This window comes from Pimephales promelas, chromosome 11 (genome assembly GCF_988280905.1).
Source record: "Pimephales promelas chromosome 11, fPimPro1.hap1.1, whole genome shotgun sequence".
Taxonomy (NCBI): domain Eukaryota; kingdom Metazoa; phylum Chordata; class Actinopteri; order Cypriniformes; family Leuciscidae; genus Pimephales; species Pimephales promelas.
This window is the reverse complement of record NC_142779.1, coordinates 34,582,367-34,704,513: the sequence shown is the minus strand read 5'-3', so window position 1 is coordinate 34,704,513 and position 122,147 is coordinate 34,582,367. Positions and strand designations below refer to the sequence as shown.

The following is a 122,147-nucleotide window of genomic DNA, read 5'->3' as shown; positions in this document are numbered from 1 at the left end:
ACAAGAATAATGTGAAATATTATCACAATTTAAAAAAAAACTGTTTTCTATGTGAATATATAGCAAAGTGTAATTTATTCCTGTGATCAAAGCTGTATTTTCAGCATCATTACTCCAGTCTTCAGTGTCACATGATCCTTCAGAAATCACTCTAATGCGATGATTTGCTGCTCAGGAAAAATATTATTATCAATATTGATGTTTTTTTTGTGGAAATCATTTATTTTTTCCCCAGGATTATTTGATGAACAGAAAAAACAGCATTTAAAACTTTGATAACATTATATATGACTTTATGATCATTTTGGTCGAAGTGTGAATATTTATTTATGAATTTATTTTATATAGTTAAATATTCACAACATTGTTTTGTAATCATGCACACATAAGGTTGTCACAGGAAAAAAAGTACAATTAAGTCAAAAGACTACAATAGATTCTTTATTTTGTCCATTTTTAACAACAACCCAAAACCAGAACGGAGTGACAGGTGAATCTGAACTGAGCTTTAAATCATACTGTGAAAACTCACTGCAAATGACAGGTTTATTCTTAACATCTAAAGGGAAAGGCATGGATAAATCAGTATACAGAAGACTAAAACAGAAAACATTTTCATATTAGAAAAAAAATGATAGTTGTATCCTCACTGAATATTTAAGATAACCTATTAATAACATGATCAGGAATCCCGTCAGAGAAATAAAGTGCCTTTAGTCCACTGTAGTGTCGTCATATGAACATCAGTAATGGTCAGGGATAGCGCTGTAAACATGAAGGCCGTCGTGGCCGAGTACCATGTTTCCACATTCAAACATAATGCAAGGCATGCGTTTCATGAATTAATACATTCAATCACAAGTTCAGGAATCCCCACAAAACCTGCGGAAAACTGATCCATGTGCTGTCAATCATCAGAGACTATAACGTGGAAACGATTCACACACATTTAAAGCATAAACTCAGAGTGTTGTCTTGATAGATGGACCCAAATGAAGTAACACATTTAGCACATAAGTTTCATTAACATCAATTCAACAACTTCTCTCCTCCAATGATTGGTCGTGTTCACTCGTGTGACTGTGAATGGCTTTAGTGGTTAAAGCTTTGGGAGGCTAGTTTTAGTTTTAGTCACGGATCCTCTAGAAATCTGAATGATAGTTGTACTTACATTAAGCATAAGCTCCTGGAATGGTTTCCTGTACATATATAAAGCCTAAATATTGTATCAGTGCAATTTAGCCCAAGATTACACACGAGGAATTGGTGCTAATTTGGATAACCGGATTCTAGACACTTTAAAGTGAGTTTTATACGTTCATGGTTCTGGGAGGATGTTGATGAAACTCACTGAAAATATGTGCATTTACTTTATGGATTCCAGCAATTCATGTAGATGCAGTTTCATGAATGCATAAATATGTAAGTGATATAATGATTGAAGTGTGTAGCGGTAAGAAGGGCTGGGCGATATGATGATGTTCACTGTGATCACACACTCGAGTCATGAGAGCGTTACGACAGCGTTAATAGCATTTACACTTCAGTGGCAAGATTACCGTACTCTATGGCAAGCTGTTTTAGATTCAATTGTTCCCAGCGTTACTCGTCGTAATTGCATTTTTACTAGTAAGAATTAAATTAGAGAGCTCTGCAATTCAATTATTACTAGTAACAATTCCAATTGGAGAGCTCTACAAATTATTTTTTACTTGTCATATGTCTCCATTGACATCCATTCATTTTTAATTATAGAGCTAATAATTGAATTAGACAGCTCTTTGATTGTAATTTTTACTAGTAATAATTGAATTAGAGAGCTCTTTGATTGTAATTTTTACTAGTAATAATTGAATTAGAGAGCTCTTTAATTGTAATTTTTACTAGTAATAATTAAATTAGACAGCTCTTTAATTGTAATTTTTACTAATAATAATTGAATTAGACAGCTCTTTAATTGTAATTTTTACTAGTAATAATTAAATTGGAGAGCTCTTTAATTGTAATTTTTACTAGTAATAATTGAATTAGACAGCTCTTTAATTGTAATTTTTACTAGTAATAATTAAATTGGAGAGCTCTTTAATTGTAATTTTTACTAGTAATAATTGAATTAGAGAGCTCTTTAATTGTAATTTTTACTAGTAATAATCGAATTAGAGAGCTTTTTAATTGTAATTTTTACTAGTAATTATTGAATTAGAGAGCTCTTTAATTGTAATTTTTTCTAGTAATAATCGAATTAGACAGCTTTTTAATTGTAATTTTTATTAGTAATAATTGAATTAGACAGCTCTTTAATTGTAATTTTTACTAGTAATAATTGAACTAGACCGCTCTTTGATTGTAATTTTTACTAGTAATAATTGAATTAGACAGCTCTTTGATTGTAATTTTTACTAGTAATAATTGAACTAGACCGCTCTTTGATTGTAATTTTTACTAGTAATAATTGAATTAGACAGCCCTTTTTATTGTAATTTTTACTAGTAATAATTTAATTAGAGAGCTCTTTAATTGTAATTTTTACTAGTAATAATTGAATTAGACAGCTCTTTGATTGTAATTTTTACTAGTAATAATTGAATTAGACAGCTCTTTGATTGTCATTTTTACTAGTAATAATCGAATTAGACAGCTCTTTAATTGTAATTTTTACTAGTAATAATTGAATTAGACAGCTCTTTAATTGTAATTTTTACTAGTAATAATTGAACTAGACAGCTCTTTAATTGTAATTTTTACTAGTAATGACCGAATTAGACAGCTCTTTAATTGTAATTTTTACTAATAATAATTGAATTAGACAGCTCTTTAATTGTAATTTTTACTAGTAATAATTGAATTAGACCGCTCTTTAATTGTAATTTTTACTAGTAATAATCGAATTAGACATGCACAGCTACGGCAGCTCTATCAGCTCTTTTGTCTTTGGGTCGTTGTATTTCTCTTAGATTTAAATCCGATACAGATAAAGTAGCATAGTAAAGATTACATTAATATGAATGCATTAGTGTCTGGTAGCGTCTCTAATAGTGAAGTTACTAGGAAATATATGCAAAAACGTATTGTACAATAAAGTGTTTAAGATGTGCATTCACCCGATTAATTTGAAGCATCCAGATGTTATAATCAAACATTTCTTGATGCAATGACACATTTAGGCAGGAAGAGGTCACTGACTTCAAGGTAAATCTTTATATTTCACGTTATTTTAATGAGATATATAAACCGTAAAATTAAAAACAAAAACAATACTTTAGCAATACTTTTGTTCTACACGTCATGACGATAATAAAAGCATTTTAATTAAAACATACCGTTGATTAAAAATTTGATAAAATAAATTATTGTTATTATTAATTATCCATCATAGTTTTTGAAAAAGAAACTGAAAAATTGTTTTTATATAATTCAATCATTAATGTTTTTTTTTTAATGGTCCTGCAATGTTTTAGTAAAAAATACAATATGTAAACAAATATCGATGTTTAGTTTTTGTTACTTTGGTGCATATGAAATGATAAGTTATAATATAATTGCAATTCTGTTCATTAAATTTAAAAAATGATTTTTACTGCATATATATATATATATATATTAAGATGAATGTGGAATATTTCTATAGAGGCTTAATAATATAATCAATAAATATATATTTTAGTAGCTATATATCGCCCAGCCCTAGCAGTAAGTGTATGATGATGTTGTATGCTTTAATATCTGAAACACTGCCAGCTGTCAGCAAATGATTAATAATAATAAAAAAAATGAAACTTCCTTATTCCAAAAGAATATGTTTATATAATTCCATCTCTTGCATTTGGTATTGAGTTGGAATATGAAAAGCATACTAATGCATATCAATGATGTTGAAATAATATCTAAAAATATGACTCGTTCAACCATTTCCTAACACTATTTACATTTCGTACAAGTAGAAACATTTTGGCACTGTGTTAATGATTTCAGTAAGTCGTTACTTTACTACATTTCTCATACAAAAATACCTATTAGAACGTATGTGTTGACCTTCATGACACTGCTCATATAAGAAACAAATGAACATTACTGTTAAGGGAAGATTGCAAATATGCATCTCCATCCATACGAACATATTGCACAAACGATGAACAGTCCAAATGCACAAATGGTGTGTTTCTTTTGTAAGTAATCTCATTAGAGAACATCTGAATATTACCCTGCTGTGTACCACATCCAATAATGCACATCTGTGAGAACATAGATTCAATTTTGAGCCACAATCATTGTTAAAATGAGAGGACGGGGCAGTGTCCAAACGATTTGAATACGCATACAAAAATATCTTAACAGACCTCCAATTTACCGTCGCGTCACTTCTGCGCCAGTAGAGCATGTGTGTGTCGTGTTTCCTCCGTGATTCTGACGGATGCTGCTATTGGCGCAGAAATGGGTGTTTGGAGCAGTTGCAGCTCTCACACTCATCCACAGGAGTCCGTGACGGATGACACACACACACACACACACTATGAAGCCGTTCTACAGGAGTCTGCAGCCGCCGAACGGGTTTTTCGTTTTCTTCGTCCTCTGCTTGTTTGGTCGCAGGTTGATGACATCACGCCCGTTCAGATCGCCGCTGTTCTGGTTCGGATGAGTGCCGCCGGAAGTGTTAAAAACACCTGGGGAAAAGAGCAAGAGACTACATACAAATGCATGATCGTGACACATCTGAAGTTTGATCAACTCTGGTTGGTTAAATATGCAAAATAATAATAATAAAATAAAACCTATATTAATAAGAGTGGGTGTCAAGGTTTAGCGTTAGCTTTGACCCTAGTAAAAAAAAACAATTAAATATAAATATATATAATCTTCTGTATATATAATAATATAATATCTTCTCTATATATAATAATATTTCTATGAAATATTATTACAATTAAAAATAAGTGTTTTCTATGTGAATATATAAAAAAAGTAATTTATTTCTGTGATCAAAGCTGTATTTTCAGCATCATTACTCCAGTCTTCAGTGTCACATGATCCTACAGAAATCACTCTAATATGATGATCTGATGCTCAAGAAACATTTATGATTATTATCAATGTATTATCTTTATATTTTTGTGGAAACCATGATACTTTGTTTTCAAAATTCTTTGATGAATAGAAAGTTCAAAAGGACATTTATTTGAAAAAGAAACATTTTATAAAGAAGAAAAAAGAAAAAAGAGAGAATACTACATTCGATGATGTCACACAAAAGTTCAGTCTTACCTATTTTATTGCTGGATGTGTGAACGACCTCGCTCTCCTCCGCTGACTGTTGCTTGAGTCGATGCAGATATTTGTCAGCCAGATACTTAAAAACTACAACAAATAAATGGTGTTATTTAATAATAAAGCATAATCAGGTTAGTGAGCGGAAAAGCTTCATCTCTCACCTTCATTGACGTTGAGATCTTCCTTCACTGATGTGCGGTAGAATCTCAGTTTCAGCCTCTTAGCAAGACCTTCGGCCTCTTCACTGAAGCCACACACACACACAGAGAATAATGGGTTCGATTTTCTTGCAGTTTTAAAGTAAGATGTGTTTTTTAATATATAGATTTCATATACAAATTTGAAAGAGTACTTTTGTGTACTTTTCATAACAATAAACATAAAATTCTGTAACTTTTTAAAGTTAGAAAAGTTGAATCATAATCAACCACCCATTTATCTGGATACTCTCTGCTGTCTCAGACGACATCACTTCCTGTCGGCCACCGTAACTTCCGTTGGGTGCAATTCGCAACATCACCACTGGATGGCACTAAAAATGGCACCTTTAAAGCGCATCGCTGACTCTTACTTCTTGATCACGGTGTCGTCCAGCAGGTCGATCTTGTTCTGCACCAGGACCGTGGGAATGTCGCCCACCTCCATCTCCACCTTCTCCCTCCAGCTGCCGATGGCCTCGAACGAGTCTCTGTCGGTGGTGGAGAACACCAGCACACACGCCTGAGCTCCTGCGAGACGACCACACGTCAGTCACACACACACACACACACACACAGCAGAAACAGCCCAGTATGGGAACACACTCGCACCTCTGTAATAGGCCTTGGTGATGGCGTCAAACTCCTCCTGTCCTGCCGTGTCCCACAACATCAATCTCACGTCCTCGTCGTTCACTCTGGAACACAAGCAAACAACACTCAACACTCATACTGTACATGCACAGGTCTAATAGCTCTTAAAGATAAGGTTTTCACAGAAATGCCATAGTAAAACTACTTTGAGCCCCAAAATAACCCTTCAGTGAACAGTTATTAGAAAATCACCATTTAGATCTAATTTAAATAGAGTAACAATATATCGCAATACAAAAATGCAATATGCATCGTGGATATAGCGACAAGGTATCGTGTATAATTCACCCAGTGTAAAAAATTACAGTGTAAAACATTAAACTACTATATATGTTGAATATAATGTATAATAATGCAATGGGGGATATTTGTGGGTCCTGATAATGCCAAATGTCTGATGTTACCAGTAAAAAGTGATCTACATTATTTTAAATATATCTAGTCAGTGACATTGAAAGCATATTTGTCTACAATAATTCAGTATTTTCAGCTTCAGAATCATGAGTATTGTTATTCTATTGTCCTGTGCTTTGGGTTTCAGCACCAAGTCCGAGCGTGATCATTTACACACACAATGTGATATCAAATTTAGCATTTTAATCAACAGTACATTTTTTGTTCGCATATGTCTTGGAGTATTGCAATAATATCGTATCGTGAGTTCAGTATCGTGATATGTATCGAATCTTGACACCCGGGCCGTAAATATAAATAACTTTTTTTCCAGTATGAAGAACTTTTGTGCAATGGAAAGTTTCTATGGATGTTAAAGAACCAAAAAGAAGTGCAATGAAAAAGTCTATAAAAAGCAGGTTACATCATATAATTGGGCCATAATCTGCTTAGTAGAGGTGTGCGATACCGCTAGATTTGGTATCGATCCGATACAAAGTAAATACAGGGCCAGTATCGCCGATACCGATACCAATACCGATACTTTTTAATAATTAAAGGCCCCGTGAACCGGAAGTTGCAAACGATTTTTCTCCAGTGCTGTGACGTATTTCCAAGTGAAACGGAATATTGAACAGAGGGCAGGGTTTTACTCTAGCGCTCCTCCTCTCGGTTTGAGGGGAGTGGTTAAGCGTTTCCCCACCCAAGCTGTGAAACCTACGTCATCAGAAAAAGAAACCAGACCGGAAGTAACTTTTCAGATTTTGATTAAAGAAGGTAAAACATTTTTTTAATATATTTTTACTTGCACGGATTAATTGTTCACCACAAGACTAGTAATATGCGCTAACAAAGTAAATAGGTTCAATTTTGATTTCACAGGGACTTTAAGGTGGATGCCTCTTCAACCTAAATCTAAATGAATTTTCATGACTTTTAATTTGTTTTTGTGATTTGCATTTTGGGTTATTTATCAGTTAAAATCAGTACTACAAAAACTTTTGTTCAGAAACAACTTTTGGTTACTTCTATTTTATTTAAACAAAGTTACAAAATTATTACTTCACAAATATAAAAAATGTAAAAACAAATTCTCTTTTCACGTAGCATGTAAACAAAAAATGTTTCTCTTCTTTAGTGCACTTCTATTCAGGATTTTTTTCTTAAATAAACAAAGTCACAAGTTCTCCGTCTCTGATTGTGCTGCTGTAGACTAGAAATGCGCGGCCGCGCGTGCCTGACTGGTGGTAGTCCTGGAGCGCGCTAGCTAGTGGTGAGTCACGTGACGGTACAACACAGGAGAGGGGGACGAGAGCAGCACTAGGATTACAAAGAGCATGATGACAGCAGCAGCATTTTGACAAACACGGTCAGGACTCAGGTCGCAAAACGAGAGAAACTGAAACTTAAGTATCGATATTTTCGCGTTGGTATCGATCAATGCCGATACCAACGTTGGTATCGATATTATCGATATTAGTATCGATCTGCCCACCTCTACTGCTTAGACTAGTCAAGGCTGATCATAACTTTAAGTCAGTTACATAAAAAGATAGATTGGTCTAATTTGAATCCAAGAAGTAAGACTGATTAGCCCTAATTAACTGCTTGCTGGTCAGGCTAATTCTTAAGACTAATTTTAAAGGGTTTGTTCAAGCAAAGAAATATATATATATATATGTCCCATCATTTACTCACCATCAAGCCATCCTAGGAGTATATGAGTTTCTTCATGAGCACAATAACAGTTATATTAAAAGATATCCTGTCTTTATAATGGGAGTGAATGGTACCTGAGATTTTGAAGCTCAAAAAAGCACATATATAAATTAAGTAATTCAATAAGTAATGCATTATTATTATTAAAGGCCTTCTGAAGCGAAATTATCCGTTTTGTGAATATTGAAAAATATCCCTATTTATAACTTTATAAACTATAATCACTGGCTTCGGGTAATGGCATCCATTTTTTTAATTTTCTAACAAAAACTTTGATCAACCCCTGGAGGCATATGGACTACTGTTATGATGGATGGATGCACTTTTTCCGGCTTCTAAGACACCATTCAGTCCCATTATAAAACTTGGATGAGCATATTTTTTTATATAACTCTGATTGTGTTTGGCTAAAAGAAGAAAGTCATTCGGGGTGAGTAAATCATGGGCTAATTTTCATTTTTGGGTGAACTATCCCTTTAAGTGTTAAGAAATTAAGTTTCTCCAATCTTCTCAAAACTCTGGATTCTGATAGAGGGCAATGAGACTTAGACCTGAGTACAAAAATGGAGGCTCTAGACCCTTCCAGAGCTGAGACCCTTCCAAACCCCCGAAAGGGGTACCACTTAAACCCAGAGTTTTGAGAAGATTGGAGAAACTTAAGTTTTCACCCGAAAAAAAAACAACGAAAGGGGTACCACTGTCGTTTTTTTTTCGGGCCGAATTTTTGAGTTTCGATATCTCAGCTCTGGAAGGGGCTAGAGCCTCCATTTTTGCACTCAGGTCTAAGTCTCATGGCCCTCTATCAGAATCCAGAGTTTTGGGAAGATTGAAGAAACTTAATTTTTCGCCCCCCCAAAAAAAACGTAAGGGGTACCACTGTCGTTTTTTTTTTCGGGCCGAATTTTTGAGTTTCGATATCTCAGCTCTGGAAGGGGCTAGAGCCTCCATTTTTGCACTCAGGTCTAAGTCTCATGGCCCTCTATCAGAATTTGGGAAGATTGGAGAAACTTAATTTTTCGCCCCGAAAAAAAAAACCTAAGGGGTACCACTGTCGTTTTTTTTTCGGGCCGATTTTTTGAGTTTCGATATCTCAGCTCTGGAAGGGGCTAGAGCCTCAATTTTGCACTCAGGTCTAAGTCTCATGGCCCTCTATCAGAATTTGGGAAGATTGGAGAAACTTAATTTTTCGCCCCGAAAAAAAAAACCTAAGGGGTACCACTGTCGTTTTTTTTTCGGGCCGATTTTTTGAGTTTCGATATCTCAGCTCTGGAAGGGGCTAGAGCCTCAATTTTGCACTCAGGTCTAAGTCTCATGGCCCTCTATCAGAATTTGGGAAGATTGGAGAAACGTAATTTTTCGCCCCAAAAAAAAAAACGTAAGGGGTACCACTGTCGTTTTTTTTTTTCGGGCCGAATTTTTGAGTTTCGATATCTCAGCTCTGGAAGGGGCTAGAGCCTCCATTTTTGCACTCAGGTCTAAGTCTCATGGCCCTCTATCAGAATCCAGAGTTTTGGGAAGATTGGAGAAACTTAATTTTTCGCCCCCCCAAAAAAAACGTAAGGGGTACCACTGTCGTTTTTTTTTCGGGCCGAATTTTTGAGTTTCGAAATCTCAGCTCTGGAAGGGGCTAGAGCCTCCATTTTTGCACTCAGGTCTAAGTCTCATGGCCCTCTATCAGAATTTGGGAAGATTGGAGAAACTTAATTTTTCGCCCAAAAAAAAAACGTAAGGGGTACCACTGTCGTTTTTTTTTCGGGCCGAATTTTTGAGTTTCGATATCTCAGCTCTGGAAGGGGCTAGAGCCTCCATTTTTGCACTCAGGTCTAAGTCTCATGGCCCTCTATCAGAATTTGGGAAGATTGGAGAAACTTAATTTTTCGCCCAAAAAAAAAAACGTAAGGGGTACCACTGTCGTTTTTTTTTCGGGCCGAATTTTTGAGTTTCGATATCTCAGCTCTGGAAGGGGCTAGAGCCTCCATTTTTGCACTCAGGTCTAAGTCTCATGGCCCTCTATCAGAATCCAGAGTTTTGGGAAGATTGGAGAAACTTAATTTTTCGCCCCCCCAAAAAAAACGTAAGGGGTACCACTGTCGTTTTTTTTTCGGGCCGAATTTTTGAGTTTCGATATCTCAGCTCTGGAAGGGGCTAGAGCCTCCATTTTTGCACTCAGGTCTAAGTCTCATGGCCCTCTATCAGAATTTGGGAAGATTGGAGAAACTTAATTTTTCGCCCCCCCAAAAAAAACGTAAGGGGTACCACTGTCGTTTTTTTTTCGTGCCGAATTTTTGAGTTTCGAAATCTCAGCTCTGGAAGGGGCTAGAGCCTCCATTTTTGCACTCAGGTCTAAGTCTCATGGCCCTCTATCAGAATTTGGGAAGATTGGAGAAACTTAATTTTTCGCCCAAAAAAAAACCGTAAGGGGTACCACTGTCGATTTTTTTTTCGGGCCGAATTTTTGAGTTTCGATATCTCAGCTCTGGAAGGGGCTAGAGCCTCCATTTTTGCACTCAGGTCTAAGTCTCATGGCCCTCTACCAGAATTTGGGAAGATTGGAGAAACGTAATTTTTCGCCCCAAAAAAAAAACGTAAGGGGTACCACTGTCGTTTTTTTTTTCGGGCCGAATTTTTGAGTTTCGATATCTCAGCTCTGGAAGGGGCTAGAGCCTCCATTTTTGCACTCAGGTCTAAGTCTCATGGCCCTCTACCAGAATTTGGGAAGATTGGAGAAACGTAATTTTTCGCCCCAAAAAAAAAACGTAAGGGGTACCACTGTCGTTTTTTTTTTCGGGCCGAATTTTTGAGTTTCGATATCTCAGCTCTGGAAGGGGCTAGAGCCTCCATTTTTGCACTCAGGTCTAAGTCTCATGGCCCTCTAACAGAATTTGGGAAGATTGGAGAAACTTAATTTTTCGCCCAAAAAAAAAAACGTAAGGGGTACCACTGTCGTTTTTTTTTCGGGCCAAATTTTTGAGTTTCGATATCTCAGCTCTGGAAGGGGCTAGAGCCTCCATTTTTGCACTCAGGTCTAAGTCTCATGGCCCTCTACCAGAATTTGGGAAGATTGGAGAAACGTAATTTTTCGCCCAAAAAAAAAAAACGTAAGGGGTACCACTGTCGTTTTTTTTTCGGGCCGAATTTTTGAGTTTCGATATCTCAGCTCTGGAAGGGGCTAGAGCCTCCATTTTTGCACTCAGGTCTAAGTCTCATGGCCCTCTATCAGAATTTGGGAAGATTGGAGAAACTTAATTTTTCGCCCAAAAAAAAAACGTAAGGGGTACCACTGTCGTTTTTTTTTCGGGCCGAATTTTTGAGTTTCGATATCTCAGCTCTGGAAGGGGCTAGAGCCTCCATTTTTGCACTCAGGTCTAAGTCTCATGGCCCTCTATCAGAATCCAGAGTTTTGGGAAGATTGGAGAAACTTAATTTTTCGCCCCCAAAAAAAAAACGTAAGGGGTACCACTGTCGTTTTTTTTTCGGGCCGAATTTTTGAGTTTCGATATCTCAGCTCTGGAAGGGGCTAGAGCCTCCATTTTTGCACTCAGGTCTAAGTCTCATGGCCCTCTATCAGAATTTGGGAAGATTGGAGAAACTTAATTTTTCGCCCAAAAAAAAACGTAAGGGGTACCACTGTCGTTTTTTTTTCGGGCCGAATTTTTGAGTTTCGATATCTCAGCTCTGGAAGGGGCTAGAGCCTCCATTTTTGCACTCAGGTCTAAGTCTCATGGCCCTCTATCAGAATTTGGGAAGATTTGAGAAACTTAATTTTTCGCCCAAAAAAAAAAAACGTAAGGGGTACCACTGTCGTTTTTTTTTCGGGCCGAATTTTTGAGTTTCGATATCTCAGCTCTGGAAGGGGCTAGAGCCTCCATTTTTGCACTCAGGTCTAAGTCTCATGGCCCTCTATCAGAATTTAGGAAGATTGGAGAAACTTAATTTTTCGCCCAAAAAAAAAAAACCGTAAGGGGTACCACTGTCGTTTTTTTTTTTCGGGCCGAATTTTTGAGTTTTGATATCTCAGCTCTGGAAGGGGCTAGAGCCTCCATTTTTGCACTCAGGTCTAAGTCCCATGGCCCTCTATCAGAATTTGGGAAGATTGGAGAAACTTAATTTTTCGCCCAAAAAAAAAACGTAAGGGGTACCACTGTCGTTTTTTTTTTTCGGGCCGAATTTTTGAGTTTCGATATCTCAGCTCTGGAAGGGGCTAGAGCCTCCATTTTTGCACTCAGGTCTAAGTCTCATGGCCCTCTATCAGAATTTGGGAAGATTGGAGAAACTTAATTTTTCGCCCAAAAAAAAAAAACGTAAGGGGTACCACTGTCGTTTTTTTTTCGGGCCGAATTTTTGAGTTTCGATATCTCAGCTCTGGAAGGGGCTAGAGCCTCCATTTTTGCACTCAGGTCTAAGTCTCATGGCCCTCTATCAGAATCCAGAGTTTTGGGAAGATTGGAGAAACTTAATTTTTCGCCCCCCCAAAAAAAACGTAAGGGGTACCACTGTCGTTTTTTTTTCGGGCCGAATTTTTGAGTTTCGATATCTCAGCTCTGGAAGGGGCTAGAGCCTCCATTTTTGCACTCAGGTCTAAGTCTCATGGCCCTCTATCAGAATTTGGGAAGATTGGAGAAACTTAATTTTTCGCCCCCCCAAAAAAAACGTAAGGGGTACCACTGTCGTTTTTTTTTCGTGCCGAATTTTTGAGTTTCGAAATCTCAGCTCTGGAAGGGGCTAGAGCCTCCATTTTTGCACTCAGGTCTAAGTCTCATGGCCCTCTATCAGAATTTGGGAAGATTGGAGAAACTTAATTTTTCGCCCAAAAAAAAACCGTAAGGGGTACCACTGTCGATTTTTTTTTCGGGCCGAATTTTTGAGTTTCGATATCTCAGCTCTGGAAGGGGCTAGAGCCTCCATTTTTGCACTCAGGTCTAAGTCTCATGGTCCTCTATCAGAATTTGGGAAGATTGGAGAAACGTAATTTTTCGCCCAAAAAAAAAAACGTAAGGGGTACCACTGTCGTTTTTTTTTTCGGGCCGAATTTTTGAGTTTCGATATCTCAGCTCTGGAAGGGGCTAGAGCCTCCATTTTTGCACTCAGGTCTAAGTCTCATGGCCCTCTACCAGAATTTGGGAAGATTGGAGAAACGTAATTTTTCGCCCAAAAAAAAAAACGTAAGGGGTACCACTGTCGTTTTTTTTTCGGGCCGAATTTTTGAGTTTCGATATCTCAGCTCTGGAAGGGGCTAGAGCCTCCATTTTTGCACTCAGGTCTAAGTCTCATGGCCCTCTATCAGAATTTGGGAAGATTGGAGAAACTTAATTTTTCGCCCCGAAAAAAAAAACCTAAGGGGTACCACTGTCGTTTTTTTTTCGGGCCGAATTTTTGAGTTTCGATATCTCAGCTCTGGAAGGGGCTAGAGCCTCCATTTTTGCACTCAGGTCTAAGTCTCATGGCCCTCTATCAGAATTTGGGAAGATTGGAGAAACTTAATTTTTCGCCCAAAAAAAAAAAACGTAAGGGGTACCACTGTCGTTTTTTTTTCGGGCCGAATTTTTGAGTTTCGATATCTCAGCTCTGGAAGGGGCTAGAGCCTCCATTTTTGCACTCAGGTCTAAGTCTCATGGCCCTCTATCAGAATCCAGAGTTTTGGGAAGATTGGAGAAACTTAATTTTTCGCCCCCCCAAAAAAAACGTAAGGGGTACCACTGTCGTTTTTTTTTCGGGCCGAATTTTTGAGTTTCGAAATCTCAGCTCTGGAAGGGGCTAGAGCCTCCATTTTTGCACTCAGGTCTAAGTCTCATGGCCCTCTATCAGAATTTGGGAAGATTGGAGAAACTTAATTTTTCGCCCAAAAAAAAAACGTAAGGGGTACCACTGTCGTTTTTTTTTCGGGCCGAATTTTTGAGTTTCGATATCTCAGCTCTGGAAGGGGCTAGAGCCTCCATTTTTGCACTCAGGTCTAAGTCTCATGGCCCTCTATCAGAATTTGGGAAGATTTGAGAAACTTAATTTTTCGCCCAAAAAAAAAAAACGTAAGGGGTACCACTGTCGTTTTTTTTTCGGGCCGAATTTTTGAGTTTCGATATCTCAGCTCTGGAAGGGGCTAGAGCCTCCATTTTTGCACTCAGGTCTAAGTCTCATGGCCCTCTATCAGAATTTAGGAAGATTGGAGAAACTAAATTTTTCGCCCAAAAAAAAAAACGTAAGGGGTACCACTGTCATTTTTTTTTTTCGGGCCGAATTTTTGAGTTTCGATATCTCAGCTCTGGAAGGGGCTAGAGCCTCCATTTTTGCACTCAGGTCTAAGTCTCATGGCCCTCTATCAGAATTTGGGAAGATTGGAGAAACTTAATTTTTCGCCCAAAAAAAAAAACGTAAGGGGTACCACTGTCGTTTTTTTTTTCGGGCCGAATTTTTGAGTTTCGATATCTCAGCTCTGGAAGGGGCTAGAGCCTCCATTTTTGCACTCAGGTCTAAGTCTCATGGCCCTCTACCAGAATTTGGGAAGATTGGAGAAACTTAATTTTTCGCCCAAAAAAAAAAACGTAAGGGGTACCACTGTCGTTTTTTTTTTCGGGCCGAATTTTTGAGTTTCGATATCTCAGCTCTGGAAGGGGCTAGAGCCTCCATTTTTGCACTCAGGTCTAAGTCTCATGGCCCTCTATCAGAATTTAGGAAGATTGGAGAAACTTAATTTTTCGCCCAAAAAAAAAAACCGTAAGGGGTACCACTGTCGTTTTTTTTTTTTCGGGCCGAATTTTTGAGTTTCGATATCTCAGCTCTGGAAGGGGCTAGAGCCTCCATTTTTGCACTCAGGTCTAAGTCTCATGGCCCTCTATCAGAATTTGGGAAGATTGGAGAAACTTAATTTTTAGCCCAAAAAAAAAACGTAAGGGGTACCACTGTCGTTTTTTTTCGGGCCGAATTTTTGAGTTTCGATATCTCAGCTCTGGAAGGGGCTAGAGCCTCCATTTTTGCACTCAGGTCTAAGTCTCATGGCCCTCTATCAGAATTTGGGAAGATTGGAGAAACTTAATTTTTCGCCCCGAAAAAAAAAACCTAAGGGGTACCACTGTCGTTTTTTTTTCGGGGCGATTTTTTGAGTTTCGATATCTCAGCTCTGGAAGGGGCTAGAGCCTCCATTTTTGCACTCAGGTCTAAGTCTCATGGCCCTCTATCAGAATTTGGGAAGATTGGAGAAACTTAATTTTTCGCCCAAAAAAAAAAACGTAAGGGGTACCACTGTCGTTTTTTTTTCGGGCCGAATTTTTGAGTTTCGATATCTCAGCTCTGGAAGGGGCTAGAGCCTCCATTTTTGCACTCAGGTCTAAGTCTCATGGCCCTCTATCAGAATCCAGAGTTTTGGGAAGATTGGAGAAACTTAATTTTTCGCCCCCCCAAAAAAAACGTAAGGGGTACCACTGTCGTTTTTTTTTCGGGCCGAATTTTTGAGTTTCGATATCTCAGCTCTGGAAGGGGCTAGAGCCTCCATTTTTGCACTCAGGTCTAAGTCTCATGGCCCTCTATCAGAATTTGGGAAGATTGGAGAAACTTAATTTTTCGCCCCCCCAAAAAAAACGTAAGGGGTACCACTGTCGTTTTTTTTTCGTGCCGAATTTTTGAGTTTCGAAATCTCAGCTCTGGAAGGGGCTAGAGCCTCCATTTTTGCACTCAGGTCTAAGTCTCATGGCCCTCTATCAGAATTTGGGAAGATTGGAGAAACTTAATTTTTCGCCCAAAAAAAAAACGTAAGGGGTACCACTGTCGATTTTTTTTTCGGGCCGAATTTTTGAGTTTCGATATCTCAGCTCTGGAAGGGGCTAGAGCCTCCATTTTTGCACTCAGGTCTAAGTCTCATGGCCCTCTACCAGAATTTGGGAAGATTGGAGAAACGTAATTTTTCGCCCCAAAAAAAAAACGTAAGGGGTACCACTGTCGTTTTTTTTTTCGGGCCGAATTTTTGAGTTTCGATATCTCAGCTCTGGAAGGGGCTAGAGCCTCCATTTTTGCACTCAGGTCTAAGTCTCATGGCCCTCTATCAGAATTTGGGAAGATTGGAGAAACGTAATTTTTCGCCCAAAAAAAAAAACGTAAGGGGTACCACTGTCGTTTTTTTTTTCGGGCCGAATTTTTGAGTTTCGATATCTCAGCTCTGGAAGGGGCTAGAGCCTCCATTTTTGCACTCAGGTCTAAGTCTCATGGCCCTCTACCAGAATTTGGGAAGATTGGAGAAACGTAATTTTTCGCCCAAAAAAAAAAACGTAAGGGGTACCACTGTCGTTTTTTTTTCGGGCCGAATTTTTGAGTTTCGATATCTCAGCTCTGGAAGGGGCTAGAGCCTCCATTTTTGCACTCAGGTCTAAGTCTCATGGCCCTCTATCAGAATTTGGGAAGATTGGAGAAACTTAATTTTTCGCCCCGAAAAAAAAAACCTAAGGGGTACCACTGTCGTTTTTTTTTCGGGCCGAATTTTTGAGTTTCGATATCTCAGCTCTGGAAGGGGCTAGAGCCTCCATTTTTGCACTCAGGTCTAAGTCTCATGGCCCTCTATCAGAATTTGGGAAGATTGGAGAAACTTAATTTTTCGCCCAAAAAAAAAAAACGTAAGGGGTACCACTGTCGTTTTTTTTTCGGGCCGAATTTTTGAGTTTCGATATCTCAGCTCTGGAAGGGGCTAGAGCCTCCATTTTTGCACTCAGGTCTAAGTCTCATGGCCCTCTATCAGAATCCAGAGTTTTGGGAAGATTGGAGAAACTTAATTTTTCGCCCCCCCAAAAAAAACGTAAGGGGTACTACTGTCGTTTTTTTTTCGGGCCGAATTTTTGAGTTTCGAAATCTCAGCTCTGGAAGGGGCTAGAGCCTCCATTTTTGCACTCAGGTCTAAGTCTCATGGCCCTCTATCAGAATTTGGGAAGATTGGAGAAACTTAATTTTTCGCCCAAAAAAAAAACGTAAGGGGTACCACTGTCGTTTTTTTTTCGGGCCGAATTTTTGAGTTTCGATATCTCAGCTCTGGAAGGGGCTAGAGCCTCCATTTTTGCACTCAGGTCTAAGTCTCATGGCCCTCTATCAGAATTTGGGAAGATTTGAGAAACTTAATTTTTCGCCCAAAAAAAAAAAACGTAAGGGGTACCACTGTCGTTTTTTTTTCGGGCCGAATTTTTGAGTTTCGATATCTCAGCTCTGGAAGGGGCTAGAGCCTCCATTTTTGCACTCAGGTCTAAGTCTCATGGCCCTCTATCAGAATTTAGGAAGATTGGAGAAACTAAATTTTTCGCCCAAAAAAAAAAACGTAAGGGGTACCACTGTCATTTTTTTTTTTCGGGCCGAATTTTTGAGTTTCGATATCTCAGCTCTGGAAGGGGCTAGAGCCTCCATTTTTGCACTCAGGTCTAAGTCTCATGGCCCTCTACCAGAATTTGGGAAGATTGGAGAAACTTAATTTTTCGCCCAAAAAAAAAAACGTAAGGGGTACCACTGTCGTTTTTTTTTTCGGGCCGAATTTTTGAGTTTCGATATCTCAGCTCTGGAAGGGGCTAGAGCCTCAATTTTTGCACTCAGGTCTAAGTCTCATGGCCCTCTACCAGAATTTGGGAAGATTGGAGAAACTTAATTTTTCGCCCAAAAAAAAAAACGTAAGGGGTACCACTGTCGTTTTTTTTTTCGGGCCGAATTTTTGAGTTTCGATATCTCAGCTCTGGAAGGGGCTAGAGCCTCCATTTTTGCACTCAGGTCTAAGTCTCATGGCCCTCTATCAGAATTTAGGAAGATTGGAGAAACTTAATTTTTCGCCCAAAAAAAAAAACCGTAAGGGGTACCACTGTCGTTTTTTTTTTTCGGGCCGAATTTTTGAGTTTCGATATCTCAGCTCTGGAAGGGGCTAGAGCCTCCATTTTTGCACTCAGGTCTAAGTCTCATGGCCCTCTATCAGAATTTGGGAAGATTGGAGAAACTTAATTTTTCGCCCAAAAAAAAAACGTAAGGGGTACCACTGTCGTTTTTTTTTCGGGCCGAATTTTTGAGTTTCGATATCTCAGCTCTGGAAGGGGCTAGAGCCTCCATTTTTGCACTCAGGTCTAAGTCTCATGGCCCTCTATCAGAATTTGGGAAGATTGGAGAAACTTAATTTTTCGCCCAAAAAAAAAACGTAAGGGGTACCACTGTCGTTTTTTTTTCGGGCCGAATTTTTGAGTTTCGATATCTCAGCTCTGGAAGGGGCTAGAGCCTCCATTTTTGCACTCAGGTCTAAGTCTCATGGCCCTCTACCAGAATTTGGGAAGATTGGAGAAACGTAATTTTTCGCCCAAAAAAAAAAAACGTAAGGGGTACCACTGTCGTTTTTTTTTCGGGCCGAATTTTTGAGTTTCGATATCTCAGCTCTGGAAGGGGCTAGAGCCTCCATTTTTGCACTCAGGTCTAAGTCTCATGGCCCTCTATCAGAATTTGGGAAGATTGGAGAAACTTAATTTTTCGCCCAAAAAAAAAAACGTAAGGGGTACCACTGTCGTTTTTTTTTCGGGCCGAATTTTTGAGTTTCGATATCTCAGCTCTGGAAGGGGCTAGAGCCTCCATTTTTGCACTCAGGTCTAAGTCTCATGGCCCTCTACCAGAATTTGGGAAGATTGGAGAAACTTAATTTTTCGCCCAAAAAAAAAAACGTAAGGGGTACCACTGTCGTTTTTTTTTTCGGGCCGAATTTTTGAGTTTCGATATCTCAGCTCTGGAAGGGGCTAGAGCCTCCATTTTTGCACTCAGGTCTAAGTCTCATGGCCCTCTACCAGAATTTGGGAAGATTGGAGAAACTTAATTTTTCGCCCAAAAAAAAAAAACGTAAGGGGTACCACTGTCGTTTTTTTTTCGGGCCGAATTTTGGAGTTTCGATATCTCAGCTCTGGAAGGGGCTAGAGCCTCCATTTTTGCACTCAGGTCTAAGTCTCATGGCCCTCTATCAGAATCCAGAGTTTTGGGAAGATTGGAGAAACTTAATTTTTCGCCCCCAAAAAAAAAACGTAAGGGGTACCACTGTCGTTTTTTTTTCGGGCCGAATTTTTGAGTTTCGATATCTCAGCTCTGGAAGGGGCTAGAGCCTCCATTTTTGCACTCAGGTCTAAGTCTCATGGCCCTCTATCAGAATTTGGGAAGATTTGAGAAACTTAATTTTTCGCCCAAAAAAAAAAAACGTAAGGGGTACCACTGTCGTTTTTTTTTCGGGCCGAATTTTTGAGTTTCGATATCTCAGCTCTGGAAGGGGCTAGAGCCTCCATTTTTGCACTCAGGTCTAAGTCTCATGGCCCTCTATCAGAATTTAGGAAGATTGGAGAAACTTAATTTTTCGCCCAAAAAAAAAAAACCGTAAGGGGTACCACTGTCGTTTTTTTTTTTTCGGGCCGAATTTTTGAGTTTTGATATCTCAGCTCTGGAAGGGGCTAGAGCCTCCATTTTTGCACTCAGGTCTAAGTCCCATGGCCCTCTATCAGAATTTGGGAAGATTGGAGAAACTTAATTTTTCGCCCAAAAAAAAAACGTAAGGGGTACCACTGTCGTTTTTTTTTTTCGGGCCGAATTTTTGAGTTTCGATATCTCAGCTCTGGAAGGGGCTAGAGCCTCCATTTTTGCACTCAGGTCTAAGTCTCATGGCCCTCTATCAGAATTTGGGAAGATTGGAGAAACTTAATTTTTCGCCCAAAAAAAAAAAACGTAAGGGGTACCACTGTCGTTTTTTTTTCGGGCCGAATTTTTGAGTTTCGATATCTCAGCTCTGGAAGGGGCTAGAGCCTCCATTTTTGCACTCAGGTCTAAGTCTCATGGCCCTCTATCAGAATCCAGAGTTTTGGGAAGATTGGAGAAACTTAATTTTTCGCCCCCCCAAAAAAAACGTAAGGGGTACCACTGTCGTTTTTTTTTCGGGCCGAATTTTTGAGTTTCGATATCTCAGCTCTGGAAGGGGCTAGAGCCTCCATTTTTGCACTCAGGTCTAAGTCTCATGGCCCTCTATCAGAATTTGGGAAGATTGGAGAAACTTAATTTTTCGCCCAAAAAAAAACGTAAGGGGTACCACTGTCGTTTTTTTTTCGGGCCGAATTTTTGAGTTTCGATATCTCAGCTCTGGAAGGGGCTAGAGCCTCCATTTTTGCACTCAGGTCTAAGTCTCATGGCCCTCTATCAGAATTTGGGAAGATTTGAGAAACTTAATTTTTCGCCCAAAAAAAAAAACGTAAGGGGTACCACTGTCGTTTTTTTTTCGGGCCGAATTTTTGAGTTTCGATATCTCAGCTCTGGAAGGGGCTAGAGCCTCCATTTTTGCACTCAGGTCTAAGTCTCATGGCCCTCTATCAGAATTTAGGAAGATTGGAGAAACTTAATTTTTCGCCCAAAAAAAAAAAACCGTAAGGGGTACCACTGTCGTTTTTTTTTTTTCGGGCCGAATTTTTGAGTTTTGATATCTCAGCTCTGGAAGGGGCTAGAGCCTCCATTTTTGCACTCAGGTCTAAGTCCCATGGCCCTCTATCAGAATTTGGGAAGATTGGAGAAACTTAATTTTTCGCCCAAAAAAAAAACGTAAGGGGTACCACTGTCGTTTTTTTTTTTCGGGCCGAATTTTTGAGTTTCGATATCTCAGCTCTGGAAGGGGCTAGAGCCTCCATTTTTGCACTCAGGTCTAAGTCTCATGGCCCTCTATCAGAATTTGGGAAGATTGGAGAAACTTAATTTTTCGCCCAAAAAAAAAAAACGTAAGGGGTACCACTGTCGTTTTTTTTTCGGGCCGAATTTTTGAGTTTCGATATCTCAGCTCTGGAAGGGGCTAGAGCCTCCATTTTTGCACTCAGGTCTAAGTCTCATGGCCCTCTATCAGAATCCAGAGTTTTGGGAAGATTGGAGAAACTTAATTTTTCGCCCCCCCAAAAAAAACGTAAGGGGTACCACTGTCGTTTTTTTTTCGGGCCGAATTTTTGAGTTTCGATATCTCAGCTCTGGAAGGGGCTAGAGCCTCCATTTTTGCACTCAGGTCTAAGTCTCATGGCCCTCTATCAGAATTTGGGAAGATTGGAGAAACTTAATTTTTCGCCCCCCCAAAAAAAACGTAAGGGGTACCACTGTCGTTTTTTTTTCGTGCCGAATTTTTGAGTTTCGAAATCTCAGCTCTGGAAGGGGCTAGAGCCTCCATTTTTGCACTCAGGTCTAAGTCTCATGGCCCTCTATCAGAATTTGGGAAGATTGGAGAAACTTAATTTTTCGCCCAAAAAAAAACCGTAAGGGGTACCACTGTCGATTTTTTTTTCGGGCCGAATTTTTGAGTTTCGATATCTCAGCTCTGGAAGGGGCTAGAGCCTCCATTTTTGCACTCAGGTCTAAGTCTCATGGCCCTCTACCAGAATTTGGGAAGATTGGAGAAACGTAATTTTTCGCCCCAAAAAAAAAACGTAAGGGGTACCACTGTCGTTTTTTTTTTCGGGCCGAATTTTTGAGTTTCGATATCTCAGCTCTGGAAGGGGCTAGAGCCTCCATTTTTGCACTCAGGTCTAAGTCTCATGGCCCTCTACCAGAATTTGGGAAGATTGGAGAAACGTAATTTTTCGCCCCAAAAAAAAAACGTAAGGGGTACCACTGTCGTTTTTTTTTTCGGGCCGAATTTTTGAGTTTCGATATCTCAGCTCTGGAAGGGGCTAGAGCCTCCATTTTTGCACTCAGGTCTAAGTCTCATGGCCCTCTACCAGAATTTGGGAAGATTGGAGAAACTTAATTTTTCGCCCAAAAAAAAAAACGTAAGGGGTACCACTGTCGTTTTTTTTTCGGGCCAAATTTTTGAGTTTCGATATCTCAGCTCTGGAAGGGGCTAGAGCCTCCATTTTTGCACTCAGGTCTAAGTCTCATGGCCCTCTACCAGAATTTGGGAAGATTGGAGAAACGTAATTTTTCGCCCAAAAAAAAAAAACGTAAGGGGTACCACTGTCGTTTTTTTTTCGGGCCGAATTTTTGAGTTTCGATATCTCAGCTCTGGAAGGGGCTAGAGCCTCCATTTTTGCACTCAGGTCTAAGTCTCATGGCCCTCTATCAGAATTTGGGAAGATTGGAGAAACTTAATTTTTCGCCCAAAAAAAAAAACGTAAGGGGTACCACTGTCGTTTTTTTTTCGGGCCGAATTTTTGAGTTTCGATATCTCAGCTCTGGAAGGGGCTAGAGCCTCCATTTTTGCACTCAGGTCTAAGTCTCATGGCCCTCTACCAGAATTTGGGAAGATTGGAGAAACTTAATTTTTCGCCCAAAAAAAAAAACGTAAGGGGTACCACTGTCGTTTTTTTTTTCGGGCCGAATTTTTGAGTTTCGATATCTCAGCTCTGGAAGGGGCTAGAGCCTCCATTTTTGCACTCAGGTCTAAGTCTCATGGCCCTCTACCAGAATTTGGGAAGATTGGAGAAACTTAATTTTTCGCCCAAAAAAAAAAAACGTAAGGGGTACCACTGTCGTTTTTTTTTCGGGCCGAATTTTGGAGTTTCGATATCTCAGCTCTGGAAGGGGCTAGAGCCTCCATTTTTGCACTCAGGTCTAAGTCTCATGGCCCTCTATCAGAATCCAGAGTTTTGGGAAGATTGGAGAAACTTAATTTTTCGCCCCCCCAAAAAAAACGTAAGGGGTACCACTGTCGTTTTTTTTTCGGGCCGAATTTTTGAGTTTCGAAATCTCAGCTCTGGAAGGGGCTAGAGCCTCCATTTTTGCACTCAGGTCTAAGTCTCATGGCCCTCTATCAGAATTTGGGAAGATTGGAGAAACTTAATTTTTCGCCCAAAAAAAAAACGTAAGGGGTACCACTGTCGTTTTTTTTTCGGGCCGAATTTTTGAGTTTCGATATCTCAGCTCTGGAAGGGGCTAGAGCCTCCATTTTTGCACTCAGGTCTAAGTCTCATGGCCCTCTATCGGAATTTGGGAAGATTGGAGAAACTTAATTTTTCGCCCAAAAAAAAAACGTAAGGGGTACCACTGTCGTTTTTTTTTTCGGGCCGAATTTTTGAGTTTCGATATCTCAGCTCTGGAAGGGGCTAGAGCCTCCATTTTTGCACTCAGGTCTAAGTCTCATGGCCCTCTATCAGAATTTGGGAAGATTGGAGAAACTTAATTTTTAGCCCAAAAAAAAAACGTAAGGGGTACCACTGTCGTTTTTTTTCGGGCCGAATTTTTGAGTTTCGATATCTCAGCTCTGGAAGGGGCTAGAGCCTCCATTTTTGCACTCAGGTCTAAGTCTCATGGCCCTCTATCAGAATTTGGGAAGATTGGAGAAACTTAATTTTTCGCCCCGAAAAAAAAAACCTAAGGGGTACCACTGTCGTTTTTTTTTCGGGGCGATTTTTTGAGTTTCGATATCTCAGCTCTGGAAGGGGCTAGAGCCTCCATTTTTGCACTCAGGTCTAAGTCTCATGGCCCTCTATCAGAATTTGGGAAGATTGGAGAAACTTAATTTTTCGCCCAAAAAAAAAAACGTAAGGGGTACCACTGTCGTTTTTTTTTCGGGCAGAATTTTTGAGTTTCTATATCTCAGCTCTGGAAGGGGCTAGAGCCTCCATTTTTGCACTCAGGTCTAAGTCTCATGGCCCTCTATCAGAATCCAGAGTTTTGGGAAGATTGGAGAAACTTAATTTTTCGCCCCCCCAAAAAAAACGTAAGGGGTACCACTGTCGTTTTTTTTTCGGGCCGAATTTTTGAGTTTCGATATCTCAGCTCTGGAAGGGGCTAGAGCCTCCATTTTTGCACTCAGGTCTAAGTCTCATGGCCCTCTATCAGAATTTGGGAAGATTGGAGAAACTTAATTTTTCGCCCCCCCAAAAAAAACGTAAGGGGTACCACTGTCGTTTTTTTTTCGTGCCGAATTTTTGAGTTTCGAAATCTCAGCTCTGGAAGGGGCTAGAGCCTCCATTTTTGCACTCAGGTCTAAGTCTCATGGCCCTCTATCAGAATTTGGGAAGATTGGAGAAACTTAATTTTTCGCCCAAAAAAAAACGTAAGGGGTACCACTGTCGATTTTTTTTTCGGGCCGAATTTTTGAGTTTCGATATCTCAGCTCTGGAAGGGGCTAGAGCCTCCATTTTTGCACTCAGGTCTAAGTCTCATGGCCCTCTACCAGAATTTGGGAAGATTGGAGAAACTTAATTTTTCGCCCCCCCAAAAAAAACGTAAGGGGTACCACTGTCGTTTTTTTTTTCGGGCCGAATTTTTGAGTTTCGATATCTCAGCTCTGGAAGGGGCTAGAGCCTCCATTTTTGCACTCAGGTCTAAGTCTCATGGCCCTCTATCAGAATCCAGAGTTTTGGGAAGATTGGAGAAACTTAATTTTTCGCCCCCCCAAAAAAAACGTAAGGGGTACCACTGTCGTTTTTTTTTTCGGGCCGAATTTTTGAGTTTCGATATCTCAGCTCTGGAAGGGGCTAGAGCCTCCATTTTTGCACTCAGGTCTAAGTCTCATGGCCCTCTATCAGAATTTGGGAAGATTGGAGAAACGTAATTTTTCGCCCAAAAAAAAAAACGTAAGGGGTACCACTGTCGTTTTTTTTTTCGGGCCGAATTTTTGAGTTTCGATATCTCAGCTCTGGAAGGGGCTAGAGCCTCCATTTTTGCACTCAGGTCTAAGTCTCATGGCCCTCTACCAGAATTTGGGAAGATTGGAGAAACGTAATTTTTCGCCCAAAAAAAAAAACGTAAGGGGTACCACTGTCGTTTTTTTTTCGGGCCGAATTTTTGAGTTTCGATATCTCAGCTCTGGAAGGGGCTAGAGCCTCCATTTTTGCACTCAGGTCTAAGTCTCATGGCCCTCTATCAGAATTTGGGAAGATTGGAGAAACTTAATTTTTCGCCCCGAAAAAAAAAACCTAAGGGGTACCACTGTCGTTTTTTTTTCGGGCCGAATTTTTGAGTTTCGATATCTCAGCTCTGGAAGGGGCTAGAGCCTCCATTTTTGCACTCAGGTCTAAGTCTCATGGCCCTCTATCAGAATTTGGGAAGATTGGAGAAACTTAATTTTTCGCCCAAAAAAAAAAAACGTAAGGGGTACCACTGTCGTTTTTTTTTCGGGCCGAATTTTTGAGTTTCGATATCTCAGCTCTGGAAGGGGCTAGAGCCTCCATTTTTGCACTCAGGTCTAAGTCTCATGGCCCTCTATCAGAATCCAGAGTTTTGGGAAGATTGGAGAAACTTAATTTTTCGCCCCCCCAAAAAAAACGTAAGGGGTACCACTGTCGTTTTTTTTTCGGGCCGAATTTTTGAGTTTCGAAATCTCAGCTCTGGAAGGGGCTAGAGCCTCCATTTTTGCACTCAGGTCTAAGTCTCATGGCCCTCTATCAGAATTTGGGAAGATTGGAGAAACTTAATTTTTCGCCCAAAAAAAAAACGTAAGGGGTACCACTGTCGTTTTTTTTTCGGGCCGAATTTTTGAGTTTCGATATCTCAGCTCTGGAAGGGGCTAGAGCCTCCATTTTTGCACTCAGGTCTAAGTCTCATGGCCCTCTATCAGAATTTGGGAAGATTTGAGAAACTTAATTTTTCGCCCAAAAAAAAAAAACGTAAGGGGTACCACTGTCGTTTTTTTTTCGGGCCGAATTTTTGAGTTTCGATATCTCAGCTCTGGAAGGGGCTAGAGCCTCCATTTTTGCACTCAGGTCTAAGTCTCATGGCCCTCTATCAGAATTTAGGAAGATTGGAGAAACTAAATTTTTCGCCCAAAAAAAAAAACGTAAGGGGTACCACTGTCATTTTTTTTTTTTCGGGCCGAATTTTTGAGTTTCGATATCTCAGCTCTGGAAGGGGCTAGAGCCTCCATTTTTGCACTCAGGTCTAAGTCTCATGGCCCTCTATCAGAATTTGGGAAGATTGGAGAAACTTAATTTTTCGCCCAAAAAAAAAAACGTAAGGGGTACCACTGTCGTTTTTTTTTTCGGGCCGAATTTTTGAGTTTCGATATCTCAGCTCTGGAAGGGGCTAGAGCCTCCATTTTTGCACTCAGGTCTAAGTCTCATGGCCCTCTATCAGAATTTAGGAAGATTGGAGAAACTTAATTTTTCGCCCAAAAAAAAAAACCGTAAGGGGTACCACTGTCGTTTTTTTTTTTCGGGCCGAATTTTTGAGTTTCGATATCTCAGCTCTGGAAGGGGCTAGAGCCTCCATTTTTGCACTCAGGTCTAAGTCTCATGGCCCTCTATCAGAATTTGGGAAGATTGGAGAAACTTAATTTTTCGCCCAAAAAAAAAACGTAAGGGGTACCACTGTTGGTTTTTTTTTCGGGCCGAATTTTTGAGTTTCGATATCTCAGCTCTGGAAGGGGCTAGAGCCTCCATTTTTGCACTCAGGTCTAAGTCTCATGGCCCTCTACCAGAATTTGGGAAGATTGGAGAAACTTAATTTTTCGCCCAAAAAAAAAAACGTAAGGGGTACCACTGTCGTTTTTTTTTTCGGGCCAAATTTTTGAGTTTCGATATCTCAGCTCTGGAAGGGGCTAGAGCCTCCATTTTTGCACTCAGGTCTAAGTCTCATGGCCCTCTACCAGAATTTGGGAAGATTGGAGAAACGTAATTTTTCGCCCAAAAAAAAAAAACGTAAGGGGTACCACTGTCGTTTTTTTTTCGGGCCGAATTTTTGAGTTTCGATATCTCAGCTCTGGAAGGGGCTAGAGCCTCCATTTTTGCACTCAGGTCTAAGTCTCATGGCCCTCTATCAGAATTTGGGAAGATTGGAGAAACTTAATTTTTCGCCCAAAAAAAAAAACGTAAGGGGTACCACTGTCGTTTTTTTTTCGGGCCGAATTTTTGAGTTTCGATATCTCAGCTCTGGAAGGGGCTAGAGCCTCCATTTTTGCACTCAGGTCTAAGTCTCATGGCCCTCTACCAGAATTTGGGAAGATTGGAGAAACTTAATTTTTCGCCCAAAAAAAAAAACGTAAGGGGTACCACTGTCGTTTTTTTTTTCGGGCCGAATTTTTGAGTTTCGATATCTCAGCTCTGGAAGGGGCTAGAGCCTCCATTTTTGCACTCAGGTCTAAGTCTCATGGCCCTCTACCAGAATTTGGGAAGATTGGAGAAACTTAATTTTTCGCCCAAAAAAAAAAACGTAAGGGGTACCACTGTCGTTTTTTTTTCGGGCCGAATTTTGGAGTTTCGATATCTCAGCTCTGGAAGGGGCTAGAGCCTCCATTTTTGCACTCAGGTCTAAGTCTCATGGCCCTCTATCAGAATCCAGAGTTTTGGGAAGATTGGAGAAACTTAATTTTTCGCCCCCAAAAAAAAAACGTAAGGGGTACCACTGTCGTTTTTTTTTCGGGCCGAATTTTTGAGTTTCGATATCTCAGCTCTGGAAGGGGCTAGAGCCTCCATTTTTGCACTCAGGTCTAAGTCTCATGGCCCTCTATCAGAATTTGGGAAGATTTGAGAAACTTAATTTTTCGCCCAAAAAAAAAAAACGTAAGGGGTACCACTGTCGTTTTTTTTTTCGGGCCGAATTTTTGAGTTTCGATATCTCAGCTCTGGAAGGGGCTAGAGCCTCCATTTTTGCACTCAGGTCTAAGTCTCATGGCCCTCTATCAGAATTTAGGAAGATTGGAGAAACTTAATTTTTCGCCCAAAAAAAAAAAACCGTAAGGGGTACCACTGTCGTTTTTTTTTTTTCGGGCCGAATTTTTGAGTTTTGATATCTCAGCTCTGGAAGGGGCTAGAGCCTCCATTTTTGCACTCAGGTCTAAGTCCCATGGCCCTCTATCAGAATTTGGGAAGATTGGAGAAACTTAATTTTTCGCCCAAAAAAAAAACGTAAGGGGTACCACTGTCGTTTTTTTTTTTCGGGCCGAATTTTTGAGTTTCGATATCTCAGCTCTGGAAGGGGCTAGAGCCTCCATTTTTGCACTCAGGTCTAAGTCTCATGGCCCTCTATCAGAATTTGGGAAGATTGGAGAAACTTAATTTTTCGCCCAAAAAAAAAAACGTAAGGGGTACCACTGTCGTTTTTTTTTCGGGCCGAATTTTTGAGTTTCGATATCTCAGCTCTGGAAGGGGCTAGAGCCTCCATTTTTGCACTCAGGTCTAAGTCTCATGGCCCTCTATCAGAATCCAGAGTTTTGGGAAGATTGGAGAAACTTAATTTTTCGCCCCCCCAAAAAAAACGTAAGGGGTACCACTGTCGTTTTTTTTTCGGGCCGAATTTTTGAGTTTCGATATCTCAGCTCTGGAAGGGGCTAGAGCCTCCATTTTTGCACTCAGGTCTAAGTCTCATGGCCCTCTATCAGAATTTGGGAAGATTGGAGAAACTTAATTTTTCGCCCCCCCAAAAAAAACGTAAGGGGTACCACTGTCGTTTTTTTTTCGTGCCGAATTTTTGAGTTTCGAAATCTCAGCTCTGGAAGGGGCTAGAGCCTCCATTTTTGCACTCAGGTCTAAGTCTCATGGCCCTCTATCAGAATTTGGGAAGATTGGAGAAACTTAATTTTTCGCCCAAAAAAAAACCGTAAGGGGTACCACTGTCGATTTTTTTTTCGGGCCGAATTTTTGAGTTTCGATATCTCAGCTCTGGAAGGGGCTAGAGCCTCCATTTTTGCACTCAGGTCTAAGTCTCATGGCCCTCTACCAGAATTTGGGAAGATTGGAGAAACGTAATTTTTCGCCCCAAAAAAAAAACGTAAGGGGTACCACTGTCGTTTTTTTTTTCGGGCCGAATTTTTGAGTTTCGATATCTCAGCTCTGGAAGGGGCTAGAGCCTCCATTTTTGCACTCAGGTCTAAGTCTCATGGCCCTCTACCAGAATTTGGGAAGATTGGAGAAACGTAATTTTTCGCCCCAAAAAAAAAACGTAAGGGGTACCACTGTCGTTTTTTTTTTCGGGCCGAATTTTTGAGTTTCGATATCTCAGCTCTGGAAGGGGCTAGAGCCTCCATTTTTGCACTCAGGTCTAAGTCTCATGGCCCTCTACCAGAATTTGGGAAGATTGGAGAAACTTAATTTTTCGCCCAAAAAAAAAACGTAAGGGGTACCACTGTCGTTTTTTTTTCGGGCCAAATTTTTGAGTTTCGATATCTCAGCTCTGGAAGGGGCTAGAGCCTCCATTTTTGCACTCAGGTCTAAGTCTCATGGCCCTCTACCAGAATTTGGGAAGATTGGAGAAACGTAATTTTTCGCCCAAAAAAAAAAAACGTAAGGGGTACCACTGTCGTTTTTTTTTCGGGCCGAATTTTTGAGTTTCGATATCTCAGCTCTGGAAGGGGCTAGAGCCTCCATTTTTGCACTCAGGTCTAAGTCTCATGGCCCTCTATCAGAATTTGGGAAGATTGGAGAAACTTAATTTTTCGCCCAAAAAAAAAACGTAAGGGGTACCACTGTCGTTTTTTTTTCGGGCCGAATTTTTGAGTTTCGATATCTCAGCTCTGGAAGGGGCTAGAGCCTCCATTTTTGCACTCAGGTCTAAGTCTCATGGCCCTCTACCAGAATTTGGGAAGATTGGAGAAACTTAATTTTTCGCCCAAAAAAAAAAACGTAAGGGGTACCACTGTCGTTTTTTTTTTCGGGCCGAATTTTTGAGTTTCGATATCTCAGCTCTGGAAGGGGCTAGAGCCTCCATTTTTGCACTCAGGTCTAAGTCTCATGGCCCTCTACCAGAATTTGGGAAGATTGGAGAAACTTAATTTTTCGCCCAAAAAAAAAAAACGTAAGGGGTACCACTGTCGTTTTTTTTTCGGGCCGAATTTTGGAGTTTCGATATCTCAGCTCTGGAAGGGGCTAGAGCCTCCATTTTTGCACTCAGGTCTAAGTCTCATGGCCCTCTATCAGAATCCAGAGTTTTGGGAAGATTGGAGAAACTTAATTTTTCGCCCCCCCAAAAAAAACGTAAGGGGTACCACTGTCGTTTTTTTTTCGGGCCGAATTTTTGAGTTTCGAAATCTCAGCTCTGGAAGGGGCTAGAGCCTCCATTTTTGCACTCAGGTCTAAGTCTCATGGCCCTCTATCAGAATTTGGGAAGATTGGAGAAACTTAATTTTTCGCCCAAAAAAAAAACGTAAGGGGTACCACTGTCGTTTTTTTTTCGGGCCGAATTTTTGAGTTTCGATATCTCAGCTCTGGAAGGGGCTAGAGCCTCCATTTTTGCACTCAGGTCTAAGTCTCATGGCCCTCTATCGGAATTTGGGAAGATTGGAGAAACTTAATTTTTCGCCCAAAAAAAAAACGTAAGGGGTACCACTGTCGTTTTTTTTTCGGGCCGAATTTTTGAGTTTCGATATCTCAGCTCTGGAAGGGGCTAGAGCCTCCATTTTTGCACTCAGGTCTAAGTCTCATGGCCCTCTATCAGAATTTGGGAAGATTGGAGAAACTTAATTTTTAGCCCAAAAAAAAAACGTAAGGGGTACCACTGTCGTTTTTTTTCGGGCCGAATTTTTGAGTTTCGATATCTCAGCTCTGGAAGGGGCTAGAGCCTCCATTTTTGCACTCAGGTCTAAGTCTCATGGCCCTCTATCAGAATTTGGGAAGATTGGAGAAACTTAATTTTTCGCCCCGAAAAAAAAAACCTAAGGGGTACCACTGTCGTTTTTTTTTCGGGGCGATTTTTTGAGTTTCGATATCTCAGCTCTGGAAGGGGCTAGAGCCTCCATTTTTGCACTCAGGTCTAAGTCTCATGGCCCTCTATCAGAATTTGGGAAGATTGGAGAAACTTAATTTTTCGCCCAAAAAAAAAAACGTAAGGGGTACCACTGTCGTTTTTTTTTCGGGCCGAATTTTTGAGTTTCGATATCTCAGCTCTGGAAGGGGCTAGAGCCTCCATTTTTGCACTCAGGTCTAAGTCTCATGGCCCTCTATCAGAATCCAGAGTTTTGGGAAGATTGGAGAAACTTAATTTTTCGCCCCCCCAAAAAAAACGTAAGGGGTACCACTGTCGTTTTTTTTTCGGGCCGAATTTTTGAGTTTCGATATCTCAGCTCTGGAAGGGGCTAGAGCCTCCATTTTTGCACTCAGGTCTAAGTCTCATGGCCCTCTATCAGAATTTGGGAAGATTGGAGAAACTTAATTTTTCGCCCCCCCAAAAAAAACGTAAGGGGTACCACTGTCGTTTTTTTTTCGTGCCGAATTTTTGAGTTTCGAAATCTCAGCTCTGGAAGGGGCTAGAGCCTCCATTTTTGCACTCAGGTCTAAGTCTCATGGCCCTCTATCAGAATTTGGGAAGATTGGAGAAACTTAATTTTTCGCCCAAAAAAAAAACGTAAGGGGTACCACTGTCGATTTTTTTTTCGGGCCGAATTTTTGAGTTTCGATATCTCAGCTCTGGAAGGGGCTAGAGCCTCCATTTTTGCACTCAGGTCTAAGTCTCATGGCCCTCTACCAGAATTTGGGAAGATTGGAGAAACGTAATTTTTCGCCCCAAAAAAAAAACGTAAGGGGTACCACTGTCGTTTTTTTTTTCGGGCCGAATTTTTGAGTTTCGATATCTCAGCTCTGGAAGGGGCTAGAGCCTCCATTTTTGCACTCAGGTCTAAGTCTCATGGCCCTCTATCAGAATTTAGGAAGATTGGAGAAACTTAATTTTTCGCCCAAAAAAAAAAACCGTAAGGGGTACCACTGTCGTTTTTTTTTTTTCGGGCCGAATTTTTGAGTTTTGATATCTCAGCTCTGGAAGGGGCTAGAGCCTCCATTTTTGCACTCAGGTCTAAGTCCCATGGCCCTCTATCAGAATTTGGGAAGATTGGAGAAACTTAATTTTTCGCCCAAAAAAAAACCGTAAGGGGTACCACTGTCGTTTTTTTTTTTCGGGCCGAATTTTTGAGTTTCGATATCTCAGCTCTGGAAGGGGCTAGAGCCTCCATTTTTGCACTCAGGTCTAAGTCTCATGGCCCTCTATCAGAATTTGGGAAGATTGGAGAAACTTAATTTTTCGCCCAAAAAAAAAAAACGTAAGGGGTACCACTGTCGTTTTTTTTTCGGGCCGAATTTTTGAGTTTCGATATCTCAGCTCTGGAAGGGGCTAGAGCCTCCATTTTTGCACTCAGGTCTAAGTCTCATGGCCCTCTATCAGAATCCAGAGTTTTGGGAAGATTGGAGAAACTTAATTTTTCGCCCCCCCAAAAAAAACGTAAGGGGTACCACTGTCGTTTTTTTTTCGGGCCGAATTTTTGAGTTTCGATATCTCAGCTCTGGAAGGGGCTAGAGCCTCCATTTTTGCACTCAGGTCTAAGTCTCATGGCCCTCTATCAGAATTTGGGAAGATTGGAGAAACTTAATTTTTCGCCCCCCCAAAAAAAACGTAAGGGGTACCACTGTCGTTTTTTTTTCGTGCCGAATTTTTGAGTTTCGAAATCTCAGCTCTGGAAGGGGCTAGAGCCTCCATTTTTGCACTCAGGTCTAAGTCTCATGGCCCTCTATCAGAATTTGGGAAGATTGGAGAAACTTAATTTTTCGCCCAAAAAAAAACCGTAAGGGGTACCACTGTCGATTTTTTTTTCGGGCCGAATTTTTGAGTTTCGATATCTCAGCTCTGGAAGGGGCTAGAGCCTCCATTTTTGCACTCAGGTCTAAGTCTCATGGCCCTCTACCAGAATTTGGGAAGATTGGAGAAACGTAATTTTTCGCCCCAAAAAAAAAACGTAAGGGGTACCACTGTCGTTTTTTTTTTCGGGCCGAATTTTTGAGTTTCGATATCTCAGCTCTGGAAGGGGCTAGAGCCTCCATTTTTGCACTCAGGTCTAAGTCTCATGGCCCTCTACCAGAATTTGGGAAGATTGGAGAAACTTAATTTTTCGCCCAAAAAAAAAAACGTAAGGGGTACCACTGTCGTTTTTTTTTCGGGCCAAATTTTTGAGTTTCGATATCTCAGCTCTGGAAGGGGCTAGAGCCTCCATTTTTGCACTCAGGTCTAAGTCTCATGGCCCTCTACCAGAATTTGGGAAGATTGGAGAAACGTAATTTTTCGCCCAAAAAAAAAAAACGTAAGGGGTACCACTGTCGTTTTTTTTTCGGGCCGAATTTTTGAGTTTCGATATCTCAGCTCTGGAAGGGGCTAGAGCCTCCATTTTTGCACTCAGGTCTAAGTCTCATGGCCCTCTATCAGAATTTGGGAAGATTGGAGAAACTTAATTTTTCGCCCAAAAAAAAAACGTAAGGGGTACCACTGTCGTTTTTTTTTCGGGCCGAATTTTTGAGTTTCGATATCTCAGCTCTGGAAGGGGCTAGAGCCTCCATTTTTGCACTCAGGTCTAAGTCTCATGGCCCTCTACCAGAATTTGGGAAGATTGGAGAAACTTAATTTTTCGCCCAAAAAAAAAAACGTAAGGGGTACCACTGTCGTTTTTTTTTTCGGGCCGAATTTTTGAGTTTCGATATCTCAGCTCTGGAAGGGGCTAGAGCCTCCATTTTTGCACTCAGGTCTAAGTCTCATGGCCCTCTACCAGAATTTGGGAAGATTGGAGAAACTTAATTTTTCGCCCAAAAAAAAAAAACGTAAGGGGTACCACTGTCGTTTTTTTTTCGGGCCGAATTTTGGAGTTTCGATATCTCAGCTCTGGAAGGGGCTAGAGCCTCCATTTTTGCACTCAGGTCTAAGTCTCATGGCCCTCTATCAGAATCCAGAGTTTTGGGAAGATTGGAGAAACTTAATTTTTCGCCCCCCCAAAAAAAACGTAAGGGGTACCACTGTCGTTTTTTTTTCGGGCCGAATTTTTGAGTTTCGAAATCTCAGCTCTGGAAGGGGCTAGAGCCTCCATTTTTGCACTCAGGTCTAAGTCTCATGGCCCTCTATCAGAATTTGGGAAGATTGGAGAAACTTAATTTTTCGCCCAAAAAAAAAACGTAAGGGGTACCACTGTCGTTTTTTTTTCGGGCCGAATTTTTGAGTTTCGATATCTCAGCTCTGGAAGGGGCTAGAGCCTCCATTTTTGCACTCAGGTCTAAGTCTCATGGCCCTCTATCGGAATTTGGGAAGATTGGAGAAACTTAATTTTTCGCCCAAAAAAAAAACGTAAGGGGTACCACTGTCGTTTTTTTTTCGGGCCGAATTTTTGAGTTTCGATATCTCAGCTCTGGAAGGGGCTAGAGCCTCCATTTTTGCACTCAGGTCTAAGTCTCATGGCCCTCTATCAGAATTTGGGAAGATTGGAGAAACTTAATTTTTAGCCCAAAAAAAAAACGTAAGGGGTACCACTGTCGTTTTTTTTCGGGCCGAATTTTTGAGTTTCGATATCTCAGCTCTGGAAGGGGCTAGAGCCTCCATTTTTGCACTCAGGTCTAAGTCTCATGGCCCTCTATCAGAATTTGGGAAGATTGGAGAAACTTAATTTTTCGCCCCGAAAAAAAAAACCTAAGGGGTACCACTGTCGTTTTTTTTTCGGGGCGATTTTTTGAGTTTCGATATCTCAGCTCTGGAAGGGGCTAGAGCCTCCATTTTTGCACTCAGGTCTAAGTCTCATGGCCCTCTATCAGAATTTGGGAAGATTGGAGAAACTTAATTTTTCGCCCAAAAAAAAAAACGTAAGGGGTACCACTGTCGTTTTTTTTTCGGGCCGAATTTTTGAGTTTCGATATCTCAGCTCTGGAAGGGGCTAGAGCCTCCATTTTTGCACTCAGGTCTAAGTCTCATGGCCCTCTATCAGAATCCAGAGTTTTGGGAAGATTGGAGAAACTTAATTTTTCGCCCCCCCAAAAAAAACGTAAGGGGTACCACTGTCGTTTTTTTTTCGGGCCGAATTTTTGAGTTTCGATATCTCAGCTCTGGAAGGGGCTAGAGCCTCCATTTTTGCACTCAGGTCTAAGTCTCATGGCCCTCTATCAGAATTTGGGAAGATTGGAGAAACTTAATTTTTCGCCCCCCCAAAAAAAACGTAAGGGGTACCACTGTCGTTTTTTTTTCGTGCCGAATTTTTGAGTTTCGAAATCTCAGCTCTGGAAGGGGCTAGAGCCTCCATTTTTGCACTCAGGTCTAAGTCTCATGGCCCTCTATCAGAATTTGGGAAGATTGGAGAAACTTAATTTTTCGCCCAAAAAAAAAACGTAAGGGGTACCACTGTCGATTTTTTTTTCGGGCCGAATTTTTGAGTTTCGATATCTCAGCTCTGGAAGGGGCTAGAGCCTCCATTTTTGCACTCAGGTCTAAGTCTCATGGCCCTCTACCAGAATTTGGGAAGATTGGAGAAACGTAATTTTTCGCCCCAAAAAAAAAACGTAAGGGGTACCACTGTCGTTTTTTTTTTCGGGCCGAATTTTTGAGTTTCGATATCTCAGCTCTGGAAGGGGCTAGAGCCTCCATTTTTGCACTCAGGTCTAAGTCTCATGGCCCTCTATCAGAATTTGGGAAGATTGGAGAAACGTAATTTTTCGCCCAAAAAAAAAAACGTAAGGGGTACCACTGTCGTTTTTTTTTTCGGGCCGAATTTTTGAGTTTCGATATCTCAGCTCTGGAAGGGGCTAGAGCCTCCATTTTTGCACTCAGGTCTAAGTCTCATGGCCCTCTACCAGAATTTGGGAAGATTGGAGAAACGTAATTTTTCGCCCAAAAAAAAAAACGTAAGGGGTACCACTGTCGTTTTTTTTTCGGGCCGAATTTTTGAGTTTCGATATCTCAGCTCTGGAAGGGGCTAGAGCCTCCATTTTTGCACTCAGGTCTAAGTCTCATGGCCCTCTATCAGAATTTGGGAAGATTGGAGAAACTTAATTTTTCGCCCCGAAAAAAAAAACCTAAGGGGTACCACTGTCGTTTTTTTTTCGGGCCGAATTTTTGAGTTTCGATATCTCAGCTCTGGAAGGGGCTAGAGCCTCCATTTTTGCACTCAGGTCTAAGTCTCATGGCCCTCTATCAGAATTTGGGAAGATTGGAGAAACTTAATTTTTCGCCCAAAAAAAAAAAACGTAAGGGGTACCACTGTCGTTTTTTTTTCGGGCCGAATTTTTGAGTTTCGATATCTCAGCTCTGGAAGGGGCTAGAGCCTCCATTTTTGCACTCAGGTCTAAGTCTCATGGCCCTCTATCAGAATCCAGAGTTTTGGGAAGATTGGAGAAACTTAATTTTTCGCCCCCCCCAAAAAAAACGTAAGGGGTACCACTGTCGTTTTTTTTTCGGGCCGAATTTTTGAGTTTCGATATCTCAGCTCTGGAAGGGGCTAGAGCCTCCATTTTTGCACTCAGGTCTAAGTCTCGTGGCCCTCTATCAGAATTTGGGAAGATTTGAGAAACTTAATTTTTCGCCCAAAAAAAAAAAACGTAAGGGGTACCACTGTCGTTTTTTTTTCGGGCCGAATTTTTGAGTTTCGATATCTCAGCTCTGGAAGGGGCTAGAGCCTCCATTTTTGCACTCAGGTCTAAGTCTCATGGCCCTCTATCAGAATTTAGGAAGATTGGAGAAACTAAATTTTTCGCCCAAAAAAAAAAACGTAAGGGGTACCACTGTCATTTTTTTTTTTTCGGGCCGAATTTTTGAGTTTCGATATCTCAGCTCTGGAAGGGGCTAGAGCCTCCATTTTTGCACTCAGGTCTAAGTCTCATGGCCCTCTATCAGAATTTGGGAAGATTGGAGAAACTTAATTTTTCGCCTAAAAAAAAAAACGTAAGGGGTACCACTGTCGTTTTTTTTTTCGGGCCGAATTTTTGAGTTTCGATATCTCAGCTCTGGAAGGGGCTAGAGCCTCCATTTTTGCACTCAGGTCTAAGTCTCATGGCCCTCTACCAGAATTTGGGAAGATTGGAGAAACTTAATTTTTCGCCCAAAAAAAAAAACGTAAGGGGTACCACTGTCGTTTTTTTTTTCGGGCCGAATTTTTGAGTTTCGATATCTCAGCTCTGGAAGGGGCTAGAGCCTCCATTTTTGCACTCAGGTCTAAGTCTCATGGCCCTCTATCAGAATTTAGGAAGATTGGAGAAACTTAATTTTTCGCCCAAAAAAAAAAAACCGTAAGGGGTACCACTGTCGTTTTTTTTTTTTCGGGCCGAATTTTTGAGTTTCGATATCTCAGCTCTGGAAGGGGCTAGAGCCTCCATTTTTGCACTCAGGTCTAAGTCTCATGGCCCTCTATCAGAATTTGGGAAGATTGGAGAAACTTAATTTTTCGCCCAAAAAAAAAACGTAAGGGGTACCACTGTTGGTTTTTTTTTCGGGCCGAATTTTTGAGTTTCGATATCTCAGCTCTGGAAGGGGCTAGAGCCTCCATTTTTGCACTCAGGTCTAAGTCTCATGGCCCTCTACCAGAATTTGGGAAGATTGGAGAAACTTAATTTTTCGCCCAAAAAAAAAAACGTAAGGGGTACCACTGTCGTTTTTTTTTTCGGGCCAAATTTTTGAGTTTCGATATCTCAGCTCTGGAAGGGGCTAGAGCCTCCATTTTTGCACTCAGGTCTAAGTCTCATGGCCCTCTACCAGAATTTGGGAAGATTGGAGAAACGTAATTTTTCGCCCAAAAAAAAAAAACGTAAGGGGTACCACTGTCGTTTTTTTTTCGGGCCGAATTTTTGAGTTTCGATATCTCAGCTCTGGAAGGGGCTAGAGCCTCCATTTTTGCACTCAGGTCTAAGTCTCATGGCCCTCTATCAGAATTTGGGAAGATTGGAGAAACTTAATTTTTCGCCCAAAAAAAAAAACGTAAGGGGTACCACTGTCGTTTTTTTTTCGGGCCGAATTTTTGAGTTTCGATATCTCAGCTCTGGAAGGGGCTAGAGCCTCCATTTTTGCACTCAGGTCTAAGTCTCATGGCCCTCTACCAGAATTTGGGAAGATTGGAGAAACTTAATTTTTCGCCCAAAAAAAAAAACGTAAGGGGTACCACTGTCGTTTTTTTTTTCGGGCCGAATTTTTGAGTTTCGATATCTCAGCTCTGGAAGGGGCTAGAGCCTCCATTTTTGCACTCAGGTCTAAGTCTCATGGCCCTCTACCAGAATTTGGGAAGATTGGAGAAACTTAATTTTTCGCCCAAAAAAAAAAAACGTAAGGGGTACCACTGTCGTTTTTTTTTCGGGCCGAATTTTGGAGTTTCGATATCTCAGCTCTGGAAGGGGCTAGAGCCTCCATTTTTGCACTCAGGTCTAAGTCTCATGGCCCTCTATCAGAATCCAGAGTTTTGGGAAGATTGGAGAAACTTAATTTTTCGCCCCCAAAAAAAAAACGTAAGGGGTACCACTGTCGTTTTTTTTTCGGGCCGAATTTTTGAGTTTCGATATCTCAGCTCTGGAAGGGGCTAGAGCCTCCATTTTTGCACTCAGGTCTAAGTCTCATGGCCCTCTATCAGAATTTGGGAAGATTGGAGAAACTTAATTTTTCGCCCAAAAAAAAACGTAAGGGGTACCACTGTCGTTTTTTTTTCGGGCCGAATTTTTGAGTTTCGATATCTCAGCTCTGGAAGGGGCTAGAGCCTCCATTTTTGCACTCAGGTCTAAGTCTCATGGCCCTCTATCAGAATTTGGGAAGATTTGAGAAACTTAATTTTTCGCCCAAAAAAAAAAAACGTAAGGGGTACCACTGTCGTTTTTTTTTCGGGCCGAATTTTTGAGTTTCGATATCTCAGCTCTGGAAGGGGCTAGAGCCTCCATTTTTGCACTCAGGTCTAAGTCTCATGGCCCTCTATCAGAATTTAGGAAGATTGGAGAAACTTAATTTTTCGCCCAAAAAAAAAAACCGTAAGGGGTACCACTGTCGTTTTTTTTTTTCGGGCCGAATTTTTGAGTTTTGATATCTCAGCTCTGGAAGGGGCTAGAGCCTCCATTTTTGCACTCAGGTCTAAGTCCCATGGCCCTCTATCAGAATTTGGGAAGATTGGAGAAACTTAATTTTTCGCCCAAAAAAAAAACGTAAGGGGTACCACTGTCGTTTTTTTTTTTCGGGCCGAATTTTTGAGTTTCGATATCTCAGCTCTGGAAGGGGCTAGAGCCTCCATTTTTGCACTCAGGTCTAAGTCTCATGGCCCTCTACCAGAATTTGGGAAGATTGGAGAAACGTAATTTTTCGCCCAAAAAAAAAAAACGTAAGGGGTACCACTGTCGTTTTTTTTTTCGGGCCGAATTTTTGAGTTTCGATATCTCAGCTCTGGAAGGGGCTAGAGCCTCCATTTTTGCACTCAGGTCTAAGTCTCATGGCCCTCTTTCAGAATTTGGGAAGATTGGAGAAACGTAATTTTTCGCCCAAAAAAAAAAACGTAAGGGGTACCACTGTCGTTTTTTTTTTCGGGCCGAATTTTTGAGTTTCGATATCTCAGCTCTGGAAGGGGCTAGAGCCTCCATTTTTGCACTCAGGTCTAAGTCTCATGGCCCTCTACCAGAATTTGGGAAGATTGGAGAAACGTAATTTTTCGCCCAAAAAAAAAAACGTAAGGGGTACCACTGTCGTTTTTTTTTCGGGCCGAATTTTTGAGTTTTGATATCTCAGCTCTGGAAGGGGCTAGAGCCTCCATTTTTGCACTCAGGTCTAAGTCTCATGGCCCTCTATCAGAATTTGGGAAGATTGGAGAAACGTAATTTTTCGCCCAAAAAAATAAACGTAAGGGGTACCACTGTCGTTTTTTTTCGGGCCGAATTTTTGAGTTTCGATATCTCAGCTCTGGAAGGGGCTAGAGCCTCCATTTTTGCACCCAGGTGTAAGTCTCATGGCCCTCTATCAAAATCCAGAGTTTTGGGAAGATTGGAGAAACTTAATTTTTTGCTCGAAAAAAAAAAACGTAAGGGGTACCACTGTCTTTTTTTTTTCGTGCAGAATTTTTGAGTTTCGATATCTCAGCTCTGAAAGGGGTTAGAGCTTCCATTTTTGCACTCAGGTCTAAGTCTCATGGCCCTCTATCAGAATCCAGAGTTTTGGGAAAATTGGAGAAACTTAATTTTTCGCCCGAATAAAAAAAACGTAAGGGGTACCACTGTCGTTTTTTTTTTCGGGCGAAAAATTAAGTTTCTCCAATTTTCCCAAAACTCTGGATTCTGATAGAGGGCCATGAGACTTAGACCTGAGTGCAAAAATGGAGGCTCTAGCCCCTTCCAGAGCTGAGATATCGAAACTCAAAAATTCGGCCCGAAAAAAAAACGACAGTGGTACCCCTTACGTTTTTTTTTTCGGGCGAAAAATTAAGTTTCTCCAATCTTCCCAAAACTCTGGATTCTAGTAGAGGGCCATGAGACTTAGACCTGAGTGCAAAAATGGAGGCTCTAGCCCCTTCCAGAGCTGAGATATCGAAACTCAAAAATTCGGCCCGAAAAAAAAAAAACGACAGTGGTACCCCTTACGTTTTTTTTTTGGGCGAAAAATTAAGTTTCTCCAATCTTCCCAAATTCTGATAGAGGGCCATGAGACTTAGACCTGAGTGCAAAAATGGAGGTTCTAGCCCCTTCCAGAGCTGAGATATCGAAACTCAAAAATTCGGCCCGAAAAAAAAAACGACAGTGGTACCCCTTACGTTTTTTTTTTTGGGGCGAAAAATTACGTTTCTCAAATCTTCCCAAATTCTGATAGAGGGCCATGAGACTTAGACCTGAGTGCAAAAATGGAGGCTCTAGCCCCTTCCAGAGCTGAGATATCGAAACTCAAAAATTCGGCCCGAAAAAAAAACGACAGTGGTACCCCTTACGTTTTTTTTTTGGGCGAAAAATTAAGTTTCTCCAATCTTCCCAAATTCTGATAGAGGGCCATGAGACTTAGACCTGAGTGCAAAAATGGAGGCTCTAGCCCCTTCCAGAGCTGAGATATCGAAACTCAAAAATTCGGCCCGAAAAAAAAACGACAGTGGTCCCCCTTACGTTTTTTTTTTTTTTGGGCGAAAAATTAAGTTTCTCCAATCTTCCCAAATTCTGGTAGAGGGCCATGAGACTTAGACCTGAGTGCAAAAATGGAGGCTCTAGCCCCTTCCAGAGCTGAGATATCGAAACTCAAAAATTCGGCCCGAAAAAAAAAACGACAGTGGTACCCCTTACGTTTTTTTTTTGGGTGAAAAATTAAGTTTCTCCAATCTTCCCAAATTCTGATAGAGGGCCATGAGACTTAGACCTGAGTGCAAAAATGGAGGCTCTAGCCCCTTCCAGAGCTGAGATATCGAAACTCAAAAATTCGGCCCGAAAAAAAAAAACGACAGTGGTACCCCTTACGTTTTTTTTTTGGGTGAAAAATTAAATTTCTCCAATCTTCCCAAATTCTGATAGAGGGCCATGAGACTTAGACCTGAGTGCAAAAATGGAGGCTCTAGCCCCTTCCAGAGCTGAGATATCGAAACTCAAAAATTCGGCCCGAAAAAAAAAACGACAGTGGTACCCCTTACGTTTTTTTTTTTTGGGCGAAAAATTAAGTTTCTCCAATCTTCCCAAATTCTGATAGAGGGCCATGAGACTTAGACCTGAGTGCAAAAATGGAGGCTCTAGCCCCTTCCAGAGCTGAGATATCGAAACTCAAAAATTCGGCCCGAAAAAAAAAACGACAGTGGTACCCCTTACGTTTTTTTTTTGGGCGAAAAATTAAGTTTCTCCAATCTTCCCAAATTCTGATAGAGGGCCATGAGACTTAGACCTGAGTGCAAAAATGGAGGCTCTAGCCCCTTCCATAGCTGAGATATCGAAACTCAAAAATTCGGCCCGAAAAAAAAAACCACAGTGGTACCCCTTACGTTTTTTTTTTTTGGGGCGAAAAATTAAGTTTCTCCAATCTTCCTAAAACTCTGGATTCTGATAGAGGGCCATGAGACTTAGACCTGAGTGCAAAAATGGAGGCTCTAGCCCCTTCCAGAGCTGAGATATCGAAACGCAAAAATTCGGCCCGATAAAAAAACGACAGTGGTACCCCTTACGTTTTTTTTTTTTGGGCGAAAAATTAAGTTTCTCCAATCTTCCCAAATTCTGGTAGAGGGCCATGAGACTTAGACCTGAGTGCAAAAATGGAGGCTCTAGCCCCTTCCAGAGCTGAGATATCGAAACTCAAAAATTCGGCCCGAAAAAAAAACGACAGTGGTACCCCTTACGGTTTTTTTGGGGGGGGGGCGAAAAATTAAGTTTCTCCAATCTTCCCAAATTCTGATAGAGGGCCATGAGACTTAGACCTGAGTGCAAAAATGGAGGCTCTAGCCCCTTCCAGAGCTGAGATATCGAAACTCAAAAATTCGGCCCGAAAAAAAAACGACAGTGGTACCCCTTACTTTTTTTTTTTGGGCGAAAAATTAAGTTTCTCCAATCTTCCCAAATTCTGATAGAGGGCCATGAGACTTATACCTGAGTGCAAAAATGGAGGCTCTAGCCCCTTCCAGAGCTGAGATATCGAAACTCAAAAATTTGGCCCGAAAAAAAAACGACAGTGGTACCCCTTACGTTTTTTTTTTGGGCGAAAAATTAAGTTTCTCCAATCTTCCCAAATTCTGATAGAGGGCCATGAGACTTATACCTGAGTGCAAAAATGGAGGCTCTAGCCCCTTCCATAGCTGAGATATCGAAACTCAAAAATTCGGCCCGAAAAAAAAAACGACAGTGGTACCCCTTACGTTTTTTTTTTTTGGGGCGAAAAATTAAGTTTCTCCAATCTTCCTAAAACTCTGGATTCTGATAGAGGGCCATGAGACTTAGACCTGAGTGCAAAAATGGAGGCTCTAGCCCCTTCCAGAGCTGAGATATCGAAACGCAAAAATTCGGCCCGAAAAAAAAACGACAGTGGTACCCCTTACGTTTTTTTTTTTGGGCGAAAAATTAAGTTTCTCCAATCTTCCCAAATTCTGGTAGAGGGCCATGAGACTTAGACCTGAGTGCAAAAATGGAGGCTCTAGCCCCTTCCAGAGCTGAGATATCGAAACTCAAAAATTCGGCCCGAAAAAAAAACGACAGTGGTACCCCTTACGGTTTTTTTGGGGGGGGGGCGAAAAATTAAGTTTCTCCAATCTTCCCAAATTCTGATAGAGGGCCATGAGACTTAGACCTGAGTGCAAAAATGGAGGCTCTAGCCCCTTCCAGAGCTGAGATATCGAAACTCAAAAATTCGGCCCGAAAAAAAAACGACAGTGGTACCCCTTACTTTTTTTTTTTGGGCGAAAAATTAAGTTTCTCCAATCTTCCCAAATTCTGATAGAGGGCCATGAGACTTATACCTGAGTGCAAAAATGGAGGCTCTAGCCCCTTCCAGAGCTGAGATATCGAAACTCAAAAATTTGGCCCGAAAAAAAAACGACAGTGGTACCCCTTACGTTTTTTTTTTGGGCGAAAAATTAAGTTTCTCCAATCTTCCCAAATTCTGATAGAGGGCCATGAGACTTATACCTGAGTGCAAAAATGGAGGCTCTAGCCCCTTCCAGAGCTGAGATATCGAAACTCAAAAATTCGGCCCGAAAAAAAAAACGACAGTGGTACCCCTTACGGTTTTTTTTTGGGCGAAAAATTAAGTTTCTCCAATCTTCCCAAATTCTGATAGAGGGCCATGAGACTTAGACCTGAGTGCAAAAATGTAGGCTCTAGCCCCTTCCAGAGCTGAGATATCGAAACTCAAAAATTCGGCCCGAAAAAAAAACGACAGTGGTACCCCTTACGTTTTTTTTTTGGGCGAAAAATTAAGTTTCTCCAATCTTCCCAAAGTCTGATAGAGGGCCATAAGACTTAGACCTGAGTGCAAAAATGGAGGCTCTAGCCCCTTCAAGAGCTGAGATATCGAAACTCAAAAATTCGGCCCGAAAAAAAAAACGACAGGGGTACCCCTTACGTTTTTTTTTTTGGGCGAAAAATTAAGTTTCTCCAATCTTCCCAAAGTCTGATAGAGGGCCATGAGACTTAGACCTGAGTGCAAAAATGGAGGCTCTAGCCCCTTCCAGAGCTGAGATATCGAAACTCAAAAATTTGGCCCGAAAAAAAAACGACAGTGGTACCCCTTACGTTTTTTTTTTTTTGGGCGAAAAATTAAGTTTCTCCAATCTTCCCAAATTCTGATAGAGGGCCATGAGACTTAGACCTGAGTGCAAAAATGGAGGCTCTAGCCCCTTCCAGAGCTGAGATATCGAAACTCAAAAATTCGGCCCGAAAAAAAAAACGACAGTGGTACCCCTTACGTTTTTTTTTTGGGTGAAAAATTAAGTTTCTCCAATCTTCCCAAATTCTGATAGAGGGCCATGAGACTTAGACCTGAGTGCAAAAATGGAGGCTCTAGCCCCTTCCAGAGCTGAGATATCGAAACTCAAAAATTCGGCCCGAAAAAAAAAAACGACAGTGGTACCCCTTACGTTTTTTTTTTGGGTGAAAAATTAAATTTCTCCAATCTTCCCAAATTCTGATAGAGGGCCATGAGACTTAGACCTGAGTGCAAAAATGGAGGCTCTAGCCCCTTCCAGAGCTGAGATATCGAAACTCAAAAATTCGGCCCGAAAAAAAAAACGACAGTGGTACCCCTTACGTTTTTTTTTTTTGGGCGAAAAATTAAGTTTCTCCAATCTTCCCAAATTCTGATAGAGGGCCATGAGACTTAGACCTGAGTGCAAAAATGGAGGCTCTAGCCCCTTCCAGAGCTGAGATATCGAAACTCAAAAATTCGGCCCGAAAAAAAAAACGACAGTGGTACCCCTTACGTTTTTTTTTTGGGCGAAAAATTAAGTTTCTCCAATCTTCCCAAATTCTGATAGAGGGCCATGAGACTTAGACCTGAGTGCAAAAATGGAGGCTCTAGCCCCTTCCATAGCTGAGATATCGAAACTCAAAAATTCGGCCCGAAAAAAAAAACCACAGTGGTACCCCTTACGTTTTTTTTTTTTGGGGCGAAAAATTAAGTTTCTCCAATCTTCCTAAAACTCTGGATTCTGATAGAGGGCCATGAGACTTAGACCTGAGTGCAAAAATGGAGGCTCTAGCCCCTTCCAGAGCTGAGATATCGAAACGCAAAAATTCGGCCCGATAAAAAAACGACAGTGGTACCCCTTACGTTTTTTTTTTTTGGGCGAAAAATTAAGTTTCTCCAATCTTCCCAAATTCTGGTAGAGGGCCATGAGACTTAGACCTGAGTGCAAAAATGGAGGCTCTAGCCCCTTCCAGAGCTGAGATATCGAAACTCAAAAATTCGGCCCGAAAAAAAAACGACAGTGGTACCCCTTACGGTTTTTTTGGGGGGGGGCGAAAAATTAAGTTTCTCCAATCTTCCCAAATTCTGATAGAGGGCCATGAGACTTAGACCTGAGTGCAAAAATGGAGGCTCTAGCCCCTTCCAGAGCTGAGATATCGAAACTCAAAAATTCGGCCCGAAAAAAAAACGACAGTGGTACCCCTTACTTTTTTTTTTTGGGCGAAAAATTAAGTTTCTCCAATCTTCCCAAATTCTGATAGAGGGCCATGAGACTTATACCTGAGTGCAAAAATGGAGGCTCTAGCCCCTTCCAGAGCTGAGATATCGAAACTCAAAAATTTGGCCCGAAAAAAAAACGACAGTGGTACCCCTTACGTTTTTTTTTTGGGCGAAAAATTAAGTTTCTCCAATCTTCCCAAATTCTGATAGAGGGCCATGAGACTTATACCTGAGTGCAAAAATGGAGGCTCTAGCCCCTTCCATAGCTGAGATATCGAAACTCAAAAATTCGGCCCGAAAAAAAAAACGACAGTGGTACCCCTTACGTTTTTTTTTTTTGGGGCGAAAAATTAAGTTTCTCCAATCTTCCTAAAACTCTGGATTCTGATAGAGGGCCATGAGACTTAGACCTGAGTGCAAAAATGGAGGCTCTAGCCCCTTCCAGAGCTGAGATATCGAAACGCAAAAATTCGGCCCGAAAAAAAAACGACAGTGGTACCCCTTACGTTTTTTTTTTTGGGCGAAAAATTAAGTTTCTCCAATCTTCCCAAATTCTGGTAGAGGGCCATGAGACTTAGACCTGAGTGCAAAAATGGAGGCTCTAGCCCCTTCCAGAGCTGAGATATCGAAACTCAAAAATTCGGCCCGAAAAAAAAACGACAGTGGTACCCCTTACGGTTTTTTTGGGGGGGGGCGAAAAATTAAGTTTCTCCAATCTTCCCAAATTCTGATAGAGGGCCATGAGACTTAGACCTGAGTGCAAAAATGGAGGCTCTAGCCCCTTCCAGAGCTGAGATATCGAAACTCAAAAATTCGGCCCGAAAAAAAAACGACAGTGGTACCCCTTACTTTTTTTTTTTGGGCGAAAAATTAAGTTTCTCCAATCTTCCCAAATTCTGATAGAGGGCCATGAGACTTATACCTGAGTGCAAAAATGGAGGCTCTAGCCCCTTCCAGAGCTGAGATATCGAAACTCAAAAATTTGGCCCGAAAAAAAAACGACAGTGGTACCCCTTACGTTTTTTTTTTGGGCGAAAAATTAAGTTTCTCCAATCTTCCCAAATTCTGATAGAGGGCCATGAGACTTATACCTGAGTGCAAAAATGGAGGCTCTAGCCCCTTCCAGAGCTGAGATATCGAAACTCAAAAATTCGGCCCGAAAAAAAAAACGACAGTGGTACCCTTTACGGTTTTTTTTTGGGCGAAAAATTAAGTTTCTCCAATCTTCCCAAATTCTGATAGAGGGCCATGAGACTTAGACCTGAGTGCAAAAATGTAGGCTCTAGCCCCTTCCAGAGCTGAGATATCGAAACTCAAAAATTCGGCCCGAAAAAAAAACGACAGTGGTACCCCTTACGTTTTTTTTTTGGGCGAAAAATTAAGTTTCTCCAATCTTCCCAAAGTCTGATAGAGGGCCATAAGACTTAGACCTGAGTGCAAAAATGGAGGCTCTAGCCCCTTCAAGAGCTGAGATATCGAAACTCAAAAATTCGGCCCGAAAAAAAAAACGACAGGGGTACCCCTTACGTTTTTTTTTTTGGGCGAAAAATTAAGTTTCTCCAATCTTCCCAAAGTCTGATAGAGGGCCATGAGACTTAGACCTGAGTGCAAAAATGGAGGCTCTAGCCCCTTCCAGAGCTGAGATATCGAAACTCAAAAATTCGGCCCGAAAAAAAAACGACAGTGGTACCCCTTACGTTTTTTTTTGGGGCAAAAAATTAAGTTTCTCCAATCTTCCCAAATTCTGATAGAGGGCCATGAGACTTAGACCTGAGTGCAAAAATGGAGGCTCTAGCCCCTTCCAGAGCTGAGATATCGAAACTCAAAAATTCGGCCTGAAAAAAAAAACCGACAGTGGTACCCCTTACGTTTTTTTTTTGGGCGAAAAATTAAGTTTCTCCAATCTTCCCAAATTCTGATAGAGGGCCATGAGACTTAGACCTGAGTGCAAAAATGGAGGCTCTAGCAGCCCCTTCCAGAGCTGAGATATCGAAACTCAAAAATTCGGACCGAAAAAAAAACGACAGTGGTACCCCTTACGTTTTTTTTTTGGGGCGAAAAATTAAGTTTCTCCAATCTTCCCAAATTCTGGTAGAGGGCCATGAGACTTAGACCTGAGTGCAAAAATGGAGGCTCTAGCCCCTTCCAGAGCTGAGATATCGAAACTCAAAAATTCGGCCCGAAAAAAAAACGACAGTGGTACCCCTTACGTTTTTTTTTTGGGCGAAAAATTAAGTTTCTCCAATCTTCCCAAATTCTGATAGAGGGCCATGAGACTTAGACCTGAGTGCAAAAATGGAGGCTCTAGCCCCTTCCAGAGCTGAGATATCGAAACTCAAAAATTCGGCCCGAAAAAAAAAAACGACAGTGGTACCCCTTACGGGTTTTTTTTGGGCGAAAAATTAAGTTTCTCCAATCTTCCCAAATTCTGATAGAGGGCCATGAGACTTAGACCTGAGTGCAAAAATGTAGGCTCTAGCCCCTTCCAGAGCTGAGATATCGAAACAAAATTCGGCCCGAAAAAAAAACGACAGTGGTACCCCTTACGTTTTTTTTTTTGGGCGAAAAATTAAGTTTCTCCAATCTTCCCAAAGTCTGATAGAGGGCCATGAGACTTAGACCTGAGAGCAAAAATGGAGGCTCTAGCCCCTTCCAGAGCTGAGATATCGAAACTCAAAAATTCGGCCCGAAAAAAAAAACGACAGGGGTACCCCTTACGTTTTTTTTTTGGGGCGAAAAATTAAGTTTCTCCAATCTTCCCAAAGTCTGATAGAGGGCCATGAGACTTAGACCTGAGTGCAAAAATGGAGGCTCTAGCCCCTTCCAGAGCTGAGATATCGAAACTCAAAAATTTGGCCCGAAAAAAAAACGACAGTGGTACCCCTTACGTTTTTTTTTGGGGCAAAAAATTAAGTTTCTCCAATCTTCCCAAATTCTGATAGAGGGCCATGAGACTTAGACCTGAGTGCAAAAATGGAGGCTCTAGCCCCTTCCAGAGCTGAGATATCGAAACTCAAAAATTCGGCCTGAAAAAAAAAACGACAGTGGTACCCCTTACGTTTTTTTTTTGGGGCGAAAAATTAAGTTTCTCCAATCTTCCCAAATTCTGGTAGAGGGCCATGAGACTTAGACCTGAGTGCAAAAATGGAGGCTCTAGCCCCTTCCAGAGCTGAGATATCGAAACTCAAAAATTCGGCCCGAAAAAAAAACGACAGTGGTACCCCTTACGTTTTTTTTTTGGGCGAAAAATTAAGTTTCTCAAATCTTCCCAAATTCTGATAGAGGGCCATGAGACTTAGACCTGAGTGCAAAAATGGAGGCTCTAGCCCCTTCCAGAGCTGAGATATCGAAACTCAAAAATTCGGCCCGAAAAAAAAACGACAGTGGTACCCCTTACGTTTTTTTTTTGGGGCGAAAAATTAAGTTTCTCCAATCTTCCCAAATTCTGATAGAGGGCCATGAGACTTAGACCTGAGTGCAAAAATGGAGGCTCTAGCCCCTTCCAGAGCTGAGATATCGAAACTCAAAAATTCGGCCCGAAAAAAAAAACGACAGTGGTACCCCTTACGTTTTTTTTTTTTGGGGCGAAAAATTAAGTTTCTCCAATCTTCCCAAAACTCTGGATTCTGATAGAGGGCCATGAGACTTAGACCTGAGTGCAAAAATGGAGGCTCTAGCCCCTTCCAGAGCTGAGATATCGAAACTCAAAAATTCGGCCCGAAAAAAAAACGACAGTGGTACCCCTTACGTTTTTTTTTGGGGGGGGCGAAAAATTAAGTTTCTCCAATCTTCCCAAATTCTGATAGAGGGCCATGAGACTTAGACCTGAGTGCAAAAATGTAGGCTCTAGCCCCTTCCAGAGCTGAGATATTGAAATGCAAAAATTCGGCCCGAAAAAAAAAACGACAGTGGTACCCCTTACGTTTTTTTTTTGGGCGAAAAATTAAGTTTCTCCAATCTTCCCAAAGTCTGATAGAGGGCCATGAGACTTAGACCTGAGTGCAAAAAATGGAGGCTCTAGCCCCTTCCAGAGCTGAGATATCGAAACTCAAAAATTCGGCCCGAAAAAAAAATGACAGTGGTACCGCTTACGTTTTTTTTTTTGGGCGAAAAATTAAGTTTCTCCAATCTTCCCAAAGTCTGATAGAGGGCCATGAGACTTAGACCTGAGTGCAAAAAATGGAGGCTCTAGCCCCTTCCAGAGCTGAGATATCGAAACTCAAAAATTCGGCCCGAAAAAAAAACGACAGTGGTACCCCTTACGTTTTTTTTTTGGGCGAAAAATTAAGTTTCTCCAATCTTCCCAAATTCTGATAGAGGGCCATGAGACTTAGACCTGAGTGCAAAAATGGAGGCTCTAGCCCCTTCCAGAGCTGAGATATTGAAACTCAAAAATTCGGCCCGAAAAAAAAAACGACAGTGGTACCCCTTACGTTTTTTTTTTGGGCGAAAAATTAAGTTTCTCTAATCTTCCCAAATTCTGGTAGAGGGCATGAGACTTAGACCTGAGTGCAAAAATGGAGGCTCTAGCCCCTTCCAGAGCTGAGATATCGAAACGCAAAAATTCGGCCCGAAAAAAAAAACGACAGTGGTACCCCTTACGTTTTTTTTTTGGGGCGAAAAATTAAGTTTCTCCAATCTTCCCAAATTCTGGTAGAGGGCCATGAGACTTAGACCTGAGTGCAAAAATGGAGGCTCTAGCCCCTTCCAGAGCTGAGATATCAAAACTCAAAAATTCGGCCCGAAAAAAAAAACGACAGTGGTACCCCTTACGTTTTTTTTTTTTTGGGCGAAAAATTAAGTTTCTCAAATCTTCCCAAATTCTGATAGAGGGCCATGAGACTTAGACCTGAGTGCAAAAATGGAGGCTCTAGCCCCTTCCAGAGCTGAGATATCGAAACTCAAAAATTCGGCCCGAAAAAAAAAACGACAGTGGTACCCCTTTTGTTTTTTTTGGGGGGGCGAAAAATTAAGTTTCTCCAATCTTCCCAAAACTCTGGATATTGATAGAGGGCCATGAGACTTAGACCTGAGTGCAAAAATGGAGGCTCTAGCCCCTTCCAGAGCTGAGATATCGAAACTCAAAAATTCGGCCCGAAAAAAAAAACGACAGTGGTACCCCTTACGTTTTTTTTTGGGCGAAAAATTAAGTTTCTCCAATCTTCCCAAATTCTGGTAGAGGGCCATGAGACTTAGACCTGAGTGCAAAAATGGAGGCTCTAGCCCCTTCCAGAGCTGAGATATCGAAACTCAAAAATTCGGCCCGAAAAAAAAAACGACAGTGGTACCCCTTACGTTTTTTTTTGGGCGAAAAATTAAGTTTCTCCAATCTTCCCAAATTCTGATAGAGGGCCATGAGACTTAGACCTGAGTGCAAAAATGGAGGCTCTAGCCCCTTCCAGAGCTGAGATATCGAAACTCAAAAATTCGGCCCGAAAAAAAAAACGACAGTGGTACCCCTTACGTTTTTTTTTTTGGGCGAAAAATTAAGTTTCCCCAATCTTCCCAAATTCTGATAGAGGGCCATGAGACTTATACCTGAGTGCAAAAATGGAGGCTCTAGCCCCTTCCAGAGCTGAGATATCGAAACTCAAAAATTCGGCCCGAAAAAAAAACGACAGTGGTACCCCTTACGTTTTTTTTTTGGGCGAAAAATTAAGTTTCTCCAATCTTCCCAAATTCTGATAGAGGGCCATGAGACTTAGACCTGAGTGCAAAAATGGAGGCTCTAGCCTCTTCCAGAGCTGAGATATCGAAACTCAAAAATTCGGCCCGAAAAAAAAAACGACAGTGGTACCCCTTACGGTTTTTTTTTTGGGCGAAAAATTAAGTTTCTCCAATCTTCCCAAATTCTGATAGAGGGCCATGAGACTTAGACCTGAGTGCAAAAATGTAGGCTCTAGCCCCTTCCAGAGCTGAGATATCGAAACTCAAAAATTCGGCCCGAAAAAAAAAAACGACAGTGGTACCCCTTACGTTTTTTTTTTGGGCGAAAAATTAAGTTTCTCCAATCTTCCCAAAGTCTGATAGAGGGCCATGAGACTTAGACCTGAGTGCAAAAATGGAGGCTCTAGCCCCTTCCAGAGCTGAGATATCGAAACTCAAAAATTCGGCCCGAAAAAAAAACGACAGTGGTACCCCTTACGGTTTTTTTTTTTGGGCGAAAAATTAAGTTTCTCCAATCTTCCCAAATTCTGGTAGAGGGCCATGAGACTTAGACCTGAGTGCAAAAATGGAGGCTCTAGCCCCTTCAAGAGCTGAGATATTGAAACGCAAAAATTCGGCCCGAAAAAAAAAACGACAGTGGTACCCCTTACGTTTTTTTTTTGGGGCGAAAAATTAAGTTTCTCCAATCTTCCCAAATTCTGGTAGAGGGCCATGAGACTTAGACCTGAGTGCAAAAATGGAGGCTCTAGCCCCTTCCAGAGCTGAGATATCGAAACTCAAAAATTCGGCCCGAAAAAAAAAACGACAGTGGTACCCCTTACGTTTTTTTTTTTGGGCAAAAAATTAAGTTTCTCCAATCTTCCCAAATTCTGATAGAGGGCCATGAGACTTAGACCTGAGTGCAAAAATGGAGGCTCTAGCCCCTTCCAGAGCTGAGATATCGAAACTCAAAAATTCGGCCCGAAAAAAAAACGACAGTGGTACCCCTTACGTTTTTTTTTTTGGGGGGCGAAAAATTAAGTTTCTCCAATCTTCCCAAATTCTGATAGAGGGCCATGAGACTTAGACCTGAGTGCAAAAATGGAGGCTCTAGCCCCTTCCAGAGCTGAGATATCGAAACTCAAAAATTTGGCCCGAAAAAAAAAACGACAGTGGTACCCCTTACGTTTTTTTTTTTGAGGCGAAAAATTAAGTTTCTCCAATCTTCCCAAATTCTGATAGAGGGCCATGAGACTTAGACCTGAGTGCAAAAATGGAGGCTCTAGCCCCTTCCAGAGCTGAGATATCGAAACTAAAAAATTCGGCCCGAAAAAAAAACGACAGTGGTACCCCTTACGTTTTTTTTTTTTGGCGAAAAATTAAGTTTCTCCAATCTTCCCAAATTCTGATAGAGGGCCATGAGACTTAGACCTGAGTGCAAAAATGGAGGCTCTAGCCCCTTCCAGAGCTGAGATATCGAAACTCAAAAATTCGGCCCGAAAAAAAAACGACAGTGGTACCCCTTACGTTTTTTTTTTGGGCGAAAAATTAAGTTTCTCCAATCTTCCCAAATTCTGATAGAGGCCCATGAGACTTAGACCTGAGTGCAAAAATGTAGGCTCTAGCCCCTTCCAGAGCTGAGATATCGAAACTCAAAAATTCGGCCCGAAAAAAAAAAACGACAGTGGTACCCCTTACGTTTTTTTTTTGGGCGAAAAATTAAGTTTCTCCAATCTTCCCAAAGTCTGATAGAGGGCCATGAGACTTAGACCTGAGTGCAAAAATGGAGGCTCTAGCCCCTTCCAGAGCTGAGATATCGAAACTCAAAAATTCGGCCCGAAAAAAAAACGACAGTGGTACCCCTTACGGTTTTTTTTTTGGGCGAAAAATTAAGTTTCTCCAATCTTCCCAAATTCTGGTAGAGGGCCATGAGACTTAGACCTGAGTGCAAAAATGGAGGCTCTAGCCCCTTCAAGAGCTGAGATATTGAAACGCAAAAATTCGGCCCGAAAAAAAAAACGACAGTGGTACCCCTTACGTTTTTTTTTTGGGGCGAAAAATTAAGTTTCTCCAATCTTCCCAAATTCTGGTAGAGGGCCATGAGACTTAGACCTGAGTGCAAAAATGGAGGCTCTAGCCCCTTCCAGAGCTGAGATATCGAAACTCAAAAATTCGGCCCGAAAAAAAAAACGACAGTGGTACCCCTTACGTTTTTTTTTTTGGGCAAAAAATTAAGTTTCTCCAATCTTCCCAAATTCTGATAGAGGGCCATGAGACTTAGACCTGAGTGCAAAAATGGAGGCTCTAGCCCCTTCCAGAGCTGAGATATCGAAACTCAAAAATTCGGCCCGAAAAAAAAACGACAGTGGTACCCCTTACGTTTTTTTTTTTGGGGGGCGAAAAATTAAGTTTCTCCAATCTTCCCAAATTCTGATAGAGGGCCATGAGACTTAGACCTGAGTGCAAAAATGGAGGCTCTAGCCCCTTCCAGAGCTGAGATATCGAAACTAAAAAATTCGGCCCGAAAAAAAAACGACAGTGGTACCCCTTACGTTTTTTTTTTTTGGCGAAAAATTAAGTTTCTCCAATCTTCCCAAATTCTGATAGAGGGCCATGAGACTTAGACCTGAGTGCAAAAATGGAGGCTCTAGCCCCTTCCAGAGCTGAGATATCGAAACTCAAAAATTCGGCCCGAAAAAAAAACGACAGTGGTACCCCTTACGTTTTTTTTTTGGGCGAAAAATTAAGTTTCTCCAATCTTCCCAAATTCTGATAGAGGCCCATGAGACTTAGACCTGAGTGCAAAAATGGAGGCTCTAGCCCCTTCCAGAGCTGAGATATCGAAACTCAAAAATTCGGCCCGAAAAAAAAACGACAGTGGTACCCCTTACGTTTTTTTTTTGGGCGAAAAATTAAGTTTCTCCAATCTTCCCAAATTCTGATAGAGGCCCATGAGACTTAGACCGATACAAATATTTTTGGGTTTTAAAATCCGATATTCCGATATATTGGCCGATATTTTATTTATTTTTTTAAACTGGACATGATAGTCGCAAATTTTGTCATGCTTATTTGAGTTAAGAGAACTGATGGGGGTGATCTTTTAATTGTTATTCTAGCAATGTATGTATCGTGAACAATTCAACGAGTGTTGCTGTGAGTGCCCTCTAGTGGACAAACTATACAACTCCAACACTCATGACATGGTTCAAGCGTGATTCGTCTGTTTTTATGTTATTTTTGAAATATTTATTTATCGGCCATTATAACTGCCGATAACGATAATTTGGAAAATACCTAATATAGGCCGATAATATCGACCTGCCGATAAATCGGTCTGGCTCTAATGTAGAATATCATGCAGAATAAGGAATTAATATGTGCTTTATAAGTACTAATAAACAGCCGATATCCTAGTAAAAAACTGCCACTCTGCCCTGGCTTTAAGCGAGAAAGTGTGTGTGCTATAAATGTGCTGTAGAACTGTTGCAGAGCTATGGCTGGAAGAATTCAGGGGAAAAGCCTATTTTATTATGTGCTTAAAGAAACAACAATGGTCCACTTTAGATGGCTTAACTCAAACTGGTTTATATAACAATGCCTATTAATGCATAATCTGGAAAATTAGTAACAATTTATTCAGAATGTGATGACTGCAAATACATATTGCAAATACATGGGGGGTGACTGCAAATACATAGGGAGGAGTGTGTCACCTTTTGGGAGTCTTGTATGAATGAATGTCTTGTTTGGTTTTGGCTTATATATTTAGCTATATAGTACTACTGTAAAGCATGTTTTTTGTTTTGTTTGTTTGTTTTTCTTGTGTATTTGTTTTTTGGTTTTGGTTTTTGCTATCTGTTATGTTAAATTCCAGCTGCTGTAAGGTCAATTTTTTATTTGAATCTAGAATCGAGGACCCCCTCGAAAACGAGATGGTTCATCTCAAGGGGCTATTCCTCTTTAATAAAATGTCAAATATATAATATATTGCTAAAGTATTTGTTGTTGGAGACAATAAATGTGCCATGTGTGTATTTTTATGAAAGCGACCATTATAATCGGGGTAATCAATGCAGGCTAATATAATTAGTTTGTGCTTTTGTTTTTATTTTCATTTTTAGTTTAGCCTTTCGTCAATTTAATAACAAAAGCATTATTTTAGTTTTTAGATTGTAATGTTATAATTATTATATAAAATAATAATGTGCTTTTAACCACCTTTTTTGCACATAATATATTGCATAGCCTACATTACATTCACTATATTTGTTTCTATATCCTTCAACATTAACATTGTTTGTAGGATATCATTGGGCAGAGTGTGAAATACATATTTTTTTAATAAATACAGATTTTCTTTGTCCAAATAGAAAAACGTATAAAGTACCGAGATATATTTATATCGTGTAGCGCCATTTAACCAAAAAAATGAATTTTGTGCATTTTAAGTACTTGACTGAATAACTTGTAACTATATTTGTAATGTATATGTTATTTATTGCAGTGCAGTGTTATTTAACATTTGATTAGTTTATGAACCTGAATACCTGAAAATCATGTCTTTGTTCAGTTGTATCTATTTGTTGTGATTGCTATTCTTTTTTAACAGTGTCTACTTGTCTTTAATAATGCTTGAAATTAGTTTGGCTAGTTGTTGTAGCGGGGATGCTAACATGAGGAACTATAATCTGCAGTTTTGCCCTGTCAAATCAATTATGCTGACAAATAAACGTGAATTTCTCAGTCTTTCTCAGTCAAGTAAACATTGTTTATGTATACTACCGACATTGTAACAATATAAAGCGGGTTGAAAATCGGCAAAGTTACGCTTTAATGCTGTGCATCTGCAAATGACTGAGCGACTGTGTCCAATCACAGAACCCAAAAGCTGTGCATGAGAACTCATAAAAGCATTTCAAAGTAACCTGACTGAAGCGTGAAAAGCATGCTTACATGATCTGTCTCTCCAGAAAGTCGACCCCAATGGTCTTCTTGTAGTCCTTGGTGAAGATGCCCTTGCAGTATCGCTGGATCATGCTGGACTTGCCGACCGCCCCGTTGCCCACCACCACCACCTTGATGGCCACTTCCATGTCCTCCTCCAGCATGGCTGGGTCTGTGTGGGGTTCACGTCACTTTAGAGCTTCTGCTGTGGGATCTGCTCAACTCTGGCCTGTTTTAGGAGAGCAATTGACAGATCAGTCATAATCACACACATTATGATGCATCAGGCGTTACTTGATCTCGCTCACAGAATGAACACATAATGTCAGCCATCTTTTTTTTTTTTGGAAGCTAAGCTAGCAGGCTCTTGTTCTGTGGAGAAAGCTGAGTAGTAGGGGTTACCATCCTCTTTCTCCCGGACATGTCCGGCCGTCGATGTCCGGGATTCAGCTTTTGCTTTCTGCAGTCGCCATTCATTGTTTACATGCACAGCTTTTGTTTCAATCTAACTGGATTCAATCCAATTGGTGAATCTGAGTGTAGTGTTTACATGAACGCTCCCGCGGCTCTCACTCGTCCCGCTCGCCACAGTAAACATTTTTGGTTTTGCATGTCTTGCTTTCTTCAGTGGAAAATAAATTACGTATTTGAGGAAAACATTTCAGGATTTTCCTGTACCACCCCATTGTTTACAAGTGGAGAAGGAGGATCGCTCAAATTTTATTGTATGTTGAATGACATAGTTATGTCTTTGTGTCAGTTTATTGTTTAAAATGGTCCTTTCGTGAGTGTATCCTGGATGTGTAAAACAACGGGAAGGTACTTTTTTATTTATTTTAGAAATGGCCGATGGTTTCACTAGATAAGGCCCTATTAAAGAGGGCAGCACTCAGACGTTTTTACACCATTTATTGTAGAATTAAAACATTTTATACAAAAAAAAATTGTCACAAAAATTCTTGAATCAATGAACAGCATTAATAAAGCCCCAGTCTTACATATATATCATTAACTAAAAAAAGTTGTTTTAGGGTTTAATTACCCTTTAAACAGTGACAGGATCCATTTAACAAAGCGACATTTCAGTAGTTTGTCCCGAAGCTTGTCTACTCTTCTGCTACACACCCAAAGTGTGTACTTTTCTTCCCAAAAACAGTACTTGAGGTCACAGTGTAAGTATGTGACTTGGGATAGACACTATGGTCGTGTCTACAGGAGTCTGGAGTCTTGAATGCTGCAGATAGCAGCGAGACAGAGACACTAGCGATTACATATTACGTTACGCTAGCAAGGCCTCCCACGTTTCTCCTGAGTAACTGAATACACCAGCTAACCTGACACAACAATAACCATATCCATGAGTGTCACACCCGACCTCATCTCCACGGGAGATTCTCACATAAAACACACCTGCAAAATCTGTATAATAATGTCTTTTTGTTATGTACTGTTGTAGACATTTAGTTGGATTTCTAATACTTTACAAAAAGGTTCGTTAGTAAACATGAACGAACAATGAACTGCACATATGCTGCATTTATTAATCTTTGTTAATAGTTTCAACATTTACTAATACTTTATTAGAATCCTGTTAGCATTAGTTAATGCACACTGAACAAACAATGAACAGCTGGATTTATATTAACTAACGTTAACAAAGATAACCGAATACAGTAACAAATGTATTGCTCATTGTTAGTTCATGTTTAGGCTAATGAAGCTGATTGTAAAGTGTTACCAATATACATTTACAGATCAATTTAAACTCTTTTATAAATGTGTTTTAAATGCATTTTACAGACAAGATTAGATTTCTTTCTTTCGTTTGGTTCGGCTTTGCTTTTAGAAGAAAAGATGAATCAGTGTCGTTTCTCAACAGGGGTTTCAGAAGGACTACTGTGTTAAACGGAGATCCTCATAACCAGGGAAGTGTGTGTGTGTTCTCTCACTCACTCGGTGTGTATGTATATAGCAGGTGGAAAAACACACTGAACCCTAAAATATAAGTATATGACACACACTATATGAGCAGCTAAACTTCAAGAGATCCACATGCCTGTTTAAAGCAGCTGTTAGTGGTCAGATTACAAACATCCATCACAAAACGTCTCACACAGGATTACATGTGCTGCAGTTAGTCCATTTAAGAGATCTGTACACTACTTTTGATTACACACACAAAAGAGGGCAAAAACATTGCAGCAAACGGCTCATCAAAGTACCATCTGACCATTCATCACCATGTTTTACCATATTCATTAAACATGTTATAAGATACAACTCCAAATTACAAGAATTTCAAGGAACCCCCATATTTTTGGTGTATATTAATGAGTAATATTAATTAACAACAGACTAACTGTATACACTGTAAAAAATATTTTCAAGATTTGTTATCACAACATATTTTCTTTTGTCAAATCAACTTTATAATAATTTATTTAGTTGAGAACTTATTATTTTGAGTTTCTGATGGTTAAATTAATCTACTTTATTAATTCACTTTTTCTAGTTCAATCAACTTAAAATTTTAAGGCAACCAGGTTACTTACTTTTTTAAGTTAAACCATCAATAATTTTTTACAGTGGGGGTTAGGTTTAGCTGCTTGTAATTATAGTGTACTGTTATTACTATAGTATATGCATGTAACAAGGACACCGAGATAAAGTGGGTTACAATATTTTACTGTAATTACACATTTCAGTACTGAGTAATATTAAGTCACTACATGTACTTACTAGAGTTTGATTTTGGTTTAGCGTTAGTTTCATGTAATTATGCACAATTTATAGTTATTACTATAGTAATTTACAAATAACATAATGACACTGTAAAATAAACTCTTACCAACAGTGCTGTGGTGAAACGTTCTCAGACCTTTAACTAAAAAGTATAAGCAAACATTCTGTAAATAACATTTTTAAAGTTACATTCTTAAAGTGAACCTTAATAGAACGTTTTTTCAATGTTATTTGGTCGATCTTAAATTATGTTCTCAAGACGTTAGCATTATATTTATAAGTCGTTCCAAAACGTTTTTTGTCTTAAATGTTCCAGAACGTTCAGAGAACCTTATGTTTGCAGACAGAGTGAACAAATGGAATGTTTTATATTAACGTTCGCATTAAAAATAAAACGTTAAAAAACAGGTAGTTTCGAGGCCTTTCATGAAAAAAAAGAACGTTTTCATAACTTTATGTGAATGTTTAGAATTACAATCATTAGAATTAGAATGTTAGAATCATTCTTAAAGTAAGTTAACAGTTAGTTCTAAAAATGTTCTCAAAACGTTAGCATGATATACGTCGTTCGCAAAACGTTTTTCCTGAAATGTTTCAGTTGATCAAATGTTTTTTTAGATGTTTCGGAACGTTCAGAGAACTTTAAGGGGGAAAAGAACATTAGCAAAATGTTCTTAGAACATGTGTTAGCAGGGATGGTGCAGTGATGTGTCTGGTGTCATGATACTGTGTTATATAGACGCACTGAACGATTATTAATAAGTATTCGAATGGTACTTAACATAATTTCACGGTACATTTTGTTAGTGAGAACGGGAACGCGGTGTCTTACCTGCATTCGTGTTGCCAGGTTACATTACATTATTTCGTCTCTGAAGATCCGACACGAGGATAATAATAAGCGCGAGCTGTCCAGGAAGATCCACGCGCACACACACAGTTCTAGTGATTTATGAACACACACATCTGCTGAATGTAAATATTACACAGCTGGATGAAGAGAGCTTTTTAATCCGCAGTTTATCAAAGGAGTGGCCTCCTCCTTTACCGCTCTCTCTCTCTCTCTCTCTCTCTCTCTCTCTCTCTCTCTCTCTCTCTCTTCAGCCTGGATGAGCCAATCTCAAACGAAGTCTGAAAAAGCAAATGTCAACAGATACAAATGAGAACATTTATAGCGGAGCGTCGTAACGTGTTTTGCGCTCATCCACGACTGTCTTTGCGGTGTGTATCTCATCTGTTGACCGCAGCAACAGTCGCGTGAAGCGGGAGACCACTCTGCGATATCGGTCTGTCGCCCACCAAAAACACCCTTTCCAAAATAAAAGCCAGTTCATTTATTTAATTGTATTTAGTCACCAAAATGAACAATTCATGTTTTTTTTGTTTTTTTGTTTATTTAATCGATTATTGCAGTATTTGTTATGAATTATTTTATAATTAAAATAATCTTTTAATTATAACACATCTTTTTTAATTTGTCCTCGTAATCCCTACTCTCCTCTTGTTGCTGCAAGATCTCTTCTCTTCTCTGATGACATTTTTATTGGTGCAAGGGCGGGACACTTTTGACCAATAGCAAACCACAACATCCAATCAATTCAATTGGCTCTATGTACAGCTGCACTACTTCCTGAACTTCAGCCAGCTCCTTGTTTCCTGTCTGCCATTATTGGACAAACTTGATTAATTCAGGTGTGTCTGATTATTGTTGTTGTGACTACTGAGGTAGCAGACAGGAATCAAGGAGCTGGCTTAAGTTCAGGAAGTAATGCAGCTGTGCATAAAAAAATCACATATCCCCCAACATTTTTTCTTGTTCGAGAAGCCATTTCTCCCGGATATACGTCACAATACAGAAAAAAAGATTATTGCAACTTCTATCTCATGCTGACTTTACAAAACTGGCTGAAGAACTAAGAAAACATGGCAAATTTCAAACTTCATACTTTGGGTGTTTCTGCATCACACAAGCAATGATGGAAGACCGTGCGAAAATGTTCAGCGTTTATGGAATGTAATGAGTTATGTTACTTTTGCATTAGTTTTTCTCACCTGAGCTGGGCTTGATTGTGTTTTAATAACAAACAAAAAGTTATATTTTGTCAAACATAAAGGAACTTTTGGTCCCACTTTATATTAAGTGGCTTTAAGTACTATGTACTTACATTTAAAAATAATTACAATGTACTTATTGTGCTCATGTTGTATTGTAAATCACTTTTGGTGCTATTGAGGTGGGATACGGGTAAGGTTTGGGACAGGTGTGTGGGTAGGTTTATGGGTAGGTTTAAGTGTAAGGGATGGGTCAGCTGTGTAATTACAGATGTAATTACATAAATTAATACGGCTGTAATTACATGCTGGTATTTTTTAAATATAAGTACAATGTAAAAACATGTTTGTACACAATAAGTCCATTGTATCAAATTATTAATTTCAATGTAGTACATGGTACTTAAAGCCACTTAATATAAAGTGGGACCGAACTTTTTTTCAAAAGTGAAATGAATAAGCCTCAGGCTGAAGAAAAATGCATATTCACAGCTGTACAGTACATGGTTCAGCATATGTGATGTTTCTCTAAAGTATTTTTATTTTTTTTTGTAAGTAAGTGGATCACCGAAGGTCAGCAGCAAAGACATTGCTAAATAAAGTGAGATTAAATACATAAAGTATATTTGTGTTATTTAACATTTAATTATTGCAGAGAATTTTATTAAATTTGAGGAAAACTGAATCTGTTTTTTTTTTTGCAAGTGAGATTAATAAATGTACAATTATTCTAGAACTACAATACCAAAACTTTACTCACTTACTCACGATCCTGTCAACATGAGGACAAGAGAGCTGTCAGTCAATACATGGGAAAACAAAGTAACTAACTGTAGCATTACATGTCTGAAAAAGTAACTCAGATATTTTATTGTAAACTTAAAAGTAATGTGTTACTTGATACTTGAAAAAAGTAATCTGATTACGTAACTTTACTCACGTTACTTCTAATGTTTTACCCTATGAATATAATGAGTATTTATACATTTTTGGTTTACATTAAGACATAGTTAAATATTTTTACAATAGTTATAGTATCAATCCAATTTCAGCAAAATGATAAAATGGTATTTAGGAAGATATGATAGTCTCACATTAACGACTCAATTTCTGCAGAGCATTGAGGAACAATAATTTACTCATTTGTCTAAAATCAAATACTGCAGTTGTCCGATATTTGACTATTTTATTTGAAATAGGCTATAGATAAAATGAAGAGGACATTGAAGATCTCGATGTAGATGAAATAGTTTAAATTAATCCTGTCAGTATGTAAATGCAGTGCCCCTGCTCTGTCTGCATGCTAATGGCATTGAGACGCCCCATTGCCCGAGACATTTCTCAAGGTCCCTCACTTGCCCCCATTCTACTGCACATTTGCCCAGGATGTGATCAGCCATGTTGACTTTTATTGTAGAGAAAAATCATCCAAATGAAGCTCAATATTTCCAGAAGTCAAAATTGTCACAATTATTTTCCATTATAAAGCGGTTAGTTCCAATCTTTGATTCTGATTGGTCAATAGCTGTGCTTTATCAGGCTTTATTCATGATAAACACCGCTATGACCGCTTCACCCAATGGTTCTATTTATCACGGCGCAACACGGTAAGGGACTATTTTTTCTAGCGGAAGGAAGGCTTTTATTGATTTTACTTCATGAAAGTTGCACTAATACATTTATTTTTATTTTTTTTACTTTAATATTTGTATTGTGTGGTAACCGTTTTATAAAAGCAAAGGTACTGGAGGCAAGTGCTGTATCGTGAATAAGTAACGGCTGTGTAGCTCCGCTTCACGTCGTGCCTAACAACTATGCTAACGCCCTTCAGCCGTTACTTATTCACGATACAGCACAGCCATATTGCATGCATAACTAGGATTCACTCGAACTGTTTTCCCAGCATTAATTTCTACATCTTCTGCTTTTCTCTCTAATTGTGATGATCTTTCTCACAAGGAAAATGTAACATTCTCCAAGGAAAATCAACTCTTCTGAGGCAAGAAACGTCCACGTGACACTTACTTAAGAAACACTCTCTATGCAAAAACTGCTCAAAATTTCGGCTGGAAGCTGGGTCAATTTCTTTCAGTATATTATATTAAATGCATATATTATGAGCAAAAGGCCTAGTTTTCCTCCGAATGTACAATATGTGTTGTGCTCAAGAGTTTCAGTCAACAGCTAAAGCCAAGAAGAAGCCAGCCACTTGGTTTATTCATGTAATTACAGTAACAGTCATATATACAAACATCAGTTCATTTACATATGTATACAATTGACACACACATACACAAAATCGTCAAACTCGACAAGTATGGCACTGGCAACAGCAAGGCCACAAATGCAATCTGGAAATCCCCATTTGATCAACTGTATTCCTTGAATTCATTGTATGTCATCAAAAAAAAAAAAAGGTTCTGCCAAGTGCATACACGTAAATGATACTGTTTTGAATGGTTAGTATTAGTAAGGAATGGGATTGTCATTTTTGGGGCTAAGAAGCTAATGCTTTTTTTATTGCCATCTGGTCTGGACAGAGTAGACATTCTTGACAAATAGAAGTGCAAACTTTGCATTTTCAAATAGCATAAAGCTTAAAAATTACAAGAAATGTTGGGGAATATTAGAAGGGATATCATGAAAAGTGCAAAAAGAGTACAAAAAAATAAAATAAAAAAATACCACATGTATCTTGCCCTTAATTAAAATTCGACACTTTTTCTAAATACCAAAAAGTGACATCACAACTACATGGCGAAATGTTTGCTGGAGGCATTCAGAGTAATGCTTAAAAGTTTCATTTATACAGCCAACATCAATGTCTCTTCTGCCGGAGAAATGTACAATTACAGAGAAGCTTTTGGCAGATATCAAAAGAGTAGTTCACTTTAAAATAAACTTTTGCTGATAATTTACTCACCCCCATGTCATCCAAGATGTCCATGTCTTTCTTTCTTCAGTGAAAAAGAAATTAAGGTTTTTAATGAAATCATTCCAGCATTTTTCTCCATATAATGGACTTCAATGGGAACCAAACGGTTCAAGGTCCAAAAGACAGTTTCAGTGCAAACTGTTCAAAGGGCTTTAAACGATTTCAGACGATGAATAAGGATCTTTTTTGAACTCATTTATCAAAATGAACCAATCTTTTTTCGTGTCATTTGGTTCATTCAACGCAACGAACAAAATAAACGAGTTGACTCGTGAAAAGACTTCAAACGAGTTCAAACAGGAGAGTCACAAACACACATTACAGAATACAGCAAGGCAAGCATTTGAGCTTATAAAATGTAAACTTTTTTTAGATCCTTATTCATCGTCTGAAATCATTTTCACAGAAACTGTCATTTGGATCTTGAACCGTTTGGTTCCCATTGAAGTCCATTATATGGAGAAAAATCCTGGAATGTTTTCATCAAAAACCTTAATTTCTTTTCGACTGAATAAAGAAAGACATGGACATCTTGGATGACATGGGGGTGAATAAATTATCAGCAAAAGTTTTTTTAAAATGTGAACTACTCCTTTAAACGGATCCTGTTATTGTTATAATTAAACACATGAGTATGGTGTTATGGCAGTTCTGACTTTACATGCGTAACAGATTAAGCCTCGGCATAGAAATGCACATACAGCGACACAGGCGAGCGAGATATTCAGCTTGGCAAAGTTATAGCCTAGCAAAACCAACAGGACTAGAACTTCAAGTGCCCTGGATGTAAATATCTATACATGCATTTCATGACAATAAGAGAATAAAGTTGTGGCTCATAAGAACAGACACACACTAAGATGCGTTTTGATGTTGTCGAGTGGAAATATAAATTTTAGTTGAATTATGAAGCATCATATTTGCAATCTGGTCATTTTCTCACAGGACATTTTCCATTTACACAAATTAATGCATTTTGACGTCACTACCGGGGATAACCCTGTGAAAGTGGAAAACATGCATAACAAGGTTATTGGTTTGCATGGAAACACAGGTTTTTTCAATAAGCACATTTTTGGGAGTGTGTGCATGTAAAAGTTCCCACTGTCAAAAGTGTACGTATCTAAACTATGAGCATCACAACAAAACTGGCATTATACGCAGCTTTGACCTTTAACAGGAGCGATGTAGTTTTTTCACTGCCTCTCCTTACAGTGAGTAAGCACAACCTGATCCGGCTGGATGGCTGTGTGAAATTTGCTAATGGACCAAATACTGATTTCATCAAATGACTTTGTGTGAGCAGAGTTATTCTCACAAACATTCAGGACTAAGAATCGGCGGCCGTGAGCCGTATCCCTCAGCGAAGTCCTCAGGACTCATTTCATGCAGGAATTTGGGACTGTTATAGTCAGACGACTGGCCGAAGCCTGTAAAGTCTTCATCACCCTCTTCAGGAGCCTCAGGGTCCTCCACTTCTGTGTTAGCAAGGTCAGTGGTTGTTTCGCAGTCTTTCTCATCTACAGTAATGGGGGAAGAGCCATAGGTGACATCATTCAGGAGTGGTTTGTGTCCATCAGACGCCGTTGGAGAGACGGTGGAGCAGTCGGGTTGGGGAAGGAGGACTGTCGGAGTCTGGCTGGAGATAAAGTTCAGCTGCGTATGGGAAAGAGCAAACGGTTACTGTAATAGTAGAACAACTGAGAGCAGCAAGTCACTAGACACGCCACAAATACAAAACACTGTGGCATAAAAGCCCTAAAGGGAACTTTTAAACCCAGAATCTTCATACCGTTCGGCACATGCACTGTAAAAAACAAAAACAAAACAAAACGTAATCTGTTAAATGATTTCCTTACTATATGGGAAACTACCTTACATTTCATGTAATGTTACAGTAAAATAATTTTTTTGTAAGTAAAATAAATAAACTTAAGTTCTTAGTGTGATACTTCACACCGGATGGTTTTTCATTTTGATAATTGTTTATTTCGTTTTTTTTTTGGTATCAGTTATGCATATAAGGGTTTTAAATGACATCTTATGTTGTTAAATGAATGTTTATTGCATTATTTTAGTTACCATGATGGTTTTTTGTGACACTGTGCACCTTCTATATATATTAGAGCCAGGCCGATATATCGGCAGGCCGATATTATCGGCCGATATTAGGCATTTTCCAAATTATCGGTATCGGCAGTTATAATGGCCGATAAATGAATATTTCAAAAATAAAATAAAAACGGACGAAAAACGCTTCAACCATGTCATGAGTGTTGGAGTTGTATAGTTTGTCCACAAGAGGGCAACCCTGTTGGCAACACTCGTTGAGTTGGTCACGACACATACATTGCTTGAATAACAATTAAATCTCTTCTTGGCCTGTTATATTGAAAATATATGTTTTCCTATTTGCAGAATGACGTTATCCATTGCTAAATTATGGCTCATCATAGACTAGCTAACCACAAAGCTAGCTAATGCCACTATCACCAGTCTGTTCTGTTGTGACAATAAAAGAAACAAGTTTCTTTTTAAAATGCATATTATTTTAGTTAAAACTCATAAATAACTACAAATAACTAATGTTAGGGAAATCTGTTAATGTTTTGTTGTGCGTTTCTGAAAAAGAACCCATAAAAAAATAAAAATATCGGTCGATATATCGGAATATCGGATTTTAAAACTAACAAATATTTGTATCGGTATCGGCCTTCAAAATCCTTTATCGGTCGGGCTCTAATATATATTTATATTTACCTCAGCTTGTGGAAAAGCTGCTTGAGATGTCTTTCTCTTTACTATCACTGTTATGATAACATGATATTATGACGTGAACGACTAGTTGTTAATGTAATGACGTCTTTAAATGTGCATCAGAGATGTTTCTCTCTTCTGCAAGTGCTGTGGTAAAACAACCACAGGAAAAGAGTGTTGAAGCACATGATAAACCAGTAAAATCCAAATGCTTTATACAGAGATAAGACCAAAATATAAATGCTTATAATAAGTGGACATGGCAACACTGCAAGGGTGAAGAAGCCTTACAAAGTTAAAGTTCCTTGACTGTCACCGCCATTATATTTTTAAAACAATAATATCTTAGTAAAACCTAATGTAATATTGACAAACTACATTTAATTTTAAAGCTTACAATCTCTAGTTTTTATATTTGGTGGCTGTTTTTAAAATAAATACAGAGGAGTAGTAATTTATTAACAAGAACATTTCGTATTAATTGGGCGTGTTTCGGCCTTTATTCTGAAATAGCAATAAACATGGAGAATCGTGAAAGATTGGTAGAAACCTCAGTTTGTTTTCATGCCAAAGGTTCAAAATATAACACCAATTCAATTTTATGATAAAAAAGGTCTCAGAATGTTTTAAATGTAAAGAAAAACATTATGGATTATGGATTCTTGATTTGCGATGCGGTTGCAAGCTATACCGCACTTATGTGCTCATTTTATGCGTTTGTTAGAGGTTGAATTCAAATCAATACTGCAACACCCCCCATACTTCTTCTGAATAGGATGTCTACTTCATAAATTGGGGAATACATGGTTCAGATCTCTCAAAATATATATGGAAATGGAGGCGTCCTTATATGGTCAGAGAGGAAGCTTGGCTGTCCATCTAGTGAAAAAGTTTGGTACTGCACCCAAATAAAATCTCCCTGAAAGCTCATTTTTTGGAGATATCAACCTAAAATTTGGAACACAACTTGTTCAGATTTTTGACTTTCATTTTCTTGCGGTTTTAGAGTAAAATATATTTTGTAATATATATATATTTTATGTAAATTATAAATAATTATATTTTTACATTGTACATTTTCATAACTCAAACGTACATAACTTTTTTTCTTTTTCACTTTCATAATTTATTTCACTTCTACAATAATCTAGGAAATGTCCTCTTTAAAACAAGACCTAACAATAGGTCTATATTCCAAAGCATTCTTGAATTACAACCATTTAAGTTTGGATAGTGATTTTCATGTCTATGCGAAAAAAGGGGGGGGGGGGTCCATTTAAAGGGTTAAAGTCACACAAAATAACAAGGAAAAAAAAACAGAAATAGAAAGTGAAAAGACTCAAAGACACAAACCAAAACTTGAGGAAGTTTGGAATCCAACTTCTTGGAGAGGACCCACACAACACCTGCGATAATGCACAGCAACACGAACCCTCCTCCCAGCAAAGCCAAGATCAATCCTGTGTGGTCTTCAGAAAAGAACATTTCACTGATGAAAGCCATCGACTCTAGTACTCACAAAATGACATTCTCATAAGCTAAAGGTGAAGTTCCACTATAGCATCAGACAAAACAACACAAGTTGAAGCACTCAGACAGATAACGGCTTATATACTCCTTTTTCGTTATTGAATGAATTTAAAATATTTCGCAACATTTATCTTGCTTAGGCCAACACTTTGGATAAATTACACTGAGCTTGTTGCAATGCATTATGGGATTTTCCACCAATAATACACAAGGTGCAAAAATTAGGCCAAAACCAATGCATATTAGGAGGCAGCATACTAGATACTAAATTTATTAATAAATATAGCTGATCACAGATCACAATTCTGTTTAGTGCAGTTAGTGGCACAGAAATGAAATTTTTCACCTTTAAAATATGTTATTCTGAATATATCCCCTTATTCTGAAGTGCTGACTGAAACCATAGTGGAGATTATCCAGTGCACTCATTCAATCCCAGAATGCACCTCACAAACCGTTTGTGGTTTAAGTGTTTCACAGTCGTCTCTGGTGCATGAATTTGACATCAGTGTCCATACTCTAAAGATGCACGATATATCGGCCACTATATCGGTATCGGCCGATATATGTTAATTTGTAATGTAACAGTTATCGGCGCATTAAGAAAATTTGGCTGACATATTAAAGCTGATAAATTATTCAGCTGAGGCACTTCAGGTGTGAATTGTTCAACATGATGGTTTTGAGACACTTGATGGTTTGAAAGGAAAATACAGAAAAGTAAGTGTAAATATCTGTCATGTCGGCTACATAAAATTATAATGAGGAAATTATAATTGTGTGCTTGGGATGGTGAGACTTTTGTTTTTGTAATCAGGCTCTCACAAAATATATAAAATTTAGATTTAGATTTATCGGCCGATATACCGGTTATCGGCTTTCACTCAAATATAAAGAATTATCATTATCGGCCAAAATTTTCATTTTGAAACTAACTTTCGCTCACTCTTTCTCATGCAGTGACTTATGTGCCATTGAAAAGTGAGTGAGGAGATAAGGTGATTTCTAACACAGCTCATGTGTGCAAACAAGAGATCTCAATATCGGTAGCATTTTACCAGTGTGGGGCGTCAGGTGAGGGACACAGACGTGTCTGGAGGTGTGTGTAGGAATAGCAGCGATCTTCCCTTCAAACCTCAGCTCCACACACTGTCCGGCCACACTTTGGTTAAGGGGGATTTCATAATTGCACTGTTGTTCATCCCAAAAACAGAAGTTTGAAAACGTTTCCTGAAGACGGAGAATAGAAAAGAGTGATTTCAGAGAAGAAAAATGTAAGTAACATGGAGGAGTGTGTGTGATTACACCTCTTTCAATGTTTTTTTGACTGCATTTCTGACCTGATCATGTGTGATTGTGTATTTGAATTCCTCGTTCAGAATATCCTGCTCATAATATAAGGAAGGGTGCCAAAAAGACACTTCAATCACATCTTTCCGGACCGAGCTATTTACAGCTGGGAAGTCCAAAGAGCCTGTAAAAAACACACAATATTACTCAAATTTTTTTTGTTTGTTTGTTTAAGCTTAAAGTTTACAAAAACTATACCACACTTAAGAATGATCAAAAGACTAATAAAAGTTATGAATTTCCATTTTGGGATGAATAAATTGCAGATGTTTTATCCCCTTTAGTGTCACGGCCCACCGGTGGGCCAAAATCCATTACATTTTTAAAACAGTATTATCCTATACTAAACCTAAACTAATCTTGACAAACACCAACTTCATATTTGGTGACACACTTGATTTTCAAAATATATTACAGAGGAACCCATAATTTACAACAAGAATATTTTCATACTCTAAGGCGTGTTTAGACCTTTATTTTGAAATTCAAATTGTGATGAACATGAAAAATAATGAAAGAAGGGTAGAAATCTGTTTGTTTTCATGCCAAGAGTTCAAAAGATAGCCTCCATTCAATTATTTTAGAAAAAAAGGTCTGATTTTTTTTTTTAAATATAAAGAAAAAAATTATAGATTCGCCATTTGAGATGTGGCAGGAAGCTATGTGTTTTCTTTTTCTTTTGTTTCTTAGAGGTTGAATTCATATCAAAATCTGCCAAACTTCTCATATTACTTCTGAATAGGATGTATACTTCATAAATTGTATGAAAATTGTGGAAATAATTTTTCATATCACTCAAAACGCCCTTATATGGGCAATAATGGAGTCTGGTTGTCGTCTAGTGAAAAAGTTTGGTACTGCGCCCAGACAAAATCTTACCGAAAGCTCATTTTTTGAGATATCAACCTAAAATTTTAAACAACTCTTATTCAGATTTTTGGCTTTGATTTTTTTTTGTGTGCAATTTTAGAGTCGCCCGGGTTTTAAAAATATATATTTTATATAAAATATTAATAATTAAAATTTTACATTGTACATTTTCATAAACACAAACTTCTATAACTTTTTTTCTGTTTCACATTCTTAATTTATTTCACTTCTACAAAAATCTGCCAAATGTCTTCTTTAAAACGAGACCAATCTTAGGTCCATATTCCAAAGCATTCTTGAATTACAACCATTTAAGTTCGAAATGTGCATTTTCATCTATATTCAAAAAGGGGGGTGACACTTAAGGGGTTATACGTATATAGACCTTATGTAGCTCCGCCCCTTTTCAGCGCTGCGCTCGTTGTCTTTTGACTTCCGGTCTGTATTTCCACAGCAATCTTGAAAACCTCGTAAAAAAAGTCCCGGTCGACATTTGTTAAGACATCTGCTTTACAATAGAGCCCGACCGATAAAGGAGGCCGATACCGATACAAATATTTGTTGGTTTTAAAATCCGATATATCGGCCGATATTATTATTTTTTATGTTTTTTTCAGAAACGCACAACAAAACATTAACAGATTTCCCTAACATTAGTTATTTGTAGTTATTTATGAGTTTTAACTAAAATAATATAATGCATTTTAATAAGAAACTTGTTTCTTTTATTGTCACAACAGAACAGACTGGTGATAGTGGCATTAGCTAGCTTTGTGGTTAGCTAGTCTATGATGAGCCATAATTTAGCAATGGATAACGTCATTCTGCAAATTGGAAAACATACATTTTCAATATAACAGGCCAAGAAGAGATTTAATTGTTATTCAAGCAATGTGTGTCGTGACCAACTCAATGAGTGTTGCCAACAGGGACGGTGTAGAGTGCCCTCTAGTGGACAAACTATACAACTCCAACACTCATGACATGGTTCAAGCGTGTTTCATCCGTTTTTATTTTATTTTTGAAATATTAATTTATCGGCCATTATAACTGCCGATACCGATAATTTGGAAAATGCATAATATCGGCCTGCCGATATATCGGTCTGGCTCTACTTCACAATGCTTATGATAACTTTTGCCATAGAAATATACAGAGCGACCGCAAAAACGGAAGTTCAAAGACAATATTCTAAAGATGACGACGCCCACGTTTCTCTGGTGCATAAGGTCTATAGGTATAGTGTTTCATCCTCATTAGTGCCACGCAAATTTCACTGTAAAAAAAGTATAATACTGTATCTATATTATTAAGTTATACTCAGAGAACTTACATTTATATTTATGTGTTTTCTCATCATAATAGTCTTTGCTGTATGTGAATCTAATGGAGGCACTTTCAGATTTCTCTTGTCCAACATGTGCCGTCACATCCACAAAATAATCATCCGCTGCATCGTCGCTGTTGTTGCTGATATCAAGGTACGTCTGGGACGTGTCGACGGTCCGGGCAACACTGCAGATAAATGACACAGAGTGAGTGTCTTGTGATTAGGAAATGTCACGTGATTCTCTGAAATTGTTTTTTCAGCATCTTTTGACACACACACGCACGCACGCACACTCACACGTATGTAGTACACTCACTTACACACACACTCACACGTACATACCTTTCATAAGGTTCGACCAGTACACTGAACCTCAGCTGTTCAGCGGGATTACTGTAGTTCCAGTAAATCACATTCACAAAGTTATGACAAACAACACTGACGTTTGTCGCAGGAGGAACTGAGGAAAAACAAACGCCGGTTAGATTCAGATTTACACATCACTGCAAACTCATGATTACAACTATTTTTTCCAGTATTGCTAAACAGGTACTGAAATGTTTTTTCTCAGACAGACGTCATTTCCCTGATGAAAGATTTTGAGGTTTGAATCATATGACATATGATGCTTACATGTTGATTTTAACAGACAAATATACATTATTTTCAATGATTAAAAATGCACCGATTGCACTTCTCTCAATCAATTCTGATTTTTTTTTACAAGTGTGACATGACAATACCGGTTTCCTTTCAAAGAACGGAAGAAAAATCTACTTTTGTTTTATTAATGCACAATAAAGTAAAAGTTTTTTACAATCACTTTGTTGCTATTTTCAGAACCTTGATGTCATTTTTTAAAACTCTAGACACATCACAGGCTGTCTAATGTTCAAAACACTGCATCGTGCACTCACATCACATCTTTAAAGAAATCTTGCACTTGCACAATCATTGGTTCAAAAAAGAAATTTACTGTGAAATACCATTGAAACATAACTATAGATCTCTCTCACACACACACAAGCAACCGATAGTTTCACTGTGTCATTCATACATCATTAAATATTGTAGAACAAAGTAGATCCAGGTTTCATTATGGTTCTACATGTACAGTAAACACATCTCTGTAAAAGCACTGCAGTAGGAGAGATAATACACACACAAAGTGTGTGATATATTGACAATCACAATCACAAAAAAAGTTTACTGGAATCAAAGCAAAAATATAAAATATTACGTATCCATGGATATTGTAGTCTAATTGGTTCATGCTCCATGCTAATTGGTGACAATAAATCTCGTTATCTTGAAACTTTCATGATTTACTGTAAAGATGGAAGATTGTGTGTCTGTTTCCATTAAGAGTAATGCAACAGTTCTTTATCATTTTGAGCAGTTGTATCGTAAGGAAATGAATAGACACTCATTTGAAATGTAATGTGTGAATTTCCCTTTGAAATACTCGTTTTTTAATGTTAAGTTGTGTCATATTGAACAAGTGATTTTTGTTGAATGAACACATGATCTGAGTTGTATGTGTATCGTGTCCAAGCAATTGTGAAAATGGTTAGTTTTGAAAAATGTGCATTTTGATCATTGGTTGTGAGTTTTGAGTCTAGATTTGTGAAAAAATGTCATCAAGGATCTGAAAATAGTAACAAAGTGATAGTAAAAAAACTGTAAAATGAGAACAAATAATTTTAACCAACGGCAAAATTAATGCAATTTGATACAGAGAGATATGAAATAAACACGTTTTTTTTAGGTATAAAAGTATACAGTATATTAAACTGACAAATACTACAGAAATAAAGTTTTCAGATGTAAAATAACACTGGATAGTTTTCATTGTAAACATTTCTTTGTCTTTTGTTCTTTTATTAACATGACAGACAGAACATGGCAGCAGAAATATTAGACTACTGTCACTTTAAGAGTTTATGCACGGATAATAAAAACCTGCCGGGGTCACAAAGACAAGTATATCCAGCATACACACCGAAACCGAAATATTTCAATCAATACCCTCTAAAACCAGAAAGCCAGGGGTGTGTTTTAGAGCCCGACCAATAAAGGATTTCGAAGGCCGATGCCGATACAAATATCTGTTGGTTTTAAAATCCGATATATCGGCCGATATTATTATTATTTTTTTATTTTAGAAACGCGCAACAAAATATTAACAGATTTCCCTAACATTAGTTATTTGTAGTTAATTATGAGTTTTGACTCAAATAATATGATAATGCATAACCGGTTCTCAGCAGGTTGCTAACAGGAACGGTGTAGAGTGCCCTCTGGTGGACAAACTATACAACTCCAACACTCATGACATGGTTGAAGCGTGATTCATCCGTTTTTATTTTATTTTTGAAATATTCATTTATCGCCCATTATAACTGCCGATACCGATATTTTAGAAAATGCCTAATATCAGCCGATAATATCGGCCTGCCGATATACCGGTCTGGCTCTAGTGTGTTTACTAGGGGTGTAACGGTACATGTATTCGTATTGAACCGTTTCGGTTCGAGGCTTCCGGTTCGGTACGCATACAAACCGAACGATTGCTTGGACCATTTTTCCTGCCGGCAAAATTCGTGCTGACGCGGCCAACACAACGTTGCGCAACATCAAATGGCAAGCGTAATGAAAGCAGAACGAAACTGCGCTACTCGTTATGTGCTTCACGGATCGTTTATCAGTTCGGACCAGCAACATCTGTGCAGCGCGAGCCGATCTCGATCAAGCAACACTGTTAACACACCGCGCTAAGAGATCCGGTACAGAAAACATTTGAATTCGCCACTGAGGTAATAACATCGCTGCGAGATCTAGTGAGATGCATTCACATTTCTCCGTTATTAACCGTAGATCTCTATTAGATCAAACAGCGCTGTCATGGAAACCAGGAGAAACACATTGTGCCGTGAATGAACTAGTAATACTTTCGTCCACAGACCAGCAACATTCACCATGGATTTAATATAGTAACACTAACTGGAACCAGTTTGGCTGGAATAGTACTTCACACATCTTTTTCCAGCACTTCAAAATTCAAATATTATATATAAATATATATATATATATATTTAAATGTTATTTTTAATGTGATGACCAAAACATTATTTGTTCATCCTTCAAAGATGACCCTCATTTATAAACCTGAAAGTTTCAAGATCTAGGAAAACTCACACTTTTTTAAAAATATTTTTTCTTAGTTTAAACAAATAGGAAATTTCTCTGGCATTTCTTTCTTTTTGCTGTATCGAAAACGTACCGAACCGTGACTTTAAAACCGAGGTACGTACCGAACCGTGATTTTTGTGTACCGTTACACCCCTAGTGTTTACCGTACAACGACACGACTCGCTGCTAAACTACCACAGTGCATCGTTGAAGAAAACAACTAACGTTAGCTAGTTACGACTGTTTCCCGAAACTATTGTCGCAAATTGGTCGTTCATTCAATCATGTTGGTTTATGATGTCACGCATGTGGTGGAGTAATAACTTATTTTAATGAAACTGTTTGAAATCGAATTAATGCTAAATGTTTTGATATAATTTACAGACATGGGATCTGAGGAATATTTCTCAAATATTTTTTTTCCAGATTGGCTCCTTGTATGTAGAGCACGTTCGCACATGCGCGCGCTTCAAAAACGGTGCTTTAAATCTACTGACAAACTCAAAGATGTAAATGACATTTGTATTGTAAAAAAAAGACACAAGTTGCGCTGATTGTCAGCGCAAATTTTTTTTTTTTGCTTATGATAAGGATTTAGTAAGTCTATATGTCAAAAAATTTAGAAACTCTGCTTCTAACTGTAGCTCGAGATCTGTCACTCACACACACACACCTCTGCGATGCTGTTTGCGAATGTGTGTTGGACCGAAGGTTTCGGGAAACACCGACTCGTTCAACTGATGATAACGACCGAACTAGCGAACATAGTTGGACAACGATGCTTTCGGGTAACGCACACAACCAGTCTAGACTGAGTGGGAGACCAGCTGAGATCAGTAAACTAATTTAGACGCTATTTAATAAGCTATTTTTATATTTTATCAGGATACATAACTCCCATCCCATAACTCCCAGCCATTATTGGCAGTGTACAAACGGTTTAAAGCAATACGTTTTTTTGCATGTTATTTCAGCTTAACAGGGTCATTATGATCTGAGGAAGTGGCTGCTATTCACAGGAAATGCTTCTCTTGCTCAATATCAAGACGTCAAACACAGTAGGAGTCTAATGAGTAGAAACATTAGACTCTAGACTGTTAGATTATTACTTTTTTTATTATAAATATGCTAGTAAAAATTAACAGAAAAAAAACACACAAAGCCACAACTGAGAGATTTGATCATTGATGTTAAGACTATGAAATGTTACACCACTCAATAGTGCAAAAAAGTCTTTTTTGACTTTTTTTCTTTATAAAGCTCCTTATGAAGCTGTTTTTTTTCTTTTTGTAGTATTAATTGTTAAGCCATCTCGAGTCACTACAGACTCTAGACATATTTCGACTGTGAGACAGTTGAGCAAAGCTCATATTGCGGTTTCTGAATAGCAATTGAGGAAAAAGTTGCCAAATTATCACTGAAAATCAACCAAATAAAAAAAATCTGACTTGTAAACGTGTTTGAGAAAACTTTGTTTAAGAGAAGTGAAATTTAGAAAGCAGAAATCAGTTTTTGCACTTGAGAGGAAGTTTAGTGCTTTTAACACTCATAGTTTAGTTTTGATGTGAGAGTATTTCAATGGGAATATTCCCATTGAAATACTCTCACATCAAAACTAAACTATATATCTAACCTTGCCACAGCCATCTTGATCACATACCATCTTTGTCCTTTTTATTTTGTTCCTCAACATTATTATTTACTTTAGGCTTAAATAAGTATGTTATTTGTGCCTGGCTTTGTGTGCAGGGCTTTTAAATAGTATACGGTTGCTTTTAAAAGCCTGTGTTTGTTTGTTCGCTGTTTATTTCATCTCACGAAGTCAAGCGGTGTCGCCGTCGAACAATGCTAAAGGCCACACTGATTTGCAGCTGTAACCACGTGTGAGGAGTGACATTTTCACATCCGCTCACATCAGACCTAGCTGTGGTTTTACTGTGACACACGTGTGAAAATAAAACCAAAGTCTGTGCCACGTTATTTAGCACCCATACTGTACATTCAACAGCAAACTCTGGCCAAGACATCGGCGGACTGACTGGCACATTGGTGCAAACAAGAATTGAAAAAGAATTCAAGAGATGGAAACGAAGGAATGAAAAGAACAACAGGAAGGAAGTGAAAGAGCAGGAGAGAGAAATGAGAGAAAAACTGTCACGCAAAGACAGGCGATCATACAAACAAAAGTTTGAGTCCTAAAGCCAAACTGCAGTCATTCGAGATCCTCTGCAAACCAACACTATAGAGTTCAATAGAAATATAATACCCGCTTACTAGTGCTGAGTGAAACCTAAAGTGAGGGGAAATCTGCAAGCCACGACATGTTCATAAAGGCAAGAGAAATGAAAGTACCTGCATGTAAAACTTAAAACCTTATTATTCTATCTTCAGATAAACATAATTAGAAATACTGAGGTTTTTATATATATTTGAATGTAGCCTATAGATCTGTTTAGGTGATGACTACAGCTATTATTACAATATTTTAATAAATATATATAAATTATATATAAAATATAAAAACTACAGCTTTGTTACCAAGAACTTTCATATTTTATTTATGCTTAATAATTCATCCATTGTATATAGTAACAACTTGATAATTAAAGCTGCAAGCAGTGATGAATGGTTTTAGGAAAACAGAGCATGTGGGCAGTATGTAATGATAATAAATATAGGAGCACTATGCCAAAGTATTTGTATTTGCACACTTCCTGCTACCAGCAGGTGGCGCTATTGCTATAGCCAAATATGAGCATGGTCATGTGTTCAGGACAGGACTCTTATCAAACATGTGAAGTTTGGGGCAGATCGGACATTGTGTGCCTGAGTTACTGCAGGCCGTCTGTGGTTGCCTAGCAACATCGGAACTGCAAGCAATATTGACCTATATGACATATTCATGAACAAATCACCAAAAGACTGAAATTGGGTGTACATTTGTCAGGCCGCCAAGGGCACACCCTTCGACAAAAACTCAAGATCTTCGCAAGTTAACGTCGCAAGGATTACACTCACCAAATTTGAAGAGGATCAGATCAAAACTGTAGGAGGAGTTCGTTAAAGTACAATGTCTGGAAATGGCAAAAACTACACAATATATGAAAGGAAATTCAAAATAGCTGACTTCCTGTTGTGTTTAGGTCTATGCTCCAAGAGACTTTTTTGCAGGTATTGTGTAATTACATGTACCGAATTTCACAACTCTACGTCAAAGCCGGGGCAATAATGTAGGGGGTGCTATTCAGCAATTTTGCCCCACACATTTGTCAGGCCGCCGAGAGCACACCCTTCGACGAAATCTCAAGATCTTCGCAATTTACCGCCGCAAAGGTCTTAAGATTACACTCACCAAATTTGAAGAGGATCAGATCAAAACTGTAGGAGGAGTTCGTTAAAGTACAACATCAGGAAATTACGAAAAATGCACAAAATTTAGGAGGAAGTTCAAAATAGCTGACTTCCTGTTGTGTTTAGGGCTATGCTCCAAGAGACTTTTTTGTAGGTATTGGGTCATTACATGTATGTCCCAAATTTCATACCACATGAAAGGTAGAGCCGGGGCAAAATGTCAGGGCAATAATTTAAAGAATTTGCCCCACCCAATTTTGAAAACCATATCACACGTAAATTTTCACCACTTCTGAAGCGTGTGCAAAGTTTCTTGAGTTTTCGAGCATGTGTAGGCCCTCTAAAAAGTTATTCTTTTAAGAGAAGAAGAAGAAGAATAAACAGAGCAAAAACAATAGGTTCACTTCACTGAACATAAAACTCTTGCAGAAGCTCACGAAAGCTCATAAAGCATTTACACAAGTGTCCCTGCAAACAGACTGAACGCCCAGAGCCTCGTTTCCAGAAACATTCTGTCTACCGGGATTTAAAAACAACTTCCTTGAATTGAAAGTAAATTTATTTGGCATCCTATCAAAGATAGGGTGAGGGATATTTCAAAGACACTGTGGAACAATGTTGATCAACCCAAACAAACACACGCCTCTCTTCCAAAACTCGTCCTGCGATCTGGGGATGCACAATATACCGGCCACCAAAATCGGTCGAAATACGTTCCTTTATAATCTTAACATTATCGGCCTGATAGAAACAATCATTTCTATTAAAGCCGATAAATAATGTATTATTTCCTTCAGCTGAGACACTTCAGATGCGCACTGTTTTATGATGATGGTTTGGAATCGCTTGAAATATTATAGGAAAATGGAAAATACAGTAAAGAAGTCAAGTCTATCATATCGGCATAAAATTATCATGAGAACATTTTAAATGTGTGCTTGGAAGTTTTATTTTTGTAATCAGGCTCTCAAAAATTATATAAAAATTAGCATTTAGATCTTTCGTAAAATATATCGGTTATCGGCTTTCAAATATAGCTAATTATCGGTTATCGGTATCGGCCAAAATGTTCATATCGGTGCGTCCCTGCCCCAATCCTAAACCCCCTGCGCTTCGAGTCGTTCTCGAACCCCGATTGCTGGCATTAGTAATGATGCTAAACACCACAGTCTCTAGCAATCGTCAGCGCGACTCTCACGAACTGACGTCCGTTACGCACACAATACAAGAGTAGATGTCTCTTTATCATAGCAGAAGCAGAATAATGCTTCACGTAAAATAAAACGCAGATGATGAACCAATGACGAGGAAGCACACGAATTTAACGTACAGTACACAATAGTAATTACACACCAGAGTTGGTTGTTAGGGGACATTCTAAAACGCTTAACGTGAAAACTACTTAACGCGGCTTCATGTACTACTAACATAGTTTTATTAAAAGACCAAACTCAGTAAACATCATACTAATAAAGTTATGCTTGTGGAATTATTTTAAACATGTTGAGTTCAAATTCTGGGCTCGTCTGATTTTTTGTGTTTTGATGTTTTTTGAGTTTTGTGTTCACACTATTAGTACATTAAGCCATGTTAAGCGTTATTAGTTGTCAACAGCACAGCAGCTCAGACAGACACACACCGATACTCAAACCCAGTGATACTCATGTGTTATTTACGTGTTACTCAGTGTTACTTGCGTGTTACTCACGTGTTACTCGCGTGTTATTTACGTTACTCATGTGTTACTCATGTGTTATTCATGTGTTACTCAGTGTTACTCATGTGTTATTCACGTGTTATTCACGTGTTACTCATGTGTTATTCACGTGTTACTCAGTGTTACTTGCGTGTTACTCATGTGTTATTCATGTGTTACTCAGTGTTACTCATGTGTTACTCAGTGTTACTCGTGTGTTATTCACGTGTTACTCAGTGTTACTCATGTGTTATTCACGTGTTACTCAGTGTTACTTGCGTGTTACTCATGTGTTACTCATGTGTTACTCAGTGTTACTCATGTGTTATTGATGTGTTACTCATGTGTTATTCATGTGTTACTCAGTGTTACTCATGTGTTATTCACGTGTTACTCATGTGTTATTCATGTGTTACTCAGTGTTACTCATGTGTTACTCACGTGTTACTCAGTGTTATTCACATGTTACTCAGTGTTACTCACGTGTTATTCACGTGTTATTCACGTGTTACTCAGTGTTACTCACGAGTTACTTAGTGTTATTCACATGTTACTCAGTGTTACTTGTGTGTTACTCAGTGTGGCACGTTATTCACATGTTACTCAGTGTTACTCGCAGGTTATTCACATTACTTAGTGTAAATCGCATGTTTTTCACATGTTATTCACATGAGTGTTACTTGCGAATAACTCAGTGTTACTCACATGTTACTCACGTGTTACTCGCGTGTTACTCAGTCGCAAGTTACTCGTGAGTTACTCGCGTGTTACTCAGTGTTACCCGCGTGTCTAAGCACCATCCGCGTGTGTTTCCAGGCTTTCCCGCTTCGCTCCCTCCCTCGCTGGAAAGCTTTTCTAATATTAACACTGGGCCTAAAGCTCTTGGCCAGTCATAACCCTTAATTTCCCAGTGATTTCCTCCTCTTTTGTATTGTCTCATCTCAGTCTTCCTTCAGTTTACATCTCACTCCTGCTCGCTCTCTCTCCTCCACCGTCACACGTCCCTAACGCTGATGGGCCACACACGTTTGTTGTTGTCTGTTTGTGTGTCGGTCTGACTAACTTCCAAAAGGGCTTTTTTAAATATCGCTTGCCCACCTTTAAGTTGGTCAAATTATGTAAAAATAATAATAACATTATAATCAGGGTTTGAAATGAACTTTTTCACTCACCGGCCATTTTTGCTACTAAATGTTTAAGTTACCAGCCATTCAGAACTTCTACTAACCCCAAAGAAAAAAAAAAATACAACAGAATAAGACTGATAGGTGCAGATTCTGTACAATACGCTTTATTTAATATTTCATGATGACTCAAACTAAATCTGTGCTGATTTGGCTACACAAACTTCCCCAGCAGAGTGAGTAAACATAACAAGTAACACATTTGACAGTGTTACCCGCCTCAGTTGATTTTTACCCACATTTGGCGGTCAGCAAGTGTTAACGTCGAACCCTGATTATAATAATATCCCAATATATAACAACACAGCACTGCAGATTTTCATGTCCATCCTCCATTAGGTCATTCCTGAAGCCTAATGGTGGACGGCTGCATGGACCTCCCTGGCATGCTAACAAAAACTTCTCTGAATTATGGATCGTTTATTATAATCAGTGTTGCTCTCCACCAGGAATCCAGACACTGAACACAACCGATTACACAAGTACAACGCAAGGCGTTTCTTCTCAGATGTCAAATAGACATTTCGAAAATGTAAATCGGACTTTTTAAAGACGTTTGTCAGATTGTTTGACTTTATTACTGATCTGCCTGCATTTACACCGTTACATGAGAACTGAACTGAGCTGGACGATGACATCACTGTTTCACAGAGCGGCGGAATATAATAAACTAAATAACTTCATTACAACAGAAATGAACTCACTGAACTTACTTATGACACTATTTTTCTTCAAGATCTGCTAATACTGCTATATAGCAGAAACAAATATTTTCCTGTTATCACTGTAAAGATGCTTTGAAACTCTCCATTCTGAGTTGAAGTGACTTGACTAGAAGCTTTCCAGACGAAGTGCTCATTATAAGACACGTGTGCTGTCTGGGAATTGTTGTTTTTTCTACAGAAGCATCTCATCTATCTAAGAAGCACACATCTTATTACACAGCTCCCTGTAGTTCTTGATTAAGACGGGTCAATTGTGGCATTCACAGCCATCAGTTATTCCCTTATATTTACTGTGATCCATGGGAATGCTGTATATCCGAGTATCTGTACTGGTACACAACACAAAGCGACTGACGTCATCCTGCGCCTCATTTATCATTCGTGGTGACTGAACATCAGCAAAACAGTGTTATTGCGGTAATGCATTGCGGTGTTTGTCTTGTTACTAGGTTGATTTGTACGTTGTAATGGACAATTTTTCTTAGTGGAAGCTTTAGGATAATATACAGGTAAAATAATAAAATGGTGTTTTGGCTGGCTTACCAAAAAGCTATAGGCCATGCATATTCAATTTCAACATGACCGCAACACGTAATGGTAACAGTATAGCACCATTTTACTTTACACCACAAGGTTTACACCACAAGCGTCTATGATAATGTAGAAACAAAGGAAGAGCTGCAGATGACGCCGTTGTTATAAAAACAGTAGCAGAAACACATGGAGCAGTAAAAACGTGAATTTGATACTTTCGCTAAAACACTGCAGAAAACAACAATGCTGCAAACATAGATATTTTATTATGACCGTTCAAACCAGACGGGGTTTTTTTCCATCTACATTTAGCATTATTAATCAACATGGTAAGAGCATTTCATAATAAACATATTGTTATAATTGGGGAAAATTATTTGTAAATGGCAAAGAAACACAACAAACTTTGAAATGACAAGTTAACTTTGTTTTCTGCTCATAATGAGGGCGTTTTGATTATAATGTACATTGTTTGTTTGGTTTTAGCAGATACTTATTTTAAGCAAAATATAAAAATGGTCCAGACTTCAAGAGGAAAACCCAGAAGACACATTTAGTATCTTTTTAACTTTATATATAATAATAATAATTGAATAGCCCTGCTAGGCCCTTTCAAACACAAGAGTTGCAGGCAGCGGCCTCAGTCATTAATAAAATATAGCTAGTAGCCTATATCATTGTGTACCGATAGCACAGTTAACAATACAGTGTTTGTTCTTGGTGAGCAGGAGGATTTCTTTTTATTTATGTATTATTTTATTTTTTAGTTATTTTTTTGTGGCTACATTACAAATAAAGTCCCTCAACTACGACTCTCTTATGTCATACTATAAAATATGAAGGAGCTCATTATGTGTGAGCGCATGGGCCTACATTTAAACACATGCTTTATAATTATTTTTTAAACAACAAAATGCGAGCTATTTTGAATCTTACGATATTTTATAGTCTAATTGACGCAGGCTATTTTTCAATGAATAAATATTTAACTGAAAAACAGCCGAGACCATAATGCGTTTTCAAGGAATCACAACTGTAACACTTAAGTTAGCCCAGATCTGGGAAATGATATGGGAACCACCGTTCCAGAAATGATCCACGCGTTTGAATAATAGAAAACAGATCTCAAGAGGCGATTATTTAAAACATACTGTATAGATTACAGTACTGAATATTTCAGAAATCCAAATTCACATTAAAGGACGCACGCGCTCATAAACAGAGATAGATGACGTTAGACATATCGTTAGCATTCAGCTTTAGCAATACGATACTCACCCAAACCAAAGGCACATTGACACAAAAAGGCGTAAAACACCCCAAACTGGAATACAGGGTCCTTTAACATTGTCGCAAACCGGTTTCCCCAAGCTCTCAGGCCGACTTCAGATAAACATTTCCTGACTCGATCGCCTCGAGAGTGCGCTTCTTTCCAATCCCTTCGTCTGGACTCTCTCTGGGGTGGGTTGCCAAATATTCGGATCCACCCTGAATGACACAGCGATGCGCTTCTCGTTAATCAATTATACACTGAGTGCGTTATTTTCTTATTTAATTTGTTAATATGTTTTTCTAATATATGAATATTGCTGACATGATCTGTATTTTTAAGTTTGTCGTGTTTTTAGTGTTAGCTGGCAACCCGGTGGAATAAAAGATATGGTGCTTTCCACCTTGTACGAGCGCGCGCACACACACACACACACTGATGAAAGTAGAGCTTACCTGGCTGCATGTTTGATAACATCAGTTTCGATGTTACTCACCATAGTCCTATAGACCTTATTCAGAGCAGCGCCATGACGGGTATGAAAGTGAGGCTGTGAGGGATAGATTACCGTGTTTCCAATGGCATCCGAAGCTGAATAAAGCGGCTAGATTGTTTACAATTTTCCACAGCTTACATTGTCGGGAGTTTTTTGTCAACTGACATTTCTTGGAAAGATATTTTTCCAGTGTTTCACGAGCAGAACAATCCGAAAACACATTAAATAACAGTACAGCCCATTGAAGAGATGCATGTCTATCCCTCACAGCCTCGCTTTCATTCTCATTAAAAATCAAAGATGGCGCTGCCGTGAATAAGGCGTATAGGCTGTTATTGAGAGGGTTAGGCCTATACTGTCAGAATGTTTTGTGATATTTCTTTGTTATTTTTGAAAGTCAAGTTGAATATCATCTCCACTGGAAAAAAAAGGGGTTTCAACAGTTTATTTAACAGTTTATGTAGGCCTACTGAACAGTGTGGAATGTTATCACATATCCATCCCAGACAGCAAACTGACATTGAATCAACGTGGAAACGACGTCTCTCATGACATTGAAACAACGTTGATTTTGCTCATCGAATTAACGTTGAACCAACGTCAGACGCGGCATTCTTCAAAGCTAAATGAAAATCGAAAATTGGTTTGCTTTCATAATGTTGAAACAACGCGTTGATTTCAAGTTGATTTTCCGTTAGTTTTGAAAGAATGACGCGTCTGACTTTGGTTCAACGTTAATTCGATGAGCAAAACAATGTCAGATCAACGTTGTTTCGATGTCTTATTTCCACATTGATTCAATGTCAGTTTGCTATCTGGGATATCAGCTTATTAAAAATGATGTGTGAACAGCTATTTAAAACATCTTGTCGTGATTAGAATGTTAAAAGGTTACACTGTTGTTTTTACTTGCAAAGTGTTTGTGTGTGTGTATTTGTATTTTTTGTGACCCATACCTACTAAATAAGCTTATTATTACAGCAAAAGTATAGGCCTACAAGTTCACAACAAGCAATAAGCAGCATAAAGAAACCAGGTTTCAGGTTTGTAGGTTTTCAAAGTACATAAGTGTAATAATCAAATGTGTAATAACATTGCACAGTCTTTATTGGCTATATTGATCCTTGTTAAAGAGCAGGTAAAATTAAAAGAGCTGGTAGATGTGGTCGCTTTAAGGACAAAGCTCGAATCCAATAATGCACAGCCGCTTTCTGTTTATGTTCACTTGAGACATAACTGGATGTTTTATACTCGCCACGGAGTATCATTATTGTTAACAGCCCGCGATGTGTGTTGTGCTTGAATGGTCAAAAATTGCTTGGATGTTCAAACTGGCAAGTCTCGCTTTAAGCACATAAAATTGAAAAATTTTCCTGAGTTCTCTGGCTGAGTTTTGTGTGTGTGCAGTGCAGTAAGTGTTGCCAGATTGGAACGGTGATTTCCAGCCCAAAAGCTCACCAAAACCCGCCCACTCCAAGAAAAACCCGCCCAAAATGTTACTGCCGAGATAAAGTGACAATTTCATGTCATTCATCGTTGATAAGTACCATTTTTTTATCTCCTGTGTGCAGTGTGTGTTACAATGTAGCAGTCATTAGTTTCAGTTTAACTAACCTGTTCAATAAAATATTTATAACATGCATTCGCCTGATCAATATTGAGCATCCAGATGGGACATAACTTGTGGAGCACTCTCGGATTATGCTTTTATTTCTCGTTTTCGATGAATGGAAACTGACAGTAAACAAAAGGATGTTTTATCCAGGAGCTCCCTGTGGACAGTATTTAGAAGGGGAATTTTTGCTAAGCCAATGAAAGTTTATGGGAATTTTTTTATTTACGATTATTTATTCGAATACTGTCCAATCAGGTTTTTTGTAGTTTGAAACTCCATGTGACACTGCAACTCTATTTGAAACAGGCCCATGGTGTGTGTGTGTGTGAGAGAGAGAGAGAGTTCGGTGTGTGTAGCATTAAAGCTCCAGGAGGAGTAGCAGTCTGAAAATTTAGTCTCAGACGAATAATATTTAAAAATAACATTTCAATATGTTGACTTTTTTAGGCCAACATAAATAATTATGTTGCAAGACCCCTGTTATATAAAGAATGCTTTATCTTAATCTTTACAGAACATTGCGCTGTGGGAAAGTCCTGTTGGGTTGCCAGATTTACTGCTGTTTATTAACACAGATTTCAGAAGTGAACCTATGAAACACACGTGATACTTTGCCCAAATGTGACAATTTGGCCCAACCAACACTTAACAACACAGCTGAAATCTAACTACCTTCTTTATATAATTTTATAAAGAAATCTCTGTAATATGAGTTTGTCTTGTCTTAGATGGAGTTTTAGTTTAGTTTTGGATGACAGAATTAATTTTAAGATGCTGAAATAGCCCTTATTGAACAACATAGCCCAGAATGAACAACACATATTGAGTTTCAGGGAGGTGATATTGTTGGCAGGAAAATATAACTTGCATGCAAGATCTGTGATTCAAAGTCCTGTAAATTTGATGATCTTTTGAGTTCCCTGCCTTGAGCGGGAAATTTGTAAGTCATTGAAGGAATAATTCTTAGAATTTGACAATAAGTTACAGGATTTACAATTATTCTTTGCTGTCTTTAGAAGCTCTCTCACTTATATAGATTCAACTTCATGATTCATTTGGTTATCTATGTTTATGAATATTGCAGGAGAAGGCTCAGTTTGGAAAATATAGATTAAAAAACAGGTGCAAGCATTTTCACCAGCTTTGCATAAATAAAATTATGTGATCAATATGACAACATGTTTTCTCCATTGCGTTGACACATCAAAATAATTTAACCAATTTCAACTTCTATTTATTTTTTATGTTTTGACTTGAAAAGCTAATTTGATTTTACTGAACTGGACTTTTCTAGTTGAATTGGTTGTTTTTACAGTGTTCCCTTCAAGTGTACAAACTTGATTTCCTCTCCATTTTCAGAAACATTCAGTTCTATTATTTGTCACATCCGTGCCACCACAACCACAGCATTCTGCACTTCAGCACTTTTATACTGTCTTTAAACACGCGTCAAACCACATTGAGTAGGAACTTGAAGTCAGACACATGATTGTTTTGGGTGCCTGAAAAGTTTTTCAAAACGGTCTCACATTTCACATTTAGCTGATGCTTTTATCCAAAGCGACTTACAATTGCTATATATGTCAGAGGTCGCACGCCTCTGGAGCAACTAGAGGTAAAGGGCCAATCCCAATTCTACCCCTTACCCCTTCACTTTCCCCTTCCCCTCCATTTTGCGCGTCCACGTGAAGGGGTAGGGCTGTCCCAATTCTCTTTTGGTTGGAGGGGGAGGGCTACGGTGAAGGGCCAGATAGCCCTTCAAACGAAGATTTTTCGGGAGCACACTTCAAACGAAGGGGTATGAGAAGTGTCACTGCTAACCCAGGCTGGCTGCCCAAGCGACAAAGGAGACCCATAAATTTAAGTATTTGTGGCTTTAATAAGTATTATAACGACAAATAATGATTTGCTTTATGTTACATTGAATATTGTGTTCATATTTACGGTCAGTTTCTTCACAGAAATGTTTGTAAAAAAATCGCTAAAATTACTGTAGTTTGCTAGTGATAGTCCCGCAACATATTTTCGTCGTCTCCGTTGTTTCCTGCGAACTTCACAAGATGCAAGAAAATAGCTGTAACCCACGCGACTGAGATAACTGCAGCTGTCGACGGGATCTTGAAAGTTGTGATAAACATCGGCGCATATCCTGTGACGTAGGCGCTAGCGACGACTTATAATGACGTTTAACGGAGGCGTAGTGGTGTCCCATTTCTTAGGGGAATATTTTCACCCCTACGCATTGCCACTCTGTTTCAAGGGTCAAGGGGAAGGCAAAGGGGTAGGGCTAGGGGAAAGGGAAGGGGTAAGGGGTAGAATTGGGATTGGCCCTAAGTGTCTTGCTCAGGGACACATTAGTGTCTCATAGTGGATTCGAACCCGGGTCTCTCACACCAAAGGCATGTGTCTTATCCACTGTGCCATCACCACCCACAGTAACTCTCAAAGTAAACAACAAAACCCTGAATCTCTGAAGACGATGATGATCCATGTAAATGGGGATCATTTTGATAATGGTGTTGTCTGTATGCGGAAATCTCAAGGGCCTTTTATATTGTTCACTCAAGCCAGCAAAGGGGAGGAAGGAATAGTAGGAGAAGGAAGATGAGTAAGAGGAGGAGGAGGAGGTGAAAGAGGAGGAGGAGAAGAAGAAGGAAGAGGAAAAGGAGGAGGAGAAGAAGGAGAAGGAAGATGAGTAAGAGGAGGAGGAGGAGGTGAAAGAGGAGGAGGAGAAGGAAGAGGGGGAGGAGGAGAAGGAAGAGGAGGAGGGGAGTAGAAGGGGGACGAGAAGGGGAGGAGGAAAAGGAGGAGGACGAGGAGGCGAAAGAAGAGGAGGAGTAGGAAGAAAAAGGAGGAAGTGAAGGAAAAAGATGAGGAGGGGGAGGAGGAAAAGGAGGAAGAGGAGGAGGAGGAAGAGAAAGGAGGAAGTGAAGGGAGAAGACGAGGGGGATGATGAGGGTGGAGGAGGGAGGAGGATGGTGGAGGAGGGAGGAGGAGAAAGAGGAGGAGGTGAAAGAGGAGGAGGAGAAGGAAGAGGAGGAGGAGGAGAGGGAAAAGGGGGAGGAGGAGAAGGAAGAGGAAGAGGGGAATGAAGAGGAGGAGTAGGAAGAAAAAGGAGGAAGTGAAGGAAGAAGACAAGGAGGGGGAGGAGGAAAAGGAGGAGGGAGGAGCAGGAGAAAGGAGGAGTCGGAGGAAGAGGAGGAGGGAGAAGGAAGAGGAGGAAGAAGAGGAGGAGGGGGCGGAAAAGGGGGAGGAGGAAGAGGAGGAAGTGAAGGAAGAAGAGGAGGGGGTGATGGAAGAGGAGGAGAAGGAAGAGGAGGAGGGAGAGGAGGAGTTGGAGAAGGAAGAGGACGAGGGGGACGAGAAGGGGGGATGAAGAGGAGGCGAAAGTAGAGGAGGAGAAGGAAGAGAAAGGAGGAAGTGAAGGAAGAAGACGAGGAGGGGGAGGTGACAGAAGAGGATGAGGATGGAGGAGGGAGGAGGAGAAAGGAGAAGTTGAAGGAAGAGGAGGAGGGAGGAGGAAGAGGAGGAGGAAGAGAAAGGAGGAATTGAAGGAAGAAAAGGAGGGGAGGTGATGGAAGAGGAGGAGGAGAAAAGAGGAAGTGAAGGAAGAGTAGGAGGAGAAGGAAGAGGAGGAGGAGGTGAAGGATGAGGAGGAGAAAGGGGGAGATGAAGGAAGAGGAGGAGACAGAAGAAGGAGGTGAAGTATGAAGAGGAAAAAGAGGAGAAAAGAGGAGGTGAAGAAAGATGAAGAGGAGAAAGAGGAGGTGAAGTATGAAGCCAAAGAAGGAGGAATAGTAAGAGGAGGTGAAGGAAGAGGAGGAGGAAGAGGAGAGTGCAGCCAATCATCAGTCGCTTCAGGAACGAGTTCTTCACACTCTCTCCACTGTAAGCTCTTAGTGTTGAACTCTGTGCTGTTACGACACACACATGTACTCTAGCTGTTGCACAATAGATGGAATAAAAAGAAAATGCATCCAATTGACTCATACTTTCCCGTTTCTGAATGCTTCCATTGTGTAAAAAAAGATGTTGGTTACAGTAATCAGTACTTCTATTTCTGTAGGACACACAGACGATGGAGTGGAAGAAGGGGGAGAACCACAAGCAACATAACTTACATATTACTGCTTTTTGTAGTATTGTTTTGAATTCATCTCACCAGTGTGTAATGTTGTAGTGTATGTGTTTTTGAGGGCTTGTGTCGTGTGTCATCATATCTGACGGAAAAGTTTGGTTTTTCAGCAAGATTGAATGTTTATGAGTGGACAGCTTCATTTTGACCTGAAAATAAGAAGTTTGGGGAATGGGTGAGAAGTTAGGGATTTGTGTTCAGAGCTTCAAGAAAAGAAGGCACTTCAATCAAGAACAACTGTAATACATTCATTATTTACTGTAAACGATTAGAACAAAATATTTGCTAACTCTATTTCAATGGTCCACTTTAGACTTTCTGTTGACTACAAGTAACTTTTCAACATAATAACTCCAAGTATAGTTATTATAAAGTATTAGCTGTCTTTAATATCTGATAACTGTTTATTGTGATGCTCCTCAACACATGCCAACTTAATTTAATCCAAACTCTCATACCTAACATTTACTAGTCTTCTACAGTAGATAATTGACACGTAGGTGCAACGTTATGAACTGGACTGTCCAAATACAGTGCAGCAAAATATTTACAGTGAGATTTAATCAGAGGTGGAAGTAACGAATTACAAGTAATCAGATTACTGTAATTAAGTAGTTTTTTCATGTACTTGTACAAATTAAGTTAAGTAAAGTACTTCACTACTTTAAAAATCCCATTAATTACAAAGTACTTGTACAATTTGAATTCAACAATTATTCAAATCTTTGACCAGCATTTTAATGTTGGTATTTACAGTTAGACTGTTAGAAAGAGTAAAATACATACACACCATCATTTTCTCACCCCTAATGTTATTATAAACTTTCCCAAAATACAGCGAGATCTGTTTGAATATTATACAATTCATAAATGTTTTATATTTTATATTTCTACGTGTTGCATATTTGCTGAAAACTCTATTGACAGGTTTGACTGACATTCATCATATGTGACACACACAGGTCAACAAGTGCTCAATGAATCTGCATTTTTGTCAACAACGTCATTAGCTTTGACTTTACATAACAGACCCACTAAGCCGTGACTTGTTGCTTCTGTTGAATAATTAACACACATATTTGCATCCTTTTTGATTTGTAACATTAAAAAAGGGGAGGATTCATTTCGCCTCCTCTGGTCATTTAATGTATTACGCCTCAAAAAAGGTTTAAAAAAGAAAAAAAGGAAAGTTAGTGTGATTATTTGCATGATATGCGTAGTTAGCTTGTTTGAGTTTTCTGTCAAAACGCAACATGGCCATAACCAAGATTTAAGTTCAAATTTACATAAAGACAGAGGCGTAACGTAAAAGTCCTGCCATATGGGAATCAGCCGGCTGGAACACACTCCTTTACACTCCTAACACACACTACTTCAGGAACAAAATACTAAGGAGGACTTTTAATTCCGGACCGTGACTTTACAACTCTGCATTAAGATATAAAACTTATATTTTAGGTCCTGTAACGGTTGAATATGCATGAATATGCAAAATAGCCCTGTCTCCACTCACTCACACCAGCTCTGGGGTGTGTTTCCCAAAACCATAGATGCTAACTAAGTTAGCAACTTTATTGGTTGCAATGCAATTTCCCATTGCCGACAAACTAAGTTGCTAACAGGTTAACTACGACTACGGTTTCGGGAAACACACCCCAGAATAGCTGATACACTCACTCAACTTTACCGTAGTAAATGCAGAAGAAGAGGAAGAGTGAATTATACAGACTTGTCTACAAGATCAATAATCAGCAATACAAGATCAATAATCAAAATCAGCGTCATTAAAAACATTTTGAACCAGTGCAAGTTCATTCATATGGTAATATACATAATTGTAGATTTAAAATTCTTGCTTCCCCTTGTTATTTAATTTCATGAAAAGACACCAGTCATTCTGCCAATATATCTTATTTATTTTGCCAATTTATATAAGACATAAGGGAGAGAGTGAGAATGGACCAGCAAAGATCTTCATTCCTGCATCTCAGTCATTTCTCTCTCTGCTTTAGACAAAGAGTTTCAGTTCATATACTGTAGACAAAAAAACAACAACATATAACTACATTACCAGAGAAACATGTGGTTCCCATTAACGTAGGAATGTATATTCTACGCTCGATGGATAAACACTGTACATTCAACTCTCCCAAAGTCTCCCACATACAGTAGTTTTCAGAAAAGTATGATTCATAAAGCACAATGATTACAAATGTTAATAAAAACAATAATAATACTACTAAAAACTATATTAAATGATGAGATTGTAAGTCTTCAATAATATACATAATTCACCCGCTATAAGCTCACATAAAGGATTATAGGAACACCTGTTCAATTTCTCATTAATGCAATTATCTAATCAACCAATCACAAGGCAGTTGCTTCAATGTATTTATGGGTGTGGTCCTGGTCAAGAAAATCTCCTGAACTCCAAACTGAATGTCCGAATGGGAAAGAAAGGTGATTTACGCAATTTTGAGCGTGGCATGGTTGTTGGTGCCAGACGGGCCGCTCTGAGTATTTCACAATCTGGGGTGCGTTTCCCGAAAGCATCGTTAGCCAACTATGTTCGCAAGTTCCGTCATTACCAATAGAGTTCAATTGAAATTTGCGACCATAGTTGGCTAACAATGCTTTCGGGAAACGCACCCCTGCTCAGTTACTGGGATTTTCACGTTCAACCATTTCTAGGGTTTACAAAGAAAAGGGAAAAACATCCAGTATGCGGCAGTCCTGTGGGCGAAAATGCCTTGTTGATGCGAGAGGTCAGAGGAGAATAGGCCGACTGATTCAAGCTGATAGAAGAGCAACTTTGACTGAAATAACCACTCGTTACAACCGAGGTATGCAGCAAAGCATTTGTGAAGCCACAACACGCACAACCTTGAGGCGGATGGGCTACAACAGCAGAAGACCCCACCGGGTACCACTTATCTCCACCACAAATAGGAAAAAGAGGCGAAAATTTGCAAGAGCTCACCAAAATTAGACAGTTGAAGACTGGAAAAATGTTGCCTGGTCTGATGAGTCTCGACATTCAGATGGTAGAGTCAGAATTTGGTGTAAACAGAATGAGAACATGGATCCATCATGCCTTGTTCCCACTGTGCAGGCTGGTGGTGGTGGTGTAATGGTGTGGGGGATGTTTTCTTGGCACACTTTAGGCCCCTTAGTGCCAATTGGGCATCGTTTAAATGCCACGGCCTACCTGAGCATTGTTTCTGACCATGTCCATCCCTTTATGGCCACCATGTCCCCATCCTCTGATGGCTACTTCCAGCAGGATAATGCACCATGTCACAAAGCTGGAATCATTTCAAATTGGTTTCTTGAACATGTCAATGAGTTGACTGTAGTAAAATGGCCGCCACAGTCACCAGATCTCAACCCAATAGAGCATCTTTGGGATGTGGTGGAACGGGAGCTTCGTGCCCTGGATGTGCGTCCCACAAATCTCCATCAACTGCAAGATGCTATCCTATCAATATGGGCCAACATTTCTAAAGAATGCTTTCAGCACCTTGTTGAATCAATGCCACGTAGAATTAAGGCAGTTCTGAAGGTGAAAGGGGGTCAAACACTGTATTAGTATGGTGTTCCTAATAATCCTTTAGGTGAGTGTATATGTAAGCATCAATGTTAATTTTAAAACTTTTTTTTACATTGTTTAACACAGGATCATTCAGTGCTCAGATTTCCAGCAGCGCTTCCAGCTCAGGCTTTTATATGGTCATGGTCGAGTCATGCGCTTGCCTCATATTTTTTATTGACTGCCTCTGCCTCACATTGTTCCAGTTAACATTTTCCTTCTTGGCCTCATGGCTCGTGCATAGCAAGATTCTGAGGACACAGTCTTGTGGCGTTGGAAACGTCTGTGTATTCGACAAGCCCAACCCCACAGTCCATGAATGATCTCTGAGATCCTCAGACGAGTGGACCGTGAGATGGACGTGGCAAACACTAGCAGGTATTTCCTTTCACTCTCGTTCGTTCTTTACTGTAAACGGTTCAGGACTCAGTCAATGTAAGTGTTAGAAAAGCCATATGTGGACAGTGTTTATCTAAAGAGAATCTAACCACTTTAACAACACACACAGGGTATTATTGTTTGACAAGGCAGATGTTTTCTCAGATTAACTAGAGGAAACAGTGAATCACCACATCAGCTGCCAGGAATTCTTTCATTTTGCATTTAGGAGAAAGACTGAAGCGCTTTATGAATGGTATGAAAAGCTATGAAAAGGAGGTAAGGAGTGATGTTGGTTGAGAATGAATAAGTTCTTGTTTGCTGTGTGTGAGAAGATGAGATGGAAAGTAAATCGTGAACCAGCTTGGACTCGCTGATGAAGTGTGACACACCCTGCGTTATTCAGTAGAGAAAATGGAGGACAGCTGCATATGTTCTGGACCAGACGGGATAAATAGTGTTTGCTAACGGCACGTCACCTCCAGCCAGTTCTGTTGCATAATAAGAAACTCAAGCACAGTTCAAATCCCTGGAGGAAGAAGCCTGCCAAATCTAAGACACACGCCTGTGCCGAGGAGTTTGTGTGAGAGTCAAGCTCAGAGAATCCAAACCTTCAGGTCTGAACTTGCCAGAGAAAGCCGATACAAAGGTAAAGTTACACTGTTTTTTTGATGATAGGCATGAGTATTTGAATGTAACACTGTAAGAGTGCTTTAAACATGCGGATGATGTGAACTGTTGAAAATGTGCATTGTCTATTTGTTTAAATATTTAATGTAAAAAATGTCCAGAAACTGGCCTGGACATACAGTTAATGTCAATAGAAGAAAAGGTTCTAAATAGAACTTTAAAGAGTTCTGTCTTCATATATAGAACCTTTTAGGCATTCCCGTCTTATATCTAGTTTTAATAACTTAATTTTGTTTAAAGAATGTATGAATTAAACAGCTTGTAAACATACTTTATCACTAGAGAAAAATAAAAAAACAACCGTGAAATATGAAAGTATTATGCGATCATTTCTTCTTTTTTGGCATAAAGAGTTCTTTAAAATTGAGTCAAGAACCATAGAGTTCTACATTATGAAGAAATTGAGTGAAGAAATAGGTTAGAATTGTGCTTTTTTCATTTTCAGAATTGTAACATGTTTATATCCATTGTTAAAGATAGGGTAGGCATTTTATTTTTTCATGGTTATTCTGGTTGAAACTCTCTTCACATCCTGATAGCACAAATGATAGAAGTGGTCTAAATATTAAAACATGGACATGTATATTCTGTGGAAGTCACAGGACCAAAAAAACATCCAATCATTGCATCACTGCAACAGTCAGGTGGTACGAACAAGAGCTGTCAGTTGTTTACGTTAATTACTATTACTGTAATGTTAAGTGATTTGAGTCTGAGGCGCCCAACATTCAACCTGAAAATAGTCATATAACCATTGCAATAACTCCGAAGCTATTCGGTTAAGGTTAAAAAAAAACTGCATAGTGCTGCTTTAAAGGGATAGTTCACTTTGAAATTAATTTTTGGTATGTTTTATCTTACCTCACGGGCATCCAAGATGTAGGTGTCTTTGTTTCCACAGTATTTTCAATTTTGACATTTTTTGGTCAAATCGTTGTTGTCTGTCAGTCATACACTGGAGGCTAAGGGGGTCCTCAATCGGTTCACCTAAAAAAGCATGCACAGAGAAGTCAAAATTAAACATGATTTAATGACTTGTAAATGTAAGTACACATTGATGGCCTAAGACACGAAACGAGCGGTTTGTGTGAGAAAACGAACAGTATTTATATCGTTTTTACCTTTTGTAATCATAGCCATGACAAAATGATGTCCGCTTCGGTCTGCGCATGCGCTGGAAGTGATCGCTTGCGCGCCGACGTCACTCTTTGTTTATGCAGAGATTTCGAAAGTTTTACCTTTCACTAAACATATTTAGATATACGGGAAACCGCAATGGAAGACGATTTCGGTATATCTAAATATGTTTAGTAAAAGGTAAAACTTCCGAAATCTCCGTGTAAATATTGAGTGAGGTCACATGCAAGCGATCACTTCCGGCGTAACATTGAACTGATTCAGTTCGGTTCAGTTGGAAATTTCACAACTGATTCAGATCACTGTGATTACAAGAGGTAAAAACGATATAAATACTGTTCGTTTTCTCACACAAACCGCTCGTTTCGTGTCTTAGGCCATCAATGTGTACTTACATTTACGAGTCATTAAATCATGTTTAATTTTGACTTCTCTGTGCATGCTTTTTGGTGGACCCCCTTAGCCTCCAGTGTATGACTGATAGACAACAACGGTTTGACTGAAAAATGTCAAAATTGAAAACACTGTGGAAACAAAGACACCTACATCTTGGATGCCCTTGAGGTAAGATAAAACATATCAAAAATTAATTTCAAAGTGAACTATCCCTTTAAAGCCACAATATGTATTTTTTCTGCATTAAAAATAGCAAAAATAACTGTATCTATGTTATATATTTCTGTTAGATGTGTACTTGCATTATCCCAACAGTTTCCACCAAATTTCAAATACGGAGAAATTTATAGTTTAATTCGAAGACACGGGACGTTTCTTTATTTCCGTTTCGTCGCCCGTCTATGGCGTCATATAACCTTTGACTCCTCTATTTTCTCTAACTTCCTTGCGGTACCCGGCGAAACCGCCAAACACAAAGGGGAACACTGGACTACCGCCAATAAAGTAAAGAAAATGACGAAGAAAAAAAGTAGTACGTATTTTTATGTGTGTAAATCACGTGCCCGCTCACGAGCGCTCACTCTTAACAGACACTGTCCCCGGTGCTGCTCGCGCATAAAGCGCTCCCCGTTCACAGTAACCGTGTCGTCTCATTCAAAACAGCCAACTGTTGCTGTTAGCGAGCCGCGCACATTGAATACTCTTATGAGTCAGGCTGCGAATGTACGTGCCCGCTTCAGCGCGCTCATACTTACTAAATAAACGTCTCACCTCCGGCGCCGCGCACTCACTATTAGCCTTAGCACATAGTGGATGAATAACGCAAACCCAGTCAAACTTTGACTGCAGTATCTTATGTGCTTTATAATCCGGTGTGCTCTATAAATGAAAAATGTTCTAAAATAGGTCATTCAATAAAGTAGCGTAATATTAATATTTATATTCGTCTGTATAATAGTTATGGACCACGATTACGCTTTGCCTGCACGTTCTGCTGCTACAGCCAGCTCATTAGCTAAATCTCAAACGTACCTGAAAAATATGACCCGAGAAGGGTTTGGGACAGGAGAAGCGTGACACAGGTAAACATTGGGGTTGCATTTAAAGCTTCTTGACAAGCTAAATCTACAGAGAGATGCCGTATATCCGTATATTTTGTGAAACGATGATGTCATGTCATGAGCTGAGCTGGTTGTCATTGACAGCGACAACAACTCCCGTGAGCCCACGCTCTTTCCCGACGTCATCAAAGTACGTCTTTTGTTATTATTTTAAACGAGTGACCCCTGGTGGCCAAAAATCTCATACTGTACGTTTAAAGGGAGGACGGGATCTAATGCTTTCAAAACAAGCTTGCTATTGCTAGCCGCTCTGAAATTACATACCCTACCTTTAAATGGACAAACTTGTCATTGTGGATCACTTTATGCTTTCAGTTGTAGATGTGACCTGATAGACTGATGTGTTCACTGTGTTTCCCTGGTTGTTGTTCTTTTCAGCTGAGACGCCAGCTTATGAACACCATGGCACCGCTGAAAGTGGGCCGCTTTATTGTCCTCTCTACATCTTGCATTGGCTGACTAACCAATCAGAGCGCCACTCTTGTTCACGCGTCACTGAAACACCCTGTGGGTTGCAGATCTGTCACTGGTAAGGGAATTGGTTTATTCCTGTGTAGATTGAGTTTGTAAGGCACAATCTGAGTGATGTTGCCTTCTAATAATCGGTCTTGAAGGCAAATTCAAAGTATCCTTCAGCGAAATGAATACACTGTCAAAAAAAAAGTTACGAAAGCTGTCACTGGGGCGGCACCTTTTCAAAAGGTACACTTTTGTTCCTAAAGGGTGCATATTGGTACCTTCATGGTACATATTTGTACAATTATGGTACCAATATGCACCCTTTAGGTACAAAAGTGTACCTTTTTGAAAAGGTACCGCCCCAGTGACAGCTTTCGTACCTTTTTTTCTGACAGTGTAGAAACAAGCTCAGAGATAATCATCCAAGATGGCGTAACTATCAAATGAATTAATTCATTACTGAAATCAATAGTTCTGATTCAAAATGGACCAATTTTTCAAAGTATTTTGATTTCTTCTATATGTTTTTATGCTTAAAGGGTTAGTTCACCCAAAAATGAAAATTAAGTCATTATTTACTCACCCCCATGCTGTACCAACCCCGTAAGACCTTCGTTCGTCTTCGGAACACAAATGAAGATATTTTTGATTAAATTTGAGAGCTGTATAACTACCACATTGGCTCCTAAGGGACTGCCTCTTGACGGCCCATAAAGTCAATGAAGAAAATGTTTAAATATCCCAAGTGACTAACCGTGGCTCAACTATATGTTTATCAAGCGACGCGAATACTTTTTGTGCGAAAAAACAAACAAAAATAACGAGTTTATTCGACTATTTCTTTTCTTCCTTGTAGGCCAGAAACGAGATTTCCTTAGATTTCCACGACGCATGCGCGAGAATTGCGGTAAGCAGATAGCAATTCTCGCGCATGCGTCGTGGAAATCTAAGGAAATCTCGTTTCTTTTACGTGCAAAGTGAGATATTTCAAGCCTTTATTTGTTATAATTTGGATGATTATGGCTTACAGCTTATGAAAACCACTAATTCAAAATTAGAATATTGTAAAAAGGTTTTCATAAGATGTATGCCATAATCATCACAATTACAACAAATAAAGGCTTAAAATATCATGCACTGAGTCCATATAATATATTAGTTTCACTTTTCACTTTTTAAGTTGAATTACTGAACTTTTGCACTTTTGCATATTCTAGTTGCGAATTTTGTCATTGTTTTGGAGCACACCAGCTTATAGATCATAACCTTGAGGCTAACATGTTGATCCTAAAAGCTAAAAAACGTATATTTTGATTTAAGGGGCCGTAAGTATCACATGTTTCTCTAACACTGGATTCTATTGAAATCAACAATAAGTCAAATATCGCGTGCGTGCTTGTAAGAAGAGCTGCAGATCGTAACTTGTCAGGACGCTGCGTTAGCCGTCAACACGAGGCGGCAGCACACTGGGTTTGGGACAGAGCCATGACTCATTCAGATACTGATGTAAGAAGCTCTAGCGAAGAATACAAATATTGAAGAAAAAATAGTCCCTGACCGTAAACATCAACAACGCTCCAGTGTGTAATATGCATGAAAGCTCAAACAAACACAACATAGGAACTGCAGTGTTGAGCAGTGATAAACAGAACTGTTGGGTGAAGCGGTCATAGCTGTGTTTCATCATGAATAGCGCACAGTTATTGACCAATCAGGGGTGCGTTTCCCGTACAACGGCGTAGTTCGCTGCTTCACTGCCATAGTGCGATGCATCGTTGGAGAAATCAACTAGCTAGTCACGACTGTTTCCCGAAACCCACTGTCGCAAAGTATCGTTTAACCACGTTGGTTTCGCACGTGGTGGAATAACTACTTTTAATGAAACTGTTTGAGATCCAATTAACGCTAGATTTGTTTTATATAAATTACAGACATGTCATCTGAGGACTATTTCTAATTGTTCTCAGTTTTCTGCTTTATTACCAGACTCAATATTTGGCTCGTTCTTACATAGTAGAGCACGTTCGCACATGCGCACTCTTCAAAATCGGTACTTTAAATCTTTTGACAAACAAAAAGACGTAAATTACATTTGTATGTATTCTAAATTAAAGGCACCGGTTGTACTGACTGTCAGCTTGCTTATTTTGCTCAAGATACGGATTTATTACGTCCAAATGTGTTGCAATATAGAAACGACCACAGGCCGAGAACTGTCGTTCAAACCACACAACTTTGCGATGCTGTTAGCGAATGTTCGTTGGAACGATTGTTTCGGGAAACACCGACTTGTTAAACTATGCAGATAACGACGGAACTTGCGACCATAATTGGCTAACGATGCTTTCGGGAAACGCACCCCAGAACTGTTTTATAATTATATTTAGGATAATTTATTTATTAATCTTTTTACTTTTATATTTAATGAATAATCTGTTGTTGTTTTTTATCTCCCTACATACTTTATCTGTTATGTTTTATATAATGTTTTTGTCTTGTTCATGCTGTTGTAACGTCTACATTTCCAATAAAGTTCGATCTGTTCTTCCGTCTCGCACATGCAGGTCTCACAGAATCCCATTCAGAGATGATCCTGTGCAGTCATATGAGTTTTGTAGTGTTGTTCTGCATAGTGTGGCTCGTCTCTCCTGCCGTCCTGCGCTCCGAATTCAAGGTGGCCTACGTGACTGAGCGCAGCGTGTACATGTGCACGTGTGCGCAGGATCTGGGCTTCTGTGAGAAGATGAACTCCAGCGAGTGCAACAACTGTAAGGATCATTCGTCAGTGCTGCAAAGGGCCGAGAACCCCAGTCCGGTTCAGAAGAAGCGCCTGACGGTGTGGTACACCTCGCCTCTGAACGTGGCCCTCCTGCTCAACAACTCGGAGGTCCGGCACCTGTCGCTGGTCCAGTGCAAACCCGCCGACGACCGTCCCGTCCCGGTTGAGTACTTCACAGTGCAGCGTTTGGAGACGCTAACGGTCACATACCCGTTCTGGAGGCCCGGACAGAGTCACGACGTCTTCATAGGGAAAGACAGGGACGCTCCGTATCAGGAGGAGGCGAGGATCGCTGTCATTCATACCTCTGTGTTGACCGGGAAATCCGAGCTGAAGTCGTACACAGTCCAGACCAAAGTGGATCGCAGAGGCATGATGCCCTTCCCCGACATTTTCATGTCTCGCGTCGCGCTTTCGGAGATGAGGATATTCGTCACTTTTCTGTACTGAGAGAGGCATTTTTCTGAGAGTGGAATTCCCCCTGTGGTGAAAATCCAGCTTTTAAGCTTGTTTATATGTCTATGTGGTGTTTTTAATACATTCATAAGTTGACAGCATTGCTGAGTATTTTCTGCTTAAAAAACACGGTGTGAAATCGCTGGTGTTTCTGACGTCGCAAACTTCCTTGTAACCAATCAGAACAACGTGTGATCGTCAACCAGTGGATCTCTGAGTGAGTGGAGGCGGGGCTCATTTGCATATTCATAGAACCGCTTATACTAAATATAGCAAGGGGGTCAGTTACATTCAAGGAAAAACATTTAAAAATGTCTTTTTGAATCTCAAAGATGAGTTCTAAGGGATAAAATTATTGACTACAGGAGGATTTTCAATGCTTCGTTGTACTGTAGATGTAACACAGTTGTTACTGTCACTATAACACAAATAGCTGTTGTTCATAATTAGTAATGTATATACAGTTGTGGCCAGAAGTGATGTCCGGAGGGAATATTTGTTTTTAATGACCCTACAAGTTCGATTAAACCATCAAAATATGAGCTAAATATTTTCAATATGAGGGAAGAAAAAAAGACTTAATTTGGTTAAAGGGGTGAAGAACTGAGAAATCAAATTTTCCTTGAGCTTTTGACATCTAAGAGGTCATCATATTATGAGAATAAATATCCTGTAAGTTTCAGAACTGAAAACGTCCTTGTTAGTCCAATAAAAGCTTTTATTGACACCAGCCTCAGCAAACGACTCGTTTTTCAAAGTGGGGAACTATGACGACAAAGAGGATAAAACACCACCCCCGCAGAAGAAGATCAACGCCTACTTCAACATGGCTGGTTTAGCCCCGCCCACCGATTCGCGCATTACACACATAGATAAATAACATAGATACCTCGTGATGACGATCGAGCTACCGAGCGATACAGAATATTGTGCAGCGTCTGGTTGTGGAAGAAGACAGTCGCTGCATAAGCTTCCTCTGGATTCCAATAGGACTGCATGGATAAACTTTATTTGTAATGACGTTCCAGCTGATGAGGTAAAACATCGTCGTCTGTTCGCTTCATTTCACTGTGGATTGTTTTGTAAACAAGACTGGATTTGCAGAGCGATTAAGAGTAAAGAATGGTGCTGTGTCGTCTATATTGGATCTGACAGGAATGGTGTAACACACGGACTCTGGGTCGAACATGTATGGGCGAATCATTCCGGTCGCCATTTTACAACATTGGACGTTTTCAAAACAATTTCTTCCATATGCATCAACGGGTGAGTTGAAACTCATTATAATACGCAAAACTGTTATCCACTCACAGCAGTGGGCGTTTACTTCCAAGTCTTCAGTGCGAGACGCCCATATAAACCTAGCGTTTTTCAGGTAGGCTTAAACTAGGCTAGAAAATAGCCTATTACTTATTCATTTTGATGTTTTTAAATGCAAAAACCAAGCGAACGTCATAAGTTGACCTCAGACAACAATATAATACAATTTAAAAAGCCAGTTCATGACCCCTTTAAGCTATTTATCACACACAACTATTAGGCAAAATTTCTCTCTAAATTTCTCTCTTGTTTTTGACAGCCAGGCCAGAACTTATGTCCATACAATTTGGCATGTTTTATTGTGTTGTCATCACAAATAAAACCATCAACTCCAAACACAACTACCCAATATGCTTACAAAATCTTTAACACACTTTGAATAATATTTGAATTTCCTAGGCCATCACTTTTGGCCATACAATTACATTGTATGAATAGTTATTACATACATTTCAAAAAACAAATTCTTTCTTTCAGAATTAAACATTATACAAACTTTATTATGGTAAAAACTAAAACAAAGTCATTTTCTGAGGATTGCAATTTGGGCTTTGCAAATTTTGTGGTTTTATGTGCACATTGCATATAAAACTAAGCAAATGCACTGCTTTTTTTATTGAGGATGTAATTCAATTATTTGTATTTACAATAATTATGAAATAGAATAATATTGTAATTTTTTTTAAATAATTGTATTTATATAATAAAAAAATACCAAAGAATTGTGTGACATTTCTGAGAATAGCAGAAACATTTTTGCAAAACGCTTCTTGCACGTTTCGCGAAACTTCGGCTAAAAGTGTGTTCAGTTTTATCAGAAACAGATGCTGGTGGAGGTGTTTATTACGTTGGTTATTATACGTTGGCTTGTGTCAATTAAATGTTAAATTAAATGTCTTGTGAGTGGTGGTAAAAGGTTAATGCTTTCACGTGTGAAAGTAACACTAACCCTCTTCTAAACCATATATCCAAAATATACAAACACAATTTGCTTCAGCATTTTAGCTTGATTAGCATAAGTTTTGAATCGGGACTCAAGTGCAAAGCTGTGGGTGAGCTATACTGAACAAATGTACTATGTTAGAAAAGCCATATGGAGATGATGATGTCAAAAAGTACAGTTGTTCTGATGTTTTATTTTAAGACATTTTGCAGTTTTTTCCCTTAAAATGCTAGTGTGAGGGACTAATTTCTTACGCATCTCATCCCAAGCCTCCAGCGCAAAATCCAAACAGTCATTTGAGAACCAGCTTAGATCGGGCCCAAAAAAATGAAGCCAACCCAGCCTGTGCACGTTGTGTCCGAGCCCGGCCGGCCCGACACATTAACCGTAGGCTAATTATAAGCCAGATCCCGATTTAAACCCGACCATTTTTAAAACGTGGGTCCTTATAATTGACGTTCTCAACTACTTTCTATGTTACTTTCTCCCACCCGCAACATAAATGTTTTGTTCCGCTAGCAAAAGCCTGGAGATAGACTTTTTTTTCCCTGTACTCACCGTGCTGTCTTCCCTGCTTGTCTCGTCAATAATTCCGTCCCTCATTTCCGGTCCTGGCGCTGGTGGAAGAACGTAAGCTCCGCCCCTTACTTCCGGTTCTGGCGCTGGTGTTCTGAAACTGCAGCTAGGTCTCGCTGAGGCACACATTTTTGACACACCCACCAAACAAGATAAAACTAATCTAAAACCCCATTGCTCATAGTTTCCAGTAAACTCGTGTTCATCCCAGAAACTGAAGCAAAACGTGGTGCCCCGGTTTGAGCTTGAAGAGCTCCTGCTTAAACTGTGCTTCTTTATTTGGAAAATAACACTGCACACTTTAGAGAACGTTCATCAACCAATCAGAATCAAGCATTCAACAGCCCTGTAGATTCGCCTTACCTGATTGGTTTGAGGCTTCTGGTCTCATAAATATTTAAAATAAAACCGTTATTATTTATCATGTTATTTTAATTTATTTTTGCAATCATAAACACATTGCAGCGCAAATTATTTCTGCATTTAGTTATTTATCCAGTTATTTAATGGCCATTGATTCGCAAGTGCCCACATATTAACGGGGAAAAAACGTTGCAAAATGTTTGTTAAAAGTATGATATAATTGACGATGCACTGTTGAATTAAAATAATACACACCCGTGGTAATGTGGCCTCGCGAGTCCATGTAACCATCATGTGTGTGAAAATGAGTAGAAGTTGTTGCTTTTTCTACCTGTTCATTTAATCGGAAAACTGCAGTGAATTGTAGGCCTACGTCGTTACATGTTTGCAAAAATGTGTGCGGCACGGTTTTAGCATGATATATTAATGCAATAAATGACATTTGACGATTTTGTAAAATTTCAGGCACCAAATAGGCTACAGAAACCGTAGGGTCAAACGATTATGCATTATAACAGGGTAGGCTACTTGCAGAACCGAGTAGGTCTCATGTGACTCAGTGAAGACCTGGGTGGAGTGTTAAAACACATCAGAAGTCATGGATGTAGCATTTCAGGGAATAAAGTATTAATCTTTTGAAGAGTTTTGAAGTATTAATCTTTTCTTTTCTTGTAAAGCTCTTCTAGTGGGAAAATCTACCCAGTGCAAATCCCAATCCTTTCAGCCACAAGGTGTCAGCAATGCTCTTTGTGAAGTGATTTCTCCTCTGGCCTGAGAGCAGATGCTACTTACGTGAGAGGTCAGGGAAAGTGTTGCACGTTTAGGTTAGAGACATGCTTAGGATATTAGGATACACTCTCAGAAAAGCTGTTTCTGGACAGTGCCCTTTCAAAAGCCACACAAAATATTAGTAGGCTATCTTAAAGGTACGGTACCAAAAGTGTAAATATTGATACCTTTTTAAAGGGTATGACACAGTGAGAGCTTTTGTGACCATCATTTGTGAGAGTGGATGATATCTGATCCTAAACTGGAGTGATAACTGTTTAGGTAGAGCAAACAAGTGCCTATTTATCTTAGTATGTTCAGGGTTGCCAAATTTTTTCATGACTTTTGCAGTCCTTCAAAATTAAGAACTTCATTTGTAAGAGTATACAATAGAAATAGAAGTAGAATATTTTTTATTCATAGCTAATATGACTAAGGATTGTATATATTTTCATGATTTTTCCAGGGAATTTAAAATTCCCTGGTGTAGCCAGGTTTTCACCTTTAGGAGCCAGATTTTAGAGGATTTTTATCAAAAAATTATTACATTCTTCAAAAGATCCCACTAAACTCCCCACACTGAAAAATATTGTTGGTATAACTTAAAAAATTAAGTCACATGTTTGCCTTAAAATTTTAAGTTGATTGTAATGGAAAAAGTGAGGTAAAACAATGAAGGAGATTGATTTAATCATAAGAAACTCAAAATAATAAGTTCTCTGAACTAAATAAATTATTGATTAAATTATAATATAAGTTGATTTGACAAAAGAATTTTTTTTTTTTTTTACAGTGATGAACCGCATGAACCTATATTGTAGAAGTCACAGTATTCGAAACAAACTCGCAATCGGCGTTACAGACTTGATTGGTAAAGCATCAAACATTTCCTAAATACGGTCTGATCCCGTCAGCGTAAAGTAAACAGAGACTTGTTTAATATGGAAGCTTATGGGTAGCCATTTTTTTATTTGAAATGTAAAATGCAAAATTGCAATGTATTTTTATATGTAAATGTACATTTTCCATACCAAATGTGCAACATTTGAAACAAAATGCTAATTCAAATTCAATAATACAATTTACATTTGCTATTTCCTACACTAGTTTATATGTTTAAAATTTTATAAGTTGCCAAATTAAAATGAGAATGTATTAAAGAAATGATTAGATGTTCTTCTTTTTCTTTCTCAAACATCAAAATGTTGAATTATTGTTAATTGTAAATTATTAAATGTTTAAAATTCCATAGTATCAGGATCAGGGTCAAAAGGTCAGAGTGGGCAGGATCGCATCACTTTCATGACGGCAGATGTTGGCATTTACAATTAGTAATCTACCCAGGGAATTGCATTTCCCAACTCAAAACGCACATTTTGCAATTAATAGAGACCAATTAGCGAATTCGGAAGTTGCAGTGAAGAATCAGACAACTGAAAGCTGCGTCTCTCCTCGCTTTGCATCTCAAAAACATCCGCGTATGGATATGAAACAGCGCACCTGCTGAAAGACGAGGAAACATGACAGATGAAGACTGATTGATGATTGCTGGCTGATATAGTTGACCTCACTAATGGGTGCCAACCAGTTGAACAGGAGAGAAGCCACAGATTGCCCCAGTGCTTCGAACCGAACCCGCGCGCACGGCTTTTATTTATTCATTCATTCTTTTCTTTTTGTTGCACGAAACAAGCCTGGGAAGTCTATAAAAACGAGCCTTTGGTCTCCTCGCCGGCAGTTTACCACTAAAACATTTTTATAATCAGCCTTTATTGTTCACTCGCTCCTTGTGGGAGATGCGCCCATGTTCATTTTTTAAAAGGGCAAATCAACCATAATTCAGTGTATAAACTGCGGCGCATGCATGGATGAATATTCATGAGTTTCCTGAAGCTGCCACTGCACGGTGATTCATTAGGCATATGTAAATATCACTCACTTTAATTGCCCCTAAACTGACTCAACATAATGTTGCCATTAGCAAATTATTACTTATTTGTCTTGCTAATCGTACAGTATGGCACAAATGCAGCGTCTCTACATGTATGATTACAGTTATGAAGCTGTTTCTCAGTGGCTGCCCGCATGATGTGCGCTGTCCTCACTGCTGAGATGGATTGTGGGTAAAGTCTGGGTAATGAGTTAGCGAGGTGTTTAGAGATGTGCAACAATTAAACAAACGGGCACTTTTGTGGGTTTGTGCTCACGGTGGGCACCAGACGTCCCGTCACTGCATGCAAGAGAAAAATCACCAGAATTATTATTATGATGATGCACAGAAGAATACTATAACGCGGCACTTTTTCAAAGCAATTGCCGTAATAATAAAAAGTTGTTTGAGGTTGAGAAAGGAGAAAATTCTCCGATGACTATAACCCCATCAGTGATGAAAGACGCAGACAATATTTTAAACAAGTTTAAAAACTGGTTGTCAAATGTTTTACTGGTTAGGAAAAAAAAGTAAGATAGATGACATTAAAGTCCCCGTGAACCGGAAGTTGCAAACGATTTTTCTCCAGTGCTGTGACGTATTTCCAAGTGAAACGGAATATTGAACAGAGGGCAGGGTTTTACTCTAGCGCTCCTCCTCTCCATCTCTCGCTCATAGCAAACTAACGGTTTGAGGGGAGTGGTTAAGCGTTTCCCCACCCAAGTTGTGAAACCTACGTCATCAGAAAAAGAAACCGTTCCAGACCGGAAGTAACTTTTCAGATTTTGATTAAAGATTACCAAGGTAAAACATTTTTTAAATATATTTTTACTTGCACGGATTAATTGTTCACCACAAGACTAGTAATATGCGCTAACAAAGTAAATAGGTTCAATTTTGATTTCACGGGGACTTTAAACATTATTGCACTTGCATGTAGTGAAGAGAAATTTCATTTTTAATATTACTAAAACTAATCAGACTCATTTAGAACATATTAACGATATTAAGCAATTAAGCAATAAGGTACGAGAGGCTGTGCTGCATGCAGAGCAAAAATAACTATATCGTAATGTATATTGTTATCGTGAAAAGAAAATGACTCATCATGATAGAAGATTTTGTTCTAAAAAACTGAGCCAAAAGTTTTCATCGCTATTGTGATAGAATAATCCTGACATGTGCAGGCGTGTTTGCGTCTCTTTCAGAATAACTGAACCGACTAAACTTGAAGGTAATTAGACGCTCTCGTCTGTCAGCCTCTCATACAGGACTGTTTAGTAGTCAAAGCATGATCACAGGGTCATGTAACAAGCCGTCCATTGACCCTCCACACACACACTCTCATAATTGCAGCTGATTTGATTGATTCATGGGGGAGTTCATTTGAGATTGCTCTTGTTGAGAACGGTTTTGTCTTATTTCTCCGCCGTGATGTGACTGTAGGCTCTAACTCATGCTCATATGCAGTTCTCACAATTAATCAGTTTTAAACTCTTCACTTTAAAAAATGTTGGGTTGTATTAACCCAATTTAAAATAAAATAAGCCATTGGGTTACATTTTTAAATTGCATTTGTAATCCAACGTTTGGGTTTGTCCATATTTGACCCAAAATTGAGTTAAGACAACCCAGTGTTTACAGAGCCTGACAATAACGTCCCATTAATTAAAATTAACATCAACAAACAATGAACAAGACGTTAGTGACAGGATTTATTAACATTTGTTGAGTTTAGTTAACAGAAATTGCTTGTGTTTCTGTAAGAGATGGTCTGGGTCTTTAAAAATGCTGGGTTGTTTCAACCCAAATTTGGGTCAAATATGGACAAACACAAATGTTGTGTTAAAAATGCAATTCAAAAATATACAGTCGAAAGTAAAAGAATTTGAAATGACATTTTTAACCCAACTTTTGGGTTTGTCCATATTACCCAAATTTGGGTTGAAACAACCCAGCATTGCTTAGAGGGTACACTAAAGTGTTTTCAACTAAAAACTGTTTATGTGCTTTGGCCATTAATTTACTCAACAACGCCCTGGAAACGTAAACTTTTGACGCAAACGGTTTTTTTTTTTCAAACAATACAAATATTGTGTAAACTACAAAAATCTGAATTTGTGAAAACGGTGAACTAACCCAACCTGTAAAACAATGTTCTCCCGCAAAATCCATGTAGTTTTGTTTTATACCACTAGAGGCTCAAAAGTGACATAATGTACCTTTAATAAAAATAATATTGATTAAACATCAGCGCCGTCACTGAGAAAGCAAGACGTTTTACTTTTTGTAACGCAACAGGTTTCATTTACAATAAGATTTCATTAGTTAAACGAACTAAGAATGAACAATATATACATTTTGACCATACGTCAACATCCGCCTTTTAAACGTCGGTTAGATGACGTTATCGGATCCTAACCCTACCCCAGACCTAAACCTACCCCGTCACCTAACCGACGTTAAAGGTAAAGCGTCAGTTGTATGACGGCCCGGGATCGTCATGTAACCGACGTTTAAGGGGGCCCTAAAAAGGCGGATGTTGACGTACGGTCAAAAGACGTCCCAAGACGTCAGTTATATGACGACTTGGGAGGAGACTGTGTTATCTACAGCATTTACTACACTCTAAAATATCCAAGGTTAAAAAATAACCCAACCTTAACCACACCGCTGGGTCACTAGGACAGAACACGTGCTGGGTTAGTTTGACCCAAGTGCTGGGTTTTTCCATTTAACCCATATTGTTGGGTCATTCATTTGACCCAACCAGTGGGTGAAATTGACCATCTTGCTGGGTTAAGTCTTACTCATGTGCTGGGTTATTTCCTGTCTCATTGCCTTAATAAAACTACACAAAATTACACATTCGTAATATAACAGATATTGCTGGGTTGTTTTAACCCAACTTTGGGTCAAATATGGACAAACCCAAACATTGGGTTAAAAATATCAATTTAACCCAATGGCTGGGTTTGTCCATATTTAACCGAAAGAGGGGTTTAAAACAACCCAGTAATTTTTAGAGTGTAGTAACAAATATCTGTTATATTACGAATGTAAAATAATGATTGTCTCTTTAATACAACAAACCCTGTTTTAACACTGTTAAAAATCTCTAAATTTTTTTTTTAATTTTCAATACATTTCTTTGACTTTCTTTTGTATACGATTATTGAATAAAAATTTGACCCAGCATAAGCAACCAAATAATGTGTTTACAGTACCCCAAACAACCCAGTATTCTGACCCATGCACAATCAACCCAACAATTTGATTACAGAAACAACCCAGCATTTTTGTTAATTTCAACATTTACTAACGTTAATAAAAAGTTGTATTAGTTAATGCACCTTGAACAAACAATGAATTTTATTTTAACTTGAATTAACAGGTTTACAAATGTTAAATTCATGTTAGTAAATACAGAAACCACACTGTAAAAATGCTGGGTTGTTTTAACCCAACTTTGGGTCAAACATGGACAAACCCAAACGTTGGGTTAAAAATGTAATTAAAAAATGTAACCCAATGACTGGGTAAAACAACCCAGCCATTTTAGAGTGTAATGAGACCTTATTTTAAAATTTGATTTCATTTTCGCAACACATTGAATTGAATGTAAAAATACTGAAGTAGAAAGTGTATATTTTGTCGTCCTCAAACTCTTGTACATACAATTTATTAATTTTTTTACAACCTCACAATTAAGCTGTTTAAGGTTCTTTATGGGGCCAGTTGTGCTCCGTACAAGCATGACAAAACAGCTCCTAAAAAAAAAAAGAAAAGAAAAGAGAAGTGAAAGGCTGGCCTGAGTAGGACGGGGTGGAAAGCTAATAAAGTAATGTGATGGATGGCTCTTTCTCCCCGAAGGTTTCCACACCATGTAAATTGGCCCAGACAATGCATTATGGATAAGGCGTTTGAGATTATAGCTTGTTAATGTGTTCCCCCTCCTCGGGCTCTTGGCCCTCTGCTTGTGTGCAGGCAGGGACATGGCCACCTCATTGTCAGGGCATGTGGGTCTTTAGGTGCAGATGGGGAGGTTTGGGGGGGTCCTGTGCTGCAATCTGCCAGGCACTACAGCAGTGTGTGTGTGTGTGTGTGTGTGTGTCAGCAGGGGACGGGACAGCAGTCATGTATCCGTGTGTCCTCGGAGACTGCAGGCCATCTGTTTGGGACTGAGGTTTTCTTACGGCCCATGATGTGTGTGAAGTAGGATGAGGATGTTCAGGCCTCCATATAGAGCGGATGGTTGGTGTCCTAAAAATTATAGTGGGTTACGTCCGTCGCTGTCTTCCTAATAAGCTTTATACAGTAAAAGCAGCACTTTACCAATGTCGCCATCAGTGCTGCGTTCATACAGTTACAGTGTTGGGGAAAGTTACTTTTATTTGCTGGTTGAACATGAAAAATCAAACGTGTCAGTGTTTCTGAACTCCTGAAACGCCTCCATTGTAGTCTTGAGTTTCTTCCGGGAACGAACATGTCACAATATTCCTCATTATAATAATTAATGCGCATAATAAAGGGGCGGGGCCTTGTTGAGTTAGTTAGTAGTGTGTTAAAATGGCGGTTATGGAAAGGGGCGGGACATTTCCCAAACACACTCGCAGCGCTCGACCAATCACAACACACTGCTCCAGCCGACCAATCAGAGCACGGTGTGCTTTTCAGGAGGAGGGGCTGCATAGAGACAGGAAGTAAACAGAGCGTTACTGACAGACTGGGAAGAGAGGAGCCGCAACAATGGAGAATATGAGGAGAATAATGTGTTTTTTTGTTCTAGAAGAGGCCAAAAACAAAAGGGCATAATATATTGTAAAAAAAAAAAATGTTGGTTTAATTTAAAGAAATAAGTAGTCTGGTTGCCTTAAAATTTTAAATTCATTGAAATGGAAAAAATTGAGTTAATACAATGAAGGAGATTGATTTAAACATCAGAAACTCAAAATATTATGTTATCTGAACTACATAAATTATCTAAGTTGACTTGACAAAAGAAAAATGTTGCGATAACAAATCATGAAAATTATGTTACCATCTCTTTTTATTAAATGCTGTTTTGTTACTTTAAAAAAAATCTGTTCACATTAGTGTCTAAGTGACTGTTCGGGAGAAAAGATGCAAATTGAATTGAGTAGTATCAAAATTAAACTGAAGTAATTCCGTTTTTTTTAAAGTAACTCAACTATTATTGTTTAATTTCATCACTCATCACATCGAAGCCACTTGTAATCCCACTGTATCCATCAACACTAGTAATTAAAAGTTGTTTTTAAGCTTCTTGAAGTTTCTGAATCATCCATTGTCATAAACTGTAATTAAACCGACGACTGTTTGGCGGTTCCAGCCTCGCCTGACACTTCCAGCTAATGTTCAGACGGTGTGGATTTGATGAAATTGGTGCGCCATATGCTAGCAAAGCCAGACTCCTTCATTTGCCCAAACAACCTTCCTGCAGGTCTTAACGGCGACATCATTTGGGCTTGTTTATCTAATGCGTCTGTTAATGTAATTTATAGCATTTCCACGCCAGCGCATGCTAAGGAGAGAGGCATAAGATATGCTAATGCCTTTGTCAGCCCAACTTTACTGCAGTAAAACAAAACATTTGCATTTGATAGAGCACGTAATAAAGTGGGCATTAGCATTTTAAATGCGTACAAATAGAAATATGGGAGAAAAAAGCTATTCGGACTGTTGGTAGATTAAATACACAGCTACATGGCGTGATCATATTGCTTACAGCTCAGAAAGTTTGGACTTCTTTATATTTATCGGTCTGTAGTCAATACTGTCATATAATAGGATGACAATGGGAACATGTCCGAACCTCTGCTAGCCAAGGCCAGTTTTCCCCTCAGAAGATTTATTATATAAATTCATTTCAAAATATTTTGCTGCTGAAATATTTGAGCGAATATTTAGGTGATATTATATAAACTGAAGCCATGAATTTGGAAATGGTGGAAATATTGGCAGTCAATTAATCGATTTTAAAGGCGTCATGAACTGGCTTTTTAAATTGTATTATATCGTTGTCTGAGGTCAACTTATGACGTTCTCTTGGTTTTTGCATTCAAAAACATCAAAATGAATAAGTAATAGGCTATTTTGTACCCAGTTTTGAGCCTAGCGGATAAACGCTGGGTTTTTATGGGCGTCTCGCACTGAAGACTTGGAAGTAAACGCCCACTGCTGTGAGTGGAGAACAGTTTTGCGTATTATAATGAGTTTCAACTCACCTCTAGATTCACTTTGGGGAAGTTGTTTTGAAAACGTAAAATGGAAACCGGAATGATTCGCCCATAAATGTTCGACCCAGAGTGTCAATAAAAGCTTTTATTGGACTAACAAGGACGATTTCAATTCTGAAACTTACAGGATATTCTTATAATGTGATGACCTCTTAGATGTCAAAAGCTCAAGGAAAATTTGATTTCTCAGTTCATCATCCCTTTAAAGTTAGTTCACACGCATCATTCAAATATATACACTATTGTTTAAAAGTCAGAAGGATTAAAAGAAATAATTATTTTTTTATTGTAGAAGGATGCATTAAATTGATCAAATGACAGTAAAGACATTTATAATAAAGTTTCAAAAGTACTGTTTTTTTCCCCCCACAAAAGTATTAAGCAGCATCGATAATAATCAGAAATGTTTTTTGAGTAGATCATCATATTAGAATGATTTCTGAAAGGATCATGTGACACTGAAGACTGGCGTAATGATGCTGAAAATTCAGCTTTGAAATTATATTTATAATATTTCAGTGTGAATACAGTTGATATAATGTGTTATTTGCAATATTTTGAGTTCGTGCACTCCTGACAAATTTCTTTTCACCTAAAGTGGGCCAGATTTATCAGAAATATGAATTAAAAACACATGATTTATCAAACAAACATATTTAACAAACCTAAAAGCAATTCATCAGTTCACTCAAAGCATGTGTAAAATTCAAAACAACTGATTGTAAATGTGTGTTGACATTACATTTGATGAAATCTGAATATCAGAATATGAAGAAAATGAACTCCACAGCACATTAAAAAGGCATTATAACACATGCAACAACAAATAGGCTAAACTTTAATAAGTGAAGCATTTATAATAGTAAACTTGTTTTTAAAAAAAATCTGTCTGTTTCCTCTAAACACTTTTAATTAACTTAAATTGTGTCAATATCTTAAAGCTTTATATTCTGCTCCGCTCATCCTTTCTTCGCATCCTCGTCTTTATTTCCTGAGTTGGACTCACTTCTGTTTTCTAAACAGTAGATTATACATGTCAACTATAAAATAATCAATAAATGTCAATTAATTGAATTAACTTAAGTATAATTACTAAAAGGTTAAAGTTCGCCCACTTTATCTAACACATTCAGCCAATATGTGACCCTGCCTGTGAAAACCCAGCTAAAGTCATTTTTTTGTGATTCACTGTTTTCTACATACAATCATCCTACATAATGTAAAGAACATTCTGTGCAAATATAACCTTGATATCTTTAATATTGACTGAGTAAGGCTGTGTCAAAGATTTGCTAAATTCCGGGCTCAGAAAATCATGTTTTGGAGAAATTCCATTTTTAAAAAAAGCTTATTTTTAAAACTGCAACACATTTGATCCATAATTATCCTCCATATGTGCCATATACCACATTAAAGCTGAGATTCTCCCTTTTTTAGTGATATATGACACATTTTGGGGAAAATTCTTAAAGTTTTATAAAACAGGCCTATTTATTATGATGTGCATGTCCAAAAAGCTAAAAACATTGAAACGAATGGGGCCATCACAAGAGCTTGATTGTAGCAACAATTATCATGTCAATTCAGTGGAATGATTTGTATAACTTTATTAGTAAAATGAAACATCAGTGCAAATATAATATCAATAATATATCAATATCAAATAATTAACATGTAACATTTCGGCAGAAAATCTCATTCTCTTACTGGGCCACGGTGTAACATTGAGTAAATCTGGAGTAAAAATTTTTTTTTTTTTTTAAATTAAAAAAATAAGTCAAGGGATAGTTCACCCAAAATTTTTAATTCTGCCATTATTTACTCAGCCTCATGTTGTTCCAAACCAGTTTGAGTTTCTTTCTTCTGTTTAACACAAAATAAGATATTTTAAAGGATGCTGGTAACCAGACAGTTGGCGGCACACATTGACTTAGTAGGAGGCGAAAAAACACTATGTAAATAAATGTGTGCCGTCAACTGTCTGGTTAACAGCATTCTTTAAAATATCTTATTTGTGTTCAGCAGAAGAAAGAAACTCATAAAGGTTTAGAACAACATGAGGGTGAGTAAATTATGACAGAATTCAAATTTTTGGGTGAACTATCCCTTTAACAGGTTAGTCTCAAATTTCGTACACATTCTAAAATTGTCTAGATGCAAAATATTTAATAATCTCATAGATTCTATTCACAAAAGTCTGTGATCCTTTTTTTTGATTTAGTGGTTTCTTCCCCAGAGTGCAAGTGAATTTGTATTTGTACTAAAACTACCATGTCTAGTACAGTATTGTCCATCTCCAAATGACTCATCATGAGTGACAGCAACTCTCCCTCCTTGAAAAATGAAGAACACTTTTCAGCATTGAAATACTTGCAGTTGCAAGAGAAACTTATTTTCAGCTTCACATCTGGAATTCCAGCATTAGAAGCAAATTCTTCTTGTTGGTGTTCCCTCTTCAGATTCGCCAGTCTATAATAGGTTGAGGTTCAATCACCAAAACTGGCTCGTCCTCATCATCATGTTGGTCACTGCCTGAAAAAACAAGGATATTTTTTTCAATTCAAAGCAAGAGACCTAAATGGAGAACTAAACATGGGGGCGGGGGGATTTATCCATTTTAAATCCACATTTAAAATGAATAATGAAGCATTTTATATGAAAATATTAGACTGGATCTGATTAATTGCGGGGAGGGCATAGGGACAAGAAACAGGTAGGCCTATGGCTACATGGCCCTGGCTTCAATTCAGAGTGTAATCAAACAAATAAACATCATGTCATAAAAGTAATTAATTTAAACTGACTCAATTCCAACCAACAAATGTAATAAACATTTAAATCCACTATGTTTGCATCATAGTTTGAATTCTGTGTTAGCATTACATTGGCACTGACAGTATATTACATATTCAGCAGCATTAAAAAAATTATAATGACAAAAACTTACCGTCAAATTCCTCTTCAGTTTCGTCAAAGAATGTGTCCTGTTCATCATCACCATTATCCTCCAGAAAATAATCCGCTATAAAACCGCTTAAATCATAATTTGGGCAATTCCACCGAGATTAATATCTAACAAGCTGTTTAAGCAATCAGACATTTTACGTTCTTGCACATGCTTCGGTGCTGCCATGTCAGATGTCAAAACGACGCAGTTAACAGTTAATCCAGCAAACGAATTATATTATTGACACTTATAAGACACAAATATAATATAATATAATAATATTATTGGCAGAATACAGAGCTACAATACACATAAGCTGTTCTTAAGTTAAATGTTTGGCGATGACACGGAAACACCTCAGAGATCTGAACCGGCCGGCTGAAGTGAAGTCGCTTTTTTTCCATTGTGTTGACCTGATTGCCACTCGTGCGGATTGATTTTAAGGTCTGTTTACTCTTTCTAATAGAAAATAAGTCAAAAAGAAGTTCCTGAACTAAATGATAGGAATCAGCAAGTGTTGTTGCGCTGAAAAATAAACCCGGATACGATTGAAATCAATGTTAAAGCCCGCGTCCGGTTTTTTTTTTTGCTGCGCAAAAGTATAACGTAGTGTCAATAAAATCATTAATTTTAGTATTTATCATGTTATAAATTAAAATTTGAGTATTGAATCTCAAAACTCTTGTAATAATCTATCATTTACAGCAATAAACACACATTACCTATTTTTGTCATTTTTATGGCTATGACTACTTTGACGCTCTTTTATTCATAATTAGATTCTGCGACTTTAGCCGGGGTTCCACAGGCGGGGTCACATATTTAAACACCTTACAAGTGCCTTTTAAACATACTCTTTGCGTTTTATTTCCTGTTAACTGTATTAACAAGCAAAACAGGAACTGTCACAATAATATATGATTACATTTAGTGAGCAATCTGATCATTTAGGAAATAAAATCTTATGACCACACCCACTGGTGTCATATATCGCATCAACCTCAATTATTATATCATTTAAAGAAATAGTTTCCCTTTAATTAAAGTAGATTCTCATGCTCTGAAAGTGTAAACCCTTTGAGTATCCCAAGTCGTCATATAACTGACGTCTAGGGACGTCTTTTGACCATACGTCAACATCCGCCTTTTTAGGGTACCCTTAAATGTTGGTTACATGACGATCCCGGGACCGTCATACAACTGACGCTTTACCTTTAACGTCAGTTAGGTGACGGGGTAGGTTTAGGTCTGGAGTAGGGTTAGGATCCGATAACGTCATCTAACCGACGTTTAAAAGGCGGATGTTGACGTATGGTCAAAAGACGTCCCAAGACGTCAGTTTTATGACGTCTTGGGATGAGACTGCGCTGCATTGAGCACAGTACAATCAAACTCAAACCGCACACTTTACCTTTAATATTTCTGTTTTTACTGTATTCATGATCAACTAAATGCAATATATATAAGAGTTCAGATGCAAAAGCCTCTAAGTGCCATTTGAAATTTTCTTATAGAATGATAATTTTTATCAAGCTTGCATATTTAACTTCAGTAATTTCACTTAAATGACAATTAATCTTCATTGCAATTTAAGTGGAATTACTGAACTTAAATATACGAGCTTGACAAAAATTATCATTCTAGAAGAAAATGTCAAATTGCACTTAGAGGCTTTTGCACCTGAACTCTGCGTATGTATGTATTACCAATCTCAAGCTGTAAATGTTGAACTTAAGAATGGCATTTTATTATTAAAAAAAAAAAATCAAGTCATTTTTTATGTAGTGCACTGTAAAAATTAATATGCTTTTTTTTAGTTTAGGAAAAGATAGGGACTGATGAGACGTGGGGTAAGGGTATCTTATATTATATTATCTTATTATATCATATTTTATTTTATACAGGATTGACAATGGCAATTGTTACATAGGAGTATGGATTAAATAAAAATCGACCAACACAATATTGGCAGTATGGTGGTAGTGGGGAGTGGGATGGTGATGGTAATGACAATGGTAATAAATAATAAATGGTTATTTTGTTTATGCATACACACATACACATACACACACTCACACCCGCTCACATACACACTTAGATCAAACACTTAATTATTACACTGGAATTATGGATTTACAAGATTACAAGATTGCTCACTACTGCACTATGTTGGTTTGTTTGTATGTATGTCTGACTGTTAAATAAAAAATGAATATGCTTTATCAAAAAAAAAAATGTTGCAACAGATTACAAGCAATATTATTCATTAAATTTAACAAATTAGTATTGAATAATAATTAATCAACTTAATTCCTTAAAAGTTAACCATTTAAAATGAGCAAAACTTACAACAACCAAAAAAAAAAAAAAACGTAATTTTAAGTCACCATTATGGTGATCAGTGTTTGTTTTAAAATGCCGGTTTCCTCCTTCAGTGATTCTGCTTGTTAACATCAGGTGTCTTCAACGTCGGCAATATAAAATAAAGAGTTCTTAATTAATCTTTGACGTCTGTCTGTTAAGCAGATTTTTTTGTTACATTTTTTAATGTAAACTTTACTCATTTTAAATGGCTAACTTTTAAGGAATAATTTGATTAATTATTACTCTATTCTAATTTGTTTAATAATATTCCTTGTAATCTATTGCCACAATTCTATTGATTAGATGTGTGGAGAACACGCATGATTTTTATAATTTATTTGAATACTTGAGTAATTATTATTCCTCTCCTTGAATAAAATCACACTTTTAGGCCACTTTAGAGCAAATATATTATTATTGAGAAGGCAAATAGTTTTGTGCCGAGAAGTGAGGTGTGTGTTAAGAGTTACAGCTGTGGTGTGGCCATGAGACGACACACAGATGGCGTATGAAACTGCCCTCCTCTTCTCCTGCTGTTGTTGGCCAAACTTGTGCTGAAGTCACTAACACAGAAAACAAGATCTGATGGAGACGAAATCCCGCATTTTATGCTTACTTGGCAACATGTGTTGTGTTTATCCTTGTTGAGGCTGACGGCTGTATTGTGGGGTTTAATTACAGCTATTCTGGATCTGGCTGACAAGCTCAGCATTTGTAGATGTTGTTTTCATCGCAGTGTGTGTGTGGCATGCTGTCCGTGCTCGTCCTATTACTATGGAAATAAGGCTGGCGTGACAGGTGGCTTTACAACCAACACAATTAACTTCCTCCATTAGCTGATGGGCTGAGCATCACGGGGACCCGCCTCTCGCGCACAGGCCCCGGGGCCCGACCGGCACTGACGCCCTGTTTGCAGCTGCGGATGAGAGGGGTGGAGAGGATCACGTCCCCCTCAATACCTCCAAATTACCCTATACTCGCTGACCTCTTCCCCAACTCTTACTGTCACGGGTTTGATGGCCCTTTCAGGACCGCTTTGCTTCTTTAAGAATTCAAATTGTTGATGCTAATTATACACTTTAATTGCATGCATAATTGGTAGATTTTTGTCCAGTCTTTAACAAATGAGTACGGAATAATGGTTGCTGCATTTATTTACTTTGATAATTGCACAATACAGATCAGATCTCACACATGCACACACTACAAGATTTAAATATCGTGCCACATCAAGATGTTATTACGGTTATCATGCACCTCGTGATCTCACCAAACAAAAAACGTTCTCGGATTAATTGTCGGGAGGAGAAGTAAGAGATGATCCGGCCTAAAACTAGATATGCTTAATGATTTAACATTATGGACCGCAGTTCCTCTATGAAATGCTTTTGATTATATCATAAAATAATGTCATGTACACTGTCAGAAAAAAGGTACAAAAAAGCTGTCACTGGGGCTGTACCTTTTCAAAAGGTAAACTTTTGTCCATTTCAGGTGCTAATATGTGCATTTTAGGTACTAATAAGTACATTTTATGTGCTAATATGTACATTTTAGATACTAATATGTACATTTTAGGTGCTAATATGTACACTTTAGTTGTTAATATGTACATTTTAGGTACTAATAAGTACATTTTATGTGCTAATATGTACATTTTAGTGTTAATATGTACATTTTAGGTGTTAATATGTATATTTTAGGTGCTAATATGTACATTTTAGGTGTTAATATGTACATTTTAGTGTTAATATGTACATTTTAGGTTCTAATATATACACTTTAGGTGCTAATATGTACATTTTAGGTGCTAATATGTACATTTTAGGTGCTAATATGTACACTTTAGGTGTTAATATGTATATTTTAGGTGCTAATATGTACATTTTAGGTGTTAATATGTACATTTTAGGTGCTAATATGTACATTTTAGGTGTTAGTATGTGCATTTTAGGTGCTAATATGTACATTTTAGGTTCTAATATGTACACATTAGGTGCTAATATGTACACTTTAGGTGCTAATATGTACATTTTAGGTGCTAATGTGTACATTTTAAGTGTTAATATGTACATTTTATGTGCTAATAAGTACATTTTAGGTGCTAATATGTACATTTGAAATGTTAATATGTACATTTTAGGTGCTAATATATACATTTTAGGTACTAATGTGTGCATTTTAGGTGTTAATATGTCAATTTTAAGTGTTAATATGTCCATTTTAGGTGCTAATATATACATTTTAGGTACTAATATGTGCATTTTAGGTGTTAATAGGTCCATTTTAGGTACTAATATGTCCGTTTTAAGTGTTAATATGTCCATTTTAGGTACTAATATATACATTTTAGGTACTAATATGTGCATTTTAGGTGTTAATATGTCAATTTTAGGTACTAATATGTCCATTTTAAGTGTTAATATATACATTTTAGGTGATAATATGTACCACTAAGGTACCATTCTGCAACATGACATCATGGCTTTTCATGGCGTAAACATACACACCACTTTCGAGTCAAGTGGCATGTTATCTCTACGCATTTTGAGCTATCCGCAGTGACGGTTAGGTTTAGGGACGGGGTTGAGGTAAGTCATATATATACAGTAATAACGTTAAGTCAACGGCGTTCATAAACACGCTGAAAAGCGATTATGCGTCTTGATAGCACGCCAAAAATGGAAATACGAATTGGCGTGTCATACTCACGCTACTTCATGAGATCAGTCTGCATTATGCAGCCTTTGGGTACAAAAGTGTACCTTTTGAAAAGGTACAGCCCCAGTGACAGCTTTTGTACCCTTTTTTTTCTGAGAATTTTAAATTAACAAATGTTCGGTTTTGTGGAATCATTCACCCAAATATTATACTCTAAAAAATGCTGGGTTGTTTCAACCCAAATTTGGGTCAAATATACACAAACCCAAATGTTGTGTTAAAATGCAATTAAATGAACAAAAAATGACATTTTTAACCCAACATTTGGGTTTGTCCATATTTTACCCAAATTTGGGTTCAAACAACCCAGCACTTTTAGAGTGTATTATTGATATTTTGTTCTTTTCTTGCTACAAAATATTGTATTTCTTCAATGAAACAGGAAATTACGTTTTGTCTAAACTAAATGTGGATGGTGATTTATACAGCAAAGTTACCAAAAAAAGAAGCCAAAAATCACCATAATCACCAAAAATATGAAGTCTTGAAACTAGATTTCATTTGCACTTAATTTGCTCTTATTTCATTAAAACTGTCTGACACGTTTGGTTTGATTGCTGATGTCAAAAAACGTTGGTTAATAGGTTTTAAATTGGTGTATTATATCTTCGCATATATCTATCATGAAGTTATGACTATTTTAAAGGACATTTATGGTGTCTTTTAGGAGCTAGGCAGTATAAATGACCATACACTAGCAGACTGCCTCAAAAATAAATAAGTTTTTAATGGCATTATGGTGAGTAAATGGTAACAACAATTTCATCTTTAATCTTTAGTATTAGTATTTCATGTGTAAAGCACAATGTGCCTTGTGTGGTTTATAAGTGCATTGTCAGATTAGAGCGATCAAGCAGAAGGAATCCACTTTGTTTGCCGTTTGTGGGTAATTAGATAAGTGTTAGTTTAACTTCACGCTGGCCTTCACCTCCCTACTGCACTACCTGAAAAGATAATGGCCCTTGACTAGTGAGTGCTAATGAGCCGTTCCAGAGAGACACACACACACACACACACACGGAAATATGCGAAACCACAGACGGATACAAATGCACAGTATATCATATGAACATTAATGACTGAGCATCCATTACATCTAATGACTGCACTAGTAATCAGTCTACACTCTAAGAATTGCTGGGTTGTTTTAACCCAACTTTGGGTCAAATATGGACAAAACCAGCCATTG

The 122,147-nt window shown here is 38.8% G+C and overlaps 3 protein-coding genes across 7 annotated transcripts; 1 reads left to right on the top strand and 2 right to left on the bottom strand.

Annotated features, from left to right (window-relative positions):
* Positions 1-4,412: 4,412 nt before the first annotated feature.
* rab23 (RAB23, member RAS oncogene family) lies at positions 4,413-59,708 on the bottom strand. The gene is made up of 7 exons (XM_039690492.2): positions 59,569-59,708; positions 56,004-56,223; positions 6,075-6,160; positions 5,837-5,993; positions 5,427-5,509; positions 5,260-5,352; positions 4,413-4,661 (listed from the first exon to the last, which is right to left on the bottom strand). Exons 2-7 carry the CDS (start codon positions 56,156-56,158, stop codon positions 4,522-4,524), a joined length of 714 nt encoding a protein of 237 aa, XP_039546426.2. The 5' UTR covers positions 56,159-56,223; positions 59,569-59,708; the 3' UTR covers positions 4,413-4,521.
* Positions 59,709-62,983: 3,275 nt separating this feature from the next.
* On the bottom strand, positions 62,984-83,748 carry ifngr1l (interferon gamma receptor 1-like). Its single transcript, XM_039690495.2, has 7 exons — positions 83,521-83,748; positions 71,903-72,020; positions 71,564-71,745; positions 69,351-69,484; positions 69,069-69,240; positions 67,834-67,949; positions 62,984-65,379 (listed from the first exon to the last, which is right to left on the bottom strand). Exons 1-7 carry the CDS (start codon positions 83,588-83,590, stop codon positions 65,038-65,040), a joined length of 1,134 nt encoding a protein of 377 aa, XP_039546429.2. The 5' UTR covers positions 83,591-83,748; the 3' UTR covers positions 62,984-65,037.
* A 9,799-nt stretch (positions 83,749-93,547) lies between these two features.
* Positions 93,548-102,808, top strand: LOC120492253 (uncharacterized). 5 transcript variants are annotated; one of them, XM_089117328.1, is made up of 5 exons: positions 93,548-93,728; positions 93,894-94,007; positions 94,135-94,377; positions 97,451-97,601; positions 100,096-102,808. In XM_089117328.1, exon 5 carries the CDS (start codon positions 100,119-100,121, stop codon positions 100,758-100,760), a length of 642 nt encoding a protein of 213 aa, XP_088973454.1. In that variant the 5' UTR covers positions 93,548-93,728; positions 93,894-94,007; positions 94,135-94,377; positions 97,451-97,601; positions 100,096-100,118; the 3' UTR covers positions 100,761-102,808. The 5 variants fall into 5 exon arrangements, with proteins under 5 accessions (XP_088973454.1, XP_088973453.1, XP_039546372.1 ...); XM_089117327.1 differs by lacking the exon at positions 93,894-94,007; XM_039690438.2 differs by lacking the exon at positions 93,894-94,007 and having other exon boundaries at positions 94,064-94,377.
* Positions 102,809-122,147: the final 19,339 nt, after the last annotated feature.

Coding starts and splice junctions, on each gene's coding strand:
- rab23 (XM_039690492.2), bottom strand. CDS start 56,158: ATGCTGGAGGAGGACATGGAAGTGGCCATCAAGGTGGTGGTGGTGGGC. Junction 6,161..56,003: donor TTTCTGGAGAGACAGATCAT/GTAAGCATGCTT, acceptor CTTGTGTTCCAG/AGTGAACGACGAGGACGTGA. Junction 4,662..5,259: donor CACATCCAGCAATAAAATAG/GTAAGACTGAAC, acceptor TCTTTTCCCCAG/GTGTTTTTAACACTTCCGGC.
- ifngr1l (XM_039690495.2), bottom strand. CDS start 83,590: ATGTTAAAGGACCCTGTATTCCAGTTTGGGGTGTTTTACGCCTTTTTG. Junction 72,021..83,520: donor TCAATGTGCCTTTGGTTTGG/GTGAGTATCGTA, acceptor GTTTTTCCTCAG/TTCCTCCTGCGACAAACGTC. Junction 65,380..67,833: donor CCAAACTTCCTCAAGTTTTG/GTTTGTGTCTTT, acceptor TCCCATACGCAG/CTGAACTTTATCTCCAGCCA.
- LOC120492253 (XM_089117327.1), top strand. CDS start 100,119: ATGATCCTGTGCAGTCATATGAGTTTTGTAGTGTTGTTCTGCATAGTG.